Source organism: Uranotaenia lowii, chromosome 2, assembly GCF_029784155.1.
Source record: "Uranotaenia lowii strain MFRU-FL chromosome 2, ASM2978415v1, whole genome shotgun sequence".
Lineage (NCBI taxonomy): Eukaryota > Metazoa > Arthropoda > Insecta > Diptera > Culicidae > Uranotaenia > Uranotaenia lowii.
Window position 1 is genome coordinate 391,295,456 of NC_073692.1, and position 144,179 is coordinate 391,439,634.

The 144,179-nt window shown below is 36.5% G+C and overlaps 7 protein-coding genes, 2 long non-coding RNA genes and 1 pseudogene across 13 annotated transcripts; 5 read left to right on the forward strand and 5 right to left on the reverse strand.

The window, feature by feature from the left end:
* The first annotated feature begins 314 nt into the window (after positions 1 to 314).
* On the forward strand, positions 315 to 4,255 carry LOC129742775 (uncharacterized). The gene is made up of 4 exons (XM_055734717.1): positions 315 to 506; positions 572 to 2,074; positions 3,838 to 4,044; positions 4,135 to 4,255. Exons 1-4 carry the CDS (start codon positions 393 to 395, stop codon positions 4,228 to 4,230), a joined length of 1,920 nt encoding a protein of 639 aa, XP_055590692.1. The 5' UTR covers positions 315 to 392; the 3' UTR covers positions 4,231 to 4,255.
* Positions 4,256 to 4,758: 503 nt separating this feature from the next.
* LOC129743277 (uncharacterized) lies at positions 4,759 to 6,890 on the forward strand. The gene is made up of 4 exons (XM_055735262.1): positions 4,759 to 5,015; positions 5,070 to 6,260; positions 6,324 to 6,527; positions 6,588 to 6,890. The coding sequence occupies exons 1-4, from the start codon at positions 4,797 to 4,799 to the stop codon at positions 6,888 to 6,890; spliced, it is 1,917 nt and encodes a 638-aa protein (XP_055591237.1). The 5' UTR covers positions 4,759 to 4,796.
* Positions 6,891 to 8,723: 1,833 nt separating this feature from the next.
* On the forward strand, positions 8,724 to 10,243 carry LOC129748003 (zinc finger protein 561-like). Its single transcript, XM_055742452.1, has 2 exons — positions 8,724 to 9,026; positions 9,122 to 10,243. Exons 1-2 carry the CDS (start codon positions 8,856 to 8,858, stop codon positions 10,241 to 10,243), a joined length of 1,293 nt encoding a protein of 430 aa, XP_055598427.1. The 5' UTR covers positions 8,724 to 8,855.
* Positions 10,244 to 14,516: 4,273 nt separating this feature from the next.
* LOC129743278 (putative ATP-dependent RNA helicase DHX57) lies at positions 14,517 to 16,678 on the forward strand (annotated as a pseudogene).
* A 62-nt stretch (positions 16,679 to 16,740) lies between these two features.
* Positions 16,741 to 17,923, reverse strand: LOC129748004 (cell division cycle protein 27 homolog). 2 transcript variants are annotated; one of them, XR_008737622.1, is made up of 2 exons: positions 17,783 to 17,872; positions 16,741 to 17,713 (listed from the first exon to the last, which is right to left on the reverse strand). XR_008737622.1 is itself a non-coding variant. In XM_055742453.1 (2 exons), exons 1-2 carry the CDS (start codon positions 17,898 to 17,900, stop codon positions 17,392 to 17,394), a joined length of 399 nt encoding a protein of 132 aa, XP_055598428.1. In that variant the 5' UTR covers positions 17,901 to 17,923; the 3' UTR covers positions 16,741 to 17,391. The 2 variants fall into 2 exon arrangements, 1 of the variants encoding a protein (XP_055598428.1); XM_055742453.1 differs by having other exon boundaries at positions 17,824 to 17,923.
* Positions 17,924 to 19,518: 1,595 nt separating this feature from the next.
* LOC129744945 (uncharacterized) lies at positions 19,519 to 20,390 on the reverse strand. The gene is made up of 3 exons (XR_008737041.1): positions 20,152 to 20,390; positions 19,746 to 20,088; positions 19,519 to 19,670 (listed from the first exon to the last, which is right to left on the reverse strand). It is a non-coding gene; the product is annotated as an uncharacterized LOC129744945 (long non-coding RNA).
* Positions 20,374 to 32,476, forward strand: LOC129744944 (exportin-4-like). Its single transcript, XM_055737732.1, has 6 exons — positions 20,374 to 21,063; positions 23,947 to 24,923; positions 24,990 to 25,164; positions 25,230 to 26,567; positions 26,627 to 27,034; positions 27,096 to 32,476. Exons 1-6 carry the CDS (start codon positions 21,013 to 21,015, stop codon positions 27,570 to 27,572), a joined length of 3,426 nt encoding a protein of 1,141 aa, XP_055593707.1. The 5' UTR covers positions 20,374 to 21,012; the 3' UTR covers positions 27,573 to 32,476.
* A 9,262-nt stretch (positions 32,477 to 41,738) lies between these two features.
* On the reverse strand, positions 41,739 to 46,512 carry LOC129746966 (uncharacterized). 2 transcript variants are annotated; one of them, XR_008737424.1, is made up of 6 exons: positions 46,293 to 46,512; positions 45,857 to 46,236; positions 43,117 to 45,788; positions 42,823 to 43,060; positions 41,953 to 42,025; positions 41,739 to 41,893 (listed from the first exon to the last, which is right to left on the reverse strand). It is a non-coding gene; the product is annotated as an uncharacterized LOC129746966 (long non-coding RNA). The 2 variants fall into 2 exon arrangements; XR_008737423.1 differs by having other exon boundaries at positions 43,117 to 45,791.
* Positions 46,513 to 48,361: 1,849 nt separating this feature from the next.
* LOC129746999 (UDP-glucosyltransferase 2-like) lies at positions 48,362 to 65,811 on the reverse strand. 2 transcript variants are annotated; one of them, XM_055741009.1, is made up of 4 exons: positions 65,696 to 65,811; positions 65,314 to 65,630; positions 48,807 to 49,668; positions 48,362 to 48,733 (listed from the first exon to the last, which is right to left on the reverse strand). In XM_055741009.1, the coding sequence occupies exons 1-4, from the start codon at positions 65,791 to 65,793 to the stop codon at positions 48,457 to 48,459; spliced, it is 1,554 nt and encodes a 517-aa protein (XP_055596984.1). In that variant the 5' UTR covers positions 65,794 to 65,811; the 3' UTR covers positions 48,362 to 48,456. The 2 variants fall into 2 exon arrangements, with proteins under 2 accessions (XP_055596984.1, XP_055596983.1); XM_055741008.1 differs by lacking the exons at positions 65,314 to 65,630; positions 65,696 to 65,811 and adding exons at positions 63,580 to 63,902; positions 63,971 to 64,086.
* Positions 65,812 to 90,260: 24,449 nt separating this feature from the next.
* Positions 90,261 to 116,987, reverse strand: LOC129747571 (zinc finger CCCH domain-containing protein 13). 2 transcript variants are annotated; one of them, XM_055741852.1, is made up of 3 exons: positions 116,881 to 116,987; positions 94,926 to 96,179; positions 90,261 to 94,855 (listed from the first exon to the last, which is right to left on the reverse strand). In XM_055741852.1, the coding sequence occupies exons 2-3, from the start codon at positions 96,156 to 96,158 to the stop codon at positions 93,758 to 93,760; spliced, it is 2,331 nt and encodes a 776-aa protein (XP_055597827.1). In that variant the 5' UTR covers positions 96,159 to 96,179; positions 116,881 to 116,987; the 3' UTR covers positions 90,261 to 93,757. The 2 variants fall into 2 exon arrangements, with proteins under 2 accessions (XP_055597827.1, XP_055597826.1); XM_055741851.1 differs by lacking the exon at positions 116,881 to 116,987 and adding an exon at positions 102,141 to 103,386.
* Positions 116,988 to 144,179: the final 27,192 nt, after the last annotated feature.

Below are 144,179 nucleotides of genomic sequence, written 5' to 3' on the forward strand. Positions count from 1 at the left end.
CATTTTGAAAACTTCAATGGCGCTACTTTTTTACAAAAGCTGTTATGCGCAGCGACTGGGAAAAAAATATCACAGCACCTTCCGTATAACAAAATTGCTTGGTTTACCAACACTTAATCAAGACTACGAGAAAAATATGTTTCCACGAAGACGATCCTTCGAGAAAAACTTGGCACGCGACTCGTAAACAATGGCACCAATAATACCCGACACTGGCGCTCATTCACTTCGCAACATTCAACCCGTTCAGAAGCAGCATTCGTAGCAGCTACTCGAAGAGTTGGGCTACGCAAAAATAAATAAATCTGTTATATCACTGAGTTTTCGTAATCGCCGAGTTTAGTTGATTCTAGTTTCTTTATCGTCCAGCGAACAAAAAAGCTTCTATCGAAATGATGGACTTTTTTATAGCCAGTAATCATCAGGAGCCAAAGACAGGCTTCGGTCAAATCCTGGACCCTCCACCCGATTCAGGTCCCCCGGGATTCAACGACCTACCCATGGAGGTGAGCAAACATGATTAAAAAAAAGTTGGTTACAGAGAAAATATGAATTTGGAAATTTTTCACAGATTTTACTGATGATTATGGACATGATATCGTTAGAGGATCGTATAGCGGCAGGTGAAACGTGCCGTCGTTGGCTGGAGGCGGCTCATTACTACACACCATTCAACGAACAGTTCGTGTTTCGATTTTCGAACATTAACTTCAGTGATTACGAGCCACCTTTGAGTTATTTCCTCAAAGGATTTCGCATTTTCCCCCGGATCGAAATGAGTTCGGTGATGTTTTATGGGAAAAGTGATTTTTGGCCAGATTTCGGAGAGTACATTCGAGACTTGTTCATTTCCAACAGCAACATTCAGTTTGAAGGGTTGATTTGGATTCTTCAGAACTCGCCGAACTTGTGTAAGTTGGGGCTCGAATCGTGTGATGAGTTGTTCAAAACGTGGGTTTTCGAAAACTCATATTGTTGCAAGCAGTCTAACTTTATACTGGAGAACTTGGTGGACGTGTCCCTGGCAAATAACGATTTTGTGAACGAGCTACAGTTCAACTGGATTATGACTATAGCCCCGAACATTACACATTTGAATATTTCCAACTGTTTCAAAATGATTCCCTCGGTGCGTCGCGTAGCTATGGTGGAGCACGTGATGCGCCTCATCAACAACAGGAAATTTCAGTTTCAGTCACTTCTGTTCAACGGAACACTTTCCATGGATGACATCTGCCTAAGTACTTTGGCACTCCTGGATGGGCTACGGTTGGAGAGCTTGGGCTTAACATTCTGTGATAAAATTCCAGTAGCAATTATCGATTTGCTGCGACGAACGCCGGATCTAAAAATCACGCAATCTCTCCAGTGGAAAGTCAGTAAAACGAAAAAGATCATGAAAGCCCCTGGTTTCATAAGTTTCATATCGACACAAAAATACTTGGAACATTTGGATCTTACATCGTCGCTAGGAATCACAGATGAAATTATGGATCTCATCATAAATTGCCTCCCAAGGCTGAGAACCTTGAAAGTTCGTCGCTGTATTCTGCTAACCGACGAAGGAATCATGAACATTGTAAAGCTGGAAAACCTGGAAGTACTTGATCTGTCCAACTGCGAGAAAATTTCCGACAAAGCCATGTTCAACGGTGTCGTCGGGCGGAAAATCAAACGACTGAAGGAGCTGTACCTTTGTGAGCTACCCTATCTGAGCGATTACACCTTGATCCAGGTGACGCTCAACTTCAGTATGATCCAAATTCTGGATCTTAGCTGCACCCCCAACGCTGCTAGTGACCCCACCATGCAGTACATCAACTTCTATCTGGTGCACATGCGGAAGCTAAACCTGGACAGCTGCAACAAGATCTCCGACGCAGGTATTACCGGCATCGATCTGCCGTACAACCCTTTGGAAATTTGGGATATTTCCGAGTCTTTTTCCATCACCCGGCTGTTCAAATTGCGTACCCTGGTGCTGACGGGTTGCTACCGGGTTACGGATCTTTCGCTGCAGAATGCCATGCACTTCGGCGAGTTGAAGGAGCTTCATATGGCAAGGTGCTATCAGGTAGGTCCGGTGGCATTTTCAGCTACATTTAAGATCGCTGCGTTAGCTGGAAATAAGTGCCAAACGATGTCGGGGATTATGTTCATAGAAATTGACACTTTCGAAGTTTTACAAATGTGTATCTTAGGGAGGCAATGGACGGATGGGGAAAATTTCATTATAGAATTTACAAAACCGAACAAACCGACAATTTGCAGGTTGGTCCAAAAAACGGACCTGTTCTAAATTTCAGCTTAATCAGACTTGAGTTATGGGTGCCTCAAAACACTCAAAGTTTCGGTTTATGGTCTCATGTCTCATGTCTAATATCTCATGTCTCAGGTCTTAAGTCCTTTGGTTCAGGTCGGAAGTCTCATTTCTCATGTCCCATGTCTCATGTCTCATCTCTCAGGTCTTATGTCTCATGTCTCATTTCAAATGTCATTTATCATGTCTCATTACTCATGTCTCTTTTCTCATGTCTTTTTTTATGTCCCCTATTTCATGTATCGTATCTCATGTCTCATTTCTCATGTCTTATGTTTCTAATGTCTCAAGTCTATTATCTCAGGTTTGAAGTCCGATTTTTCATGTCTCATATCTCATGTCTCCATGTCTCATGTCTCATGTCTCATGTCTCATGTCTCATTTCTCATGTCTCATGTCTCATGTCTCATGTCTCATGTCTCATGTCTCATGTCTCATGTCTCATGTCTCATGTCTCAAGTCTCAAGTCTCATGTATCATGTCTCATTTCTCATTTCTCATTTCTCATTTCTCATTTCTCATTTCTCATTTCTCATGTCTCATTTCTCATTTCTCATTTCTCATTTCTCATTTTTCGTTTCTCATTTCTCATTTCTCATTTCTCATTTCTCATTTCTCATTTTTCATTTCTCATTTCTCATTTCTCATTTCTTATTTCTCATGTCTCATGTCTCATGTCGCATGTCTCATGTTTCATTTCTCATTTCTCATGTCTCATATCTCATGATTCATGTTTCAGGTTTCATGCCTCATATCTCATGTTCCATGTCTTATGTCTCATGTCTCATTTCTCATGTCTCATTTCTCATGTCTCATGTCCCATGTCCCATGTCCCATGTCCCATGTCTCATGTCTCATGTCTCATGTCTCATGTCTCATGTTTCATGTCTCGTATCTCATATCTCATGTCTCATGTTTCATGCCCCTTCTCTCATGTCTCTTGTCTCAGGTCTTATGTCTTATTTCTCTTGTATCATTTCTCATGTCTCATTTCTTATGTCTCATATCTCATGTATCGTATCTCATTACTTATTTCTCATGTCTAATGTTTCTAATGTCTTGTTTCATGTCTCATGTCTAAAGTCCGATTTATCATATCTCAAGTCTTTTATCTCATGTCTCATGTTCCATTTCTCATGTCTCTGGTCTATAGTCCCGTTTTTTATGTCTCATATCTTAGGTCTAATATCTCAGGTCTGAAGTCCTATTTTTCATGTCAAGTCTCAGGTCACTGATCTCAAATCTCAGCTTCTAGTCTCATGCCTCTGATTCCACATCTCAGTACTAAAGTCTAATTTTTTAAGCCTCCCAGCTTAGATTCTCCCATGTTTTAAATCTACTATGTATGTATTTTTCATTTCAAAATAGGAAACATTTTTTGTTAGGTACAGTGTTTATTGCGAAAGCCTTGAACAAAGCCTTGTCGAAAAAAACCATGCCAAAAATTATCTAAGAAAAGATGGTGCTCTTAAAACATAAATATTATTATTTTTTTTCATTTTCGTCATTCGCCACAGATTACTCAACGCGGCATCCAGGCGTTGGTGGAAAACAATCGAGCCATCGAGTATCTGGACATCAGCGGGTGTCCACTCGTAACCGATAGTTGCATCGACATCATCACCAGCACCCTGAAACGACTGAAAACTCTCCGGGCCGATAAGTGTCCGCTCCTCACGAACGAATGCTTCTACTTTGTGAGCGTCAACTGCCAGTATTTGAAGGTAAGTTGCATAGTTTGTCCGAGGTCCCTCTATTTGCTGTTTCGATATGCGAAATGTTTACGTTGAACCTTATTTCAAGTTTCATTGCAGCATATCTCCCTCGGAGGCTGTCTGCGATTAACCCGGGTCAAGAAACGACTATCGGCCTCGGTACCAACCCTGCACGAGATCGAATGTGACGAATAGGAGCTCCGCGCGGATCAACTGATTTAGGCCTATTTACATTCGAGTGATTCGATCGAAATAAAACAAGATCTATTTTAAGTTTAGTTGTTTCCTTTATTTATAACCCAAACAATCCGAACCGAAACTGTCTAGCAGCAGGTTGATGATCGTGTAATCGAAGGGCGAGAAATTCTCGATAGTTCGTTGGCATCAACAGCTGATCGGAAACGGTGTCACGAAACCGTGAATCGAATCGTGAACTTGATCGATTTACGACGATTGCATAAACATTTGTAAACGCTTTCTTGGTATGCGATAATAGGGTTTATTTTTAAACTTTGTTGATCAACATTACCGGCATTTTGCAAGCATGTTTGTTCTATGTCGTTGAAGCTTTACTCATCGTCAAGAAAATGAATCTCGATCAAGCGAGCGAACGATCGATGCGCCACCTTCTGGGCTCATTTCCAATGACGATGAAGACCAGGATATTCGAAGTGTATTTTTAGGACCCGATTGAGTCGCCTAGTTCTGTTTGAAGTGATCGGACGGGAAATTTGCGCAACCGAAAGAGAAATCCATCCAAAATGCAGATGATGATTGAGAGTTATTTCAATCTGCATTTTTATGGATATGGAGCAGATAGTTTCTACAATTATAGCTCGGAGAGTTCTGATGAGGAAGAAGTTCAGCTTGAAGCCCTGGAAGAAGTTGATGATCGTGAGTTTCCTTTTGATGACGACCTGTTCTATATAAATGTGAAAGCACCGAAGATCAAAACTGGATGGGACAATCTTCCGATGGAGGTATAGCAAATAGATTTACGTGGTTGTTATTACTGATCCGTCTGACTTTTCCAGATCCTGATCCATATCTTCACCTTCATTCGGCCAAGTGATCGTAACTCGGCAGCTCTCACGTGTCATCGATGGTTCGAAGCACTACGCCACCCGATTTTCCTGAACGAAACTTGCTTTCACTTCGAACGGATCGAGGTTTGCGATACCCAGTCTCCAATTAGAATCTTTCTGGATAGCTTTCGTCACTTCACCAACATCAAGCTAACGAAGGTCAAATTTAGCGGTGAAACCGAGTTTTGGAACTGCTTTGGAGTTTACATTCGGGAAATAACATTCGACAACTGCGCACTAACTCAACCTGTGCTGATGAGCATTCTGGGCACGCTACCAAATTTAGAACGGTTGAATTTGGTCGATTGTGACGATTTGTTTAGACGTTGGCAGCCAGTCGATTTTCAAAGCATTCTCGTCTGTGAACGCTTGACGCATCTCGGGCTTCGTAAAATCAACGCGCTGACGGAGGATCATCTGAATTACTTAGTTGCAATGGCTCCAAGGATCAATTCATTAGAAATTTCGAAATGTCTCAAGGAAATGGAGGCCGTTAGACGTTATCAGATTTTAACGCACATACTTCGTATCCTAAAATTCTACAAACACCAAATGAGAGTTGTGAACTTCAGCTACACGATGTACGATGATTTGTTCCTTAAGCAATTCGCAGAAATCGACAACATGTCTCTCAGTAACATAAGCTTATCGTTCTTCGATCGAGCACCAATTAAAGATCCCGGAATCATAGATATTCTACGGAAGCACAGTAATGTTATTCACTTGGACCTTACTGCGTTCTTGAACCTTACTGATTTCGCCCTCATAGACATCACCAAATCCATGCCTTTGCTCAAAACACTCAAACTTAACGGTTGTTGGCTGCTTACAGATTTCGGAATATCTGAAATTGGAAAGCTTCGTAGGCTGGAAACTTTGGATCTGTCGGACTGTGATCGTGTGACTGATGTGGGTTTTGTAAATGCAATCGTCGATAAACCCCGCAATGCTCTGAAGGAGCTGTACCTGAGTATGCTTCCCGGAATAACCGAAGGAATGATTTTGAAAATTTGCATCAAACTGGTTTACATCACGGTTTTGGATTTCTGTGGCTCGGATTGCGTTAACGATACATCGATCCAATACATCTTCAGTAACTTAAAGTTCGTGAGAGTACTTCGTTTGAATGGTTGCGTTAAGGTAGGAATCGTTCATTAGGACTACATCGCATAGGGGTTCTCATTTCAATTTTTGTTATTACAGATCACCGACGCTGGTTTAACTGGTATAGATTTGCAACGAGTGGCGATAGACATCTGGAACATACCGCAAACTTTTTCGATCAATATGCTGGAGGAGCTGCAAGAACTTCAGCTATCCGGTTGTCTGAAAATCACCGATTTTGCGTTGAAGCATTCGTTCCAACTGGTAGCTCTCCGAGACCTCAACCTATCGCACTGTGTCGATGTAAGATCCAACAACCTTGCCTGCAAGACTTCCCTCAAGTTTAATGTCTAATTTTCGCAGATCACCCAGGACGGCATCGAAGCTCTGGTCCGTAAGTGTCCGTCGCTGGAGTCGGTCGATCTGAGTGATTGCGTTAACGTGACCGATTGGTGTATAGATTTGCTGTGTAAACATTTGGTGCGGCTGCGTAGTCTAAAGCTGGTAAGGTGCGCGCAACTGACGATCGGAGCCATTCATGCTATGGTGGCCAATTGTCTGTTGTTGAAACACGTTAATCTGCGAGGGTGCAGCAAAATTCCACGAACCGGACTGGACATGCTGGGGAAAATGAAATCCATTCGCAGCTACACGCAGTACATTTAGTTTGACCGTTTTGTTTACTTGTTTATATGTACATTATGTTCTTGTTTTGTTCAAATAAAATTTGTTAAGGGCCATTTCTGTTCCAAGCTTGGATTTGTAAATGTTTACCGGATTTATCCGGATATTTAATGCAAAATTAACTATGCAGTTTCATGTGATCCGAGTATGTAGGTAGTTATCACGTTATAATAGGAAAAATCGCGAAATTTGCCCAAACTACATGGCTTCGCAAAATGTGTGAGTTTTTGCGCTTAAAACATATTCAAAAAATCAATGGAATCTTAAATAGATTTCAGACGCAGCTGATTTTCTTCCAAGAAACATTACCATTTCCCCTTTTTGTTATGTTATGGCTATTGCAATATTGGGATAAGGCCCTGTATTAGGAATTAGAATTATATTTCGTAATCAGGCCCCCCGATTTGAATGGGTTTAAAAACAAATAGCCCGGATTTGCTCGACTCGGAAACATGCGATAAAAAATTAACCCGTACGTTGACGGAATTTCTTCGATATTGTAGAAAAATAGAGGTTTGATAATTTAAGTGCTTGATTGCTAAATTTCGAGCTAATTTTTCTAAGTCCAATTTAAGAATCAGTTTTTTCTTGAATTTTTCTGTAATTTTGAACATGATCAATTTACACTGTATAGAATATAGTAGATTGATTTGAATTTAATGATGAAATGAAGCTGAAAACATCTTCGTGAATTGATTTTTTTGGGTGATGCATCAGTCGATCATTTTTTTGGTAAACGTCCAATCACGTTTTAGTGCGTTTGTATACGTTTGTTTATAATTTACGAACGCCAGCATCATTAAAAAATCACTTCGACAAAAAAAATCAATCTACGTCTACGAATTTGTCGCTTGAGACACTTTTGCGGGAAACGGACTTATTTGTTTACATTTTTCGCTCATGCAAGGATGCCAGATATTTTAAAATATAAATCATAGACAGACCTGGACAAAAAATATAATGTTACTTTTTTGCAATATGTATAAAATTCTAGCGTAACATTTCAAAAGGGCGAAACTAGCAGTTAGCTCGAAACGAGAAAAACACGTTTGAAATTTCGGAACACCTATTCAAATCCTATTTAAAAAACCGATCACTTTTTGTTCAACAAAATCGAAAAGTGTGCATTATATTCACTTATTGTTCGATGGTTATCAAGAACTTTAACTTTTTTCACTAAATTTCTGAGATTTTCGAGTTTCGCCCTTTTTTGTTTTCGATTCCAATTACGCCTGCAAGTTTCGCCCAATTGATCGGACGTTTTTGTTTTGGTTTTGAAGTTTCGCCCATTGGTCCTACACGCAAAAAATAATTAGGCCGTTTTGTCACACACGGTCAACTCAGTTACGCCTATTGGCCCTGCACGAACAGAAAAATTAACCCCATTTTGAATGGGCGTAACTTCACGTTCCAACGAAAATGCATCAACAGGAAGTTTCGCCCAATTGAATTTTATCAATGTTTTGAAACTTTTAAGTGATTTTAAGATGAAACCGCGTTTATTAAGTAAAGCACAACCACGTACATTCGGAATGACCGTTATCTCGATTTGTTTACATTTGGCAGTTTCGCCCTTTTGAAATGTTACGCTAGAATTCTTTAAAAGGTTAATATTTCTAGAGTTTGTTCTGATTAAGTCGTTTAAGTCAGTGGGCATGTTTGAAAAAAAAAGAAATGTTTATGTTCTTAATCACATTTTCAATTACCGATTTTTTAAATTTCGAGGTGGTCTTAAATCTTTGCCTCATGTAAATCGCATCAAAATCTTCAAACATGGCAGCTCTGATTTTAAATTCAAAATACAGTAGCGGCTGTTGTTTACATTTCATTCAAGGATTTTTCGCGCATTCACGGATTTTTGGCCGTAATTTTATTACAATATAAATATTACTTTCTCTAATTCTTTTTGGATCAACTGTTTACCGTGGCCGTTCGAAAGTTAAGGAAATGACGAGTGAGGAAGTACGTTCGGTGCTGAGGAATGACTTTGATACATGCCGATTTTGCCTGGAAGCGGAAGTGCCCCTGCGACCAATCTACGAATCGATCCCAGGCAAAGCTAGCATCGTCAGCATCAACACCACCATCCGAACCGTTCTCAACATGTTGGGCATTGAGGTAAGACACCTAATAAATACTCATGAAAACATGCATTTATACACGGTGTTAAACATTCTTTCAATGGTGAACCTAAATTCTGTTATCGGTTTTAGGTGAGCCAGGATGATGGATTCCCAAATCTGATTTGCCAAAACTGCCGACAAATGATGATCTCGATCCATAAATTTTATGAAACCATGAAACAGTCATTGGACATATTGAAAAAGGCAAAATTACTGAAAGAATTTCCAGATGTGCGATTTGACGATGGTGAAAGCCCTGCTACGATCAAAAGTACATCTCCGGAAATCAATGATATTTCTGAGCCCGGGAAGTCTGACAATGACGAAGATGAATATCTTGAATTTTTACCTGAATCAGCAGTTCAACCGGAAGAATTGCCGCTAAAAGATGAAGACGAACAATTCGAGATGCTAGAGGAAACTTTCTCTGAAATCGCTGCCGAATCATTAGTAGAACATGCTGACCAGGAGGTAAAAGGCGAACCAGTTGAATTCGAAGAAATCGATTGGATGGTTGATACCGAGAGCGATGATGAACTAGAGGAATACATTATTGAAGAAATAGATGAAACAGCTCCGTCAGAAACAAATTCTGAACATCAGTCGAAAAAAGTTGACTCAGCCCCAACTACGAAAATTAAACGGACCCAAAAACGCAGGCCACATTATAGCCGTGTCTGTCCTATTTGTGGAATAGCATCCACATCGCTCAAGGTTCACATGTTAGTCCATACCAAGATTCGGGCCTTCCAGTGCGAACTGTGCGACAAAAACTATTACACCAACAATAAACTACAGACGCACATCAAAGTCACACACAACAAAATACGTGATTTCCAGTGCGAAATTTGCTCCAAAACGTTTGCCATGAAGAAAACGCTCAATGCTCATCTACAATCGCACGTCCAGGATCGGTCCCATGTTTGCTCCGTTTGTAAAAAAGGATTCCTGTTCAAGTGGGCTCTAACGAAGCATAGCCGGATACATACCGGTGAAAAGCCGTACGTTTGCGACATCGATGGGTGTGGCAAGACGTTCACAACTTCGTCCAATCTGAAACAGCACCAGAATACAAATTTCCACGCGAATCTCGACACCCGAACCGACATCTGTTTGGAGTGCGGCAAAACGTTTCAGAACAGATATGCCCTGAGGGCGCACATGAAAACGCATGGGAAGCAACAGCCACAGTCTTCGGGCGATGATCAATAAACTGTGTTTTATTGTGGAGAAAAAGTCTAATGTTTGTGAAAGAAACTGGTCTAGTTCAAAGAAAAAATGATTCTCTCATTCATTATTCAACATATTTAAAGTCGTTTAAAACAAATCGCACGTTGTCTTCGTGTCATCTAGGTAGAGCACGAAATTTGCAAAAGCAGTTAAATCTGAAAATATGAGAGTTGGGAATTTTCTATCGAAGTTAATTTCAAGGATTAATTCTATTAAAAATATTTTGAAAATGAATATTTAGTTTAACCAATGTCTGCTAATACCGCTTATACTAAAGAAATTAAAAAATTTTCATATTTCATAAAAAGTGAAATCGAGTGTTGCAAACTGCAAACCATTTTTTTAACTGGGACGATTGCTGAATCCATCTCCTGTATTCACACGCTTAAAAAATTTCAGACAATTAATGTTATTTTTCTTTTCATTGCGAAATGAGTGGCCAATTTGGGTTAAAACTGATAAAAGATAAAAAATACAAAAACGTGAAAATTGACATACATTATATTACAATGATGAAAAAAGAAGCAAAAATGCAAAAAAAATAACGAAAACTACATAGTGGAAAAAATATTAAACAGTCAAATATGATTAAAAATATATAGACATTATAAAGGTATTGTAAATGCAATAAACTTGAAAACCATATCGTGTTAAAAATGACAACTTCGACAAAAATAAAAATCGATTGTATACCGATTGGCATAAAAGTCGTTTGGCATAAAGTCGTTTGGCATAATGGCCGTTTGGCATTATGGTCGTTTGGCATAATGGTCATTTGGCATAATGGCCGTTTCCATAATGGCCGTTTGGCATAAAATGATCGATAAAAATTTGGAGGAAGCCTACTCACGCTTCGCGTTCGAACTAAAATAAAATATGGTCCTTACGCTTCGCGTTGCGGACCGGGCTAGGGGATTGTCCCTAGCTTTGGGTAAACCTAGAAACACGGGGCCTTCCTAGGGCTTTGAATAAACCTAGAAAGACGTGGCCGTCCTAAAATGATGGATCAAAATTTCGAGGAAGCCTCCTCACGCTTCGCGTTCGAACTAAAATGAAGTATGGTCCTTACGCTTCGCGTTGCGGACCGGGCCAGGGTATTGTCCCTAGCTTTGGGTAAACCTAGAAACACGGGGCCTTCCTACCCGAATACGAAAATATTGTAACATAACAGTACCTGTTGTAGTTATAAAACGATAAGAAACAGCGTAAAAAAACGTTTAGAAAATGATATCTGAAACCATAAAAAACATTGCACTTATCTTGAATTCCAAAACGACGGTCTGTTGAATGTGGCGTTAAGTTATGTTACTGTTTAAAACTGTTTAAACATTTGTATGGAGCGACTGTTCTACAAACAGTTGAGATAACATCCAAGAATCGTTCGTGGAAAACGTATTCTGGGCATCAAACTGTTTCCTTTACAGTTATTCTTAAAGTTATCTTGTAACCGAACATTTTCAGTTAAGGTATAACACGATTCGACAAAATGTTTCTACCGAAGGTATGCATACGTTTATTGGAATCATACATACGGGGACATGGCACGCACACATGTGCAAATTTTGATAAAGGGTTTTCGGATCTTTTTATGAAACCATTTAAGTTTTAATTTTTTAAATACATTTATTGTAGACTTACATTTACATGTCCATCCAATTGGGTATCAATCAGCTACGAATTCAACCGGCCAGAATTGTTAGGTGCTGGCAAGGGATCGACTAGAAAGGTCCCATCAGGCCATAGTTGCAGCAAAAGGATGCTACCGTTGTTCCTGTGCTAGCGGGAGCTTTGCTTTCCTTCCCTCCGTCATTTGGGCGATGGATGTGGTTCGACCTTTAAATTCACCCGCCTGACATTGCGGATCCATTTGCATGTGCATAGCAAAAAATTGCTATCGATGATCCAGCGTTTTTGTCCTTCGGATCACGATTGTGCGGGGAACTGAAATTCAAAATGTTACAGTCAATAAACAATAAGCGCTAAAGATTATAAGATTGAAACTTACGGGATCTTCCGGTAGCTTGCCGACTGCTGGGGGCGGGCTCCTCAACAAACAAATCCATGATTTGGTTTGTTGTTATTTCCGCCACACACCGTTTAGGTAAATACCTACGATTGATATTTAGGTGAATCCGTGATGGTTTCCGAAGAACCGACGAAAATGCGAATGGCCCGTCGTTCTGATTGCACCTGCTTCAGCAAGAAGTATTTACACTCTAGGCCGGTACAACCCAGAACCAAGTTAGAATGCCGCAAAATCGGATGAAACTGGCTCCCGACGAAATTAAGTTTGAGGGGGTTTTCCCAAACTTGAGAATAAATGTCATTCTTGTAACTTAATTTTGGGGCATGTAATGCGGCAGGGATTTTTTTTGGGATTTTTTCCTTTGATGACCTAAATATCAAAAGGGATTATAAAAATTTAGTTAAAACAATATTTTTGTTCATATTTCCTTTTGAAATTTTTTTTTTCTAAATTATTATTTTCACAATTCAAAAGTTTTCGGAAAAGGCAGTTTATGAAATTCGGGCTTGATTTATCCCAGAGCAATTTTCAATGGATGCGCCCAAGTAACCATAAGCACTAAAATCTAGCATCAACTCTGCTCTAGCGTCAGCTATAGTGCTTGATTCTGTGCATCATTTTAGCTCTGTGAGCCAGGTTTGGCGAAATTACCTGCTGCATTAGTGCAGAAACTGGTATAACCCTATAAAAGCACTGTTATAGCATTGGTTGATGCTACAAGGTTGGCGGGCAAAATGCAAATGGCGTTCGAATGAGGTTCGACCATGCGAAAAAAAATTATTTTGGATTTTTGTTCGGTTCATTTTTCGGCCATGATACTAAATTTGTAATTATTTTTATATTCGCTTATGCATATTGAGGAGATCTCTCGGATTGAATTTTCTACATGATATTTTTTTTATTTTTCAGCTGAAAATGACCTGGAATCGAACTCATGACATATGTGGCTCTGACATTTGACATTGACTCTGCCTGTGAACCTATCAGGTCCGCGTTAAATCTTTGAAAAAAAAAAGACCTATTTGAATCAAATTTCTAGCAACCGGTGCCCTGAATTTGCATTGATTCAGCATCAATCAATGCTAATGTGCTTTGGCCTAATGCCACTGTAGTGCTTACATAGTGCTTAAAAGCATTAAAGCAAGCTTGTGTGATGCCAATTTAATGCTTAGAAAATATAGCATTTGTTATTCTGATTTAGAGCAATGTTGCATTTCAAAAGCATTGTGCAAAGCTGATAGAATGCAAGTTGCATTTTAAAAGAGTGGTATAATTCTAACATTATGCAGCATAGCACTCGAAGGGCTGTTGTAATGCAAAATTGCACTTGATGTGCTGATATAGTGTAATTTAGCCTTTGAATGCTGGTGTAAAGCTATAAAAATGCAAAGCTTTAGTGCTTATGGTTACTTGGGCGGTCTGGAATTACAGGGTGCTGTTGCCATCATAAAGAAAGGAACTTAGCTTACATTTTGCTTTTTTGTTTTTTAAAAATCAATACGATTGATGTGCGGAACAGCCGAATTCATGTCAAACCGAAAACTCCTGGCGTTTAGGAACGGCACATGTCCTCACAACTTTGAGACTACCTAGCATTATAGTGCTATCCGAAGGTCGTGAATGGCAAATTCGGCGGTTGTTCCAGATCGGCCTCCTCTTCTTTTGGTTTTCCATTGATTTTTCTTTCTGCCGGAAATTCCATGGACTCATGATGTGAATAATTTTCTGGTAGATACGGCTTCTGAAGAAGGTAAATAAACGTTTTCTGGAAATCTATAAATTAAAATGAATGAATAGCATGATAAAATTGTAGCCAACTAAAAGCATTTTACCAGAAATTGTATCCGATACAACTGACTTTTTTGTTCGCAAAACGAAACCAACTGAAAATAAAGGGAATTTTTTTTGGGGTGGTCAGTTCAAGCTTCGAACTTTGATTTTGGTGCATTGACGGCAGCCCAAAATCAAGAACGCCAGCCGAACTTTGTTTTGATGCGCTGGCGTTCTTATTTTTGGGTTGTTTTGTTTCTGAGTGCACTCTTAGCCACTACAACCCAAAATAAAGTTGTAATGCCGCAAAATCGGATGAAACTGGCTCCAGGGCTTTTAAATCAGGGTTGAACAACTTTGACACAAAGTAGGCGCGGTGAAGAAGTGGGCACGGAAGCCAAAATTTTGACAGCCTATTACATTGTTTACGTTTTGTGTCAAAGAAAATCAATGAAAAGTATGACGAAAAAGTCGTGCTTTGGTAGTGGTGTTTTATATGACGTCACCACCAACTTGATGTAAATCTTTTTTGTTTTTGTTGATAAATCTAATCTAATCTAAAATAAAACAGTGGCTGTAAATGCCAAAACGGAAAAATAATCTCCTAGCTCCTCGGGCAAAAGCCGTGAAGCCCGATCTCCGCGCACTGCCTCCAGCAGCAGTGGCTACAGCAGCAGTTCCTCCTCCTTAACGCCCTCCCTACTGAAGCAGAAAGTTAAACTGGAACCTTTGCCGGACGCTTCGGAGTTGGTTGAATTGCTACCAACCATTTCCCAATTATCGCCCGATGCCGCTGAACCAGGTCGTGATGGATTGTGTATTTTCCAACAACTTGCCCACTTGATACTTGTATTGTACTATCAGTGAGTCTGTAGGTGGTGCTGACATTGAAATTGGTGAATTATTGTTAACAAACATCCCCTTTTTATCTCATATTCCACAGAATACTCCAAGGCCACCTGCAAAACACTTTATCTGCTGGACCCCCTCCGCATCAACCCGAAGCTGTTCGAGCACATCCTACGATCGTCGAGGGCAATCACCAGTGGCCCCAGGAGGGAACGATCCTCATCTTCCTCCCCGGGCTGGAAGAGAAAAAGAACGTTCACGAAGCCCTGCTGGATAGTCGCATGTTTGGCCCACGGGAGGATCGCTTCCTGCTGATACCGCTGCACTTGACGCTGAGCAGCGACGAACAGGCCCAGGTGTTCCGAAAGGCTTCCAAGGGAAAAAGGAAAATTGTGCTGAGTACCAACATCGCTGAAATTCAACCGGTGCCGGAGATTCATCGAATACCATTAGAACCATTTCTGTTGAGGATCAAAACGCTCGAAACTTTTAGAGGTCAATCGCTGAACGAGGTTCTGAGATCTACCATTGAACCACCTAGTGATGAGAACATTGATGCCGCCAAGAAACGACTGGTGGATGTAGGAGCATTCGATTTAGAGGAACAACTGACTGCTTTGGGTTATCATTTAGCAGCATTACCGGTAGATGTGCGGATAGGAAAGCTCATGCTGTTTGGAGCAATTTTTCAGTGCTTGGATAATGTGCTGACGATAGCGGCTTGTCTTAGCTACAAGAGTCCGTTTGTGTCTCCCTTCAATAAAAGGGACGAAGCAGAAAGTAGAAAGCGGCTGTTCGGTATTGCGAATAGCGATCATTTGACGATGCTTAACGCTTACAGGAAATGGAAGGAGACTTCGAAGCGCAGTCGATATGCGGCCAACTGTTATGCCGAAGAGAATTACCTGTCGACCAAAACGCTTCACACGATCGATGAAATTAAGCAACAGTTCTTGGAATTGCTGGTGTCCATTGGATTCGTTCCACTAGATTTTAGTAGTCGTCGGGAGAAATTTGTTAAAGATGAGCTACTCGAGCTTACCGGGACGGAGAGAATAATCGGCTCCTAGTGGCCATCCTATGAGCTGCCCTCTACCCAAACGTCATCAAAGTGTTAACCCCAGAGAAAAGCTTCATCAGTGGAGCGAGTGGTGCGGTACCCAAACTGCCTCAACCGTCCGATCTTCGTTTTAAAACCCAACAGGATGGATACGTTTTCTTTTATCCATCCTCGATAATTGCCACATGTGGCCACTTCAATTCCCCGTACCTGGTCTACCAGGAAAAGGTAAAAACGGTCCGGATCTACATTCGGGAAACCACAATGGTTCCGCTGCTTCCGATTCTTTTCAAATTTGGAACATATTTTCTACAAATAAAATACCAGAACCCAACGTTTTTCTTTTTTTGTTTTTTTTTACTTAGGGGAGATTTTACAAATAAAAAATGGCGGATTTTTTCGTGAAAAATCGTAGTTTTTACTTCAAACAGCCACAAAAATTTCATAAAATTTTTATAAGTTAAATAAAAACGTTGGGGTCCAGAAAAACATCTATTAAAAATATTTTGCTCTGATTTTTTGACTTCAGATGATTCTGTGTTGAGATACAGTGTCCACCGCAAATCCTGTTTTCTAAAAGGCATCCTCGAAAGTGCTCCGTCACCGGTTCATTTTTCAATATTTTCTATATATACGAAAAAATTACTAAATATTCTTTTAACAATGCTTTGTATAATGCAAAAAATTTGAATACATTTGTTTGAACGATAGCTCTAGAAAAAAATCGTGAAAATGGTGTTTTTTTTACCCGTTAGACCCTCCCCCCCCCCCCCCTTTATTATGTTGCCCATTGTACCTAAATTGTGGTGGCCACGCATCTTTTTGTTACTGCACAGAAGAGCCATTTTCTGCTGTTCACTTCCGGCTATGATTTGCTGTTGCTGTATCGTATTCAGCTGTTGTTGGATTTGCGAGCCGGGAGGTTGTTGCGGCTGATGACAACCGGTGGCCAAAGTCGAAAACTGCTGTGGTGAAGGTGTCATTATCAAATTCGATTGGTCACTGCTTAAAACTGGACTATGCATTATAGGTAAAACATCGAATATAGGAGTGGTAGGACTCATGGCGGCTAGATACTTAAACTGTTGCTTCCGGAAAGGGGTCCCCAATTCCGCCCCTGCACCACTGCCTGGAGTTTGTTCTACATTTGTTATACTAGATATATTCTGACTCTGTTGGAGCTGAGGTTGCTGTTATGGAGCATTCGGTGTATTGATTATATTCTGTATGAGACATTGAGAAATCTTATCTAGTGGAGTAGATAAATGACTACTGCTGAATAACTGTTGATGCTGCTGCTGTTGAAGCTAAATTTCGACGTCCGGGTTAATAATGAAACTGCAACCACCTCCTACTCCTCCTCCCCCACCTCCGCCACATCCATTTCCGAACCAAACCACCGATGAGTTTAAGGCCGTTGGCTGACTATCGGCTATCGGCTGACAAATATATCGGTGCTCGAAAGCTGAAACACTTCCGTCGGATCCGGTTTCGCTCCACGCTGGCATAGCTCGGCAACGATTGCCACATGAATGGGTTTAACTTCACCACCCTCCGGCTGGCATCGTTGGCCAGTGCCGCACGTTCAGTCTTTTGGCAGATCCTCGACGACAACTCCAGCGCAAAGCATCCGATATCGCCGAACTCTTTGGTCACTTCGTCCAGATGCCGTACCCGCAAGTGATCATCGTTGATTAGAGTGTGCTCAGCTTCTGAGCCAGAAGGAACAGACTTTCCTCGGATTCCGCTGTAGGGGAGAAAGATGTTTGAATTTACTGAAAAATTCACGAAACCAAAACAAATTTAAAATACGCACGCAACCGATATTATTCAGTCACTCAATAATCTCCGTAATACCTGCGTGCTTGATGCACTTTGATCCCTTCTTGTTTTGTAAACAATGTCATAGCATGGCTGAGTGGGCTTTTTGACATTTTACACCACCCTTATCTATAAGCCCTGGTGTTGTCATTCGGCAGGGATTTTTCGTTTTAAGAGTCGTTTATTAAAAGGGATTATACATAAGGTGTGTTCAACAAAACCCAATCGAAATCAATTGAAATGGATTGACAGTTGATCAGCTGTTTTTCCAATTGACTTCGATCGATTTCTATCAGGCTGCTGAATGAACAGCCAGACACTAATACTAACGCGCTGTGTTTATTGTCATTTTTTATTCGGCTGTGCACTATAAAAAAGCATAATCGTAATCGTCTTTAGATACTTCTATTTTTGTGTCAGCATTTTTTTCAATATCGACGGACGGAAACAATCCTGATGTGTTCGAGAGACAAAAAACGGCCATCCTGAAGTTGGGAGCAGGAACCGGCTTCGATAATGTACCGGGTCTACACCTTATGCGACAAAACTGATTCCCACAGCTGCAAGATCTGTATAAACCGGCAGCTCGAGTTCAAGTTCTTCAAGAAAAGTTCATCATATACCAATGTCGCTGACAAACCAACAACCCTCCTATATGTTAACAACAATGCCCGTAAACACACGGTAATAAGAACCGGCTCTGATTATATACCTGGTTACACCATTTTTGTTTTGAGTGAGTCATGGCGTTTCATTTTAATTTTTTTGGTAGCCATTGGTGACATTTTTGGTGCTGATAGGAAAGAATGAGAAAGGATAAAAAACCATTTCGAATTTGAATTTAATTGTTTTATTTAAATTTAAGTGCACTATTTACATAATTATTTAATATTCCATTAATCAATCTGCTTGAGGAGTACCTCATTTTATGTATCTGTAATTTTATTTGTATTTATTTTTTATAAATTTCATAAAACTTATTTTCTAAAGTTGTTTTTAAGGACACTGAAAGATGCCCTACTTAATGCATCACTAACAAAGCACCTCTGCATAGGACAGCACAGCGACGCCACATCGACCGACATCTTTTTCAGCACCACGGACCAGCACGACTAGCACAGCACCACCGACTCAGAAACCTGGCACAGCAATACCGACTCAGCATGACTGGCACAGCACCACAGACCCAGCATGTCTGACACCACCAGACCAGCGCGTCTAGCACAGCACCACCAACTCAGAATACCTGGCACAGCAACACCGACTCAGAATTACTGGTACAACACCACCGATCCAGCAGGGCTGACATAGCACCACCGATCAGCACACTGACTCCGCACGACTAGCACTGCACCACCGACTCAGCACACGACAGAAAACACCGCACCAAATGACATCACTTTCATTTCTTCTTATAATTTTTTCACAACAAATCAAATCAGCTGTTTTTGACAGAAAACATCTGCATTTGTGTTAGTGTAATAGAAATCGATAGAAACGAATCCTGCCACCGAGCTTGATCGTTTTCGATTGGTTTCGATCGATTTCGATTGGCTTCAATGAACGTCAATTGGATTAGTTTCGACCAAAACATTGGCTGAGTGAACAACAATTTACCAATCGAAATCGATTGAAACCGATTTCAATTGCCTGTTGAACACGCTTATAGTCAATAAGGGAAATTTTATCATTTAGGCTCAATATATTTATTTTATTAATGAAAACATGTTTCTAATCCTGCACCCAGGCCGGAATAGAGAACGCAATTTGATAAAAATTGAATCTTTTGGCATCGGGAAGCATGCATGCATTAATCCAGGTTCGTTTATTTGAGTTTGTAGAACAGAAAAGTTTTCTGTTTAACCTGTACAAATCTCGTATACCTGAAATGAAAAATGAAGATAATTTAGAAAAGCGATACCACTAGCAAGCAACTACTTATGAATACTATTTCTCACCTTCGTATAGTAACTGGAACTGGTGAATCTAGACTGGATAACTGGAACTGGTGAAAACTATGCTATCGTTACTGGAAATGATGGAACGGTTTTTGGGGAAATCTTCTCGTGATTTATTCTGTCACTGCAGTCTGTTCCGGGTGGCTCCAGCATAGTGCTAATTGTTAAGTTGGTCCCTCCTACAGTGGGTGGAAGTTCCGATTTCCCGAATAGTTTCTTCCTCCTCATGGCCTGCTGGGTTTTTTTTCGGAATATAGGTTAGATTTTTTTTAGTTACAATCCGACTGTAGCAGATGCAAAACAGCGTCTTATGAAGAAGAGACGTCCGGAGAATAAACGTTTCCTGGGAAATTCTTTAACAGGTTAAAGAAACCAGAAAGCACATATATATTAAAATAATACTTACAACCTTACAACCTCGATTGCGACTTTGGTTGTTGTTTGGGAACACAATAAAACAAATCAAAAACAAAGGGAAATTTTTTGGGGCGGTCAGTTCGGTCTACGAACTTTCTTTTTTGGGTATTGACAACACCCCAAAATTAAGAATGTCAGCTGAACTTTGTTTTGATGCCCTGGCGTTCTTAATTTTGGGTTATTATCGTTCTGAGTGCTTTTCTTTGTCCTCTTGCCTGCATGTTGTGTTTTCCTCGGGATTTTCTTTTTGCGCGAGCATTGTTTAGCAGTCTGCCACACAAAAAACATCGAGACGAATCCGAATGTATGGTGAAGAAGGCGACGGACGAGAGAAAAAGAACCGTGCGTGCATGCGTGAAGAAAAGTGAAAATTATCTGGTGCGAATGGTTGGTTAAACTCCCGTTGTCCCCGTGTGGTTGTTGCCTCTGGTTTTTGGTGGCGATTCATCGACGATCGCCCGTAATTGCCCTTCCCAGTGTAGTTTTTCTTCTTTTATTCTTTGTTGGGCTGTGTCCCGGATTTCTCCCGCACCCGTGGAAAATCGTAGCTAGGGAAGAGTAAAAATTGTCGAAAGGTCTCTTAGTGGCCCGTACGAGTTATTCCATCGAAAAAAAAACCAACTGACGTGGAACTGTATTTTCGTAGTGAAAACTTTTACGGTTTTAGCTAGGTAGTTCCGGAATGTATGTTGGTTTATGAAAACTGCGTATTAAAATTTCGGAAAACAAGTAAAGCTACTCAAGCCTTGTATTGGATCAAATTAAATAGCAGATAACGACTAAAGGACGCATCCGGATCTACGTAAACCTAGGATTTCCCAGGAAAAAGACGATTCAATATATCTCCGTCATGGAGGATTCATACCTTAAGGACCTGGAGACGGCTGCCCACATTATCATGGTATGTAAAATATGAAAGTTGAAGGATAAAATTTACTTCCTGTTATATAGGTATGTACTTTTCTCTGGGAAGCGATAGGAATCGCTACATTGGCAAAGGATCTTTACGACTAAAATGCATAAATTATGTTGGCCCTTGCAATAAACCCAAATTTAACGAATAACTTTGCCCAATCTTCCCAGATTCATTTCCCGTAACCAAAACAAAGCAACAAAATATTGATTTTTCATCCCTCCTGTTGTGCCCAGGGGATGGCCAAGCCCCATTCTTCTTCCTTGACCCCCACGAAAGAACTGCACACACCCACAAGCAGGAAATTCCAATTCCGACATACACAAGAACAACAACAAACAACCCCAACCAGAGCAAGAAAAAATCCAAGGAAAACAGAGAAAATTGTTCTTCCCCCAAAGCCCTGAGATTCGAGACGCTAGTTATAACAAAAGAAACAGACCTTTTCCTGTTACGAGGATCAGAAGCAAAAAAAAAAAATCGCAAAATAGCGCTGCTGCTGCTGTTGGGTTAAAATTCACAACGAGTGCCATCATCGTGTCATGGTGTTGCGCTCTTGTCGTCCCTTCATCGTTTTCACGATTCACAACAACGACAAACGACGGTGATGATGATGTCGATTGAAAAAGAGTGGAGACGTAGGTATTCACCTACCCACATGGTGGAAAAAAAAATGAGACACGCATCATCAATTTGTTGCTTTTGCTGTTCTACGTCTCGAACCTATGCGTTTCGTGCATAGGAAAAACTAAACACCCGTTATTAGAGAAAAGTGCTGTTGCATATGATTTGCGAAGCAATTGTGTTGTTTTCCAAAGTCGCATAGCTCGAAACTTTACGGGTTTTAGCCAAAACAATCTTTTTAAATTTGTTGGTCCTATTGACCAAATGAAACATAAAATATAAAAAAAAAACTACAAATTATGAAAAATATATTAGATTTCTGAGAGTGTCAGAACTCATTAAAAACATTAAAAAGCTCAAAAAAAAAAAAAATAAATAACAAAAAAAAACTACCCCATAGACAATAATTATTAAAATAAATATAATGAAAAAACCAAAATAATAAAAAAATATCAATAATAAAAATGGTCAAAATAATTTAAATGACAACAATGAAATAAAGAAAATTCAAAAAAAAAATACAAAAACCACAAAAAGACAGGAATAAAAAAAATGACAATTTCAAAAATTACAGAAAAATACCAAACACAAATCTGCTTATTTGGCAAAAATGAGAAAAAAAAACAAGATTGACAAAAAATACAAAAAATCTAATCTGACAAAAATGTCAAAAGTTACAAAAATAGCAAAGTTGCAAAAATGAAAGAAAATAACGAAAATAAGAAGAAATTTAAAAAATAAAAAGTAATGAAAATGGCAAAATTGCTAATTTGACAGAAATGACAAAAATTACAAAATTGAAAATTTTTTATGAAATATTGACAAAAATTACAAAACTGATAAAAATGATAAAAAATTAAAATAAAGAAAAAAAACCAACATGGAAAAAACGACATGAACGACAAAACGGCATAAATGACAAAAATCATAAAATGACAAAACAACCATAAACAAATTTACATGACATCAAAATAAAAATTTCAAAAAATAAAAATATTAAAAAATAATCGAAAATCATAGAAAAAAAAATTACAAGAAATCTAATTAACAAAAATGTTAAAAATTACAAAAATAGCTAAGTTGCAAAAATGAAAGAAAATAACGAAAATAAGAATATTAAAAAAATTAAAATAATGAAAATGGCAAAATTGCTAATTTGGCAGAAATGACAATAACAAATAACAAAATGACAAAACAGCCATAAACAAAATGACTTGAAAACTAAAAAAAAAATTTCAAAAAATTAAACAAAAATATATAAAAATAGGCAAATATAAAAAAATAACAAAAATTACACAGAAATTACACTTACGATAAAATGAGTAAAATTACAAAATTGATATTTTTTTAAAAGTCAAAAATGGAAAAAATGGTTCCAAAAAGGCAAAAATTACAAAAAATGACAAAAATGACAAAAGTGACGAAAATATCAAAAAATACAAAAAATAAAATATAACATGAATAAAAAAAGAAAAAAAAAGGATGGAAAATACAATGACTGAATTACAAGAATATTATATATATATTTTTTTTAATTTTTAACATTTTTTTTACTTTTGACTATTTTGATTTTTTTAATTTTTTTTTTCGTTATTTTTTTGTGTTTTTTTTTTTTAATTTTTCATCATTTCTTCGATTTTACTTTCAATTACTTACTTTGTTTTTTTTTTGTATGTTAGTGTAATCATTTGTGTCCAATTTTTTCATTTTTATTTTTTTTCTTTTTTTTATGTTAATGAGTTTTTTGAATTTTTTTCGTAGTTTTTTTTATTGTAAAATTTGTAATTTAAGTAAGTTTAGTCCTTTTTGCGAATATTCTGTTTTTGTCATGTTTGTCATTTTTGTCTTCTTTCATGTAAAGTATGCAGTTATCATTGCCAGTTTTACGATACTTTTGAAAATTCTGATTCTCGTAAATTTTTTAGAACCAAATTTTTAACTCTGATCTTATTTTTTTTTGTACCCACTATTTTGTTACTTCTGTAATTATTATGTAATTTTTTTGATATTCTAATATTTAAAACCAATTGCAAAATTACAAAACGTACAAAAAATTACAAAACGTACAAGAATTACGCAATAACGCAAAAATTTTATTCTTAAACGTCTTCCATTTATCGTTTCAAAGTTTTTACCAATAGGTACGTTAGCCTAGTTTAAAAATAGTTTTGAACGAATAGAACTCGAATTTTGACTTTACCAATGATTAATTTCCCGTTTTTGTCTCTTCTTCTTAACCCATTCCAGGCCCCTCCAACGGTGGTCACAAAAGAACAGCGGCAGCAGTCGGAACATATTTTTATGAACTTTCGCAAAACCAAATCGCCGTACGTGTTATGCCAGACCATTCTGGAGAAATCGGTGGTCGATTTGGTTCTGTTCGAGGCGGCCGACGTGCTCAAGAAGGCGATCGTTGCCGAATGGAAGTACATACCGGATCAGGACAAAAGCTCCCTTCGCCAGTACTTGCTGAACTATATCATCAATCGGGACATTCCAGTGTTTATCCGGGACAAGCTGCTGCAGGTTGTGTCCATTATGATTAAGCGAGTCAGCTTAGAGGATGTCGGTGCCGAACGTGGTCAGATCATTGAGGAAACTAAAAAGATGCTCACGTCCGGAGACATCAAACAGCAAATTCTTAGCTGCAGTATTATACTATCGATTTTGGAGGAATATTGTAACATCGTACGATCGGACGACACTGGTCTGACAACGTACGAGCACTTCCGGGCTAAAAAGCAGTTCGAAGAGACCGACCTGCTGCGGGTGTTTATCATGACTCTTCAAGCGATGGAGGAGTTGATTAAAGTATTGGAACCGAATAACTCTATGCATTTATATTTAATCAAGCAAATGCTGTCCGTGATGGACACGATCCTAACCTGGGGATTTCTGCTACCGAGACTGAACATTGTTCGTTTCTTGCAACGCTCATTATCGAAAAAAATTATCGACACATCTGAAACGGTCACGAAAGCCGTCCATGCGCCGCCACTGCGCCTACACGTTCAATGGAAGAACATTATCTTTGAACCGAAGCTGCTGGAAATTTTCTTCTACGTGTACTGGAAAATGCGCGACAACGAAGATCTACAACAGAAAGCGCTGATTTGTATCCTACAGTTGTCCACCTTGAAGGGACCCATCATCTATGACAACAAAGACGAAAGTGTTACGTATCTTGTCAACTACCTTACCCATTTTCTGTCCATGCTATCCACGTAAGTTTTTGCTTGCTTTTGGAACAAACGATATTTATTAAAATTATAATTGTTTTTTTTTTCTAGAATCGAAATAAAAGATAAGGAAGCTTATAGCTTTTCGTTGATTCTTCGAAAATTGTTGCAATTTTTGCCCCGAGCAGAAATCAAAGGACTTCCGAATGGATTGTTCGATGCTTATATGCAACAAACCCTGACAATGACATTGAAGTTCATAGAACTGTCGGCAAAAGAGGAAGCGGTAAGTTCGTCTTTTTAAAACCCTTATTGTTTTTTATCTCACGATTTTTTCAAATTTATTAATAGATGTCGCCGGATGAATCGGTCTACGTAGATTCACTCGGCAATTTGTTGGAAATTTGGTTGTTCATTCTCAACGACAAACAAAGCTACCCGGTAGAAGTGATGATCCCGTTCATCACCCAGATGTTTGAAAAATACGTCCAGTATCACCTGGCGGCACCGGATGGTATGCGTGGAGTCGGTCGAGATGAGGACTCTTTCGACGAAATTGCCGAATGTGAGGAAGGCGACCGGGAACGTTTCAAGGAGCAACTGATCATTATCGGCTTCTTCGGGCGGGAAATCCTCACTCATTCGCTGCCCCTGTTGTCTAAACTGTTGGAGGATCGAACGCGGAGTTTGGGATCGCAGCTGCATGTGCTCCATTCGACGAAAACTTTGGATTTGTCCAGCTCGAAAACGTTGGTGAATCTGTTCGAGGATATTCATTGGATTTTACTGATCACGGGCCATGTATTGGCGATGGAGGCAGACAGTGAGGTGGCTATCATTCCGTCAGAAATCTTGAAGCTGTCCAGCTTACAGGCTGCCAGCAACGTAACCGATGTGAACACCAGTTTGAAGTTATTGGCCTCACCTCATCAAGATATCCAGGAGATTCCTAACGCGGAAAACAGTGCCGATCTTGTAATTCGGTTGATTGCGGCTGGTTTTCGTTTGTGTGAGTTGGAAAAAAGTGCCATCGAGGTACAAATGTATCAGTTCCTTAGCCCAGAGCTTAGTACAACGTTAGTGTGGTTCCTAAAGCGTTGGTCTGACGCCTATTTGCTACCATATAGTGAGGATGGTTTGTGTGCCATATTTAAAGAAGCATTTGGAGCGAACACGGCGGGTTCCGTCTGGGTTATAAACTATTTGCTGAACAAAATATGTCTGAACTCGCAATATTTGCGTTCGGAACAATCGGTGATAGAGGAAACGTGTGATTTGTTCTTGGTGCTTTTGCGGCGAGAAGACCGATGCCGGGCCATTTTCAACTCCGAATTCTTTCGGTCCATCTGTGATCTTAAGAGTGTAGATTTGCCCGGAACCGTCAAACGGAAACTGCTGAAAGGTTTTGTGATGGTGGCTGCCAGTGTCGAGAACGATGAAATGCGAGCAGACTATTTAAGCAAGATTTTGCAACCGATTGAGGAGAAGTACAAAGTATTGATCTCGCATCAAAATTTCCAATCCGTCTATCAAAACGAGGATGTGAAGGTGCGCGTGATTGAGATATTGGAAGAGCTTAATGGCTGTGTACAAGGAGTTAACACAAAGTCGTTGACTATCATATTTAGTAAGATACAATGTATTTGTAATCAGTTGCCTACGTTTTTGGATCTCTATCACAACTATCCGGTAGGTTTATCAGGATGAAAAGTTGCTGTTCGTTTCCTAACATAATTCTTATATTGCAGGTTATTGTGGATCTTATTTTAGAACTAGTTTGTGAAATAGTGTCCAGCATTGGCAATGCATCCTCGGACAAGATGATACGAACGGCAGTACATGAATGCTGTTTCGCTGTGATCCGTATTTATGTGAAAAACAATTCCAATCGCGTTTCATTGGATGCTACCGATACGGATAACGTTCCACAGGACTTGATTCTTGTGCTGAAACTTCTGAGCCATTTGACCACCAAATCTATGTTTACCGATGATTTTGTCGGTTCCGATGATAACAATCTACAATCGTCAGAGATTTGCACCTTTGGCCTAACACACATTGTACCACTGATTACAATCGATCTGATCAAATTTCCAGATCTCTGCTTTCAGTACTACTGCACAATTACATCCTTCATCGAGGAAAAATCATACATAGTAAGTAAAAAACTTGGTTAAGTGTGAAACACCCATTTTTAACAAATATTTTAAATTTCAGATTCCTACATTGCATCCGGATTTGTTGAAACAACTGCTGGGTTCGATCGAACTAGGCCTAACGTCTTTCTCGTCCGAGGTCGAGAGCAAGTGTCTGGAGTTTCTGGAGACCTACGCCAACAGTGTGTACTACAATCAGGACCCGCAGGCTCCGATGGCGCAGCTGCTGCTTCCGTTCCTCAAGCTGATGCTGGATATGATCTTCGGGCAGAAGATCGATTTCAACAACACCATGGACTGGTACCGGGCTGTGTTTGTGATAATTTGCTGTTTCCCGGAGCACTTCAAGGAATTGCTGCAAAGCTTCCTGGCCGAGCAGTTTGGCGATTCGGTAGAGGCGGGCGCCGGGAAGGATCTGGCCCAGCAGACGGTGGTACTGATCAGTTCGGAGTTTATCAACAATCGGATGATGAAATCCAAGTTCGTCGATCGGTTTGACAAATTCGTTACCTTGGTAAGTACAATGTACAAAAAGTAAAAAAAATCTGATAAGTTTTGTTTAAATGAACTTTCTCGTTTTGTTTAACTTCAATAAACATTTCCTTAATTGTTATTATGTCTTACATATCTCAGAATGTAATATTCGTTGAAATTGATAGCAAAAATTCTCGTCAGTTCGTCGTTTTATGTGGCTCAAAATTGAAAATTTCTGGAAAATAATTTCCAACCTTTTTCTATTCATATCTTTTTCTTTCACCTTATCTTACTTATTCTACTTGAATGTTTGTTTAAGCGAAAAAATGAAATGAAACTGATAGCGAAATAAAAAGGAAACACCAAACAAACTGGGAAAGCTACATTAATTTTTAAAAAAGTTATACGCGCTTAATATACATTCCAAAATCTTCTGCTGGAATTATATTAAACGAAAAATATGTAGATCATTTTTAAAAATTGATGTGGAGGTTTATGCTAAAAATAATAATAAAAAGAATGCTTCTGAAAGTTCAGTCTATTTAAAATAAATCTTTAAGCAAAGCCGAAGGTTGAAACGACTTTGAAAAACAATATTAAAAACTGATTATTCACTAACGAGACTGTACCCTTACCACGCTTCATTTAGAGGAGAAAACCGGAATTTTGTATGTTTATTCCAGTGAAACATACTTTAGATTTTGTATGTAAAATCAATTGGTTCTTTAATCTCATGAGCACTTCATTTCAATTAAATTTCAATGTTCAATAATACAAACAGATTATTGTAACACGTTTAGCTAGGGTCGTCATACATATAGATAGAGATAGAATAAGAACGAGATGCAAAACGATGCGGTTAAATTTTAAAATATGCTATTTTTGTACATAACGAATAAGTAAGCGTTAAAAAATGAGTCTTCTAATTCTTTGTGATTGTTGTCGTTACTTACCTCATTAATTATTTCTTAAACACTGTTCTTAACAATCAATCTTTCCAAATAAAAACCTAGAATAGTGATTTTGACTATATCGAAAATACCTATTCAATAAGACACATTCGATTTTCATCGCACTAATTCCGAGTCCAAAGGCGTATGATACGTAGAAATTCACTTAGAGAGAAAAAAAAAACGCCCTAAACTTCTACCGTTCTCGTTTAAGCCTAGCACCTTGTGAAAAAAAGAAATCTTTCAAAAAAAATCATGGCCTTTCGCATTCTCTATTGCAATACATTCACAAATCGAGCTCACTTAGAAATGAATCTGCTACTATTTTCTCTAGATCTAATGAACTTACAAAAAAAAATGAAATTAAAAGGCACAAACTGTCGAACTATTCGGAATCATATTAGTAGTTCTATCAATTCGAACACACCTTCTTCGGGCTTCGGCGTTAAGTTGATTTGTTCGTATGTTTATGTTTCAACTTGTTATGAATGCGACCGATTCCTTTCGTTAGAACTTTTGTATGTTGAATTATTTAAATTAGTTCCGTACCCTAAGTTGCAACCGTACCCTAAGTTGCAATGGGTTAACGGCTGCGGTGTGTATGTTTGTGAAAATGATGGATCAACCCATCATTTTCCTGACAGTGTCGTTACACACAATCTTGTTAAACATGGTGTCATAATATGGCCTAAATTAGAAGAGGAGCTTGACATCTTTATTTAGTTTAAATTCAGCAGTAGGTTCAAAGATGTCTATTTTTTTTTCATGATCCATGTTGATAAGATGAATGGGAGTTGAAACACTTGCCCTCCCTTCCGCAGAACAATCGCAACATTTGGTAGTGAAAGTATCACAATTTACCATAATAAAAGTTGATACTTTCAATAGGGCATAATTCGTTTGGTTAGGTAGTTAGATGGTTTAGTCTTGTAGAATTAAAAATAGAGAAAACGTGTGAAAAGTATTACGATGTTAGGTAAAGGTTATGGTATTCGCCTCCCCAATGCTCTAGTAAGTGTGTATTTGCGGTTTATGAATTTCGTTGGCTTATTCTTAAATCAAGCATTTTACAAGAACTAGAGGCTCATTGGATGGGAATGCTGTTGTTGGAAAATGTTATATTTCATTTGGTAAGACGTTTTTTTGCTTTTTATTTAATTATTCATTTTTAGCAAATCTTTACGTTTTTCGGTTTAGTTTGAAATTCATCTATGGAAGTATATATTAGAATGTACGGTTTTGAAGAATAACAATGAGTAGGTAGTCCTAATTACTGATTTCGGGCATTTTACAATAGGCATGCGGTATATTTTAATAGAACCCCTATGTAGATTTTTTGTTAATTATGATGGATTTTAACATTCAACTAGGTGAGGTAGGTAGGGTACGGTAAGATGTGCTCTAATATCCATATTCTGGTAAATTTTCATGATCTCGTGATGTTGTGATAGGAATAAGGTAGCTTACTTCTACTATTAATTTGAGCTAGAATTTTTATTAGTTTGAAGTAGGCTTGCTCCAAAAATCAAAACAAACTCTCACATCCATATTTTGGTAAAATAGTATGATTAGCAAAGAAATGGAAAAACTCTAAAAAGAAAAACAAAAATTTCAAAATTTAGAAAATGAAAGGCAAAAAATTAGGGAAAAACAGCAAATAACACTTCAATTACTTCATGCAAGAACTAATTCCTTCCTTTATATTTCTTTTCTCTCCTTTTCTCTTTCTTTTATTTTCATATACCCCTGCGCATACGATTCGGAGTCATATGATGACTGGACCCCGAGACAACTATCACGAAACCCATCACACATTCCAGTGGAATTGGGGCGGAGACACGAAGCAGACGTTCAACAGACGACGACGAAGGAAGGAAAAACATATAAGATAAGTTAAAATGATTCCTTTAATAACACAAAAATTAATGTAGTTAGATGCGTGGGGAGTATGTAGAGGCCAGTCTCGAACCCGCCCATGTCCTTCCTCCAACTGGTATCGGGAGGGGTTGGTTTATTATCTTGAACTGCATTTTATCCATATTCCATGGATATAATGAAGTGCTTGATGGTTTAACCAACGTCTCAAGATCGCTTACTATTCTACGCTGCCTTCTCTAAACTTTAAATTTTCTTCTCCAAACTATTCTAATTTTCATTTCCAGCGTCAGCTCCCCGAGCTATTTAAACGCCATAAAAAAAAAAAAAAAAAAAAAAAAAAAACTTGTTATGAATGCGACCGATTCCTTTCGTTAGAACTTTTGTATGTTGAATTATTTAAATTAGTTGCTATAAGAGACTTAGACTTCTATGTTGAGTAATTGTGAACCGGTCAAGAGACAGTTGTACTATCATCCTTGTAACATAGATAACTTGAAAACAAAATCAATAAAATATGCGGAATGAACTCGATGTTTTGAAGCAGATCTTTACACGCACTTTTTGCATCGATTTTTTTTATTCGTATGATGGTATCGTGAAAAAAAGGTGAACAAAAAAAAACAAACAACTAACGATAAAATTTAAGCCAAGGGTAAGCAAAACTGACTTCGGGGACAGAGTTCAATGCACTATAAATATATTTTTGTATACAAGAGCTGTAAAACAAATGACACGTAGGTACGGAAACTTTTTTCGAGTCGGTTGTTGTGAACGTAGCGAAATCAGAGAAATTCGAAACATTGTATAGGTAACAATCTTTATACAAGGAGTTTATTTTTATTACCGTAGGAAACTTTTTGTAGAGGAGATATTTTTTTTACTGAATTGGAAAAACTTTTTATCGCTTCGCTGTTGAAGATATCTATGATTGAATCATGCACAGTTTAGGTATTTATAGAGGTAAACTTTTCAAGCTAGTAGTAAATCTGATGTACTTCCTTTTTTGTAACCCCATCAGAACGCGCCCCCTTGTTATAGAATTCTGTGGAAAAATGTAAAAGCATTTGGAATCACGAATCATATTCGTTCCCTGAGATACTTATTTATTATCAAATCAAATGTCCTGTAAATAGGGTATAAAACATACGTGAACTGAAATAAGATGTTATCAGTTTTCATTTGTACATTTGTAACCAACATTTTTTCAAAGTTCCCACTCATCAGATGATGATTGGCAGCATTTCACTAAGCCGTGGAATCAGCTTTCACATCACACTTCTTCTAAAGATTAAATAGAACTTCAAAAATTTACCTATTTTTTTGAACTGCAAAGTTTTGTTTCATTAATAATATTTTTGAGAAATGAAAATTCTTCATTGGCACAAACATACAGTAATACTCGGAAATATAAAACTAAACGCTATTTTTTCGTAAAGGTTAGATTTTTTCAATTAATTCAAATTCACAATCGGAATAAAAGTTAACAATTGCTAGCCTTTTTATTTAAATGGGAAATATGTTGTGAATTAGTTTGTTGTTAATTTATGAAAAAAATAAAAAATTGTTCACGTAAATTTTGTTTCCACTAAAAGTTATCGTTAAAAATAGCAGATGTCTACCAAAAAGTCCCTCATGACAAATTGTGACATTTTGCGAGCGCGAGTTTGACCATTATTAGAAACTATTCTGGGTGACCAGAACAAATCGAATGAACTGTTACGAAGAAACTAAAACAAAAATAAGATGACAAAATCGAAAACCATTCTGCACCATTGATTGACAGGTCGTTGATGTATTTCTACATACTTTCTAAAAGTACAAAATAATCATTAGTTTGAGCAAGAGAGTAAAAAAAACTCAAAAAAGGAAACCAAAACGCGAACGACCGGAAAAGCGAGCCTGAGACATGCGCTGCTACTACATATGTTAGATAAGCGATTTTAAACTAAATATATATTATACTATTATAATATTACACTAGCGACAAGTGATACTGAGCTGATCAATAGAGGAGAAAGCGAGAGAAATGAAGAGAAAGGAAGAAGTTAATAAATGAACTTAATATAATAAACGTGGGAGACAATCCTGGAAACGAGAGAGACATAATGGATTGGCAAAATATTGCCACATGAACAGTAAACACTGTCTTTTAATTTGTACGGATCCGAACAAGTCCACTCAGAGTTATCTAAAATAACCCGGGTCTCATACACGGACAGAAAAAACAACCTACTCTAGGTACTTTTGACGTAAATCGCCACTTCAGTGCAGGAACTTACTAGTAGGTTAAAACACAACAACCTAAAAGTAGGTAGTTAGGCTTTAAGGTACCAGTGGGTGAAAATGACGTACTTTGTTATTTTACCAAAAAAAAGCAGAAAAATGGGAAAATCGTTGAAAAATTCATGTTTAAATGGCATTCCAACCTTATTTCATGCTTCTTCGCAATGAAATGAAATTTTTTTTATTTATTTTATACATTTTTATTCATTTTATACCATAAAATTATCTTCTTAATGATTTCACATTGATTTAACAATAAATCATAATTCATACGAATCGATGTACGATCAATGATTCGGAGATGATTCACACTTTAGCAAAGAAGCTCAAATAATTTATGTTAGCAGCTGTTTTATTCTTAAATTCTACTAAATATATTTATAATGTTGACTTAGCTGAGTTTTGAAAAGTAGGGCTTGAGAAGTAAGACGTTAGAAATGAGATGTGAGACATTGGAAATGAGATGTGAGAAGTGAGACGTAAGGCATGAGACGTGAGAAGTGAAAGGTTAGACGTGAGACGGAAATGAGTCGTGAGACATGAGATGCATGACTTGAGGCGCGAAGAGTTAGTAGTGAGACATGAGACGTGGCAAGATAAACGTGAGAAGTAAGAAGTGAGGAGACGTAAGTCATGCGTACTGGGAGGCAATATTCTCCCTAAGATATCTTTTTATTTGCGAAAACATTGCATTGTAAAAAATCATTGCAAAAAAGTGGGATACCTCGAAGAGGGCTGCCAAGGATGAACTCCGGAGCTGCTTCTGTGCCTCACTCCATTTCGCCTCCGTTCGTTGAACCACACTGCGACGCAAGATTAGTAGCTCGGTCGGCTTTCGGCGTGGCTCTTCTTCGGCTGACCCTTCCGGTTTCCGGACCACCGGGCGTTGACGGTTACCTGGATGTAATATAATACCGGATAACCCGGCGTTGGTGGCTGCCTGGGCGTTATAGGTACTGCTCAGCTATAATGACGGGGTCTCTTGAGATTTACCTCGCTTATCTGTTAGCTTTCTACTAACTATCAGCAGTCATCTGAAAGGGTTCAAATCTAACAAACCTGGTTATAGTATGCTTGTTTCTCACTACGAGCACTATCGGTAGAACCGTATGGTATGAACGTTGTTTGTGGAGTCATTGTCGTAGCTGTAGCTCATCGCCTCAAATCCGAACTCTCGGCTCCGTCCTTTGGCCCCATTGCGCAGGTTTCGAAGCCTGCCTATGGCTACTCATGCGTATGCTGCGATAAGCGCCATCTGTACCTAGACCTTTTATTTTGCGCATGGCGTCGGTGGTATAAGGTACGGTCCGCCTAACTCCAAACAGCCTTGAACCGAAAAATTGTCTAACCGGAACCATTCGAAGGGCGTTAGACCAGATGCGAGATTGTCGGACTAGAGTCTTGGGAAGGTCGTCGGACTTGTACTATAGGAAGTGATCGAACCGGTGGCATTGGGAGGTACAAAATGGGAGCCAGGTGAAAATCGTCGAACTGGTGTCCAACTAGAGCGACAATATTTTGTCAGGTCAATTTCCTTGAAAAGTTGTCGGACTTGTTGAGCCATAGAAGGTGAAGAGCCAAAACTAGGGGAGATCGTCTGACGAGTACACGCAGAGAAAACTTGGATTTTGATACAAAACAAAACTGACTTTGATTCAAAACATTCAGTTTTTTGAATCAAACTCCTGTTTTCTTTGAATCAATGAATTATCGTTCTGATTCAAATGAATAATTTTTGAAAGAAAGAATTAATTTTTTGAACTGAATAATTTTGGACTTTGATTTTAAACAAATTCTTTGATTCAAAAGAAATTTGTTCAATTGCACATTTCGTTAAAAACAAAGTAAATTTTCTTTCAACCAAAGAAAATTGTTTTCAACAGAAAGGAATAATTTCTTTAAATTAAAATTTTAAACTTAGAAGATATTTTGGATTGAGCAAGAACCGAATTTCGAATGAAGTTTGTCCGGTTGTGTTGAAAATCAAAACTAGTGAATCAGAGATAGCTTTAGGAGGATTCAGGATGAAGAATGGTAAGTGTGTGTTAATCCATTTATCAAAAAGTGAATGTTTAAGATTTTATAAAAACTCTTGCATTACAGGACCACGGCAGATTCCGCCCCAAATCCAGCGGTCTGATTATCTTCGGCCCGATCTTCAGCGGTAATGACCAGTTGGATGACCACTAAAGCTAGCAACCGGAGCTGCTTCCGGAAGTCTATTGAGCGGCCCAACAAGAATGCCTTCAGGCCAAAATTTGGACCAAAATTATAGTGAACCAGTGTTAGTGTTAATTTTGTGAATAAAAATGAATTTAAAATGTAAATTCTTTCTTTTTATTATTCAAAATTCCTAATAGGAACTTCGGGACAACAGAAAATATTTCTTCCAATTGGAATAAAAGGAAAATTGTTCAATGAACCAATCCTTTTAAATCTAAATCTAAATTACATTGTAGCAAACGAGAACAACTTTGCATCAAATGGAACTGTTTTTTGTTTCAAAGCATTAATTTTTTGATTCAAAGATTTTTCAAAAGAAAAATTCTTTGAAACAAAGCAAAATGCCTTTGAATCAAAGGAATTTTTATTTATCCCAAAATCAAAGGAAAAAATCCTTTGTTTTTGAGGCACTTTCCTTTGAAATAAAAAATCTTTTCGCTGCGTGTATCACTGGATCGTCGAATCAGGAGCCAGTTGGACGTCATCGGACTGGTGTCATGGAAATCTATCGGACTGTAGGAAGGTGTACTGAAAGCACTGACCACACTGACTTGACTCTTAGAACAAAAATTCAACCATTTTCTGTCTAATTTTTTGTTGTCAGCTTTTGCAGGTTCGCAATACCGACGGCAGGTGGCGAACCTGAAAAATTTGACAAAAAATGCCCTGTAGGAAAAATGGTCCTGTTTAGCCCGATTTTATCGTAGAAATTGCGTGTTTTATTTTTAAAGTTGGGTGGCATTTCCTAACTGGGATAGCATTTCTTCAAATCGATCGATGCGCACTCTGGAATCGACATTGCGTACTGTTGGAAAAATGATTTTTTTTTTGTTTTTTTTTCTGGAAAAATTATCCAGAAAACGAAATCGAGTGTCCAGTCAGTATGGTCAGTGCTGAAAGGTCGTCGGAATAGTTCCATGAGAGGTCGTCGAACAAAAGTCACTCGAGATGAAGGCGTTTACCATGAATGGTCGTGGATCCAATGCGAAGAAGAAGGGCCAGGAGTAACTCGGGGATTATCGGGATGAAGGCGATGCTTACGGTCCGTTTGATGCGAAACCTTTGATCGTTGAGGAGGCGCCACCGGTTACTGTTTGAGGTAACATGGTACCCTAGTTTTAGTTTGTTAGTTAGATTGTCCCGATACAACGAATGTCAACATTATTATTACAACAGGTGTTGTATTCATACGCTCGCTAAGACTATCCATGAGCAAAAAGCGAGCTTGAGCGTGTACACCACATAGATTTTACTTATTGATTTGGTACGCCAAATAATTATATGTAATGTTTTTTTCTTGAAAAATATTCCAATAATGGTATTTCAACTGACAACTGTTTTGATTATACTTGTGATCAACCGTGGTTCCCATGTACTTAATAAAAAGAATATTTACCAACCACTCAACTTTTTCTTTAGGTTACAATTAGCCTTCTTTCTAGGCATGTTCAAGGCGGTATTTTTGCGTTGTGGTTCATCTCAGAGGAGATCGATCCTTGAATGCAAGTTGTTTACCGGAGGGCTTAGCCATTGGTAAGTCGTTGAGATTTATATTAGTTTTTTAAACCGATAATAGTAGAATATTTGATATGAAAAAAATTATTTCTTTTCGATGGTATTAAAGAGGCCCACATTTTCATAATGACGTCGCCTTTTTTCTATCTTGTTGAAAGTGAAACAAAATTTGGCTCTTTGAACCAGAATAAGAGTCTTATAATAGGTAGAGTTGTATTGTGTGATGCTCAAATATGTCAAGATGCTATAACACTTATAGGGCTTATGAACCGCCATCACCTCTCATCAGAGAGTGTGTAAGGCTGGCTGTTAGCCAATCGGTAGAAATGCAGTGAACCCCTATCAATCCCTAGGGTCGGTACGCTTACCATTCTGAACGCTATCTTGCAGGGAAATTCGGGATGACTAAAGTAGAACCCTTCGGTTAAAATGTTACCGTTTATTTAAATTTTTAATTTATTCACCCACCACTTTCTTAACTAATCTAACCTGGTTATTTGGCTACGGCTATTTCCTCTTCTCCTAAGTCGTCGAGCTCGCGTTCGTAGTCGATAACTTGAAGATTGGCAGGATGGTTGTACTCGGTCCCACCTTGGGTGCTGAACCAGGTGCCAGCAGTTCGTTGTCTATTTCCGGCTGAATCTGTCTCGGCTTGGCCAGAAGACTGAGCTGGACATAATTGTGCATTTAGCTCCTGAACAACGTCGAACCCTGTCGAACGTCAGTCACGACGGTTTTAGTATAAGCTTATCCAGTACAATACACAAAAATTAACCCAGTTGGGGCCGTCGGATTAGCCAAATGTATCACTACGAACGTTTGGTGAATTGGCATCCAGGAAGCAACCTGCCAGCGATTGTGCTCCACAAAATCATGACCGTGACACGACTTGTTCACAATAATAGCTATCTAATAGACTCACCCTTGAGTGATATTTTCTTTTGTTGTCTTCTTCATTTTTTTCGTTTTCCGATCCTTCTAGTGGGCTTCCCGCATCCAATAAGTCGGGTTTAGCTGACGCCGAGTGGGAGTATCTTACTTGTTTATTTTGTCCGTGCCCATATTGTATGCTTTATCTCACCTTCCAGAAGCCTCCAGAATCTACTGCTGCTGCTCCGAATCAACTGGAAAAGTTGTTGTTGTTGTTGTTGTGTTTTGGGTTATTTGGCCTGAGGAACGGTGCCTCATATAGAGTATTTCCTGAGACAGATTGTGGTAGGGTAGCTTTTTGTTTTTGTTTTGAAAAATGTAAACACCAACTGGTCGCCATTTTGATCTTTGATGATAAGCACTGTTCAATGCTTTCTTTTAAAAACTTCTTTAATTAAAAGCATCAACATACCTTCATGTCCCAACTTGTTATGAATTTACAAATCATTAAATAAAGAATTTATATTCTCCTCACCAAGGTGCGCTTGCAAAACCACTACAATTGCATTGCCAATTTTATTTCGTTACTATCTGGTCATTGAACATGCGTAATGTTGTTGTTATGTTTACCCTACCACGATATGCCGAGAAATGTAAACATGAGAAATCAGCTGTTCGTCTGACAAGTGGGGAAATGCCTTACACTGACAAATCATTTCACACTTTAGTGTGTCAAATTTCACACATTTTGGAAATAAGTAGACCAACACATTAAATGTGTGAAGGTACCGCTGCACACTAATGGGAAATACCGCTTAAGGAAACGAAATGTGTGCGTTTCACACATTATGCAAAAAGCGTTTAAAACAGGAAAATGTGTGAATATCACAAAACAGTTCAATTTAGGTAAACGGGAGGTGATAGTTAAACTTATTTTCATTCATTTGGATATTGAAACATCATGATTTGAAATCCAATTTTTTGCTTTATTAATTCTCGCACATTTTCAGTAATTATTTAATTTAAGTGCTGCGGGGGGAGCAATTCCATGAGCTTTTTCTACCAGCCAGAACAAGCCGGCGATACCAGGCCGGATCTGAAAGAGAAAGTCATGCATTAGTCGATTTATTTTCAAAATTTCAGGTGCTGTGCGGGTTTACTTGCCATTGTTCTTTCATGACTTGAAGCGACTTTAGGGATGATTGCTGCTTGGCTCGCGCATGACTGTTTGTGATTTCACACACTTTTTCCTTAATCTGTGAATTCGTATAATGTGTAAATTTCAAACTTGCATGGTGTGTGAAAACCACACTCGAGTTTGACAGCTCCATATATTTGCAGATAATGTGTGAAACTATTTTGCAAAATGTGTGAAATGATTTATCAGTGTATAGCTGGAAAAGTTGTTTTGTTTTTGTTACACGTGTTTTTGTTTGACATCTTACACTCTAAACTATAACTATACGAATTTTGCTCGATTTAACACAATCACCACACGCTCTAAATTAAACAACCACAATAACTTATTTCGCAGACACCAGATACCCAGACTGACCACTGAAGGCTGATTTTGGCGCTTGTTCCGCAGCGCTATCTACGGGTTATCGTGAAACTAACGGCAACATACACAAAAGGAAAATTCTCGATATATCACATACACATTTGTATTGTGCTATTTGTTTTTTTTACATCTAGCGAAGAACACGATCGTTGTTGATTACCTACTTTTGATAGAAAATAAATAACACGATATATTTCGAAAACCACTAAAGAACCTTTTTTGAATTTAAGCGCATTAACCAAATGTGGTTAGAATTCAACCATAAAGCTTTTAAAAAATACATCGACTTCGACAGAAATGAAAATTGACTGAAAACTTGAGATTTTCTGCTCCACTTCCTTATTGCGTTGTGGTTGAAAAATAACCATTTTATGACATCTTTGGCTTCATTTGTAAAGATCACTTTCAACTGCAAGACTTCGTTAACCCCGAAACCTCCGTCAAGAGTAAGTTCAAGTTTCCCGAGCAGAAAAATATTGTGACAAACCCAATTATTTGTAAATAGTTATAAAACGATCTAGCACTTGTTGAGAAAACGACATATGACATCGTATAAACATTCCACTGATTGTATATTGCAAAACTACAGTATATTGAATGTAGCTTTAAATTATATTACTGTTTAGAACTGTTAAATCAGTTGAAGGGACGAGATTCTTACAAAATTTTGTTGAACAATCTGTTTCAGTTAGAGTTTCTCAAAACCCTTCCGAACCATAGCCGAATTGCCGCATTTATAGAGGTTTACAAAAAATGAATAAAACAAAAGTAGACGTGATATTTACAAAATTTGTAAAGCAATGTTTTGTTAACAGAAGAAGCTTAATGAAAATCGCAACAACGAAATATACCATTAAGTCAACATCTACAACAAAAAACCGGTGACAGATTTGTATTTACTTTTTCCTCCAATAAATCCTAAAACTTCCCTTTCTATGAAAAATTTAGTCACATTCGAAAAATGTCTTCTTTTCAAAATATCTAACTAAACTTGGATATCAAACTAGTCCTTTTACTGCCCACTGGAAGAGGCAGTTGTGGAAAAAATATTTTTGTCTTCGAGATGATGCATTTTCCATCAAATTTAGTACAATTTCTAACAAAGTGCGTTGGTTGGCATAATGATGATTTTTTACAAACAATCTCAACTATCCGAGTCTGTTTATTCTTAGCAATTCTTTCCCTGTTCTGTAGTAAAGTTATTTTTTCATTATTATTTTTTTGGTTAAATTTCGAATCATTTTTTGAATATCGCACGTGTTATTGATTTTATCCATGGGTAAAATAAAACTAACGTGAATTCGTCACATCAAAATCAAAACATTAAATGAATTCACTCACACCCCGATAGGAAATTTGACAGTTGAAAAATTTCGCCGTTCACATATTTAGTTGGGTGCAGATTTAGTCTGGCTACGAATCACCCTACTAAATCAATGACCCTATTTAGTATGCCGATTAATCGGGCTACGCTTGAATATGAAAAAGGTGCCATACTAAATCGGCTGATGAGTAGGCTCACACAATTACGCATGATTTGGTAGCACAATAAGTTGATCGACGTAATCGGGGGGGATCGGTCAATTTAGTAGGGTTTCGTAGGACACTATTTAGTTGGCAAACTTTAAGCCTATTTAGTATGGAATGGTCATAACTGAATTAGTCTTTGACATGTGTTGTGTGATGGAGTTCATCGAAGGGAAAGCTTGGCCCACGTCAGTGCTCATCAGCAGTTTGTACGAGTGGTGAGCGAGTTTCTATCGGTTCCGTCATGACGACGTCAACCTGACCAAGCTCCCGGACGTTTGGCGGGCATGCCTGAAGCCGTAATCGAAGGTGTTCATGATTCCGATGGAGGCATCGCTGACGACGCCCTCACCGTGGGCCAGTTTCTGGATGAGGTGCCGGAGGTGAGTAGGAAAAAAAAATCGATGTTGGCGGTCAATCAATTCAGCTATTTAGTCGGATTGCGTAGGGTGGTAGGGAGAAAAATCAATTTTAACGGTCAATCAATCCGGCTATTTAGTACGATTGGGTAGGGTGGTAGGAAAAACAATCGTTATTTGAGGCCAATCAATTCTGCTATTTAGTCGGATTGAGTCGGGTGGTTAATACTAAATAGCTTGTTTGATACCCCTATTAAATACCTGAAAGTCGAAAATCTCTTCAACTTTATCGCCCTACTAATCAGGCGATGAGGTCGGTTCCTACACAATCATGCTACTCATCACCCTATTTGATAGGCCTACGAAATCGGCTTACTAATCGGCTGATGCCCAGCAAAAACTCCCATAAGCGACGTTGCAACAATAGGCCGATTAGTATGATCGAAAATCGGCCGACGCACCCTTCGCGAGCCGACTAAGTATGGTAAATAGTAGGGTGTATTTCCTATCGGGACAGACATACGATATTTGACATTCCATAAAACGACAAGAAAATAAAAATAACTTTCGTTTGCATCAAGATAGAACTGTTCTTTTACCATTCAAAATTCGTTTTGGTGGTGTGGAAAAGCTTTGAAATCGATGTATAAGTTTAGTTACAGCGAAATTATTTCTTATTTACTGCCCGCATGAATCAGTATTATACAATAACGATTTCCATTATCTTCTTCCCAAGACACACGTAAGATTAGCTTTATAGTTTTGGATTATTGATGTACGATTAAGGTAGTCTTTTTTCAATGAAATGGAATCGTTTGGACGCACTTTACGATACAGCGAACGGGTTGTTAAGTAGAGTAACCATTCATTTTTTTTGCTTTTTTCTAAATACAAAATGAAGCAAAAATAAAAACTATAGGTGTTATCGTTATCATATCGTTCGTTTCATGTATTCTTGACGCTACATTGTATCTTTATGAGATCTTTTTACGATCAATAATGAAAAAGGAGACGATTCATGTTATAATTTCTTAAAGATTGTATTTTTCATTCAAATACGGTATACAATGATTACAATATAAAAAAATCATACATATGTATAATGTGGTCATTATCTTTATGCAAAAAAAAAACATTCAAGTCGCCAAATAGTCACGCCCGAGCAGCATTTGTAAGGCCCAATGCTGAGGAGGATTAAATTGTATTCAGGATTCTCGGCCTGCAAAACATAAAACTTAATAATTTGTAAGAAAATTATACAAAAATCGAACATTTTACCTTCAATAAACGCATCTATCACCTTCGTCGCCTAGTTGGAAACAAAAGTGACTCCTGGATTCAAATGGAGTGCCTGAAAACATGAAACGAATTGTTATAAAAACTTAAAATATTGTTAAAATTAAAGTTTTCGAAAAATGATATTTTAAAATCAGCAAAGTTAATAGGAACATTATTTGAATTTTTGATATTAAACACTGGCTTGGCTAAAAGAACTGTAAATATATATCACCTTGAATGAACATCACTGTTATATAATTGCAACATTCCAGGGCAAAATTAGCCCTGCCCTCAAGAGAAATTTGAAAATATTTGATATACAATATTATTCAATTTTAGAATTGATTTTAGATAATTATGTGCAATAAAACTTGACTTTAAAATATGCATCGGGTACACCACCAAGCAGATTTAAAAGCCAAATCAGATTCTGATCAAGATTCACAATTCATTCATTCAGTCATCCCAAATTCTATTCTAAAATTCTATAATAGAGTTTATTTGATATTTTTTGTACTGGCTCTGAATCGGATTGCTTATTAAAGACTCTTTTTAGTCTTATTTTCAAAAACAGAATTTGGATTAGGTGTGTTAAAAGTTCACATTTTAGATTGTCATACTCATTCTAAAAACCTTATAAATAAGAAAGGATTGTAAGTCTTAGAGAAGTTAAAATCCTTACAAATAAATATTAAAAAATACAAAATAATGTTTCCTTGTTCGACTTTTACAATGAAAAAAAATTTGTATTCAACATATGTGTTTCAAGTTCACACTTGAATTGTTTTATATTTCCAAAATCTGATTCTGGAAAACTGATAAAGTAAACTGACTTCAAATATCTCCTGTTTTAAAAAGTTTACCACCTACCTTACTGGAAGAGCTGTCATTTCAAAAGGTCACTATCGCGAATTTCAACTCGACTTAATTGTAACCTGCAGTTTCGTATCTTCTAGAGATTAGTATTCTTCTATCACAGGCCATGTTTTAGAATCCTTCCCAACGGATTTTTTTAGCTCGGGACCGTCTTCAATTTGCATGTTTCCTCCGTTGCTGGCGTATCGGCACTGTGCACATTGTAAGATTTCTCAGGCGGACTTTTCTTACTCTAAAAGAAAAACAATTAGCAAAAAAGTAAAAAATAAAAAGCCAAGCAAGACTTACCCAGCGTAAGACAGTGTCCCAGCACATTACTGGAGCCGTTTCCTGCCACGCGATTCCGGGAATTTTGGTTGAAATAAGAGGATTTCTGCTTTGGAAGCGTAGGCGACACGAAAATACGTTGACCTTCTTTACAATGCACAGTGGTGCAGAACAGCAATCTAGCTGTACGAAATTAATAGCGCCCAGGGATGAAGAGATAGACATTTGATGTCTTCAGCAACATTGTTCAGTTTTACAAGGGGCATATTCTAGTATCAAAATTTTTGCCGAGGGGTCCACCGATAGCGAGATAAAAATGCTAACTTTTTTGTTTTTCAAATTAGAGCTTTGATGTCTTCGACAAAGTTGTTTATCTGATCAAAATACATAAGTTTGTTGAATATGTCAAAGTCCTATCACATCACTCTCTGGAGTTACAGTCAAAGTAAAAAAAATCACTTGAAAAAACAGTTTTTTGAACCTGACACGTTGTAGATTGGATAAAATGGTTCGCTGTCTTTGAAACAAAGTTGTAACAAGCCACGATCTACATTTGTCTCATACATTATGATGGGTTTAGAAGTTCCTGAAGCTCTATAGAAAGCATTTAGTGTATTTTATTGGCAATTTTGGAAGGCTCATCCATCGAAAAGTGCACATTTTCGCAACATCCCATTTTTTATGATTATTTTTGATGATAAGCGGAACCATTTCCATTTTAAATTAGCGCGGAAATCGGTGGAACTAGTAGAGATTTGAATGTTTGAAAATTTCACATTTTATGTAAAAATTACCTATTTTACTTATAGAAAAAACGTTAAAACATTTAATTTGTTAATAAAGTGTTGCAGTTTTCTTTTATATATTTTGTTTTATTAAAAGACATTTAAATTCGATTTTTCAAATTATTTAAACCCCAAAAAATGAATGGAACTTATCTGTTAAATTTGGTAGAGCACTAAATTAGTATTTGAATTATAGAATTTTGCCATTACAATATAACTGCTATAACTGGTTCCAAGTAACTGTGACCAAGTAACCAATCTTACAAGCAATTCGCTTTTGTCTTTTCGTTGAGTCATAAGTTTTAATCGAATTTGAATGCCTTTTAATCAATGGTCCGAAAATCAATCAAAACAAACACTCAGGATGCGTTTCCTGTTGGAAACATTCCGATTGTATAATGGGATAGCGCCTCTCGCTACTGCTTCGCCTGGCTGGTATGCAATCTCGATCAGCGCTCCTATCAGCTATGCAAACCGAGTCGCATCATTCAGAATCATCGGTTCAGCAAACATCGCATATCGGAGATGAGTGAGATACAAACTGATCCATTCTGAATGTAGCTCACTCAGTATCTGCCTGAATTATATGAAATTCAAAATTATTTTTTGCAGGACGAGAAAAATCAAACAGTTGTGCGGGACACCATAAATTCTCAGTAGTTTTAACGTGACGTACGACATTTTAATAAGAGAACTTGTAAAAATTGAAAAACACGGCGAAAGTGAACATCTTTCCCTCACAAACACAACTGCAATTTGATTTTGATCATACTGATGTTAAAAAACGTTATAACAACAAATAAATTTATTAATTTGCTTTATATCAAATCAAACAAAATACGCTAATGATCGGCTTCATGTATCATTCACTCACTGCCTGATCCATTCACTCCTGATCGAAGACCAACAAGATTCGCCATATGCATTGCGCATTGGTGATATTCCAATTTGATGATGGTGCTGCACTGTTTTGACAGCAAGCATCGTGCGAGGTGATCTGTATTTTAGCGATGAATTGAACGATCGATGATCGGGTAGGTCCAGTAGCAATCAATAACGAAACCCGACCGCTGTACGTTCAGGTGCGAAGTGCAATCAGAAACATTCATTGAAAATGAGTGATATTCAGAACACTGCTTTTAATAAAAGAAAATGTATAAACGGAAACTGCAACATTTTATTAATCAATTAAATTTTTAAACGTTTTTTCTATAAGTAAAATAGGTAATTTTTACCTAAAATGTGTATTTTCAATCATTCAAATCCCTACTAGTTCCACCGATTTCCGCGCTAACTTCAGATGGAAATGGTTCCGCTTATCATCAAAAATAATCATAAAAAATGGGATGTTGCGAAAATGTGCACTTTTCGATGGATGAGCCTTCCAAAATTGCCAATAAAATACACTAAATGCTTTCTATAGAGCTTCAGCAACTTCTAAACCCATCATAATGTATGAGACAAATGTAGATCGTGGCTTGTTACAACTTTGTTTCAAAGACAGCGAACCATTTCATCCAATCTACAACGTGTCAGGTTCAAAAAACTGTTTTTTCAAGAGATTTTTTTTACTTTGACTGTAACTCCAGAGAGTGATGTGATAGGACTTTGACATATTCAACAAACTTATGTATTTTGATCAGATAAACAACTTTGTCGAAGACATCAAAGCTCTAATTTGAAAAACAAAAAAGTTAGCATTTTTATCTCGCTATCGGTGGACCCCTCGGCAAAAATTTTGATACTAGAATATGCCCCTTGTAAAACTGAACAATGTTGCTGAAGACATCAAATGTCTATCTCTTCATCCCTGGGCGCTATTAATTTCGTACAGCTAGATTGATGTTCTGCACCACTGTGCAATGATATGACCTCCAGCCCTGCAGGTTCCGGTTGATGAAGATCTTGCTGCTGGTGGAACATGTTGATCGGTATTAAAATCTAAATTTGTATCAAAAATAAAACACCAAACTTACTTTACTATTTCTCAAAATACGGTGTAGACCCTGCACATCACCGGAGCTGGTATCTGCGGACCGATTCCGGCAGTTTATTTTGGGAGGCTCAGATTCTGCGCACCGTAGTGCAACCGTTTGTTTTGCCTCATCCTTTCAGTCAATTTTAGATTACTCTAAACAACTGCATTTTGGGATTCAAGGTTTCCGGAAAACTTTTCCTTCGACGCCACCACCACCAAATCCGCAAATCGCTGCCATCTCCAATTGTATTTACAATTTTACACAGACCACAGCTGCTGCCGCTTCTACGGAGCGTGGTGCTGGGGCACTGGAACCGCTCCAGTGTTTGTTCGGCCGGTTGATGAGGATTGTTCCGGCATCTGCTGCACTTTGATGAGCTGTAGGAGGGTTGGAAAAATAAAATTATTGTCAAACAAAAAAGCTTTTCCCTTACCTTTATTCCTCGCGTTTGCGGTGTGGGCCTTGATCAGCTTAATCTTAAGTGCTCATGCCATTCGTGGGTTGCCTGGCCAAATTAAGAGGATTTTCCGGAATCTTACGGGCTTAGGAATCTAAAGTCGCGCACGCCATTTTTTTTTCTTGTTGACAGTGAAGACACACTCAAATACATCTTGAGTTTTGTTTTAAGGATTATTACCCGTATCTTTCAATAATAATTTATTATCATTTTAAGCGAAGACGCATGAAAAATATAAAAGTTAGTAAAAATTAGAAGATTTTAGAACAATTACTCGAATATTCACTATTCGTGTAATCAGATCAGAATAATATCAACGATAACGGGTATGATATTTGATTATGCGGGTGGGCATCGTTTAAGGAACATTAAAATGACCCTTATTCAAAATTAAAGTTTTTTAAAGAATGGATTCATTCAGTAAACTAATTACTTTCGAAATATGGTTTTGACAAAACTTTGAATCAAAGAATTTGGTTGAATGTCAAAAGTGAAAAAATTCCGGAAGCAAAGAGAATGGATTTGAAACCTACATTTTGAAATATTCCAAATTCAGTGCAGTTTTTCAACAATTTTTTTTTTTCGAATAAAAGATTTTTAAGTTGACATTTCTCACGCGCCCTTGCTCTCGTGTACGGATTAAGAAGGGGATAAAAGTCGAAAAACATGGTCGCTTTTATTTCCAGTCCAGTCCAGAATTATGCCAAAAACAGTTGTTTTTTTGACATTTCTCACGCACATTTGAGCAGGGAAAAATACCCGGTCGACAAACACGGTCGTTTCTGAGGTTATTTTTGTAATAATTTATAAGTTTTAGTGAAACTACCAGCATTATATCACGAACACTTCCAGCGGCAAATAGGATTTAAGATCTTATCAATACATTCATCACATTTAAATATTTTTCAATATATGTCAAGAACTTATTTCACTCCTCAAACCTATCTAGGTACGATCCAAGAAACAGTTAAGATAAATTAGAATTCAAGTTTTTCAAGGATTTATATATAGCTTGTCTTTTTGGTCGCAGTCAACCTTTCAGATTAAGACAAACAATTGCGAACTCAATGAATAATTTATAACAGACATTATAATTTTCATACTGTTACTCAGCCGGATAAATTAATTTTGAAATCAAAACTGAATCTCAAAATTAATTGGCTCTGAACTAAGGACCGCTTTAACGTTGCGTTTGTATTTTTTTCCATCTCAATCGATCAACAGTCATTGTTTGTATAACATTCATCTCTTATTATGATACAGTAAATTAAAGTAAACAATTAACACTGAAGACAAAAACAATAATGAAAATGTTTGAGATAGAATTTCAAATACTAATAGGTGATTCAATCAAGACGGTTTTCATTTGGCTTGTTAATTATCAAGTGTAATTTTTTTTCTTGATGTAGCACAGTAGTTTCACGATGCCCCGACAGATGGCGTATGATTCTTGGCGACTTATAGTTGTATGGATTCAAGCGCCACTGATCAGTCTGGGTATCTGGTGTCTGCGCTTATTTATAACGCTACAAGCGTTAAGATGTCGTTTGCTAGCTTGACCAATAATCAAAATGACCAATAGTTTTACCGGCCTTGAACTCCAAGCCGTTCGCTACTTTTTTTTACCAGCGGTCGTTTACCTGGTTAGGGTAACTTGGTGAACTGATTCATCAAGGAGAAGCCCTGAAACCCCCACGGACAAACTGCGACATTATTTATTATAATCTACATCAAGATCACTGCGAAATCCTTCGACTGACTAGCAACGCTTACAAGTGGTATACTCCATCCAGGAGCACACGCATAGGTAAGCCTTGCACACGGGGAGCTTTGCGCCGGCGATCAGGCTTTTTCTACGGAACAGGCCAAAACCGCATAAGTATCTAGTGTGAGCTATTTGCATACAGCGGAAAAGCTTTAATTACAGTAGAAACCATTACGTTGAATAAGAACCAATTTGTTGTCGCAGATATTTGGTTTTTCAACTCAAGTAGACGGGTCTTACTGATAGAAGTTAAACAAAGTTAAATTTACATTTGGCTTATTTTGTTATTTATTTTTTGATATTATTTGGAATTTTTTGATATGATTCGTGAAAATAATTCGGATTTTTGGTGTTTCTGTCATACCACTATTGAGTTCATTCATTTTTCGTTTTACGTGCCGTTTGTTTTTTGCACAGTATAAATTTCAACCCTAGAACTACAACTTTTAGCGCCAACAACCCTATTACAACTAATGGAACAATAACGTCGAAGCTGTACTTCGTCATCCAGCTGATATAAAGCGCATTGGATTGGAGGATTCGACTATCGGGATTTCGCAGGACCCACTCGGTCCACCAGATGGCACGATCTAGGGGATGCTCCGGCTGGTCCCTGAATACTTTACTAATTTCGGCCATGTTTTTTCGGTAACTGGAATCGTGGAATTAAATTTGTTTAGAAATTAATTGAAGACACACGGGAAATTGAGTTCGATTTGACTTACCTTTGATCTGTCATAACGTCCCGAATGGCATCAGCGAGGTCGTCCGATTTGATGTTTTTCAGTGATAACCTCCTACCGGCACCGCGTTCGGTTATGTAATTTGTATTGCGATATTGATCGGCAAACACCGGAAATCCAATCATCGGAACTCCATACCAAACTGCTTCCTGAGTGCTCAGCAATCCACTGTGAGTTATGAACAATTTCACATTGGGATGAGCCAAGATGTCGTTCTGTGGCATCCAACTTCGAATGTAGACATTCTTAGGAACCTCCACTGGAAGAACATCGGTTTCAAATTTCCACAGAAACTGATATTGGGGGAATTTGGCCATGGCATTGACGATCGCGATGATCCGTTCGTCTCCAAGAGAATCACTTCTTACGTTAGTACCTAACGAAAACAAAATGACACCATTTTTAGCCTTCTCAACCACCTGTTTGAGATCGTCGGGCAGCTCTTTGGGCTGTTGAATTTGCAATCCACCGACTGAAATCACACTCGGCATAGTGGGTTCCGAATACTGGATTGCAGGGTGAGAATTCAGCAGCACCAGCCTTGTATCTTTGTCGAAATCATCGAGGTATGGAATATCCGGAATTAGTTGACGCACGAGTTTGTCCATTTCCGGTACCATATTGTACTGATTCAACAGCTCTTCCCAGTGGCTGTACAGAAAGTTCATAAACCGTTGCGCGTAGTTCATCTTTTCTGGGGTATCGTACTCATGGTTGGGAATTATGGCTGGGTACGAGTAGGAACCGGCTTGTGATACGGTTGCCGTTATGCCATTGAAGGCCGTGACCGGAATGTACGGTGGCCTTCCGAATTTATGTTGAGCTATAGCAGAGAGACATGGACCTGTTGAAGATAATGGTGGAGATTAGTTTGCTTAGCTACTTTTTGTCTCAGAAGATTTCTTAAAATCGGTAACAAATAGAGGCCATGGATTAGTAGGTAGTGTTCGAATCTTCTATGCCAATCAAAACACAAACTTATTAGAGTTTACTTCATTCTGCATCCGCACTGCGGAAAAAGGGGGCCAATTTGATACAGTATATACTGATCTCAAAGCTGCTTTTGATCGCATTGACCACCGTTTGCTCCTAGCCCTAGCACAATTTAAATATCTTGGACTTGTTGAAGGACTCGATCATTGGATCGGCTGGGAATAGAAGGGTCTTTCGTGTTACAGAATAACTTCGGAGTGCCCCAAGAAAGCAAAATTGGACCGATCCTGTTCTGCATTTATTTCAACGTCACACATGCTCTTCCATTGAGCTGCAGAATGCTTTACGCTGATGGCCTGAAAATTTATCGAAAGATTAAAAGCTTTAGCGATTGCTTGGAGTTGCAGCTTATGTTGAGCAAATTCATGGAGTGGTGCGACCTGAATTGCTTAACAGTTAGTGTGGAGGAAAGTAACGTCATCAGCTTCACACGGAAAAAGAATCCGGAAATTTTCATTTATACACTCCAAGGTTCCGCACTTGAACGAGCTTCCGTAATAAAGGGTTTAGGTGTAATACTGGACTCCAAAATGACATTTGAACACCACCTAAACCATTTAGTAGCTAAAGCGAATAGGAATTGGACTAACTTATGCCGCCCATGGACTTTTTATTGTGCCTTGGCTCGCTCGCATCTTGAGTCACACAGAAAAAAATAATGACAATTACGTGTACTGGAAAATGGTTGCCTTTAAAATAAAACAACCTGTAATTATAAAAACATGTATTTTTATAGTTATTTGTCTAAAAGTAAGTGCAGTGTCCTTAAAAATTACAGCAAGTGTCCTGTAACAAAAAGGAGCATGACATTGACAGTATTTTTACAGGTCTAAAAAAATACGTGGCGAGAAATTACGTGTTGTCGAATAATATTCAAATGTGCTAGCATCCCGGTTACGCATCAAAAAATAATTGTCAAAATCATGCGCGCTTCATTTTGTTTTATTTTTCGGTTTTTTGTTTTGAGCCCTTTAACTTTAAGTTTTTATATACGCTTTTGCCACTGCGCCATAGTGGCAGAGTGAATTCTGGTTGGTTTAGAATATTTGATGAAAATGTAGATAACCGTATCAAATTACTAACCGAACTGTCCTAAGAGGAAGATAAAGTTGTGAAAATGGAAACATTAAATTTTTGCATTAAAGTGAAGGTTTTTAATAATTGAAGTTCTTGACAGCGATCTGTACAGTTGGAAGCTTTTAAGGAATAGTATTGTGTAAGTTGAATATCAGTATTTTTCAAATTTATTAAAACGTTTGTAAGTACCTAATTGTTTATTTTTGCTTTCAGATTCTCGAGTATCGGGATATGCAATATCTATGAGTCACGGAGGGTGAAAATTCGAGATGGTGAGCGATCAAATACGACGCAGAGTGCATGGAAACATCTGTTTTTTTTGCTGCCGAAAAAAATAAGCTCATAGAAGTACAAAAATATCCAGCTCGATGTTTCGTTTCCGTAGGTGAGTGTGTAACAATATTTTTAGATCACCACTTAAAATTTTAATCCAACATTTTGTATAGATATCTTGATCGGAATAAATTTTGGCTCTTCACAAATTAACGGCAGCCAAATATTTATTCGTTATTCTTGCCACAATTTTCAAGATTTTACGTTTATTGCAAAATTTTCGGTTAAATTCATTACCCACTTTTATAGGAAGACAAAAAAATACTAAAAAAAGGTTTTGAACTAATAAGCATAGGCTAGGCTAAACAAAATTGAATTGATTCTAATGAACAGGCAAGTATCTAAATCTATAGTTTTGAACTACTTAGATACTTTTATTACTATAATTATTTAGATTACGTTTTCACGGCTTTCGTGTCTATACTTAGATACTATGGAAACAACAAATCGTTCCGTGTACAGGTCTTACGAGATAAGCATCTTAAACAGCCCTCGTTCTGCGCAGTTCAAATCCTTATTGCACATATTTCCACATCTCTTTAAAAACAAAACTGAAAAAATGGTTTCTGAAGATTCCGTTTATATTATCAAATTTGCGAATATTTCCTTTGAAATGAATTTTTAACTTTGGAGCTCCAAGGACGATCACGGTATCAATATCATTCCTTACCTTTAAGACTTTCTCATATTTTTCTCAATTCTCATGTCGAATACGCGATTTGAGCCATCACTAGAGCCCTATCGGTTCTGCATATAGAGGACAACCTTAATCTTTGGTGAACTTCGGAAAAACAGAACTGTTCTAAAACAGAATCAATTATCCACTGAACAGGCAAAACAAAAAAATAAAACAAACAAACAACAACTGGACCAGGGGTGTCAGGTGTCCTGATTTATCAGGATTTGTCCTGATTTTCGAGAGACCGTCCTGATTTTTCAAAAATGCTTGAATTGTCCTGATTTTTGAAAAATGGCCCTTAAAATGTCCTGATTTGTCCTGATTTTTAAAAAAATTCCAAATCATAACTAAATTTATTGTTAAATTAAAATTAAAATAGTTTAACCTGTTAAACCAATGAGATTCTTTGGTTCAAATGATATTTAAATGAGTTTTTTCTATATTAACTGCAGGCCAGCCAAGGTTATTCTCGCTTCAGTTGCATAATTCGAGGCGTCTTCAGCACCTACATTTCACCTTTAATTATGCAATCTAAGCAGAACTGCATTTTGTTTTCACCAATTTGGTGGTGTCCTGAAAAATCCTGATTTTTTCTTTGCAGTGTCCTGATTTTTGACAAAACGACCTGGCACCTCTGAACTGGACAGGCCATTAAATAACTTATCTAGACAACACCAATTATTAACGAGCCTATAGTAAACAAAGAGACGAAATGTCACGATTGGAATTTTTGGTTTTCTGTCAGTTTCATTCCAATCGAGCAAAACCAAGCAGTCTTAAAGGTAGCCCAACCGCAGGGTTGCAAGCTCATTATTTCAAAAGGGATCAGATTGCGCTTCTTTGTTTACTATAGTTTCTTTACCAATTATGTGCAAAGAAAAAAAGTTTATAAGGTAGGCTACTCCGCTGCATTTACATGTGTTGATGGAGAGACCATGTTATAGATAGTGGAAAAATCACAACATACATTTTCACATATGGACTTGTACAGAAAACAGTTTCCATTAATTAACAAAAATCTCTGGAAACAGATTAAATCACAAATATAATGTACATACATCTATTATATAAAATTCTCTTGTAACGGTGTTTGTAGTACTACTCCTCCGGAATGACCCAACCTATTCAAATGATATTATTTATAGAATATTCTGTGGGCATGCGAATCGGTTTAAATCGAATAAAAACAACAAAAAGTCGCATCAATTGACCGTAATCATTAAATTTGTAATAAATTGAATCAAATTAAAGTCATGGCCTTCAATTTTTTCGAGATTTTCTTTCTTTTGGGCGCCGAGCGGTTTGTTTTTCGTCTCCAGGGTCGAGGCGTCGCAAGCAAACGTCGTAGGAGGTTAGTAACTATGGCATAGCATACTGTTTAGTGGGAATATTTGGGCGCGCATTTCTCAACCAAGCATAATTTTGATGCATGTGGTGACCACATGAAGCCTAGATGTGTTTTTTCTTCTTGATTCCTAGATCATTTGTACAGCACATATGTATGTAGTAATGAATGACGCCCAGATGTGACCCAGATTAATATTTTGCCGATCAAATCAAAACCATTCAAACGATTTGAAAAAATTAAAACTTCAATTCGTGTTATTTCAAGAAGGAATTGTTGTCTAAATAATATGAATTTAGTACTGATGCGTATGAAATAATGGTATGACTCTTTGCGGACATTTGAAAAAAGAAAAGTAGAAAGACTTGGTTTATAATCCAAAACGCTAGAAATATTTTTCAAACATGTACAAATGTGCTTCACAGAAGTTGTATCATGTGCCATTAAATTTATAGAACAACCACAAAATCCGTTGCGAATGAACAGACACATGAACTGAACAAGAGCCTGTCCTTTAAAATGGATTATATAAGATTGATGTTCATTTGAAGGCCGAATGCAAAGAAGTGCAAACGTTCAACATTTACAAAAAATGTATACATGATTTCTAAATTTATAAATAGTTGGGCCCAAATTAACAATCTGACTAAATAAACTTAACTTTTTTTTAAATCGTACACCAAAAAACTGTTTACAGGCTCCCTGTTTGTTTACACAAAATTCAAGTACGTACCTAACATAAATGTGTGTTTTTGTTTAACATATTTTGGTTACGTAGATGAGACTTTAGATCCGATTTTTTGTTGACATTTTTTTGTGATTGATATTCCAGAAGCATAATTTTTTTGATAGCAGAAGCTGATTTTTTTTTTTTTTGATAAGTTTTTGTTATGACCTAAAAGTGTTGAAAATAATATTAACTCCTGTCATTTCACACGGTGAAACAAGTGGCAATGCGCCTTTGAGTCATGAAACATATTCCAATTTTTCTCTAAAATAGTCAGTTAGGGTATCCCGAGGGTTTAATCTGAACGGATATTTAAATTTTTAAATGTCGAGGTAAATTTACATGAAAATTTCCAGAAAAAAGAATGAACTCATGAAATCATCGTAGCCTTGAAAGATTAGTTCTTTTTCATGTATTTAATTTTTTAAAAGCTGCGTTCCGAATAAATCTTATTGAATCTTGAAAATATCACATAATCTTAAACAGAATCGCAAATTACCTTCAACACTGTTTAGGAAAATTTTAAATCAGACAACAATGGTTTAAATTGGCAGGTATGTATTTAAGGATAAAAAAGAAGATAGAAATGGTTTAATTCGGTTGAATAACAAAAAAAATAATCATATCTTTTCTCCTTTCAAAACCAAATTAAATTTTTTTGAATATTAACCCAATAAATCAAGACTTCTTGATTTAATAAGCATTTTTTGCTAAAAAAAAAAGGGCGAACCTTTTTTTGGACATGATTTTGATGAAAATATGGATATAAATAACCACTGCTTCCAAATGTGAGGAAAGTGAAGCTGCTTGAAAATGGTTTGAAAAAAATCATCTCTAATGTTTTTATTTCTTCAGTTCTAAAAAATATACCATCAAAAGCTACTCGGGAGCTAAAAGTGCTGCGCTAGGCAGAATATTGAGCAAACACTCCAAAAATTGTCCCGATATTCAAAATTCTTCTTCCATAAAGTTTCATATGCAATAAATTCCAATAAATGAGAAATTTTTGATTACGATTTAAACCTTAAAGTGAACTCGAGCAAAGCGGAGAAAATCAACTAAATGGTATACAATAAATAAAACATAGATATAATCACATATGTTATTTATGGAACAAGTTATACAGAGTAGATTTTTTTAAAGCAAGAGGCTTGCCAAGTTTGATGGTAACGTTGCAACGCGTTGAGTGCTGAAAAAATCGAATTTGCAACGGGAAGCTGATACCTGATATCATTCGGCAATATTCAAAGCATCCGAATAAAAGAAATGTAAATGAAAAGGATTCATGTAAGATGTATGTAAAATTTATTGGAGATATTTTTTGAATAATCAGTTAAAAGACCCGTAGAATTGAGTTAAAATTCCTAGATTTGATTCCGATATAATTGAGCGGGCCAATTCGAGCAAACGGAAAAGATGGATATGTTTAAAAACTAGGACATGTTCAAGAAAGCGAGATGGTTAACAACTCAAGATTTGATGCTTTTTTTAAGTCAAACAGCGAAAAAAAATTGAAATAGACGACAAGTTTAAAATGGTAAGACGAAGTTTACCGGGTCTGTTAGTGTATCTTTAAAAAATGAATGTTTGTCTATTTGTCTATCTGTTCCCAATAGATTCAAAAACTACTGAACTGATCGATGTGAAATTGGGTATGTAAGAGTTTTTGGGGTCGGACATGGTTTTGAAATACTTTCAAACCGCTCCGGCTTTAAGGAGGCCTCCCTTACCAAATTAAATTAAGTATGACACAATTTTTGGAACAATTTTTGGAAACTACTGAACCGACCAACGTGAAATTCGGTGAGAAATCGTTTTCAAGACCGAGAATGGGTTCTTCAAAACTCTCCAAACCCAAAAAGAAAGAGTTCCCATACAAAATTGACAAAAATTTGACACAATTCGAACAATTTTCGAAAACTACGTGAAAATTGATGTGTAGCCGTTTTGAAGAATGAGAATAGTTTTTATAATACTTTCAAACCTCAACAAATCCAAAAAGAGAGGGCTCCCATACAAAATTTACATGAATTTCACACAATTCGAACAATTTTCGGAAACTACTGAACAGATCAAATGGAAATTTGGTGTGTAGCCGTTTTCAAGACCGGCAATGGTTCTTACATAACTTTTAAACCCTTCCATATCCAAAAGGGGGGGGGGGGGGGGCTCCTATACAAATTTAACACAAATTGGAAAAATTCTAACAAACCACGAAAGATTTTTGTTAAAAGTTGATAAACGTAAGCGCTTTGACATAATGACATAATTTATTGAATTTACAAATAAATAAAAAATAAAAAAAAAATACAAAATTATTAAAAATATGACACAATTAGAACTTCTTTCGAAAACTACTTAACCTATCTACGTAAAATTTGATGTGCCGCCATTTTCAAGATCGGAAATGGTTTTCATAAAACTTTCAAACCTGCAAATAAAAAAGGGAAGCTCCCTTACAAAATTAACAAAAATTTGAAATATTTTTAACAATCTTCGAAAACTTCTGGGCCGATCAGCGTGAAATTTGGTGTGTAGCCATTTTCAAGACCACGAATGGTTCCTACAATACTTTCAAACTTCTCTGAAGCCTAGGGGGGAGGGGGGGGTGGCTCCTATATAAATTTGTCAAAACGCTGACAAAATTTATACAGTCTTCGAAGGATTTTTGTTGAAAATTGATAAACGTAAGCGCTTTGGAATAATGAAATGATTCATTGAATTGACGAATAAGTTTAAGCAAAATAGACGCTTCTTATTTTATTGACTTGAATCTTTTATATTCAATAAATGTAATTTACATGTGGCTCTTAGTGTATTCATAAAGTTTGGCACACTTTTTGGTTATATACAAATTTTACAGTATCGAACGACTCTTCCCGGTTCCTAAAGGGGTATTTTTGATGAAAAGGTTTATTTATTGTATTGAAGATTCCTTTTTTTTCTAAAAGGTGGCTCCATCAACCTTTAATCCTTCCGATTACGTTTAGATTTAATACAATCTAGAAGCACAGATGCCATGAAAAATATTTCGCTTCTGAATAATGTTGAAATTTAATCAAAAAGAAAGATTATTTTATTTTTAACAAACTTATTATTTCCATCGAAGGGGTAGCAAAGCACACCGGGTCAGCTAGTAATTATATATAAATTTTTTTTGGAAGATCCATTTAGTCATTCTTTGTTTCAGTAACATGTTTTCCTTGGTCACTTACCAACACATGCGGAAGAAGCTAAACCGTACACCTGAGGTACATTGTGTTAAACTTTGCTCTTGGCCTACTTTTTTGAGTGTCCTACATTTCTGGCAAATTGCCCTAAAAAGTTTTCAAACGGTCGAAAGAAAAAAAAAGATGTTCACCAAATGTATTGTTTGAAAATATTGAATAATTGGTATAGTTGATATGATTGGCGTAACAGTTGTCTTAAAAAGGAATTCTTTCATTAGGTAAAGAAATCTGACATCAAAATTTCATTAAAACTATAAATATATCTCAAAACAAAACATTTGGTGACATTTTTATTTTCTTGCGACCGTTTGAAAAGTAATTTGGAAAAATTGACAGAAATGTAGAACACAAAGTAGGCCAGAAGCAAAGTGTAACACACACATTATTTTTATTTTCTTGCGACCGTTTGAAAACTAATTTGGTAAAATTGGCAGAAATATTGAACTCTCAAAAAAGAAGGCCAGAAGCAAAGTTTAGTTTAACACATTATACCTCAGGTATGCGATTTAGTTGCTTCTGCATTTGTTGGTAAGTGGCGTAAAAAACATTTATATAAATAGGTACTATAATTTTTGGGAGCTACTGTACACAGTTTTAACTGAGATGTTTTGGAAATTTTCATTCGGTCAAATATTACACGAAAAGAGTCAACTCGGATGGTATGATCCAATTCTAGATCTACCCTTTTAGTGATAATTTGTATAAATTATTTTCAATGATTTTGAAACCTATTTTCAGATATTTTGGCCGATGAACGAAATCTTCCGACAGTTGAGACAGACCGAAAAAAAAATTTCCGGGTTCAATGATACCAGTGCCGTTTCCCCATTAGAGATGGAGAATACATGCAGCTCGGATTAATGAAATATCCAGTTTACGAAAACATTCTTTCACTGCAACAGGAAATGGTAACTGGAAGAAGCGAATTCTTCCCTGTCGCTGTAACAATCGTACCGATACCGAAGACTTAAACTTGGAAGCTATGCCAAACCTGGTTCAAGCTAAAGGAATCGGATCGTCACCGGACGGACTATTCACTCGTTTTCGCAGGTGAGTTAAATATTTTAGGACCTTATTTTAAATAATCTAATTTATATTCGTAAAAATATTCGGTACCTTTACAGCCCATGGCCACCAGATGATCATTAATTTAAACACAAGCGAAGTCTCCGGAGCCAGTCGTACCAGGAGGTCGTAAAGAAGCTAGGTAAGGATGCTTCTAGTCCAGTTACATATATTTTCAACGGAAAATGACGACCTTTTTGTTTTACAGGAAACCTTCGATGACTGAACGTGCTTTTACTGGTAACGGTGATGTCGTCGAGAAAGGAAGTTGAAAGATTTTGGTCCATTTTCTGGTCCGTTTCCATTCCCGCCGCAAGAAGCACTGATCCAAAGAGTAAAATATAAAGAGTAGCTGCTGTGGCTTGTCCTGATGGACGCGGAACACTGGAACCAAACCGGATTGCTATAATCGCGTATTTAGTTACACTGCTAAAACAAATTGGCTAAACTCAACAACATCATCTACAACTTTTTCCTCTTTTAAATCGATGACGGGTTTCGTTTCGCATAGATTACCGAGGCCCCTCCGCAACTTGTTAACATCATGTGAAATTAAGAACCTAAAAAGAAGCAACTACCAAACAAGTTAGGAAAGATTAAAAAAATCTATGCCGCAGGATTCTATAGGGAACGTAATTAATCTCTTGATGATGAATTGCAGTGTTCGGCACAAAAGCGCTAATCCGCTATTCGCTAGTTAGTCCGCTAACTTTTCGTTAGCGGATTAATTTTGTCGCTAAGTTTTGTGTGATCTAGCGAATTAAAAAGTTCCGCTATTTTTTGGTTCCGCTAATTGAAGATCGCTAACTCTCATTTATTTGTATCAACCTCCCGAATTATAAGTGGCAAAATAAACTTTTTGTCATTAATCAAGTTAAGGTGACATTGGGCATCAGTCTGATTGCTTAATTAGACTAGTTGGAGGATTGGATGCTCGAGTTAGAGAAAAGATGTAATTAGTGTCATTTCTCTCTCTTCTAGCACTTTTTTTTCGCAACAGAAAAAGATAACAATAAAAGGTACTAAACAATACAAAACTATTTTTAACATCCATTCATCAACATTTGTCTTCAAATGGTTAAGATATTTACTTTTCACAATACAATTTTTAAGAAATTTTACAGATCAGTTCATATAAAAATAAGATAACATAATCATTGTAGCATTCGTTTTCAGTTCAAATAAAATTGTATATATGTTTACGTTTGACAATGCACCTACAAGTTTGAAAAAGGGGAGAACAGTTTAAAGATTTTAAATTATGAGAATGTAAAATAATTCAAAAAAACAACAAAAAGAAATGAATTGCACAAAAGATTGTTTGCAACGAAATTGCATACTATCTACTTTGCACAAAGCTGATAAATTGAGTAAATTTTTAACCTAAATTTAAATAAAAAAAGAGATATCTCCCATCTTTCTACATTCTGTTCTTTTTCTCTTGTAATTGTTCGAAAATTCGTTTTTTTTTCAAAATAGTAGAACACAGAGTGTTGTTGAAATTCTCATCTTTGACAGTTTTTGTTTTGCTCATATAATTGTATGAAAATTCGATCAATTTATCAAATTTTAAATGAAATACTTGAAACATTATTTATTCCCCCTTAAGGAGTTTGAAAAATCGAGAATTTGATATTTGTTCCGGCCTTTATGTTGTTCAACAGTTAGCGATTAGCGCTTTAGCTTAAAGCGATAACTTTTTCGGCACATTTAGCGTATTTTATTAGCGATCGCTAACTTTGAATGAGTTAGCGATCTAATTAGCGACGCTATTTTTTCAGTTAGCGATGCCGAACACTGATGAATTGTGTTTTTGTTGAATCGTTCGTTTATTTCATGTAATCCTACTATAAACAATAATATTGGACCCGAACGGAAATTTACATGAAATAGCATGGGTAGAAAATTTACATGAAATAGCATGAGTAGAAAGACATCTGGTTTTAGTGTGATCATACTACTAATGTCAAGGAAGTTTACTAAAACAAGCAGTTTTATCACGTGTAAATGCCCTATTCCCTTCTACCCATGCTATTTCAAGTAAATCTTCTAGGATTTTTCTAAGTGTTTAATTTTTCACCGAAACGCTGGATCTTTTGATTTGAAAATTTATGGTAATCAATAAATTTTTATATACGAATAAAAAGTTGTTTTATTCAAAAATGGTATTTCACGGTATTGTAGTAAATCAAAACAATTCAATTACGTGAATATTGTTTTACAGGTAGCTGGGAATTACAGGTCACTTGCAGTTACAGGTCGTTTGCAATTACATGTAGCTTGTAATTACAGGTCGATAGCAATTACAGGTTACTTGAATTCACAGGCCTGTAATTTTATATAGTCACTGAAAAATAAATATCCTCGACCTGTAAAATAACGGTAAATGTCCTGCTCCTTTTTGTTACAGGACATTTACTGTAATTCTACAGGAAATAATTTTTGCTGTGCAGCGGCTGTCATCTCTGACTGGGTAAACTTGAATTGAACGGATTCGTTTTTGTGAATCTACATAGTTTGTGTGATTAGGGTTCCAGTCACACAAACTATGTAGGTTCACAAAATCGAATCCGTTCAATTCAAGTTTACCCAGTCAGAGTTACGGTTTTGCCCATGGCCGATTCCGGAACAATATCCGTCGCATATGCAACGATGCTCTTGGTTGGATGGAACTGGATGCCCTGGCTGATCGATGAGAAAACCCTGAAAGCGGCCTTTGTTAGGAAATTGCTGTTCGGAATGATGTACCGAACATTCTTGAGAGAATCGACTTCAACGTAATGCCCAGACAACCGAGAAGTCGTGAATTCCTTAGGCTTGGTTTTCATCGCACACTTTTCGGCCAGAACGAGCCTATCCGTGCAATTTGTGTAGTGTTTGATGATAAATTTAGCGGATTTGAATTAAATATGACCCTGGACTCGTTTGTAAAAATAATTAAGAAATAAGTTTATTCACGGTGTGTTTCGTAGAAGGACTTAAAGAAAAAAAATACAGTAACGCTAATTTTTGCATGGGCAGAAAGTAGAGCTTTTCCCGGTTCATTTCCACCAGAAATTAAAATATTTGGTCGGTGACCCCCCATACAATTTTTTTTTCAAAACTTTCTATTTGAAATCTTTATCAAATATACATATATTTTTAGTGTTTTTTTATTTCAGAGGTGCTTATTTCCTTAGTTCTAACTTTCAATATTTTTAAATTAAACTCAACAATCATATCGAAAACTTTGAAAAATTTTAATAATTATTTCAAACTAGTTACAGAGCTATTAAAACGAAGAAAATTGCATAAAAATATCTTTTAATACTGAAATTTATAAACAGCAAGCAAATCCTGTCAGCAGTCCGAGAGGGTGAAATTATCTAAAATTATCTGGAATAATTTGAATCTATTTGAATCCATTATCTTTATATATTCTGATTGTGGAAACACTGGAGAGTATTTCATTTAAAAATAATTAAGAAAATCAGTTAATACAAGAAACTGCTATAACTTTTTTGTGATAACGCTTATCGTGTTGCGCTCTGGAGTAGAAACGTTTGTCTTAATTTAAACTTTTCAAAAATAGAAAAAAAATCAATATTCAAAAATAAATGATTTGTTAAAAACAATTTGTGATAAGAATTCAGTTTTTATACTTTTTCTGAGTAAAATGTCCAAAATCTCATTCGCACTTCAGACTCAATGCAAAACAGTTCAGCAGTTTAATCACTGATTAATCTTGCTCAAATTTTGCATGTTATTTTCTTTACATAAAATGATAATTATCAAGTGTTTTATAAGTCATTATGGAGTGTTTTATAAGTCATTTTATTTCTATTTTGAGTGCCGATTTTAGTAACTCTCCTGTACTCTGTGATTCTCACATTTTATTCAAAGAGCAAGCATTACTTTTAAGGTTAAATAATCCTAGCTCTTACAGTTCTCAACCCACTATACTATTACAATAATCTCTTGTATTCATTATTTTAAATTGAATTTTGAAGTTTTTAGGATTTTTTTTTAAATGGATGAATCTAATATAAAACTGTGATAAATTTGAAATTACCCTAAAAAATGCATTTGTCGATCTTAAATTTAAGAAAATCAACAGTATTGTTGGCAAAAGTGAATTGAAAATGATCGACAGCGAACTAGCCTGAAACGCGTTAGATTCATCATGTTTTGTTCTTCACATACTTATTTTAGTTTTTCTACTAAACACTGCAGTCCTTTTCTATTATTTAAAAAACAGTAATGAAGCATTAATGTAACAGGAAAAAAAATCATAATTTCTTCAATTTTATACCAGTTGTGGTAAAAACCTCTAGAAATCATAATTTTGAATTAACCATAGAAATCTATAAAAACTAAAAAAAAATAAAGTGAAGAATCTTCTCCTGAATTTTTTTTTTCATCTTTAATCCATTTATTCAAAATTATCAACAGTGTATAAAGTCTTACGCAAAAATGAAGTTCAGATGATTGATAGAAAATTTATTCACCTTCAATATGAGGAAAAGTAATTTGAAATTGATTTTTTTGAAGCCAAAGATGTACGGATTTCAGTACAATTACTTTTACTTTTAACTAAATTTTGTATTTTAAATTCTATTGAAAACTGGTCTGCTGAGATTTGTTTAAATTTTAATCTTAGGTAAAAGAAATTGAAAAATACTAAAACGAGTGGTATCAAACATATATTTTTCTAAAATGCGTATTTCTAAGCATACAAGTATTTTGGAATTTATTCAAAAAACAAGGTTGAAAAAATTTTTTTTTTTAATATTTCTTTGGAAACCTATCAAAGGATGTTGGACTATTCTTATTAATTTATCTTAAAATTTCATTGAATCAGAAATAGTTTTACAAGATATACACATATGAATGTAAATTTAGGTTTCATTTGGATATCACCCATTATAACAAGGATATTCCAAATAATAAATTTCAAATAAAATGTTCATATAAAATAAGCTTTTTAGTCGAAATCACTAATATTAATAGGCGTTGAAATATTTTTATGTTTTAGAATGACAAAAACTTTAATAAAAAATAAAAAAAAAAGTTTTAAGGATAAAGATTGCAATTCCATTGCACTGGAATAATTTTACAGATTGAAAATTTGTAAATATAGACTATAAATCTTCAAAAAAATAAATCGTATGGGGACTCACCGACCAAATATTTTAATTTTGCCTGGAAATGACTCAGAAAAGCCTAAATTTTCAATTTCTGAAAAAACAGAGTTACTGTTTTTTTTCTTTTAAACATTTTCTAGAAACACACCGTGTATTGTTTATATTCGCTGCGTACACACTTACCCACAACATAATCGTTGATAATCAAATCAAACTGAAAGTCACTCGGATAGGCCAACAGCTGGCGAAGTCCCCGAGATTTCATAGCCAGAGTACAACCTTTCAAGGAACCATCGTTGAAAAATTTAAGCATCTCAAAAGCATTTTTATCACCCACAGTGAAAAACTCGAACGCTTCACTGTCGCCTCTATCTTTGTGAATCTCTTCATATACCCCTTCAATGTGAATAAATGTGACATTTGGTGGCGGAGCAGCTTCCACATCCACACTCATTGCAGTCACGTTATGACCTCTGGCTGCGAGCCCGTACATTAGCGATCGATTCCTTTGGAGGTGATGAAATTTTTAAATGAATTAATAATTGTTTTAGATTCGATTTTTAAATTCATCTACCAAATGAAGTGGCTAGGAGACCAAACTCCATTGATGTAAAGAATGTTTGCCGCCTCACATAAAACACTTAAACTAAACAAATTTAATATTGGAGAATGCATCCTCTAAATCAGAATGTTACTACCGAATTGAACATTTCACAACATTGCCTATTCAGCCATGCCTTGTGGTAGTCCCTCCCTGATAACATAACAGTGAGCTATCGACAGCTGTATTAGATAAGATTGATAGGCGTTGTGAGAAATCAGAGTGTTTTCACGACTTCTGCAATCTTGTTATTAACAGGTACCGTCAACTGGGGCAACATGCAACAATTTTCAACTTCAATGGCTTCTAAAAAACTTATGTTCACAGTTAATCCTACCCCTTATGCATCAAAAGTTTTAAGGGTGGAGGGACATCAAATTGGCGTAGTCAGAAAAATTATTAGTTTCTTTAGTTATTTTAAATTTTCAAAAAACATGCAATTTTCACCCTCTATATAAAATGGGGTAACTTGCAACAAACTTTGTTTTTAATGAAAAAGCTCATAAACACGTATTAAAATTTATAGTTTTTTATATATTTGCGATGCCTTAAAGACCATTACGCTTGAAAAGACAAATTGCAGTAATTTGTTGGTCTATAAACAATAAATTTCACATATTTCTGCAAATAATGATGCTGCATACATTCAGGGGTTAAACAATACTACGAAAAATTCTACAAGCTGAAATCATAAAAATATATGTTTGGATGAATGAAATTTCAAAGTTTACAAACGCGTGATGCAAAATATTCATATTCCAGCACATGGAAACGAGATTTACGAGGTGTTTCTTGGACTTGCATTTTGTTGCATTTTACCCCAGACACCTAACTGAATTATAAAAATATTTATTTTAAAAAATTGAGTGATTGTTCGAAAAATATTTTTACGCCAACACTGTTGGTATAGCATGAGGAAACCAGTAAAAAGTTTGTAGGAGATATTATCAAGCCAATCTGTCATACAGGGTAAAGTTTTTTACGGCATCGAAAAATGTTAAAAATTTTACATTTATTGCTTGATTTTTCAAATTTTATGTAAAAATAAAAAAACTTTAAAAAACTAGCTAAAGATACGAGAAATTATGTCACTATCATTTTGTAATCATTAAAAGATAACTTCATTGCAATACATTAAATTAAAAATTGATTCAGTGTGGTGTTATATAAATGTTGCATCTAACCCCGCTGTTGCATGATGCCCCGTTTGACGGTATTGAGGAAATTCCTGGTTTTGTCAACAATTCATGTTACTCAACTTATTTAAAGTTTTTAGGGATAACAACTTGTTTTTTTTTTGGAAATTTCATACTTACCGGATAGAAAATCGTTGATAATCAAATCAAATTTGAACTCGCTCGGATAAGCCATCAACGTTTGCAGTCCTTTGGATTGCAACGCAGCACCACATCCTTGCAGCAAAATGTCATTAAATATTCTCAACGCCACAAAAGCGTCCATTTGTCCCAGTGCAAAGAAATCCAGGCTTTCCTCTTCATCTTCGAAGAACGACTCGTAAACGCCATCCACATGGATGAAACTAACATTCGGTGGAGGTGCTTCATCAACATCCACACTGAGCACCGTCACGTTGTGACCTTTGGACGCCAAACCGTGAATCAGCGAACGGTGCCTGAGAGAAGACAGAATTGTAGACTAAAATACCACATTTTCCTTTTAAAAAACTTTGAATATTACCAAACAAAATGACTTGGCGATGCAACTTGATTCACGTAAAGTATATTGGCTGCTTCAGCTGAGAAGCAAAGTGCCAGTAAAGTTAACAAAACTTTCATCTTGATTCGCCCTGTATCGCGGTAGAAATCGAACTGATCAGTCCCAAAAACTTCTTAATCGCGTCAGGTAGCGTGTTTGGTAATGACACCGTGTCGGCTGTAAGTTTCAACTCAAACGCGTACGTATTTGAACAATATGTATTTATAGCGATAAGTTGACTCTTAGACTGAATGTTGGGTTTACTACCTTGAATTTTTATCAGACGATGAGTTTACGTTATGCGATATCCATGTATGTCTCGGTCATATGTTTTAATCTTCGAAAATGTTCAAATCGACGAAGCATTTATAAATAGACTTTCAAAATATTGAGAAAAAAAACTTTAAATAGAAGTTATGAATAACAACCTTGCGTTTTTTAAATTAAATGTGTTTCTAAAATGTTTTGAAAACAAAAATAAAATAAACACATTTTACCTAAAGTACAGAAGAGCATAACGAGCACCCGGGGCGAACTAGGCACCTCTCTTTTCTAAGATAATACGTATTTTCTCAAATAAATTCTCACTAGTAACAGTTTGGTAGCAAAAATGAAATCTCCTTATCATCTTTACAGAAATATTGTAAAAAACCAACTAGGTTGCCAAGTGACGAAAATATTATAATTTTTGAGCACCGGAAACCAAGTTATTCTGATCGTTAAATCTTGATCTATAATGTACGCACTGCAACGTGGTGTACACATTGTTCCTCAATATTCACCAACATTAATTTTTTTTATTTTTCACTATAATCAATTTTAAAAGGCGTTTTACTTTAACTTGTTGAATAGGGGCAAACAGTGCATCATTGATCGGGGCACGATGAGCATTTTCTGCCGTAGAATATTTAAGTCGATAGTCCGGCTCGTTTTTTGGCTCGATGCACGGTTGTAGACGATACACCCGCTTATTTGCGGCATCTCGGAGAGAGAGGTTAGGGTTTCTCTTGAAATTACCGGCAACTCTCTTTGTCGTCTCAGCGGCTTCCGGTTTTCGATTTCCCCCGATCCAGACTTCATGGCTGTCGACAAATGTTCCCCAAACACTTTAATTACATTTGTAACGGGCTCGGATTTTCGCGTGCGCGAGCAAAATTTTGATACGCTGCTCTTCTTCCTTGGACGACATTTTGACAACTGAAGACATGGTTGCCACATGTACAGATTTATCTAGACAGGTACAGATTTTTGAGCTCATTTTTGGTACAGAATCTGTACGTACAGATGACAGATTTTCAAAATTTAGTACAGATTTGTACAGATTTTTTACTTTCAAAAACTGGTAAAAAAAGTTTCTACATTTTGCTTTCATCCAGTTTATTGAAAACTTTATAGAAAATAAGTCAAAAGTTAGCCTTTATTATTCTGACGATAGGAGTTCCTTACTGGGAAGTACAGGATGGAACAATTAGACTTCCAAATTTGTTTCATATAATTAAATATCTGCTTATAATCCCCCACTCATCAGCAGTGGTTCAGCGCATTTTCTAACGTGTAAATGCCAATAAAACCAAAATTTGTAATTGTCTGAGTGTTGACACATTGGACGCTATCCTTAGAACGAAAAGTTATTTAGGAATAAACGGCGGATCGAAAAGTCGTATTATATATAACGCTCAAAAATCGTTTTAATAAAATTATGTATAAACATCATGAACATTAGGAAGTTTTTGTGATGAAAAATATTTTTTAATGTCAGTTTTTTAAAGAGAGAAAATAAAAATGATTAAATGAGTTTCACAAAAAGTGTTTAACTAAAAAACTGTACTATATGTGCAATAATGTATCTATCTTTTTTAAGATTAAAAATAAGGAAACAAAATCTTCACACATCAACACATTGAATGCAGCACTTTGTCTTTTTTCGGTACAGATTTTGGTACAGATTGTTGAGTTTTCGGTACAGATGAAAAAGATTTTTTCGATGAGCGGTACAGATTTTGATGTGGTAACACTGACTGAAGAGCGAATTCCAAAATCAAAATAGGAGCAACATTCTACACACACCTTCAAAATGAGGGGTGTTCATGTTTAAATGCAAAATTGAAAGGAATACGTCAAGTTGATATTGACCAAATTTTGACCATATCACCCTTTATATCAGCGTATTCAACTCGATAAAGTCAACTGAATTAGCTACAGCTGACTTGTTTGCATCTGAAGATTTAGTCTATTGGTGAGGTGTCGCAGAGGTGATCAGAAAACAGGAGTTCAATTCCTGGTCAAGGCAATTTTTTTTTCATTTACCATTCATGATCGATTATTTTGATCTTTGCATTATTCGGCTAGTAGCACCATCCGCCAAACAAAGCACAAAAAACATAGTGTATGATGTTTGATGGTTCCACGGACTTACGTTTTGTGCAAAATGCATCGATCATAAATGGTAAATGACAAAAAAAAAGCCTCGACCAGGAATCAAACTCGAGTTCTCTGATTATCTCTCCGACTCCCTACCAATAGGCCAAATCGTCAGAGTAGCTTTTTGATTCAGTTGATTTCATAGAGTTGAATACGCTGCTATATGCTACGCCAGAAAACGCTCATCGTACCCCTATCAATGGCGCCTAAACTGACACAGGAGGGCTCTTATTTTAACCCCTACAGTGACTGAATTTCAGTTTTCGACAAAAAATTTTAAAATGCATTTTTAACCGTTTTTATCTACTATTTCAAATTTCAGCCAGTTAGGAAATATACCTACTCATTTAGTGTTTGAAAACGAAACAATGAAGTAACTCATATAGTTATAGCTGATAGTTATTGTATGCTAGTTTAATGGCATTGCGGTGAACGTTACGACGAAAATTCTAAATAGAAGAATTAAAGATTGAAAGTAAATGGCGGATAGATGAAGCAGATGCCAAGTAGGAGAAAATTTATACATGTTGAAATTGAGCCAAGAGCATATTTTATGGAAAGCTTCAAAGGTGCGTTCTAGACCCTTTGTCCCGCACCATCCCCGCCATTCACTGAACCCAAATTCACTCTTAAAATACACATGATTTTTCACCTACGGATCCAGTGATTTTCTTCCATTCAAGTGCGACATATACATTTCACTTGGCAGTCACTTAAATTTCAAGGGAATTCAGCCACATTCACTTCAGTCGCCACTTGAATTTGAAGTGAGGAAAAATATTCACTTCCCCATCACTTTAATTTCAAGTGAATGTCGGGTTGTAACTGTGTTTATTTTCAGAGTGCAAAATGGCAAATTCTAAAGAGCAGCGTTTAAAGTTTATGCTGGATTTGGATTTTCCCAATTCTTTACTAGGCGATTTTGGCAGTAGTTTGTGTTAAACGTGATGTAAGAAAAAGTTATTTAAAGGTGTTATCATGTTTCAGCTTGTGGGTTGAACTGGACAGATTTTCTGGTTTGTAGCAGGAAAGATTTAGAAGTTGGACTATCCGCAGAAACCGATCTGCGTTGGGATTACGATGGAATTTTCCAATCAATAAATTTATGGCGAAAGCGTAATGTAAGTATTTGAAATCGAAGTGGTGTTCTACAAATGTTCTTCTATTTAAAAACGCGAGAGATAATTAACTAGAAACTTACTTAGAAATTCAGATAAATTTCACTCGCACGTCATAGTGTAATTCACTTGACCGGTCACTTAAGTGAATTCCCTTGACCCATCATATAAAATTCAAATGAAATTGCGTATGGCGAGAATTTACTTCAGATGTCACTTATTTTTTAAGTGAAAATTATTTTGCGTGTTCAATTGATGCGGGACAAAGGGTCTAGAAAGCACCTTTGAAGCTTTCCATAAAATATGCTCTTGGCTCAATTTCGACATGAATAAATTTTCTCCTACTTAGAATCTGCTTTATCTATCCGTCATTTAATTTCAATCGTTAATTCTTATATCAAGAATTTTCGTCGTATCGTTCACCGTAATGTTATTAAACTAGCATAAATTCCTATAGTTAAATGAGCGTTCCACTGAAGGTGACCGTTATGCCGTTATCTCCCTTACATAACTAAAAAGATCATTTGAGCTGTAGACATTTTTTATTAATAACATTTCATATAGGTTCTCTCAATAAATTTGTAATAATTTTGTAATAAAAAATATTTTTGAAAAAAATGCATGCAAAACAATATTTCCGCCACTGAACAGTTTCTTCAAAATAACGACAACTGGGGCATCATGCAATACTATTCAACTTCAATTTCTTCTAAAAAAACTTAATTTCCACAGACAATCATACCGCTTGTACATAAAAAGTTTTAAGATTGATGAAACATCAAAATGACGTGATCAGATAAATTATTGGTTTCAATCTATTATATAAAATTCTCTTGTAACGGTGTTTGTAGTACTACTCCTCCGAAATTACCCAACCGATTCAAATGAAATTATTTTTAGAATATTCTGTGGGCATGCGAATCGGTTTATATCGAATAAAAACAACAAAAAGTCGCATCAATTGTCCGTAATAACTAAATTTGTAGTTTTTTGAATCAAATTAAAGTCATGGCCTTCAATTTTTTCGAGATTTTCTTTCTTTTGGGCGCCGCGCCGGGCGGTTTGTTTTTCGTTTCCAAGGTCGAAGCGTCGAGAACAAACGTTGCTAGAGGATAGAAACCTTGGCATAGCATACTGATTAGTGGGAATATTTGAGCGCCTATTCCAACCAAGCATACTTTCAATGCACGTGTTGGCAATATGAAGCCTAGATGTTTTTTTTCTTGATTCCTAGCTCATTTGTACAGCACATGGTTATGAATGATGCCTAGATATGACCAAAATTCATATATTGCCGATGCCGATCGAATCAAAACCGTATAAACGATTTTAAAAATTAAAACTATTTTGATTTTGTGTTTATTAAAGCAGCAATTATTATCTGAAAAAATTTGAATTTAGAACTGATGCATATGAAATAATGGTATGACCTTTTAACGGCTGTTTGAAAAAAGAAAGTGGGCAGCTTTACATACAATTGTATGATCCAATACGCCTAGAAGGCAAGTTTTGATTTATATCGATAACAGAAAAATGAATAAGATGTTTTCGACAGAAACAGATCGAAAACATTTTTTGAACATGTTTCAAAAAAACTTAACTGGAGATGAATCAAACGCCTTTAAATTTTTAAAACAACAACAAAATCCAATGAAAATGAACAGACACATGCACTGAACAAGAGCCTGTCCTTTAAAATGGATTATATAGGTAAACTATCTGACTAGATAAACAATTTTTTTTTTTGAATCATTCACCGAAAAACTGTTCGCTTACATGTTTTTGTTTTAAATATGTTGGCTACATAGAAGATAATTTGGGTCCGCTTTTTTGATGAAAAGTTAGGTCAACCATTTTCGGAGGAAAATAACACGTCTTATTTGGCAAACAATAAAATACGAAAGGGAGTTTTTATTTATTCTACATTTATAATTACAGCTTTTCCCGCTGAATCAGATGGTGCTCAGATGGAAACTATACTTTAAAGCGCAAAGGTGTTTTTGTGATTGATATTGCAGAAGTTTTTATTATGACCTGAATGTTGTGAAAATAATATTCACTCCTGTCATTTCACACGTATCCGTTTGCACTTGCCCCGGTGTTTCTTTATTAAAAAGTATGATTACAATAAAAAAAGACACATTAATTTTTTTTAAGGTTTTGAGGTATGTTTACATGAAAATTTCCAGAAAATAGAATGAACTCATGAAATCATCGTAGCCATAACAAATTTATTCTTTTCGATCTTTTTTTTTTTTAATCTGCTTATAATGTTATTGAATCTTAAAAATATCACATAATCTTAAATTAAATCGCAGATAACCTCCAACACTACTCGGGGAATTTTGAACTCAGAACACCCCAATGCTTCAGATATAATCTCAATTTGGCACATATGTCCTTTACGATAAAAAAGAAAAGAAAATTATTCGGTTGAATGACAAAAAATCTAAACATATGATTTTCCTTGCTTGATTTGTTGGGTTAAAGTTCAAAGGAAATTAATATCAATTTTTCCTTGGATAAATATTTAAAAACAGCAAACCTTTTTTTGGACATGATTTTGGTGATATTATGGATATTAATTCCAACTTCTTCGAAGGGCGAGGATGGTGAAAAAAAGCATCTTGAAAATCATTATTAAAAAAATCTTCTCTAATGTTTTTTTTATTTCTTCAGTTCTAACAAATTTACCACCCAAAGCTAATCAGGAGCTGAAAGTGCTACATTAGGTAGAATATTGGGTAAATAGTTAAAAAATTGTCCCGATATTCAAAATTCTATTTCCATAAAGTTTCATATGCAATAAATTTACAATTGATGAGAAACTTTTGAATCGGATTTAAACCTTAAAGCACCTTAAAGTAAACTCGAGCAAACTGGAGTAAATAAATCAACTAAATGGTATTCAATAAATAAAACAATGATATTATCAACAAGATACAAAAAGTGGATTGTTTTTGCACGAGGCTAGCCCAGTTTGATGGTTACGTTGAGTGCTGAAAAAAAAAAGAATTTTTAACGGGAAGCGGATACCTGATACCATTCGGCAATATTCAAAACTTCCGAATTAAAGAAAAGTAAATAAAAAATTATTCATGTAAGATGCATGTAAGATTTATTGAACGTTATTTTTTGACAATTTAAGTTAAAACCCGTAGAATTGAGTTAAAATTCCTAGGTTTGATTCAGATAGTATTAAGGGGGACAATTAGTAAACGGATAGGAGAGAAATGTAACTAAAACTAGAAAATGTCACGAAAGCAAAACGATTTACAACTTAACATTTGATGTATTTTAAAAGTTAAACAGCAAAGAATCAATGGAAAATGGACGCCAAGACGGTAAGACGAAGTTTACCGGGTCTGCTAGTCTATTATATAAAATTCTCTTGTAACGGTGTTTGTAGTACTACTCCTCCGAAATGGCCCAAACGATTTGAATGAAATTATTTTTAGAATATTCTGTAGCCATGCGAATCGGTTTATATCGCATAAAAATAACAAAAAGTCGCATCAATTGTCCGCAATCATTAAATTTGTAATAATATGAATAAAATGAAAGTCATGGCTTCCATTTTTTCGAGATTTTTTTTTTCCTTTGGGCGGTTTGTTTTTCGTCTCCAAGGTCGAGGCGTCGCGAGCAGACGTCGTTAGAAGATAGTAACCATGGCATAGCATACTGATCAGTGAGAATATTTTGGCGCGTATTTCTCAACCAAGCATATTTTCAATGCAAGGGATGGCTATATGAAGCCTTGATGTGATTTTTTTGTTCTTGATTCCTAGCTCATTTCTACAGCACATGGTTATGAATTACGCCAAGATGTGACTCAGCTTGACATTTTGCTGATCGAATAAAACATATAATATTTGTTTTGCCAAAATCTGAAATTGAAAAGTCAGGCATCCATTTTTAAAGATTTTCATTTCTTCGAGGGGTTTTTTTTCGTCTCAATGGGCGAGGCGTCGCTAGCAAACGTCGTTGCAAGATAATAGTAACCAAAGCATACTGTTCATTGATCGCTGGAAAAATTTAATAATTAGGCGCCTATTTCTCAACCAAGTACCTATATTTCTTATGCACGTGAGGGCGATATGCAACCTAGATGTGTGTTTTTTTCTTGCTTATTTTATTTGTACACAGCACATGGTAATAAATGACGCCTAGATGTGACACGGATTGATATTTTATCGATCGAATCAAAACCATATAAACGATTTCAAATATCAAAACCATTTCTAATTCGTGTTAATTTAAGTAGTAAATTGTTGCCAAAAAATATGAACTTGGTAAAGATAAATATGAAATAATGTTATGACACTTTGAGGACGTTTGAAAATAAGAAATTGGGAAGCTTTACATTCAATTTCGTATAATCCAATACGCCTAGAATGCTAGACACATTAACTGAACAAGAGTCTATTCTCTTCTAATTTGTTTAATTCTAGAGGATTTTAACCAACTTGGCCATTCGTCCTCTCAACAAGAGTCTGTTCTTTGAAATATATTAGATAGAATTGAAGTTTTAAAAGGCCGAATGAACTATTTGATTTTTTGCAAACGTAAATTGAAGTTACCAATAAAATAATCTACTTTTTAATAACAAAAAGTGAGGATATGCATTTTCTGGAAGAATTTCTAACTATCAACTATCAAACTAATTAAGCAAACTATCAACTTTTACAAAAAATTTATACACAATTTCTTTATCTAAATATTGTTGGGCCCAAAAAAATTTTTGATTAAATAAACTTAACTTTTTTTTTAAATCATTCACCAAAACTGTGTACACGTTTACTGTTTGTTTACACACAATTCAAGTAAAAACTTAACATGAAAAGTGTGTTTTTGTTTAACATATTTTGGCTATATAGAAGAGACTTTCGATTCACTTTTTTGTTGAAAAGTTTTTTTGTTATTGATATTCCAAGGGCAGCAGATTTTTATGATGAACTTTTAATATGACCTGATAGTGTTCAAAATAATATTAATTCCTGTAATTTCTTAGGTGGAATAAGTGAAAACGCGCAATTTAGCTTTGAAACATCTACAATCTAAGAATTTTATCTTCAAAATGGCCAGAAAGGATATCCCGAGTGTTGAATCTGAAGCTGATATTCAAAATTATTATAAAGGTCTTTGTAAATCAAGGTCTTTTGGTTGAACAGCATTTAGTGAAATTGAAGTACCAAGCATTAATTTATTCCGGAGAAAAACTTAGGATATAGCAATGAAAGTTGATAAAACAGACAAACAAGAACAAGTATTAAATTAATTTTAAAGTCTTTTCACTGACGCATCTAAAAAGACCTATGTGCTTTCACTTGCCCCAATAAATGGGACAAATATATACTTCGATATTTCTTTTTGTCAACATAACTATTTTTTTTTTTTGAAAATATTACTTTTTCCAAAGCATATGAAAGTTGAACTGTGGTGATGTTCGTTAGGATTTGACCGGTGTTTCATTTTTGAAAATTAAGATTTAAAGTAAAAAAGACACATAATTTTTATTAAGGTTTTGTTTCTATGATAATTTTCAGGAAAAAAAAAATGAACTCATGATACTATCGTTGCCTGAATAGATTATTTATTTTCAATCTATTAAATTAAAAAAAAAATCTGCTTATCAATTAAATGTTATTAAATCTTAAAAATATAACGTAATCCTAAATGAAATCGCAGATCACCACCAACAATGTTCAGGAAATTTAGAAATCAGAACTGCTTGAATTAAAATCTTTAAAATAATGAGTGAATATATCTAAATGTATGTTTTCCTCTTTTCAAAACCAATCGTTTCTTAGATTCATTGGGTTAAAGTTCAAAGGAATTAATTTGCATTTTTTGCTTGAATAAAAAAAAAAAAAGAAATTAGCAATACACAAAATCACCAGATTTAATGCCATGACAAGTGCTGTTGGGAACTCTTTAAGTTGAAATGTGTAAAGTCTATAACTTAAGTATCAGGCGAAACTTTTTGGAAATGATTTGGTGAAAATATGGATTTTAATTCAAACTGCTTCGAAGCATGAGGATGGTGAATAATAAGCTGTTTGAAAATGGTTAGTATAAAATCTTTTCTTATGTGTTTCATTTCTACAGCTCTATAAAATACACCATCCAAAGCTTATTGGGAGCTGAAAGCGCTGCATTAGGCCAAAAAATTCGGCAAATACTCCAAAAATTGTCCCGATATTAAAAACAATATAACAAAACAAAATAAATCTACTGAATGAAATACAGCAAATGAAAGATACATATTATCAACATACATTTATTAATTTAACAAGTTACAAAAATTGGATTTTAAAAGACCCGTTGAGTTTAAATTCTTTGGTTGAATTTTGATAGAATTGAGCGGGACGATTCAAGTAAAGGGAAAGAAGGAAAATGTAAAGAAAACTAGGAAAAATAGAAAATGGACGCCAAATTGAACATGGTAAGACGAAGTTTACCGGGTCTGCTAGTAGTTATTATAAAATTAACAAAAACTTGCGATTTTCACCCTACTAAGGAAAAGGGGTGAGTTGCAACAAACTTTGTTTTTAATGAAAAATCAAATGAAAACATTGAAAAAATTATAATTTTTTTATATATTTGTGATTTCATAACGCATAAATGCAGTCATGTTTGGTATAGTTCGAATTAAACTTTACATTTTCTGTCAAAAATGCCTTTAAAGCTTAAGCATAAGAGTGCTGCATACATTTAGGGGTAAAAATACAGACCCCGTTCGTTTTTGCCAAAATCGAATGTTGGGAAAAACTAATGGTTTTTTAGTCACTTTTTTTTATTTTTTTTTGTTTTTATTTCAAATTAATCAAATTGACGTAAAACATAATATTACCTTTTTTCAAATTTTGGTTCAATTATATAAGTTTTAAGCGGTAAAACATGGAAAAATTCATGTTTTTGTTGTTTAAAACTAATATTTAATCCAAACTAAATAATTTCATGCTAATATTACGCTTTACATTGAATTTTATTAATTTGAAATGAAAATAATAAATAAAAAAGTGACAAAAAAATTCTTATTTTTTGGTTGTTGCCGAAAACAAACGGTTTTGCACGGATGTTGCCAAAATCGAATGTGGCCAAAATCGAACGGAGTCTGTACTACAAAAAAATCTACAAGTCGAAATCATAAAAAATAAATTTTGGATGGATGAAATTTTGAAATTAACAAACGCGTGATGCAAAACAGCATACGGAAACGAGATTTAAAAGGTGAATTTTAGATTTGCATGTTTATGCATTTTCGCCCAGACTGTTAACCGAATTATAAAAATATCAACAAAAAAAATTGATGATTGTCCGAAAAATATTTTTACACCAACAGTGCTGGTATAGGATAATAAAAGCAATATACATTTTGTAGGAACATGGAACTGCCGATCTCTAAATTTTGTGCGAGTCCGTATTTTCCAGGAGAAAAAGCGCCGCCTGGAGGAGGAGGAGCTCGAGGAACTGGAGCAGCTGCATCGTCCCAAGAAACACGAAAGTTCTATCAGAAATTCAACGCATCCCGCAAAGGTTTCGTGCCGCAAGCCGAAATGTGCCGGGATAAGGACGAGGGCATCCTGACGGACAAGCAACCACCACTTCGATGAACACCTGAACGGCGCACATGCAGGAGACGACAAGACGGTGGGGAAGGTACATAGCCGGCGTAGCCAACGACTTAGAGGAGTCACTCCCAACGATGAGTGAAGTTAAGGAAGCCATTCGTCAGCTGAATAGAAACAAGTCGGCTGGGAAGGATGGCATAGCAGCTGAACTCATCAAAATGAGCCCGGACAAGTTGGCCGATGCCTACACCGGTTGATAGCCCAGATCTGGGACATAGAACAGCTTCCGGAGGAAGGAGGGGGTAATATGCCCCATCTACAAGAAGGGCGACAAATTTGACTGTGAGACTACTAAGCGATCACTGTCCTCAATGCCGCCTACAAAGTGTTGTCCCGAATCTTACTCCGCCGCCTAACGCTACAAGCAAACAGATTCGTGGGAAGTCATCAGGCCGGCTTCATGGAGGGACGGTCAACGACGAACCACATTACGGCAAATTCTCCAAAAATGCCGTGAACACCAAGTCCCTACGCACCTCTATTCATCGACTTCAAAGCCGCATACGACACGATCGACCGTAACGAGCTATGGAAAATCATGGACGAGAACGACTTTTCCGGGAAGCTGATCAAACTGATCAAGGCGACGATGGATGGAACGCAGTGCTGTGTGTGGATTTCTGGTGAATTGTCGAGTTCATTCGAATCGCGCAGGGGGCTTCGACAAGGTTATGTTCTATCCTGCATGATGTTCAACGTGGCGCTAGAAGGTGTTTTTCGACGAGCGGTGGGCGAAATGCGGGGTACGATTTTCAACAGATCCAGTCAACTTATCTGCTTTGCCGATGACATTGATATAGTCGGCAGATCATATGCGGCGGTGGAAGAAATCTACCGCAAACTGAAACGCGAAGCAGGAAGAGTTGGGTTGATGATTAATACGTCCAAGACAAAGTACATGCTGGCCTGCGGATCCGAGACCGACCGAACCCGCTTGTCCAGTAATAACAAGGTCACGATCGACGGCGACGAGCTGGAGATAGTCGAAGACTTTGTCTATCTCGGCTCACTCGTGACCGCAGACAATGACACCAGCCGTGAGATCCGGAGGCGAATTATCAGCGGAAGTCGTGCCTATAAGCAACTGCGGTCGAAAAGACTTAGCCCTCGCACGAAGTGTAACCTGTATATGACGCTCATTAGACCGGTTGTTCTCTACGGGCACGAGACATGGATATTGCTCGAGGAGGACCTGCGTACACTCGGAGTATTCGAGCGACGAGTGTTAAGAACCATCTTTGGCGGCGTACAGGAGAACGGAGTGTGGAGGCGAAGGATGAACCACGAGCTCGCGCGACTCTACGGTGAACCCAATATCCAGAAGGTGGTGAAGGCTGGCCGGATATGCTGGGCGGGACATGTTGCGAGAATGCCGGACGACAGTCCTGCAAAACAGGTGTTCGCTACGAATCCGGTAGGAACAAGACGAGCGTGGGCGCAACGAGCGAGGTGGTTAGACCAAGTGCCCGAGAAATTGGAGAACGATTGCCATGGACCCAGTGAATTTTAGGAATTATGTTCGTCAAGTTATGTCGTGAGACGGAATACTATGTAAATAAAATAAATAAATAATCCTTTGGAGGTGATGAAATAATTGAATGAATAAATAATAGCTTTAGGTTCGATTTTTAAATTCATCTACCAAATGAAATGACTAGGAGACCAAACTCCATTGATGTAAAGAATGTTAGCCGCCTCACATAAAACACTTAAACTAAAAAAAAATTAATAACAGGGAATGCATCCTCCAGCTCAGAATGTTACTACCGAGTTGAACATTTCACAACATTGCCTATTCAGTCGTGCCTTGTGGTAGTCCCTCCCTGATAACATAACAGTAAGCTACCGACAGCTATATTAGATTAGATTGATAGGCATTGTGAGAATTCATAGTGTTTTCACGACTTCTACAATTTTGTCATTAACAGGTTTTGAGTAAATTCGTGTTTTTGACAACAATTTATGTTCCTTCACTTATGTAAATTTTTAAAGGACGGCATGTCGTTTGTATTTTTTTTTGGAAATTTCATACTCACCTGTTAGGAAATCGTTGATAATCAAATCAAATTTAAACTCGCTTGGATAAGCCATCAACGTTTGGAGTCCTTTGGATTGCAACGCAGCGCCACATCCTTGCAGCACCATGTCGTTGAATATTCTCAACACCAAAAAGGCGTCCATTTGTCCCAGCGCAAAGAAATCCAGGTTTTCTTCTTCATCTTCGAAGAACGTTTCGTAAACGCCATCGACATGGATGAAGCTAACATTCGGTGGAGGCGCTTCATCAACGTCCACACTGAGTACCGTCACGTTGTGACCTTTGGACGCCAAACCGTGGATCAGCGAACGATGCCTGAGAGAAGACAGAATTGTATGTATGTATGTATGTAGATAATCCACCATGGGTGCACGGATTCACCGCAGTTTCGCCAACGTATGCGCTCAATTGCATTCTTTAGATTATAAGTTCGGCCAATCTTCAATGCAAATTATCACATACCCGACACCATGGCTTCGTGTGAACTGTCATGTAATGAATGTATTCCGTGTATGTGTATGTCTTATTTGTAGAACGAGCAAACAGTTTCGCAACCGTATAAAATTCATAACATTCTCAGTGTTATGAATCTTCGACAGGTATTCCGCATGCGTGTAGATACCTGCCCAGCTGGCAACTGATTGAACGTTCTTATAGTTATACATTTAAAATTATAAATGAAAGGATATGTAATGCAATAGCAAAGTTTTAAACTTACCTTTTCAAAACACTCAAGGCTTACCTTTACCTGGATATTTTACCATTTTTACCAACTGTGTAATACTAAAACAATTATTTAGACTAAAAAAATATAACATAATAAGAAGAGAAAAATAAACATTATTATGAAAAAAAAAGATTAGACAGAATCTAATATCTGTATTTTATTGTTATGTTAATTTTGAGCAGCTTATATAAGAAGATTTAAATAAAGAACAATTATTCGATATTTAGTTGAGCAACAAGCTAGAAACTAGAAAAAATAACAATAATTTGTTCTCTGGAGTTATTTATCTAAGATGCATGGCGTCGTTACAGCTTATACTGAATCCCTATAGTTAATCCCTATAGTTTCAATTAGTATTTCGTTTTGATGCTACGTGAAGAATTACGCTAACTAGTTGAATCTAACGACCCAAATGATAGAAGATTATCAAGAAAACATGATTAATAACTCACAATGAAAATTGCCTCTCTGCGCCTGATAAGCATGTTATTGAGAAAATTAAAACAAAAGAAGCAGGAAAAACGAGAAAGAAAAAAGATAATCGGATTTGCCTCACCAGGTTTGGTTTGAGTTTTTTCCATGCCGCCGTCCATCGCTTGCTTCGATCCAGAATATGCGCCTACGCCATCCTATACAGAAAACGCGCATGCGCAGATGTACGTTCTCTGTTTTTCGCGTTCCAAATTTGTTTGGACTGAGGCAGACATGTTCGGACATGTCTCGGCGGTTCATTCTCGGATGGTAAAAGACATCACTAATTTCACTCATTATAACATACACCTAAAACAATTTGAAAATTTCCGCCCACAACACTCATCGGAATCGGGAATAATTATAATGTTCCGAACATAACTTTTTTTTCACCCATTTCACTACCGATAACCATCATCGCGACGCATCGTAGCAAATATTAAAATAAACCCAATTTCTTTAAATTTACTATTTTCTATTTATTTTTTTCTAAATCAACACACGATTCAAGCAAGCTTCACTTAACTTCATCTAACCATCGGAAAAAAAATTGTTTCTCTCATAACTTTGCAATTTTTACTAAGAATATCAGTTCACGAACGAACCGGAGGATAAAACAAAACGAACCGCACACGGCGAAAGCACGATGAAGACCGATGCCTGAGAGAAGACAGAATTGTGGACTAAAATACCATTTTTTCCTTTAAAAAAAACTTTGAATGTTACTAAACAAAATGACTTGGCGATGAAACTTGATTCACGTAGAGTATATTGGCTGCTTCAGCTGAGAAGCAAAGTGCCAGTAAAGCTAACAAAGCTTTCATCTTGACTCGCGCTGTATCGCGGTAGAAATCGAACTGATCAGTCCCAAAAAATTCTTAATCGCGTCAGGTAGCGTGTTTGGTGATGACACCGTGTCGGTTGCAAATTTCAACTCAAACGCGTATGTATTTAAACAATCTGTATTTATGGCAATAAGTTGACTCTGAGGCTAACAGTTGGATATACTACCTTAATTTTTTTTATCAGACGATGAGTTTGCGTTATGCGATATCCATATATGTCTCGGTCACATGTTTTAATCTTCGAAAATGTTCAAATCGACGAAGCATTTAAAAATAGACTATCAAAATATTTAAAAAAAAACTTTAAATAGAAGTTATGATTAGTATGAATAACAACCTGGCGTTTTTAAATATTAAAAGTGTTTCTAAAATGTTTTGAAAACAAATATAAAAAAAAACATACATCTTACCTACACTCCTAAAAATATTTTTTAAAAACATACCTTTAATCAAAATCAATTTAAAAAATTGAATTTTGTAATAACAAAATCTTTTTGAAAAAAAGTCATAACCTAGGTTTCAATGGGTTAACAGCTGCGGTGTTTATAAAATTGATGGTCCAACCATTTGTTTTCAGATAGTTTAGAAAATGCTTTTAAAGCTTTTACTAAACATACTTTTTTTGTTTCGATTATAATCGTTTTCGCATCTTATGGCATTCGCGACTTTTTATCAACATTGTAGTTTGGCGCACAATTATTTTTTTTTTTAAATATGTCTTTATTTGTATCAATTCATCATTACATTTATATTACACTAGCTCCCATACGAACTCCGTTTCGCTTTTAACTTGGAATATGTCATGAACACTTTTTATGAAAGTCAATTGCCAAGCATTTTCTTGATTCATTGTTAAGTAATAATTGCCAAAATATTGGACGATCACTTCGTCTGTAGTCTGCTACTAAATTTGAAATCAGGAATCAAAAACCACGTGTATAAATTTCGACTAAATCATTGCATAAGAACGCAATTATTGCCAAAAAGCTAAACCCCTTTCGGGGGCTCTTATATAAACTTTGATATCTGAAATCGATTGCCCTTCCCTCAAAACTCCTGAGTGCAAATTTTCAAAGCAATCCATTGTATAATATCTTCAATAATGCTAAAAATAGTGAAAAATTAATTTATATGGACGACCCCTTTCGTCGACCCCTGGCAAAATATTTGACATCTGAGATCGATTGTCCGTCCCTGAAAACTACCGTGTGCAAATTTTCATCCCAATCCGATGTATAATAACGTCGATATTTCAAAAATATTGAAAGGTTTATATGGACGACCTCTTTTGCCGGCCCCTTAAACTAAATTGAATTCCTGAAATCCATTGCTCATCTCTCAAAACCCTCGTGTACCAATTTCCGTCTGAATCCGATGTATAATAACGACAATATTGCATCAACAGTGAATAGTTAACATAGACGACCCCTTTGGCCGACCCCTGATTTCAGTTTGGATAAATGAAATCAGTTATTTGTCCCTAATAACTCCTATGTGCAAATTTTCATCCCAATCCGATGTACAAAAACGACAATATCACTAAGATACTGAAAATTTAATATGAACGACCTCTTTTGCCGGCCCTTATACTAAATTGGATACCTCAAATCTATTGCACGTCACTCAAAACTATCGTGTACCAATTTTCATCTGAATACGATGTATAATAACGTCAATATCGCAAAAATAGCGAACAGTCAATATGGACGACCCGTTTGGCTGTTCCCTTACACAAAATTTGACACCTGAAATCGATTGCTCGTCTTTCAACACACTCATGTGCAAATTTTCAAGACAATCCGACGAAAAATAACGTCAATATCGTGAAAACAATATTTGTCTTGTATGGACGACCCCCTTCAGAAGGGGTCATCCAAAAATCTGAAAACATTTTTCATCCTTCCTGGTCTTAATGAGTATCCATGCAAAATTTCAGCTCTCTAGCTCTAACGACGGCTGAGTCTATAGAGGACAAACAAACAAACAAACATACAGAAATTGCTTTTTATATATATACTAGCTGATTTTACCCGGCCTTGCTCGGGTTCGCATAAAATATAAATCAAAATGAGTCGTTGAATTTTTCGAAATTTTGGAAACTTTGTATTCATCATTAGATATAAGAAATTTTGCCAATTTTAGGCCATGTGAGCTATGTTAGTTACGTTAGTCTTTTTTATGTTTTGATTGAGATTATTTATTGTTTTTCTCGTATTCATAATTTAAAAAAAAATTGTTTGTGTTTAAAGAATTTTAATACTATTTCTCTAGAATGCTTGTTCATCCTATCTTAACAAACATTTTTTTCACCCACCATTTCTAAGGAAGCTTGAATAGCATTTACCCGATATCTTCAGCTGATAAAACTGTTTTTTTTTTACTTTCACATCCCCCATTTAATGAAAACTTCTTTTGGAAATCGTTCCACTATCCAAGTTTAATGATCTCCCTGTACAATGGTATATTCAAGTTTCAGTTACTTAGAAATTTTCAAAAGAGACTTTCGAATCTTGTTGAATTATGTTCAAAACTCACTTTGCATGTTTTCAATTGTATGTGTGCTTTTAAAATCACACTGCTTTATGAGTACTTGTTCTTAAACGATAAAAGTTCCACTAATAGTTTTTTGGAGTTATCGAGAACAAACTATCTCTGAACCGAAGTTACCATTATAATGCTATGAAATAGATTTAATTTGAGTTATATTTCAATGTTTCCATTGTTGGACCAATCATCATATTAATTATTGGGAAAAGTAATCAATGTTGTCAAGTCACATTGATGACCATAAATGACTCAAAAGTTAGAAATTTGCCAATGGAATTGAATTGTATAAAACTCAAAACCTTAGATTTACTTTCTTAATCAATTTTCTAAACCCCCATTTGAATTCCTCTAAGGCTATCTAAGAGGCTGAAAGCTGAATCTAATAATTTTTTCTTTCTCTATGAAAAATCCCATAAATATTTAAATGGTTGGCTCTTAAAAGCTGGAATTTATGAAAATCGGTTCATAAGTTTTTCAACACTCAGTCCAAATAGTTGTTCAGCTGAAAAAGTCAATTCATTGTTCACTGTTCAGTTCACTGTATGTTTTTGTAGACTTTCAGTGGCGGTAAAGAGTTTTGATAAACACTATGTACAATTCTTGTCAATATCTATATTCCTAACAGGCTAGTTAGATTTTTCAATTCAAAGTGTAGGCATATTATTGCCTCCAAATATCTCGTACCGGTTTCACGTGCTTTGAAGTAGAATGACAAAAAAAAACCCGCCAAAATTTTCCCTTTCAAATTTTGAAAGCTCAGCAAGCTTTGATTTGTTATCCAGTACACGTGAACTCTGGATGGTCATTTCTAGCGCCCAGCCCATGCATGGGGGTGGTGAAAACAACCCCGCCAAAGGAAACGAAAATCGGTCGACAAAATGGTGCCATGACTTTTGGTTCGTGGGAGAAAAAACGAAAGTTATATAGGAGGGTCCCTTTTCTTAGATGGCAGGGGTTCAAAACTATTACTAAAACCTTACCATGGTCCAAATACATAACTGTATCAAATTTCAGGCTGATCGGTTAAGCGGTGTGGATTTGTATAAGGTGCATACAAACAAACATATATAGTCCAACTCATCTTTATATATTAGATAGATTATTACACTAAATTAGGTGTTCAGCTCAATAATGAACTGTTCAGAGCCCTATAGTTAACTAGATAATAAAAAATTATTTATAAGATTTAAACTTGCTGGGCGCAATCAAGTATTTAATGTAGGAGAACATCCTGTAATGGCAAAAATATTTTAATCTTAAAACTAAACACTATCCTAAAATTAAACTAATTATAAAGAGAACGAATCTCTGCGATGGAAGACTGCATCGATTTGCCTCTGAAGTTGGAGATGATTTTGTTGGCCATCTCTTCGATCGATTCAATGCCCGCAATCCAATGAAGATATTCGGTGCTGTGCCAAGGTGGAAGCCGCAAAATCATTTTCAGAACCTTGTTCTGAATCCTCTGGATGGCTTTTTTCCTCGTCGCGCAGCAGCTAGACCAAATCGGAACTGCATACATTATCGCTGGTCGGAACACCTGTTTATATATCAGCATCTTATTCCTCAGGCAAAGTCGGGATTGCCTGTTGATGAGAGAATAAAGAGATTTAGTGTATTTATTACATTTAAATTGAATATCTTCAATGTGATTTTTAAAAGTAAGTTTCCGATCAAGTGTGAGTCCCAAGTACTTCACGTGATCAGACCATTCTAATGAAACCCCATTAAAAGTTATGGAATGATTATCATTAGGTTTTAAAAATTCAGCTCTTGGCTTATGGGGAAATAAAATAAGTTGAGTTTTGGAAGCGTTAGGAGAAATTTTTCACATTTTCAAGTAATTCAAATAGGGATTTAAATTTTGTTGCAATCTACTGCGTACCGCCCGTAAATTTCGACCTTTGGCTGAGAGCAAAGTATCATCAGCAAATAATCTTCTACCTTTTCCTTCTGGTACATCAGGAAGATCAGAAGTAAAAATATTGTATTGAATTGGCCCAAGTATACTACCCTGAGGGACACCAGCTCGTATGGGTGTCCTTTCAGAGCATGAATTTTGATAGCTTACTTGTAAGGTTCAGCTAGTCAAATAATTTTGAATAATTTTGGTGAGATATACAGGAAAATCAAATCGAGCTAATTTAGCTACTGAACCTTTGTGCCAAACACTGTCTAAAGCTTTTTCAATATCAAGAAGAGCAACACCAGTTGAATAACCTTCAGATTTGCTAGCGTTAATCATATTAGTTACACTCAAAAGTTGATGTGTAGTAGAATGTCAATGACGAAAACCAAATTGTTCATCAGGAAAAATAGAATTCTGATTAATGTGAATCTTCATTCTATTCAAAATAACTCTCTCAAATATTTTGCTTAAAGAAGGAAGCAAACTCATTGGTCGATAACTTGAAGGCTCTGAAGCACTTTTTCCAGGTTTCAAAATTGGAGTTACTTTGGCATTTTTCCATTTATTGGGAAAATAAGCCAAGTGAAACCATTTAATGAAGATTTTAATTAAAAAATTTAAAGTGCTTTCAAGCAACTTTTTAATAAGAATATAGAAAACTCATCATTGTACGGTTTAGGCCGTTGACTTCGAAGTCCGTGTTTCATAAAAAGTTGCACGTATATCAAAATATGATATAATCATTTTATTTTAGGACAATCCGAAAAAAAATCTTTATTTTTGATAATGAGCTCAACCCCATTCAAGTCTGTCAATCAGAATAAGATATAATTCAGATTGGAGAAACTTTAAATCAAAAATTTAGAGTACTTAATTATAACTGAATCAGATGTAAATATCTTGGTGAGATACGTTTGAGTTATTATTTTGATATGCTCTCCTGATCGGGTAACCCACACTATTTGCTAAAATCATGCTCCATTTTTGGTATCCCAAAAGTTTGATTCTAATTTATGAATCTGCTGAGCGAAACTCATTAAAGTATGGTTTGGGCCTTTGACTTCGATGTCCGTGTTTCATGGAAAGTTATATGCATATCAATAAAAGATACGGTTTTGAAACAAATTCTTTATCGTTGAAGTGAGTTCAATCCTATTCAAAAATGCCAATCAAAATAAGATATAACCAAGATTCAAGAAACTAAGAGTCGAAAATTATGAGAACAATATTCTAACTGGAAAAGATATAAATATCTCGTTGAGATATGTTTAAGTTCTTATTTTGATATGCTCTCCTGATCGGGTTTCGACCGATCTGAAAAGAAATCTTCACATCCTTGACGGAAGTGACGATTTCTTTCCGAAAGGCATTGAAGTCCGGAATCGTAACCGTAATTAGTTGAACCTTTTCGTTTTTAAGAGTATAAGAAGAAGAAGAAGGTTTTTTAGTACTTTTATCAGAATGAAATATGAATATTTCCTTACCACCGATGCAGTGCTGATAAATATCGTTCATGGTCGTCTGACCTTAACATAGCAATCTATATCAATATCATCTCTTTGAAAATCCTGTCATAAGCGACGCGATCAGAGCATTCCATTTTTCTGTCGTCTTGTTGCTGACAGGAATAAGTGTTGCATGACATTTGTAGCATACCAACACCGCTCGGTCGCGTTTATTTCTTTAAAAATAATCTCGTGATTAGTGCTATGTTTTCGATAACAGGTTTTCCGGAGGTATGTGCTCTTCATGCATCGACAGCAAGCGATAAAGATCAAGCTGTTTCCGGGACATCTCAAGAGGAAGCCTGGAATGGATAGAGTTCACCAGGCTAATTCCTACAGAGACAACCAGATCAGGTAAGGAGTGTTCGTTTTTTATTCCAATTAAAGTCTTAGATAAAAATCTAGTTTAACAGGAATTACCGGTGGAACTAAATGTTGACCTGCAAGCATCCAAGAATATACTTTGGAACTGCACGATATCTTCTGGCCTTGAAAAACCGTCAGTTTTTTATGTCATTCAAGAAGCTTCCAGTTGATATGGATGATAAATAACCCCACTCTAGTGTGGATTCAACTTCTTTACCGATTGCCATTGAGCCAGAGCTTCATCCACTTCCGTCGAATTACCGGGTCTCCAGAAATGAAAATCTTCCCCCACCGTTCATTCGGGAAGAGTTCCAACATGAATCGGTACTTGCCGATCATTTACCATTTCTCGTGGTTCGTGGTGAAGTTTTGCGAATAATTTTGTAATAAATAAATGTTATTTATCCAATTTCCGTCTGTTTCACTTAGTTGATTGACAAATAAAAAGACCATCGACTTGAATCCCCTCATTTCTTTTTTAAATTTTGGTATCTTCTATTCAATAATCATTATTGGTATTCGTAGATTAAGCCAAAATCATACTATCTAAAACAAAGATTTCAAGCCGCATTGAATACCCAAATTTCTATAATCCAATGAACAAAAAATGTTATGGAAGGTCTACTCGACAGGCAACATAAACAAATAACCATCATGATGGCTTGGATGTCACTCATTTACAAATGTCGCGATGTCCGACGATATGTAACAGTGATATGATACATAAGTTGCATGACAGGGATATTTACGAGTATATCAATATCGCGTGACATTGTAGGTTTGATGGTTACTGTTTGCCTGCTCTGCACCGATGTTATGAAGGAAATCGAATGAATTGGAAATTTCAACTTTTTTGGGCGATGGACCTGAATTATTTCAGTTCGGGAAGTCATCGGCCGGCTCAAGAGCCGGAAGAAAACGGATTGCTGGAAAGAAAAGAGAAAAAATATGAATAAAAGAAAATGAAAATAATTTTAGCACTGAAAAGTGCTGATTGAAACCCAGGTAAGGAAATAAATAAAGTAAAATGTTCCTGCAGGTACACAGCAACGATACAATGCTCCGGGTTGCGTCGAATTAAGCCATTTAGTTCCGCTCAAGATCATTTACCCTACTTAGAAATGGCATTCCAAACTCTGTTTTATGAAAAAGAACTTGTGATATCTGAAATTGCGCCAAAATTTTAGCTTTGCCGTTGTCAGTTTTTTCCATTTCCAACAATTAGCCCGAAAACGTTATTCGAATGAAGAAGCACAGATTCGAAAATTTCAGGTTTGCTCAATTACTTCCATGCAGTAAAACAACGTTGGAACCAGGTGCCGGCAACAATATACAATCTCTCAGATATTAGCTTTTTTCTTCAGATTTAAGCTTTTTTCCTCAGATTTAAGCTTTCATCTCCTATGCTCTCAAAGCATAAAAAGCTTAAATTTGAGGAAAAAAGCTTAAAAACGAGATTCACCAACACTTATGCCGTTTTCGTTTTCTCCACAAGCGCGGGGCAAAACTTTTTCTGAATAAACAAACAGAATCGTTACCCGGGACGATGCAAATATATGATTGCTATACTCACACCTATGTTTACCCCCAACACTGACAGCTTTTACGGGCTGCAACCGCCTGCTTGAGGTTAACATCTCGGGCAAAACTAGTGGACTTCTGAATAGGGCTTTTGCTACACACACATACAAGAGGTCTGTTGGGCACACATTAGAGGTTTTTATATGCGGCGAAAGCAAAATTCAACTAAAATGTTGGTTTTTCCTTAAATGAATGCTCAATTTCTCTAAAAAACATTCATAAAGGATATTTCGCATCATTTGCTAACAAGTGGAAACGATTAGGTGATTATTTTATTGGATATCAGTGAGGAACCAAGCAAAACAAAAATGAAAAACAAGCCAACCATCATTGTAAAGCACATTAAACGGTTCCCCCAGATCCTTTGTTCACGTTTTTGGGTCTCTCATATAAAATTTAGAACCAGGAAGATGACGTTAAGAGTTTTCGTCACGAAATTGATTAATAAACTTGAGCAATATTTGCCCTGCTTCCACTAAAAACGCTCATATCCTGTACAAAGTCTTCATTTTTGTTAAAGAACTTCACTCAAACTTAGAAAAAAATCACAAGCAAGTAAAAAAGTGATCTAGCTTTCGAAAAATGTGTCGTTCTTAAGAAACTTTTCAATAGTTTTCATTAATTCTTCAAAAAATATCCTTCTTCAGTAGATTTGTATCCATTTAACATGGGGCTGTCACATTTGTTTGCCCAACGGCTTACTTATACTAATGCACTGTGCAAACGCCCTATTAATAAACGAACATAATAACAGCAGCTAGGGCAAAACTCGTGGGTAACTAGGTTGCCACTGTCAATAAACGAAAACACTATTAGTTAAAAGATGTTGGTCATGCGGTACATAGACAACTCCTGCATCGTTGCCGGGACCTGGTTGGAACGCTAAACTTTACACAATTCGATATTAGAACGCAGTTGATCACTCATACTAATATTTCTAGGTTAAACAGCGAGGATTGTCATCTCAGTGCAAATAGCGTTGGGTTATTTCACATTTTAATTCATTTTTATTTGTTTTCAGGTTTTTTTCTTCAGTTTTTACATTTAATATAAAGATTTTCCATCAAAGGTTCGATTCACTTGCATCTACACGAATACATCGATTTGTTTTTTTTTTGTTTTTCCAAAAAGAAAAAAAATATATTTCTCCACTCCGCCGGCGTATGTCACCGTATTGGAGGGCTTTTTAACTATAAGAGGCCAATCATTTTGGGCAATAAACTTAAACAGTTCAGAATTTAGTCATTTTCGTTTTTGTTTTTCTTGCATATTTTCGACTGTCTTTGAGTCTTGATTTCCTTTTCTTTCTTGTTGGTCTTCAGCATTCAGTTAAACATTAAACGAACAAAAACGATCGATTCTAACATCTAGGTAACGATTAGTGGTTTTTGGAACTCCGTTTTTTTCCGTTTTCTTTTGATTATATGTGTCCTTTTTCCGATAGTTTTTTTTCCTTATCCGCTAGAACAGTGTGATAAGCAATAGTTCTAATTTAAAACGTTCTAATGTAACAATAAACTAAACTGTGTGATCAAGGAGGAAAAAAAAAACTAAATGTACAATTTTGATCCTTTCAAGTTAATGCTACTGGCTCTGATCAATGTCCGTGGTCTGTTTTTTTTTTGTTCGGTTGTACAGTTGCGTTCAAAAAAGAATGAAATCGCATGAAGCTGCGCACCCACTTCCAACTTTGACAAGCTGCCATTTCTCTCTCGGTTTATATTTTTTCATGAAAATTTCACACAATCTAGTTCAACTATCCAACTAACACTCCACAAAATTTGAAGTCTTTACAATGACGGGAAACAAAGATACAGCTATTCCCGTAAAAAATGGAAATTTGGAACTGCTTCACTAAATTTGCTGTATCTTTGACAATTTTCATTGAAAAGTTTTGAAATTTGGTCCAAAGATGTAAAAATGTTTGATCTAATACCAGGCTAAGTTTCGTCAAAATCGATTAACGTGATCAAAAATGGTGCCGGATTGAAAATGAGGTTCATTATCGCCTAGCAGATGATTTCATTCTTTTTTGGACGAATGTTTGTATGGAAAACATCGTAATCCATATACTCTTGTTTTTTTCTTTCACAAAACAAAAAATTATCAAAAAAAATGTTGTAAATTGAAAGGAACTTCATTTTTGCTTTGTTTCGAAAGAGAAAATGTTCCAACAGGGTTCAAAATAAAAAGAACAGAGTTTCAGTAATGACCTGCTAATTACACCGATAATCAAATTTGATCCACAATTAAAGCGAGTATTCTATTCGCTATTTTGTTTAAATACCAGCTCTGTTGGAATAATTTCTATTTCTAAACAAAGCAAAAATGAAGTTCCTATCAATTTACAACATTCTTTGTTATAAATGTTGGTTTTGTGAAAGAAAAAACCAGAATACATAGATTACGATGTTTTCCATACAAACATCCGTCCAAAAAAGAATGAAATCGTCTGCTGGGCGATAATGAAGCTCATTTTCAATCCGGCACCATTTTTGATCACGTTCATCGATTTTGACGAAACTTAGCCTGGTATTAGATCAAACATTTTTACATCTTTTGACCAAATTTCAAAATTTTTCAATGAAAATTGTCAAAGATACAGCAAATTTAGTGAAGCAGTTCCAAATTTCCATTTTTTACGGGAATAGCTGTATCTTTGTTTCCCGTCATTGTAAAGACTTCAAATTTTGTGGAGTGTTAGTTGGATAGTTGAACTAGATTGTGTGAAATTTTCATGAAAAAATATAAACCGAGAGAGAAATGGCAGCTTGTCAAAGTTGGAAGTGGGTGCGCAGCTTCATGCGATTTCATTCTTTTTTGAACGTAACTGTATTTGTGAGCTGTTTCTCTGCGATTGGTTATCGTTCTGCTTCCGGTCTAACTATTGTAGCGGAAGCCAAAGTCAAACTAAGCCGCGTTTTTGCGTATGTGTATGTGGTAGTATTGCAGCGCCCCAGCACGATTTTCGATTGTAAGAATTTATCTTTTGAGCTAATACACCTTAAAATACGTAGTCTCTATTTGCTTTATTTTGCGCTGCCGGTTTTTTTCGTTTCGTTTTTTTTTTGTAGGTAATTTTAATTGTCTTCTGTGAATAAATATAAGTAAAACGAGGCTAATGCCGTGCGTTTCGAAAAAGTCTAAATCAGTCTTTAAAATTCATTCCGATTAAAATAACTTGAAACTAGGACAAATCAGAACGTGTTGTTTACCGAATCAAGCTTTTCTGCTCACTTTTCTTGTTCATTTTTCTTAGCTTTACCTAGTGGTTGGGTGAAACCTATTAAACATTCAGTTGAATAAGTTTTCTTTTTTTATAATCAGTCTTGTTTCTATAGAAAGAAGATAAATCAGGTTGAATGATTTTACATCTTTGTTCAAATGATTCTCTTCATATCCAGCATTGCTGTGGAACATCTTCTACTACACAAATATGGCATTCATTCCAACTAACAGCTACTAAACTACCGTAATGTTGCTACCCAAATTCCTACTTTTACTAATAGTGATTTTTGTTTGTCCACAGCTACTCTAATAGTTCAACAACACCTTCATTCGACACCGATTGTTTGGTACATTATGAAGGGAAATTTCCCTTCTCTACATAATTATCAGCATGCGTCACTCAAAATATGGCGTTGCAATTCGAATTTTAGGAATAGACTCTCTTTCTGGAACTTAATAGTTAGGAAATTTATACACTTACAAAGTCTAAAGTGATTTTAGATAGATGAACTCAGTTTTTTTTCTGTGTTATAGGCACTTGTTGGTGAGGTTTCAACAGAGAACTTTTTCTAATTCGTGTATTCAAACAAAACAATTTGAAATTAAGGCAATTATTTCGCTACTACCTACAACTGCTAGAAAAACTTAGGGAAAACTTAAGGTGGGAAAAGATGTCCTAGGGGTAATAGTACAGATGGGATAAAGATATACTAAGGTAGTGTTTCTAAACCACAATAAGGATTCTCGCTTTCGCGTCCTAACGCATGTATTTAGAGATATTTACAATCTTTCCGATGCTGAGTTAGCGTGATTTCCTCTTGTTCACTTAGTGTTCCGACACATGGCGTGTGGAAGTGTGATTCTGTGATTTCACCTTGGCTAGTACGGAATTTGATATGATTTCTACTCTCCGTTTTAGGGTTTTTATAGTACAGGTAAAAAAGAACAAAAAAAAAAGGTCATAAAACGAACCTAAGAATTATTTGAAAACATGCATAGGTGTGAATAATTTACAAAAAAAAGTAAAAGAAAAATATATATTTTTATATAATAATCTATAAATGTAAGAAGGTAAAAAAACTATTGCACCTCGGTTCTGTTCAACTGGTTCAAAGAGAGGGTTTTATATTTCTGGTTAGCTATATATGTATTGGGTTTTCCGCAGTACGGAACTTTTGTGGCTCTCAGTCTATGGTTCGGCTGTCGGAGTTTGATTGACTATAAATGGATTCTGCTACTCAGTTTATTGCTGATGACTCTAAACTCTACAGTTTGAATTGATTTTTTTCTGAGTTAAAACGCTTGCTAAACGCTAAACAATTAGTTACAAATAAGGCTACAGTAAACTTAATAGGTGGGATTGCTTTCAGATTTCTTTAGGTAACTTATGTTGCGCGGCTTCTCGATTCAATATGGTAACTTAGTCTCTAAAATTTGTAGAACATGTTTTGAGCTATCAAATGTCTTTTGTGTCTCTGTATATAGCAAAAGTGTTCAGAACAAAGGAATTAAATTTACCCGTTTTGTAGTTGTAAGAACAAAGCTTTCTGAGATAAAGTGCCTAAGGAAACTCATTAGTACGAAATGACAGAACCATCTGCTCTCTTCGAAAAAGGCGTTGAAGAGAAGCAGAGAGATGAAAAGTGCGAGTGGCCTACGAAGACTCCATGGGAGCGTTGCTGTCGGCGATGATTTCTCGCTTGATCGCACCGTTGTAGTCATCTTTGAGTTTGCTCGGGGCCGGAACGATCACACCCTGCTGCAGCGGATGAATCTGGGCAGGCATGTGATGCTCTCGGAGATGACTTGGCATCGGTGGTGGAGAAACCGAATCCCGATCGGAATCGAGTTCACGTCTGGCAGGCATTGATAGGTCTTCAACGTGATCGTCGGTTGCTCCACTGATGTCTCGGGGGTCGTCGTGGTCCATCGAATCTCGCGGTAGTCGTTCGTAGTCTTCGGAACCATTGCTGCGGTGATGACGATCGGCTTCGCTGGAATCCCTCGGAGGATGATCGCGGTCTTCAGCAGATCCCATCGAGACCGTCCGCATATACTTCATCAGGACGTTCGGACTTGGAGAGCGGGCGGTTCCATGAGTTCCGGGAGATGTGTTGATTCCATTGACAGCGGCATGAGCTGCTGCAGCAAATGCCATCGCGTGTAGGGCTTCACGTCCAGCGATGTCCCCACCGCGTGCCTCCAGAGCCTGCTGGAGGAATGACGGGTCAAGAAGGGCAGCGGCCGGATGAGGAATCGTTGGGGGCAGATGATGACCGGCGTGATCCAATTTCATCATTCTGGCTTTATCTTCATCACCGTGGGATATTTGGGACTGTGATGGCATTTGTTGTTCCGAAGGGTGTCCGGAGCCGAACATGTGGGAAGCTCCGCTCAATCCATAAGGAAACGGAGCAGGACTGCCGCCGGAGCTGGGACTACGTTTCATGGTGCGGTTCATCGGTCGACCGGTAGTGATGCCAAGTTTCTTAACTTTATCGTAGAGCGTACGGGAAGGAACTCCAAACTTGCGGGAAGCTTGCAGAGCGCTCATCCCCTTTCGGACGCACTCAATCGCACTCAGGATGTCTGATCGAGTGTACTGTTTGTAACGTTTCCATTCAGGTTTCTGCTGCTGGTGCGGCACGTACGAAGCTAGACGAGCATCCTCGGCACTGTAGTTGAGACGGGATTCGAGCATCGCCTCATCAGCGTATTTGTCACCGTACGGAGATAGGGGCTCCTTGAGATGCTGTTGGGGTTGAAGGGAAACATCTATAAGAATATGTATGTTTTTTAACAAGTGGTTTAGGGCATCTTACCTTGTAACCTCCTCCATTGGAATGATGACTAGGGCCGTGATCAGCTGGGTGTTGATGGCTGGCTGCCGACGATGCCATTACTTCCTGCTTCAGTTGTAGGGAAATGGGGGATTGCGAGGACTGCGACGAGTCCGGGGCATTTGGTTGAGCAAGAACGTTTCGTAGAATGGGGGTGTCGTGAAGCATGCTGGTCATGGAATGGATCTTTTTGCGCTTGAGTGGGTTCATGTCGGCACTGGAATCGTACACGGAGCTGAGCATGTTGTGGAACTGGGGTTGATGGAGGGTGACTGGGATTTGGCTGGGTAGGGACCATCGCAGGTTCTGGGGAGATGGTTGAGGTAGGGAAGAGGACGAGGCAGATGAAGTTTGGGGCTGATCGTCCGGGTGAGGTTCGCCGTGGTGGGAGAAGGCGGGGTGTGGAGGCGGGTGTGGGAATGAAGTTGACTGTTCATGGCGTTCACGTTCGTCGAGGTCACGTTCGTGACCTAGATCACGGTCGCGGTCACGTGAATGGTCGCGATGTTGGGAATGTTCTCGTTCACGTTCACGTTCTCGCTCCCGTTCGCGATCAAGGTCCCGGTCCCGATCACGTTCACGCTCACGGTCCCGTTCCCGATCCCGCTCTCTTTCGATAGCTGTAGGGCTGGTGCGAGAATAGAGGCTGGTGTATGGGGATTTATAGGTATATGGCGGAGATGAACTGCTACTTTGAGCAATAGAAACGTTGGTTGAAGTCGAGATCACTGGAGGAGATTCTTGATTGCCAGTCGGGGGATGAGCTTTGGTGCTGTAGTTATTGTTGCTGGCAAAGGTGGGATCTCGCTCGTGGTCATCGGGTATTCTTTCAAATCGACCCTTAAGGTCGGCCATATCGTACAGTCCCTTGACCTCCAGCTGTTCCGCGATCTTCATGATTCGCGGGATTTGGGATTGTGTGACGTTGACTTCGCCGGTGTACATATACTCCAGTAGGGCGCGCATCTCGAATTCCTGCACCCCTGGGAACAGGATGCTACAGTGATCCATCGGAACATCTTGTAGGATCGACTGGAAGTATGGCGAGTTCGCCGCCAGCACTACCCGGTGGGCTTTGAATTGGATCTGATCGTCAACGTAGATGGTGCAGTCGACGTAGCACTCCATCTTGATGAGTGCGTCCAGGATCTCCACCAGGTTGGATTTGTGGTTGTTCCATCGTAGGCAGTAGGTTTGCGCCTCGCTGCTACCCATTTTGCGGTTTTTGTGTAGGTTCTGCAATAGAAGAGATAAGAAAAACATTGTTGTTTTAAATATTAAGAAATACGGCGGATCAACATGAGGTATAACTTTAAAGTATCTTTAGACTTCAAAGTGAAATTTTGTTTTAATTTCTTAAAGAATACCCGCGCTCTGTCCACTTGTTGGGTAAATCCGAAAGTAATCGTTGCTTTTCCAGGAATGCTCTCGGTCAATCGAATGACGTCAGGATCAACTTTCCCTGTACCCAACAAAAAAAAGGTGGAAAAATTCCACCACGTGTTGTGGGGATTTATGGGTGTGCGAAAAAAAAATCGTTAAGCAACGTTATAAATTGCGCTCCGGCTAGACACAATGAGCTGGCAAAAATTCTGAAAATCTACTCCACCACGCCAACAACGTCAAGCCCGGTGTTATGTTGTGTACGAACCAGTTAATCGGGAGGTTCTCCTCCTAGATCCAAGATAACAATCAACGACGACTTTCATACAGATCCTACCGAGAAAAAAAATAGTCCAAGCATCGCGTGACTAATCAAGCGTGACGAGCTTTTGCTTTTATGTACGGCGGCGGGGTTGAATTTTGCGAATTTTATTATTATTTTGCCTACATTCGGGGGTAGCGGCGAAAATTATACGTCTTGTGTTCTATGGGGTGGGAACTGGTTTTCCCGAGCCAGGGAAAACCTAGTGTTCGGGGGGAAGGTCAACAACGCGAGGTGGGCTTCGGACATTTTGCACGGAATCGGGATCAAGTAATTGAATGGCGGGATAGTAATTTGCATAAAATTGGGGGCTATTGGAGCGAGCTTCGAATGTTTTAGTTTGTGGCGAGCTGATGCAACCAGTCTGGGCCCTAAAGTTTTTATGTTTGCTACTACCATAGACCGATAATAAAGTTGCCGCAATTTTCATCATTCCGTCAAATAATGCGTCAATTAACGCCGAAAGCTAATCAGCGGTGGTTCAACAACAACAATTTATGGCACACACATCCGAGGCCCTTCCTCGAGGCGCTTCTCTTCTTGGGGACGATGCAACTCTCCCTTTTCAACTGGGTTTGATTCAACGAGGTGGGTGGATTGTAAACTGCACAACCAAAATAAGAGAGGAAAAAAAGAAATAAAATGATACAACAAACGAACAGTCAGCAGAGCGAATTTAGTTATGGGAAGGAAGAAGAAGCGGGTGGCCAATTAATAGGACTCGGAGATCAAGAGTGGCAATCTAGGCGCACAAAATGCACAAAACTTGACCCGTAGATTTCAGTTTTTGCCGCTGAGAAGGGTGTCTCAACGTGCAGTTAAGGCTAGATTCATTGACGCAGCGCGTCGTCGAGATGCAATAAAGTGCGCGGCCCTGTGTGCGCAAAGGGAAGAAATGAGGGTCACCCTACTGCCGAGTTTTTCCTTTCTCTTTTAATTTCACAAATTTAATACACCATACCGACATATAAAATAATAATAATAAATGCTATATTTCTGCGCTCGGTTTCGATAGTTGAACTGTGAACCCTCGGAGCGCGCGTTGCCCACTTTAAGCTTGGTGTTTTTTGGTAGTTCCCTTCAGTTCTTTTCTGTTGATTTTGGCTGAATTTTGAATGCTTTTTCCCTCTATGAACCGGGGCTTGAGTTCGGTTCATTCCCAGAGGTCAAAGCACTTTCGGGCCGATTCCTATTTTTCGCTTAAATTTTCGGGGAATGCATTTTAGACTGGCTGGCTTCTGCCAGAATGCGGCCTCATTAAAACGACAACGATTGCGAGGGCGAAAAAAATGTGCGTGTCATTTTTTTTTCTAAATTTCGGACGCTTTGTTTGCAGCTTGACCAAAAAACAAAAAAAAAAAAACCCGGAAGTTGCGTTCGCTATCTTTACACGCATTTGCTAAGGGTCAATCCAGGCAGCGATGGCCATATGGCGGTTTCGTTCGTTGACATTCGACCGCAAATGTTTGCGTTTTTCTTCCACGAACGTTTGCATCTTCGTTTTCGGGGGTTTGAACTAGTTATTAGATTTTACGTTGAAAGTGCTGAATGTGTCATTACTCGAATTAAATTTTGGTATAATCTCATAAGCCTATAATTTGATGCGTCTGTTTTTTAGGTTCGTACTTTTAGGTTTATAAACATTTCTAAACAATGATGAATGTTATAAAATTGAGAAAAATTATCAAAATTGAACATGTCTTTTTAAAGTTATTAGCGGACAATTATTTGGAACCATCCCAACACCTGTTCCCAACTGGAAATGCAGTCTACCTGTAAAGATCATCACGAAATTTGCCTTTCCGCAAATCGACAGGCGGAAAGCCAACCCTTGACAAAAGAAAGAGGAGGTGTGCCGCTTTGGTTTTTGAGAACCTTAAAGGAAATGACAAAAAGGTAGACACAAAAACGATCGGGGAAGAAAAAATGGGACCCCTAGGAATCAATTAAAACATAAAAAACCGAATCCTTTTTTACTGCTTCTAGCTCGGCCCGAAGCCGAAGGTTCGCAAAAAAAGGAAAAGGAGAACCCCAGTCAGGATAAAGGGTTGTTGTGGCAATTTCGGGGCAAAATAAACTATTATCATCATTTTGGTGTGCTTTTGCTTTTGTCGGCCCATCCGAGATTTTTATTGTGGTAACTCTCCTCAAGTTGGGACTGCAATTTTGGGTTTGACGGAAAAGTGGAAGCAAACGAAAAAAGGGTTGATACGGGATGACACATTTTTGCACATTGGGTTGCATCCCGGTGTAAGATTATGCAAATTTGGAACTATAAATAGATCTTTTGGTTCTTACGGGTGGGAAAAGTGAAATCTTGCCTCATCTGTGGATGAGATGCATCAGTATGTTAATGATATGAGTTTCATGAATGCATTCGATTTCAATTCAACAGATCAGCAGTGTGGGAAAATGCGAAAAGTTGCATAATTATATGCAAATGAAGAAACTTATGGACAGGAGAAAAAATTATTTTCAATTTTTCCCACGTTAAACTCTTGCGCAGCAACTTTTAGTCTGGCAGATTGCCATTTTTTTTTTTGCCGAACCGGGTTTTTTTTGTTGAAAAATATAAGTTTCTACAGAAAAAAGTGCTTGAAATGTTTAATTTTATGCGACTGAATACTCACTCGAACATAAACAATCAGACAAGTAAAGCTGATTCGATCATATTTATGGTTGAATTCAACAACCTCGCAGGTGTTTTTACTATTTCTTTTACTTCGTTTATTTATCAAATCAAACAAAACTACAAAAAAAACTTCGAAAGATCTAATATGTGTTGTGAGCCTACTTGGTTGAATAATTCTATTGAATCAAAGCAATCGAAAGATTCCCATTAATTCAACCACGGTAAAAAAAAAGTTCAGATACCGGTATTTCGACAGCAACTTATTATCTTCTTCAGTGAGCGTTTTCGATTCGCGATCACGCTCACTGAAGAAAATAGTAAGTTACTATCGAAATACCGGTTTCTGAACTTTTCTTCTACCGTGGTTGAATTAATGGGAATTTTTCGATTGCTTTGATTCACTCCGAAAGATGGAATTCCCTCAAATATTGAACTGAGTACGTTATATGAGAGTGGAGTTTCTTCATTCCCTTTCCTAATCGCTGAATTGAAACTCAACTTCTTGACGTAACATTCATTGATTGAAAACCGGAAAAAGGTAACATCTCAATCTAGGGTTTTGGAACAACAATGAAAATTTCCAAAATCCGAGCGAGTCCGGAAGTCAACTAATTGGATAATCATCTCATCATTCTCAGGACCTGTGCTGTGCTTCCGTCGACAATCCGCTAAGCCTGCAAAAGAGCACAGATCACAGGGATCCGATTCCTTTTTTGTCCAAACCTTCAACGAAAAGGTCAAAGCATAAAATCGAACAAATGCGAATATCAGGATTTCTTAAAAAAAAACATTTTTTTTAAACTGCACCCTCTTGAGTCCGTGACAACTTAACTTCGACTTTCCCAGAGTGATTTCGATTTCCGAGGGTGTTTTTGGCAATCGGGTAGCAAAATCTGACCCGAATTCATCCCAGATAAAGCAAAAAGAAAAAAACAACTCAACATAAGATCAAGGCAACCAGAATAGAATTTCTGGCTTTAGGTTTTTTTTCCTTTCGTTTGTTCTCTGTTGTGGGTGTTGCGTTTCGGTTTCGATTTCGGGGCCTTGCACAATTCAACATCGAGCAAGGCAAAAGAATAGGGAATCCGAAAAAAAAATGCGGCAGTTAAAGTGCAAAAATCCCTTTTCGACAAAAAGCTAAGAGATTTTTTTCGTTGTTAGGAAAATGTTATCGGGACTGATCACGATCTTTTCTGCGTCGATCAATTTTCACACAGATTTAGTTTTAAGGAAGGAAGGCAAGAAAAACATAGACAGAAAAAGGACTCAATTTTTTTTTCCGATATCCAGTTTTTGCTTTGTATTTGAGTTGAAAAGGAAAATCAAACGGACAAAAAATAACAAAAAAAACCGGTCGCAATTTTGGCACATGTTTCGTCTTAGCGAAACAGCGGGGGTGGTGAAGATGAGCCGAGTCAGTTGGTTTCCGATTGGAAACTAGTTGGATTTTTTTTTCAACTGCGATCAAATTGACAACGAATTTGTGGGTTTTTGAGTTTCTGCTTTAAGCTCTTGTGTTAAATCATTTTTTGAAACAAAAAATCATGATTGATCCATAGTGTCCGGCTTTTTTTTAATTTTCTGTTCCATAAAAAATTTAAAATTAATATTTCGATACAAATTTCATTGAAGATCATCAAGGCTAGAACGTCTTTTTTGGATTGAAATTCTCTCAATTTCCAGTGTAATAAATCAAACAACTTCTCTAATCGGAACAAAGTTTACAAATTTCTGATGACAGACGGTACACAGTAAACGAAAATTACCGAGTTCAGTAATTTTTTTACCGAAATCCTAATATGTGTAAATCGTTAAACTGTTCGGTAATTTTTTCGGTAAAAAATAAACGAACATCGGTAAATGAAGAATCGATTTACCGATGTTCGTTTATTTTTTACCGAAAAAAATACCGAACAGTTTAACGATTTACTCATGTTAGGATTCCGGTAAAAAAATTACCGAACTCGGTAATTTTCATTTACTGTGTATATTAAAATTAAAAAAATTGTTTCTGAGTTAAGAGCAGACAACTTGTTAAAACAATGATATACATTGTTTGTCTCTTCATAATTCATTAACGGCATATTTGATGTTGACGCTTTTTATTACCTGTCTTTTTTAATTTATGAGCCAACAAATAATTGAAACCATTTCTATGAAATTCAGCCTAAAATTTTATTAAAATTTTGAATAAAATATAAATTCGCTGATCAACTTTATTCCGTATGACCACGAACTACCGAGCGTCTCCATTAAAAAGATCATTTTAATTTTTTTTCCCCTAAATTTTTCCATCTTTCGAAAAAGAAGTTTCAAGATTTTTTAATCATCAGAAAAAAATTGACAATCATCAATTTACAATTCAAAAAATCTGAAAACAACCCAGAGGAAAAAAGTACAGCTGCTACGCACAGAGAGTTCAAATCGTCGCAGTTTAAGTCTGATGCGTTAGTTGAGGCGTGGTGCGTAAGGCCATTCGCTTAAAAGCCGTTTGCGCGTCCTTTTTTTCTTGGGTTCTACGCTTTAGCGCGTCTTCGCCCACACCAATAAGCTAAACTAAGTCAGGCAGGATGAAACGACGCGTTGTTGCACAATCTCATTTTGGTTCTCGGTTTTCATCCGAGAGATGCATCCCGTTGGAATTTTTGAAAATTCCCTTGGAGCAGTAGCACATGTGGCAAAACTTTCCTCGTCTTCTTTCGGGGTTTGGTTTGAACATGTGGCGCGCGATGCGTTACAACAGTTTTTTTTTGGGTTTTTCAATTTTGAAACTTAAGCTTTTCTATGTTGGATGAGCTTAAGTTAAAGTTGTTGAAAATTTGGAAAAAAATGATTTTTTCAAAAACAGTTTTCAACTTACCTTAGTCAGTTGTCTGGAATTTGTTCTGCAAAATTCTTAGTCGTTCCAAAATTCAGTCATAATCACGTTCCGATTGTTGAATTGAAGCGTAGATTTCTGCTTTTCTTAATAATTTTGCACAATGGTCACACAGAGTTAGTTCGTTTTTTTTTCAATCGATTTTTCAGATTTTTTTTTGATAAAAAGGTTGGTTGAGCAATTTGAGCAAAAAATTTTGATAACCTCAAGCACAGCGGGTCCGAAACAATTATTGCAAAAATGTGGGGAGTGGTTTGAATCTGATTTTTTTTCGTACTTCTTCTTTTCAGATTAAATTTGATCCAAAAATATGTTGGCTGTGCGAGGGAGTTTTCGTTTTTGTGGTTTCTAGCGAATTTCTGTGTTCACCAAATATCACTTATTTTCACTTGATTTTTATCACTACTTGTGTTTGCCTAAGACATTTGCTAATTTTTCACGCAACAATATCACCTCCAGCAGTTTGTTGGTTCACTGATTTCAGGTTTTGCGCTGCACTTCCTCCACTTGCGTAGGATTGCAAATATGCTTAAGCCACTTCTGTTCTTCTTCTTGCACGGTCCTCTTCGACGGTTTCCAGAGGAATTACAAAACCGCACTTCTTCACTCTCTCTGTCGCTCTTCGTCTGAGGATGTGGGATTGGTCCGGTGTCCTCACTCAACAAAATTCGGTTTCGTACTGTTTTGATAGTTTTATTTTCATACACTAGGTCTATGCGACTGCGGCTGCGATTTCGATGCGATTATGTTGCCGATGCTTTTCCCAAAAACGAAAATTGATTGTGTGGGTGAGTTCCCTGTCCTCCCCTGCACCTTCCGATGTAACACAGTTTGAGTTATGCTGCTGCTAATGCTTAGAATCGCCTCGGTGTTGTACGCAATGCAACACGCGTGTGACATGCACCGAAGATCGCGGACACGCTTACGCGTATGCGTTGTCACGATGTGCACTTTTACGTCTCAAGTTTTTCGAACAGCCACCGACACGTGTAGAGTTCTTGGTCGAAAACACACTTGTACTTCCAAAAGTCGACCTCGATCGTTTGATTTTTTTTTGCACTAATCAACTAAGTCTAAAATATTCAATTAAAATTTCCCCCAAAAAATAAACAACAGAAAAAATCGTATCACTTGATCAGGAGCCGGAATTGCAACTCCCGGAAAAATCACAGCGGTATGCCAAAAAAGTTCGTCGTCGTCACAGTTGCACGTTTGCGGATAGAATGAAGCCACTGTCAATCGGTCGACACGTGAACCTTAACTCTGTCCCAAACACGAAAACCGAATCGGTCGCATAAACCCCGGGTGCACAACACCACAACACAAGGCGACCCCGAAAAATCCGAATCCGTAAACTTCGGGCTTCGAGCAGCTCTACGTGCAATGTAGCAGCACTCTACTTGATTCGTGAGTTCCTTCCTCACCACCATATAAAAAAAACACCAACCTCACCAGACATAAAAAAAACCTAATCAACCTTCTAGTTCTGCACCTTTCTGTCCTTCACCAGGGCAGCCCTTTTCCGAAGAAGGAAGAGCGCATTTATTGGCACAAGTCGAGGCAATCGGTGGTGTCCTTTTCACAGTCAGCCCTCAGTTTCCCATCCCTTTCCATCTTAGCCCAATCTCTGAGGGTCCCGACAACCGAAGGGAAAACCTCGAAGGCGCAAACTCCAATCATAGGAAAAAAAACATGCCAAACCAAACTTTAGGGACACTCACTCACCCATACACCAAAACGGAACAAATCCACCCAACTAAAAAAACCTCGAAAGGATGGATGCAAGAAGTTGACGTAGGCCCTCTATGTACCTCAATACCTACTTCGGAAAACGGTGGGATTCGAGTGACGTTGCACTCGCAGTGGAATGCACTCGCCACGGTGATGATCGAAGTGAAAAGTGGAGGGGCAACATTTGTCTATTTCCTCCTATGATTCCAAACATAATTGAGTGACCCTAAACATAACTTCACATCTAGGCCTATGTTATATTTTCGGGTGGTGGGGATGACGATGAATTTTGTCTATGTTTTTCTATATTGGATGCATCCCGTCTCCCGTGAATGAGTGTATTCGGTTAATATGATTGTGCCGATTTTTTTGGTTTGGCTTTTTTCTAAAGTTAACTCGGTTTCGCTGTATGATGGTAAGTTTTGATGAAATTTTTCGAATAAGGTTTGGTGAAACGAGAAACTAACACAGCTAAGCGGATGCTAAGGCAGCACAGATCACTCTGACATGACATGAAACATGCTCCGAGACGAACTGAGTTGCCAGGTTGAAACAATAAATGCTCAAAAATAATTAGAAATCAACTTGTTCTGATGTTCAGAAATTCCTTTGGTTTTAAACGAATCCTTCCACACCGAGGGACTCGAGATTCGATCTCGTAATCATAGGCATAGACGAAAACTCTGTTCACTAAACCACGGTCGGCGGTCGGTATTCGTTTTTTTTTATAATTCTGAATTTCCTAGTCAATTTTCACTGTTCGGTTTACTGCAAACGCAATAAAGGGTGTCCACGATGAAATTGCCCTAACTTTTTAACCGTTGGGTAAAATTCTATGAGCATTTGGGTGGATTTAGTTCATAGTGCATTGTTTACATCCTGCAAGTTTCAAAGTCCTGTGATCAAAACTCGCAGGAATGAAGTTGAACGAACAGCTCGTGCGTGATAAAATCTTGCGCATTCATCACGAGAGCAAGGATCTCTCGCATCGTTCCATCGCTAAAACGTTGTGAATCGCGAATTCCACGATGTCGCGAATGATTAAGCGGTTCGAGGAACGATTGACCACCGATTGGAAGCCTAGAAGTGAGGAAAAAGTATTCCGCTCGGGATGTGTCTAAGAACTGTACCTAAGCCGAAGTTTTGTCCAGAAGGGCTTCGAACGTTCAAAGTACAAAAGGCCGCTAACCGCGACGAGAAGCAGAACAAGTCCGCCAAAATCCGTGCCAGGAAGTTGTACCTCAACATGCTGACGAAAGTTGAATGCTGTATCATGAACGACGAAACATATGTGATCCCCGAAAACCTGTTTTTCACGGCCAAGGATAAGTTCAGCGAAACGGAGCATGCCCGCATTCAGAAGTTGTCCAAATTTGTGAAGAAATTCCTGGCTTGGCAAGCCATCTACGTGCGGAAAGCGGAGTGCACTTTTCGTGACCCAGGACACGATGATCGGACAGGTGTACATGAAAGAGTTCCTCCAGAAGCGGCTGCTTCCTCTCCTGAGGGCCCACAGCGTCCCAACAATCTTCTGGCCGGATATGGCCACATGTCACTACTCCAAGGACGTGCTGAAGTGATATGCGGACAAGAAGGGCAATTTCGTGCCGAAAATGTTCAACCCTTCCAACACTCCGAAGCTCCGCCTCATCGATAAGTACTGGGTGATTATGAAGCAGCACCTTCTTAAACGACCGAAATTAGTGAAGACAGTCGAGCAACTGAAGAAAGTATTTACATGCAAAAAACGGTTTATTCACAGGTTGTGCAGAATCTTATGGCCGGGGTTAAGGCCAAGGTGCGGGCATTTGCGCATGGACTATAAATAAAATACGAGTAAAATGGTAAAATGAAGTTTGATAGGTGTTTTTAAATCCCTGAAGATTTGATGTCAATTGGATGAAAACTCGATTTTTTCGAATAAATTTTGTGTGTGGCAATTTCATCGTGGACACCCTTTAATGTAAACATCAGAAAATTTCTGAGTCAAAAATAATCCAATACCACAGAGAATTTACTAAGAATAGTTTCACTATGTTTTTTTTTGTTATAACATGAATGATTGAAAATCATTGAAATTGGCGTTGGCGTTGTGGACCAAAAATATGAAAAAGTACGAAATTAGAATTGTCCCACTTTCGTTTTTTTCTAGAAAAAAAAAAAACAATAATAATACTCAACGAACTGTTTGAATAGATAACTGCATTACGTGGCGTTTTCTAGTATACCAACGAGTTTGAATGGGGTTTTTAAGAAATTCTCCTCTAGCACTAAGGAATTTGGCTTTTCAGCTACCGTCAACTGGGGCATCATACAACACTTTTCAACTTCAATGGCTTCAAAAAAAAACTTACGTCCACAGATCAAAGGTTTAAGTTTTAAGGTTGATGAGGCATAAAATTGACTTAGTCAGAAACATTATTGGGTTCTTCAATAATTTTTAATTTCCTGAACATATTCGCTTTTCACCTTACTCCGAAAAGGGGTAATTAGCAACAAATTTGCGATCAAAAAACCTAATCAAAACCTGGGAAAATTTGTAATGCCGTAAGGGCCACAGCGCATTAAAACACCAATTGCAGTAGTTTTAGGTTTCGTTCGCGCTAAATTTTGCATTTTTCTGTCAATAAAGTTATTACATTCTGCTGCATACAATTGGTAGTATAAATACTATAAAAACTCTACTAGCGTAAATCATGAAAATAAATGTTAAATCATGAAAATATCAATGTTAACCCAACACGAATGATACAAGAACGGTAAAGTGTCACTAATAGATCTTTAAAAAAAATTAATGTTATAAAACGCGCAATGCAAAACATTCAAATTTCAGCGTATTTTGCATATTGTTGGATGTAACTCCAAACCGGTAACTGAATCATAAATTATTAATTTAAAGAAAAAAATGGTGATTGTCTGTAAAACATTGTACACCAGGGGTGAGCAACCTTTTGAAGCAACGGGCCACTTTTTATTTGAAATTCTTTCGGCGGTCCGCATTAAAAACAACATTACGGTAAAAAAAGTTTGCAAAGCTTTACGTATTTTTTTTTATAAAGACAAATTTTCACCAAAAATAAAACTGAAAAAGGATGAATAAAACGAATTCATGTACTTGCCTAAACATTTTTTTAAGTATAAGGTAATGAGACAAGCCGAAATAATAACTTATCTTTATTAGAGATCCATAATATTCTTTTTGACAAAAGGGAAACATCATTTGCATCCCTTTTATTTATTAAAAACGAAAAATGTTCGTAAAAAGATTTGAATAGTTTTCTGAAAATACCCCGTTTTTGTTCGAAAAAATGCGATGGTATTTGTCGTCATCACTTCCATTTAAAAGTTTCATGGAGCTTAATCATAGCGGTTTTTTCTGTGCCCATTTTTGAAAAGATTTTTTTCACAATTAATATAAATTTTGTCGTGAAGCCTCAGTTTTTGTCTAGAATCGGTGATTATTTTTCAATTTGAAGTTCCGTATGAATTTACTGCTTTGAGATATTGAGCAGGTTTTAAAAATTATGAAAAATTTATAATTTCTCAGATTTTTATCCAGATTTGTTGGTCAAAGTTACAGCACAGAAAACAGACGTACAAGCTCGAACAAAAAACCGTCAAAAAAGTGTGTAAAATTTCAAATGCTTTAACCCAAAAAACGTTAGAAACTGACTGTAAACAGTGCCATCTATTGCGCTGTTCAAGAGTTACAAATCAACTTTCAAGTGCCCAGTTTTCGAAAAGGTGTAATTGTAGCCAAAAAACAAAAATTAGTTCATAAAGGGTGTTGGGATTTTTACACAAGTTTCGTGGGCTAGCTTGTACGTCTGTTCTCTGTGGTTACAGTTTAAATTTTTGATTCTAGAAATTTTTTACAGATTGCATAAATTTTCTCAGATAATTTAATTTAAATACCTCTGGGATAGGTCTTCTAAAAAGACTGAAACATGAAAATCTTATGACTTTGGTAATGTGGATTGCTAATTTTCAAGTACAATGACTCAATTCAATTGATGTTTGGCTTGATTTGCCAATGAAGTTTCTTAAAATAGCACCACAACGAGCAAAACAACGAAATTCACATTTTTCCGTGGTGCAAGGAATCTCAGAATTGATTTTGACTTATTCGGGGGCGCTGAATCCAAATATTCAATGAGTTTTTTTTTGTCAGCTCTAGTTTTCGAAATAACTTTTAAAAAGAGGTAAAAAATTTGTGTACTTATTTGACAAAACTGTAAAAAACAAATACTTATTGACTCAATGATCAACCTTCCTAAAGATCGCGAGTCATTTTGAATTCTGAAAAAATGTTATGGAAGTTTTCTTTTTATTGTTTTTCTCTTGTTCGTTGCTGGAGTGATTTCTTTTTTTTATTAATCCATTAAGGATTTCAATGGAAAAGTTCAAATTGGCTTTGAACTTTGTATCGACTTTTGAAATTTAAATAAATGGCTAGTTGAATAAAAACTCATGAAACAATACCAGTTTATAAAATGCTAAATTTTCACCTTCTCGATTAAATACCAAACATAGAGAATCACTTAAACAAATATTTCTCAGAGACTTAACCTGGAGTTAAGTAATAATTTTTTTTTGTATATCTGTAGGTTTTAAGTGACTAAATTTTAAAACTTTTTTTGATGTTTGTATCCATTTATTTTAAACAAGACTGTATCGTTTGCGAGAAACAAAAAAAAAGCTATCTGCTAGCTAGCTGCTGTGTGGTGGCGGCTTATAGAATACTACCACTGGGATACTGGTCCACGTCGTAAAAGGCGACTTATCCAGTACTTCCCATATGCGTTAGTCATTCTTCAAATGCGACTATCACATTTGGAGGGGGGAACCTTGGCTTGGTTCCAAGCCAAGTTTCTTCAGGGAGGATTCACCAATTGTGCTTATTGCTATTAATGCGCATGCACGAGTTGTATTCTCCTAAATTTTGTAAACACCCGCTTCAAGGTGGTTCTGTGCCTGCGGGCCCCAAAGTGGGGGTAGGAGGGTGTATAATAATCCTATCTTAAGCAGAACGTTGTTAAGGTCTGCACTATAGCCAGGCACTGGTGCAAAGGGCCGTATTTTTCCTGGCAACTCGTGGGATTCAGATTATACACACGATTTTTAAATTTTCATCCTGTATGGGATACCCCGCTTCATGCGTTGATATGAAGGTGCAGTGGTTCTTGTGTGTGATGGAAATATGTGTGGAATTCTTTGATAGAAATGCTTTCTATTAAGGTTGCACAGTTAAATCTGCAGCACAAAAGAACCGCTACACTTAACTTATGTCGTTTAATCCTTAATGGAACTGCATCAATCGCCTTGGTCCAAGAACCCTATTTCCGAAATGGAACTTTTTACTTAGGAAATTTGCTCAAACCAAACTTTACTGTGTTCAGTGTAATTGGAATGACTAATGCCCGAATAATGCCTCGTGCATGTATATTGATAAACAATTCTTTAAATGCAACACTTATACCCAATCTAACAACAAGAGACATTTGCGTCGTTCAGGTTTCGATGCCTGATAGAAAATACATCTACGGTTCAGCATACTCACCATATGAACAATCATCCCCTACGGATGATTTAAAAAATGTCATTTCATTTTGTGAATCACAAAATATACCTCTTGTAATTGGCTGTGATGCCAATGCCCATCATTTTGTATGGGGTAGCTCAGATATCAATCTGAGAGGATTAAATTTAATGGAATATTTAAGCAGCACTGATTTAGAAATTCTAAATGTAGGAAATAAACCAACTTTTGTTAGGTGTGACAGAGAAGAGGTGATTGACATCACACTTTGTTCTAGAACAATTTCTCAGGAAATTTCAAATTGGCATGTGCCTAACGAAGAATCAATTTCTGACCACAGGTTTATCTATTTTGAACACTCAGGTGAGTTTTTAGAAACAATTACATTCAGAAACCCAAGAACAACTAATTGGGACCTATATTTGGAGCATATTGCTATTAAATTTCATGGATATACACCTGAAATTACTACTCCTTCTGAGTTGGATGAAGTGGTTGCAAAAACCACCGAAATTATTTTAAATTCTTATGAAGAAGCGTGTCCCGTACGAACGTTGAAATTCAACAAAAACAGTACACCATGGTGGAACTCAAATCTCAGTAAATTACGAAAAAACTGCAGACGCTCTTGGAACCGAAGGCGCACGGAAGGTTTTGATGCCTTCAAGTTGGCTCGCAGAGCTTACCGGAAAGCAACAAGAGCTGCCGAACGCTCAAGTTGGCAGAACTACTGCACAAACATTTCAAGCTTGCACGAAGCAAGTAGGTTAAATAAAGTCTTAGCCAAATCAAAAGATTATCAGGTTTCATACCTTAAAACCCCTAGTGGTGATTATACATCAAACGACGAAGAAACATTAAGTTGTCTATTCAATACTCACTTTCCAGGATGTGTTGATCAAGATTCATCGATAGAGCCTGAGTTCTTTTCTGGAAGTCTAGATTCCTTGCATTTTGCTCGGAAAATAGTCACTACAGAATCGATCAAATGGGCAATCGATGGTTTTGCTCAATACAAATCTCCTGGAAGTGACGGTTTATTTCCAGTTTTGCTTCAAAAAGGTTTCGATCATTTCAAACACATATTAAGAAAAATAATGATAAGCAGTTTTGCTCATGGATATATTCCTAAACTTTGGCGGCAGATAGCCGTAAAATTCATCCCTAAAGGGGGACGATCATCATAAGACGAAGCCAAAAGCTTTCGTCCTATTAGTCTAAGTTCATTTCTATTAAAAGCACTTGAACGTTTAATTGATCATCATATCAGGCAAGAATGCCTTGTCCAACATCCGCTTAATGCGACACAACATGCATACCAAACAGGAAAATCAACATTAACTCTTCTGCACAACGTAGTACATAATATTGAAAATAGTTTTTCACAGAAAGAATCATGTCTAGGAGCATTCCTAGACATAGAAGGAGCATTTGATAATGTCTCGTTTACATCAATAATGGATGCGGCACTACTTCATGGAGTGCCTAGTGTTATAACTAACTGGATTAGCGCAATGCTAAGTAACAGGAATCTTCATTCGTCTTTAAGACAGGCTTCAATAACAAAAGTTAGCACACGTGGTTGCCCACAGGGAGGTGTACTATCACCTCTTTTGTGGAACCTAGTTGCAGACGGCTTGTTGAGAAAACTCAATGACCGTGGAATACCAACCTATGGATTCGCAGATGATTATCTTCTGCTGGTAAAAGGTTTGTGCATAAGCACATTATTTGATATAATGCAACAAGCTCTGCGCTCTGTTGAACGATGGTGTTCTCATGTAGAACTTTCAGTTAGTCCTCTAAAAACTAATATTGTTTTATTTACTAAAAAACGTATCACCCGCGGGGTGCGCCCTCTGCTGTTTTATGGTTCCGAAATCACCGTGTCTAATCAAGTTAAATATTTGGGTGTCATTCTTGACTCCAAATTAAACTGGTCTGATCACATCGAATTCAGAATCAAAAAAGCATGCATGGCCTTCGGACAATGCCGACGTGCAATCGGAAAAAACTGGGGACTCAAACCTAAACATATTCACTGGATTTATTCCACAATAGTAAGACCAATTCTGGCCTATGGGTGTCTAGTGTGGTGGCAGAAAGGAGAAGTTGCAACAGTTCGGACTAAACTAAATCACCTTCAAAGAATGTGTCTTTTGGGGATGTCCGGATCGTTCACTACAACTCCTACTGCAGCACTAGAGGCTCTGTTTTCTATCAAACCTCTACACTTGTTCCTAAAACAGGAAGCCTTCTCATGTGCTTTTCGTCTACAGGCAGTTGGTCTCTGGCTGTCAGGAAATATCGAAAGATCATCGAGTCATACAAATGTGTGGCCTGAATTAGTTAGATTAAACAAGTTTAATCTAGCGCCAAACGATTTAACACTCTCGAGTAGTTTTCCCTACATGGGGTTTAAAGTCAAATTTCCTTCTCCTCAAGAATGGTTATCAGGTTTCGTAGAGGACCGAATGTCCTCTCATATTGTATTCTATACTGACGGTTCATTATCAAACGGCCGTGCAGGTGCAGGAATTTACTGTCACGAGTTGAACATAGAATATGCTCAACCTCTAGGAAAATATTGTACAGTCTTTCAGGCTGAGCTATATGCTATTATGTATGGAGTGCAAATTGCACTTCAAAAGAAGATTATGTTCAGAACAATCTATTTCTGTTCAGATATCCAAGCAGCTATCAAATCACTCAGTGCTTCTAGTTCTAGATCAAAACTGGTAATCGCGTGCCGGAAAGCAATCGAAGAACTTGCTGAAGGCAATGGATTAAACCTTCTATGGGTACCCGGACATAAGGGAATTTTTGGAAACGAATGCGCCGACGAACTCGCTAGAGCTGGGTCGGAAAAGGAATTTTACGGACCAGAGCCGGCTGTCCCAATATCACCATGTTGGTTCAGAAACCAAATTCAAACTTGGTCCTCTAACCAGCATGAACGATACTGGGAAGAGTTGGACACTTGTCGTCAAACTAAATTATTTTTAGAAAAACCATCTCCAATCATATCGAGTTACTTATTAACTTTAAATAAATCTCATTGCAGCATCTTGATCAGAGCACTCTCCGGTCATTGTAAACTCAACTATCACATGCACAACATTCAGCGTGCTGAATCTCCAGTATGTGGTAGTTGTGAATCAGATGTGGAAGATCCCTTCCATCTTATATGTAACTGTCCCTCATTTGCCAGACTACGTTTTCGTACTCTGGGATCTTACGCTTTAAGCGAATCTGAGTTTAAGAAATTAAACTTAAAAAACATTCTATCATTCCTTACTGAATGTAGAAAAGAGCTTTAATGCTAATAATCCCTAGTGGAAAGGCTTTATGCCATCTTAAATAGATTGAATTTATTTCTTCCTTTTATAGGTTTTCCAGGTTTCTCAGGTAAATGATGAAATCCTGGATAAAAAAAAGGCTAGGCACAATTTTCCCGTATGTTTGGATAACGTGCCGCTATTAAGCCTACCCCCATTCTGATACCTGATACCTGATCCATTTATTTTAAACAAGACTGTATCGTTTGCGAGAAACAAAAAAAAAGCTATCCATTTGGCTTTTGAAAGTTACCGCGTTAAAAACCCGCGCTGAAAAATAAGTGAAAAAAACTTAAAAATAAATCTATTTAGACATTTTTTTTCATTTTTAATCATATTTCAAAACTGAACTAATTTTTTTCATTAAGCAGAATTTAATAAATCTTGATTACTCATGACTCTTATACAGAAAGCAAAAGACATAAAATTCCAGTTAAGTAAATTGAAACAGTAAGTCGGAAAATACGTTCACTAAAGGCTAGACTAAAAATAAAGTTCGATACAGCAAAATTAGTAGAAATTTGTTGGGAAGAGCTAGAATATTTTGTGACAAACAAAGAAATTCGAATTTTCGATAGTTTTTGAGAATAACCAGGAGCTCAAACCCATTAGGAATAATAATTGTAGTCATTTTAATTAGTGTTTTCAATTGAAATACCATTTGAAACTACTTCTAAAGTAAGAATAACACAAAATTCGCGATCTCCCGTATAGATATTTGTTGTAAAATTTGGGAAAAGTCAGGTCCTATTAACAGATATTGTAGAAAAATCCGGATTAATTTTTTTATGAACTCAAAACCGCAGTTAAAAACTTGAAAATTATCCTTTTTTCCAAAATAATACGGCTTTTTGGTATTCTAAGAAAATATAGTTTCATCTTTTTTATTGTAGAAAAATATACATAGATGTCTAACAAACAATAAGCACATAAATGGGGTTTGTACTTTATTGAATAAACCAAATTATTCCTATTTATAGAGGAAGCGTTTTTTTTTCGATTGTCAAAATGGTGAAAATTTCAAATTGAAAAATTATAAAATCTTTTAACGACTTCGGTGATTATTTACAATGGACCGGGATCTACAGCAACAGGCAAAGCGAAGAAAGGCAACCAAAACAATGGATATTTGGAATGGAGTTCAGACAAATCGAAGCTAAGTATCTGTTTATATTTTCATTACTTGAACGCTGGCGAGCCTTAGTAGAGGTGCATGGGCACAAGACTTTTGATGGATTTGGATTAACAATTTTGGTCTAGCGTTTTTTTTCTTTCAATGTGTCTGGGCCACAGCCGGATCTTGTTTCTGTTGTCTGTTAAAGGTCCATTTCTTAAAAGCATTCTTTCAAATGTGTTGTTTTTTATCCAAATTGGTTCTCTTACTTTGCCTCTTTATAAAAATTCCAATGAGATCCAACTTAGCAAATTCATTCTAGCATATTATTATCGTTAGTTCCTATTTTTGTTTTGAGTAGATCATAGTTGATAGTAGGGTTAACCATTTTAAAGATTTTATTTAAAAGTAATTTGCTTTTTGCATGAGATTGTAGTAAAGAAGATAGGACTAACAACTTTGACAAAAATCAATATAACACAACAAAAATGAAAAATAATTGTTTTTATTATCGTTGAAATTTTATCGAAACCTTCTAAAATAAGTTTTTTTCACAAGAAAATTGAGTTCTCAGAGCTGATTAAACCTACAAATCGAAAAACATCACATTAAAATATTTGGAATCAATAGTCTTCACATTTAAATGCATAATTTTACCATTTCCAAAATATTCACCATATATTTGCTAACAACATTTTTTTGTTCAGATGAGCTTATTGAAAAATAAAAAGATTTCCATGACATGTTGAGAGTGATTAGTATATGTACCTACAAATTCATTAATTTTGGAGATATAAATTAGTAAGCTCACACAGTCAAGAAAAAAAGTCAAATATGTGTTGAACAGTAGTTGAAAAATTAAGGCTTTTAAAGAATTTTAGCGATTAGACATTTCTTTTATAATGGCCCTTTTAATTGATGAGAAATTCGAGATATTTTTAGGAAATCCTTGAAAATAAATATTTGTTTTGAATATTTTGATTAACAAAATACCTATGTAAAAAAGTGAGGTAAATGCAAACAATTAGGCAATAAATTAGGGTTTCAGTTTTAGCAGATTTTCTTGGTTTACTAGATCGCACTGGTCAAAAGTGTTTCCTGATCATATCCTTTAACCCACACTCCCAAAACATTATTTGCTAGGATGCAGAGGTGACCTCGGTCCTAAAGCACGAATTATTTCTTTAATCCCTTTCTCTCTTTTCCAAACTATCTTTTGACTACTAGGACGTGGCCGGCGCCGTTATTGATGATTAAAGAGAGAGCATCAGTTTTGGGCATTGTGAATGTGCTGTCAGTCCCAGACACCTTTCATTTGACCTTTGAACAAAATTGGTGGCCTCGGTCAATCACGGAGTAGCAACCATTGGCGATGTGGAATTCGTTCCACTGAGCCACGCCTGCGATCATGGTATTCGAAATGCATTTATTTTCAAAAAATAAAAGATGAACAATCATATCACTAATCAACAATTAAATAAGGAAAAACCATTTCTATGAAGATCTTTTTTTTTTTCTTTCAAATAGTAACAGAGCATTTCGGGTTCACTGATTCAGGTGGATGTGAGTAGTCAATCAAGCTAAGCTAAGCTAGCTAAGCTAAGCTAAGCTAAACCAAATTATTCCTATTTATATTGGGTTGGATAAGAAGATCGGAGCGTTTTTACGTTTTATTTGTGTTCACAACAAATGGTTTATTTTTTTGCAAAGCGAAAACATTCATTCGATAGACTATCATAGAGGGCTTGTGATATAGCTCAGTTGGCAAGTCAGTTGCATCTTGAGCCGATGTCCGTGAGTTCGAGTCCAAGAAAAATCGATCACACAAATTTACATACAAAATTTAAACTCGTTTTACTTATCCGGGACTTTCCAAAGTGGAGAGGGCTCGCCAACTTTTATAAACAATTTTTTTTAATCTTAATTAAAAAATTAAAAATGGTGGACTAAAAATCGTGCAACCATGTTGTTTAGGTCTTTCTTCGTTTTCTTTAACAATTTAAATTCAATTTTTGCAAAACAATTTGCAAAATGTTACTTGTTTTGGAGGTTTTTCTCGTTCCATTTTTCAATTCATCCTCAATTTACACAACAAAATCAATCATTTTATATGCTTAAAAACTGTATAGAAGCCCCCCTACCATTCTTCTTTTCGTAATCTAGTATTTGGAAGAGGTAGACAACCAAAAAAGTTATGGGGTGCGAATTTAAAATTTGAAACTCCATGCAAAGCTTACATTGGTAAAATGGGTCAGTCGATTTTTTTTCTTCAGATTTTTGTAACTTTATAAGTAAAATTGTCGAAAAGAAATTAAAAAATATCAAATTTGACGCCAGATTTCTGAAACGCATTTGAAAAAAGAAACTTTTTTTTACGGGCCGGATTCGCGAATAGATATTAAGAAATGCCTATTGAAAGGATATTCATACAGCCTAACTAAGCTATCAGTTATCAGAAAATGCCTGTAGAAAGGATATTCATACAGCCTAAACTATCAGTTATCAGAAAGGATAACTTAAGTCGTTTACAATGGTGTTGCGAATCGCAATTCCAACTGCATAGTAAACGGATCATATCAAATGTCGCCTGAAGTCCTGAAGGTCTGAAGTCGGATATGATTGGTTGGTTGTGAATTGATTGTGAGGAATATTAAATCAGAGAGATTATTGAATTAACACATTTCACGTGAAATCAATCCAATAATTGCACCACCTGAGGACCTCAACTGAGTCATTTAATTTTCTTGCCATTAAGCTGGGTTTCTTGGAAGAACATGTTTCCTGCAACTCATTGTTAGTGAAAAATTTAAATATTTTATAGTTTCTATTTATTCTAACTTCAACACGTTTCTATAGTTTTTTATCATCTTTTAGTTTGTTGATCGAAGGTTCTTTGAGTAAATGGTCAAAAATTAAAGTTAGAGAACAATTTTTTTAGTACGGAATAATATTATGGATTCTTTGAATGTTTTAGACAATTAATACGAAAATATTACTTACCACTGAAATTGTTGAATGATGAAATTGACTTTCGAAAGTTCTGTTGATTTTGTTCTGTTTGTTCTAAGAGATTATACTTCAATATTATGATGGTATTAAAAACTTTTCTGAAAACTATGAAAACAAACTTATGACAAACCAGACAAACTCATTCTTTTCCAAATTTTCGCCTACTATCAACTTTTTTTTTCAAAATTAGCATTGCTGATTTTTGCATCATTGGAAAGCTGGGAGCCCAAATTTGGAATAATCCATCCGGTGGTCTCACATTTTTTATTGAAGATAATGATATCAAGATTATTAAAAACTCATGCTCATCACTTTTGAAAAAAAGGTCTAACCATTTTAATCATTTTATTTCATCATCGTTCTGCAGGAAATTTCTTAGCTTCAAATTTACTGAAGTTGTTGAATTTGTAAAAATTGACTGAACAGACAAACAGTTTTATTACAAAAAAAAAAACACAGACACTAACATAAACTAGTTGCAACTTCTTATGATAAGAGTCATATCAATTCTTTTTTTTTTATCTAAACGACAAAATGTTAAGTAGGTACAAATTTTGAAGATGTTTTTTTGACTTTTCCAACCGTTTTCTCTTATTTGTTAATATAAGCTGTTAACACGTCTCATTGCTGATGAAACCGAAACAAGATAGGTAAGTCTTTTCAAACCTTTTGATTGTAGGGCCTTAGAATGTTGGGCACGGTTTATTTAAATTAAAAAAAAACTGTCTTTTTCACCCATTTGGTCAGGATTATATGAGACTGAGAGCTTTCATGGAACCTTATTGTGAAAAAAAAAATGTCTCCTGCTTTTCTTAAACGTATACCTAACATGATTCAATGACATTGACCTTTTTTCGATATCTTTTTTGAAACACTTATGTCGTATTAAATTGTTTTTAAATATTTCATTTATCATTTTTTTTTGTAAATATTTCCCATTCACACCCAAAGTTCCATGAATTTCAAAGATTAGGTTTGAAACCTATTTCAGATAATTTTACTCGTTTTTAACATATGTTCATAACAAATCTCCTAAACTGCATTCCCTGCTTATATTCAGACTATGATTACATTTTTCGTTTTCTACAGCTATCAAAGCTCTTATCATTGGCATCACTGTTTTTTTTCTGCCAAGATCTTCCTTGGAAGATTGGATTCCTCAAAGTCATAATCAAGCCAGAAAGATCGAGACAACTTGATTCAAACATAGCTGGAGTTCTTAAATCAGGTGGTGGGGGGGAAACACGCTGCTGCACCATGAATTTCATTCAACTTCTGTTTCGACTTTGCTTGCTTGCCGTGTGCGTGAGCAGCATAGAACAGCATTAACCGATGATTTCTATGCAACATATTCTGAGTCTATGTACACAGAAAATGCTATGCATGTGTTGTGCTGGCCCACCGAACCCGAAAATTCCGCGGCCGCTCGCGAATGCCGCGAGACCTGAACGCATCAGCAGCATACAAGACATGGCTGGCAGCAGATTTTCGAAGCCGCCAATTTGTTGTCTGAGTGAAGTTTTCATCACAACATAGCTTTTTTTTCGGGTGATGTGCAGAGCGACGAGAGTGTGCGTACGCGGAGTTTTCTCGTTTCTTTTGGGTAGCATAATATGCTGCGTACATATAATGTAGAGTCTTTTTTTCGCTTCTATCCCATTTCGTGGAAGCGAAAATGCACTCGCGGCGACCCAAAGTCAAGTGTGTTTGTGGGGTTGTTCTATGGACGTGGGTCTTCGGTTAAGCCGGTTTTTCAACCCACTGATTTTTTCGGGGTTTTTCTATTTAATTCTTTCGACGCCAACGCCTGGTTTGTTGGAGTTGAGTTTGGATGCTTATTTTTGTTGTATCATGCTATCCTTGCGAACCTGGTTGAGACTTTGAAATTGATTAATTTGGAAAATCTGATTAATCATTATTTATCTTAAGGAATAAGTAGTGACGTGCATGTTTGCTCTCATTTAAATTTTAATTTCAATTTCTTAATTGTAGTGTAGGAAGATTTACTATTAATTTATAATAATTTTCTAAACATTCGATTTTAAATCTTGAATTTAAATTAGCTAGAAAATGCCAGATTGTCGAATTTCTTTAAAAATGCTCGAATTCTGCCTGGATTTATTCTTTTAATTTGCAAAATCCAAAAAAAAAACTGAAATGGAATTATGATATATTTTTTTTAAATTGCGTTCAAAAACGAAGCATATTTTTTTCAAAATAACAATCAACAGTTTTTTGAGAGCTTAAAGTATGATGCTGATGCGTTTTGATGAAAACTCAAATGTTTCCAGTGTTTTTTTTTCTTGATTTTTGTTGAATAATCGCTGGGTTTTGATCAAATTTGCCCAGTTTTTGGATTGAAAAGTTTGAAATCAAATGCCCGGGTTGTGTAAGATTTTTAGATAAAATTTCCTTGATTCGTCCAGCGATAAAAAAGTCTAGCAAACTTTGTTTAAAACGAGTGTTTCAAAATTAAATAGACGATAAGTATACATGGAGATAAAAGATAGTTTTAGATAGTTTAAGAGTTCACACAAATCAAAATTCTACGAAAATTGGTAACCATTACCTATTTACTCACAGAGAGAAGCGTTCCAACTGAAAGGAATAAACTTTTTGTTTGTTTTTAAAAAGTGATAACTCATTTGCTACTTAGTATCTAGTCTGGAGATTGCACGAATGAGTTCACTGGCTGCCCAAAGGACACCAAAAGGACAGGTCAATTGGTTAGCTTCAAATGCTGGGTTAAATCTTCTAGGTATTTCTTTCGAGCAAGGGACTCTCTTTAGTAGCCAAAGACAAAACTGCTTCAGAGAGTCATTTGGCACGATGATGGTGGGGAGCGATGAAGAATGGCAAACAAACGCTAGCAGAGCTAAAAACGCAAGGAAACCCCATCCCGACTGCTTCAACCTTTCTGGGTCGACTTTATTGACATTCCATGGATGTTGATTAGCAGATTAGGAATTGATGGAGCGGCTCTGATGCTTTTGCTGAAATGAGCCATAAATTACGACACGAAAATTTTCAATATCCTTTGCAATTTTTAGAGTTTTGCAAACTGAGAAAAAGGAAGTCAAGGAAGCTATTCGCCAGCTGATTAACAGCAAAGATACCGTCACTTCAAGATAAAGAAGTGGGCTTTGCCGCGAACATTAATTCTTCTATACGGACTTTTGATGTTCGCAACGCCACCTTAAGAGTTCGGGCAACAAGATTCATGCATCTAGCCATGGTAACCAATGTGTGTCTTGGAAAAACAAATCTGCTTTAAAAGTATATCTGTCGGAAGTCAGTACTTCACAGCCATCTACAATGCTTTAAATGGTTTACTTTAAGGAGTGCCTACAGAAGCGCTCACTACCACTATTGAAGCAGCACGAGGGTACATACACGAGGGACATACACGACCATCTTCTGGCCGGATTTCGCTTCTTGCCACTATTCAAAGGACGTGTTGGAGTAGTACGAAGCCAATGGGGTTAAAGGAAATGAACCCGCCAAACGAAATGAACCCGCCTAACGCGCCGGAGCTTCGCCCAATAGAGAAATATTGGGTGATTATGAAGCAGGCCCTCCGGAAGAACCCAATTGTTGTCAAATCGGAGGCGGACTTCAAGAGAAAATTGATTTCTGTTAAAAAAAACTACAACCTGACCTTTTACAGAACTTTATGGACGGGGTAAAGAGGAAAGTGTGAACATACGGGCTTGGGCTCGAAGTATGAATAAAAAGGAAATGCCAAAACTTTCCACCCTTTATGCCCCATCAACAAGAAGGGCGACAAATATGACTGTTAGAACTACCGAGCGATCACTGTCCTCAATGCTGCCTACAAAGTGTTGTCCCGAATTCTACTCCTCCGCTAACGCCACAAGCAAACAGATTCGTGGGAAGTCATTAGGCCGGCTTCACGGAGGGACGGTCTATGACGGACCAGATCTTCACACTACGGCAAATACTCCAAAAAATACCTTGAACACCAAGTCTCTACGCACCATCTATTCATCGATTCAAAGTCGCAATACGATCGACCGTGACGAGCTATGGAAAATCATGGACGAGAACGACTTTTCCGGAAAGCTGACCAGATTGATTATGGCAACGATGAATGGAACGCAGGGCTGTGTGCGGATTTCAGGTAAGTTGTCAAGATCATTTGAATCGCACCGGGGGCTTCGACCATTTGGCCAAGGTGTGCTGCTTGACCGTGCCAATGAGCCTGGAAAGCTGGCGGGTCGTATAATTACGTCAGTCTCTAACGGTAGCCTGTGCGGCACCAGGACACACCACACAGCATCCCAGTCATTGCTGCGCTAAGCAGGCCGTATATTCAACTTGCGACTCGTGGGATCAAACATGACATCAAATTTTAACAAATCAAAATTGTGGAAGGAAGAGTTGGAGGCAGAGAAGGACGATTGTCTCAATCCGTTTGGCAGTTTGTGTAGACGTCGGTAGAAGCAATGGCGACAGCAGCCCTCTTACAGGCTATGTCTAACAACTCAGCGATTCGCTGCAGCAGAAGGAGGGTCCTGAGGTACGAACGGAGGTACGGATGTACAGAGCGGCAGCCTGGAAGGCTGCCCTTAGCAGACAGTGTAATCTGCGGAAGCTCTGCGGCTTGCAGCGGCTGATGAACCTGCGAGTTATCAGCGCATACCTAACAGTGTCCTCGGTAGCTGCTGATGTTATGACAGGGGTCATGCCCCTTTCAATTTTGTAAGAGAAAGATATCTTCTGCTACGAACACAGGCACATGCTCGATGTGCGGAAACATGCCCGATGTGCGGAAACATGCCAGAGAGGCCTCGATGTCTAACTGGTAGCACCAATGGGACAGCTCGAAACGTGACCGGTTGACCCATCACTTGATTCCTAACGTCGGATATTAGATGGATTGGAGGGATGGAGAGGTGTATTTCTGCATGACATAGTTCTTAACTGATCACGGATGCTTCAAGCAGTTCCACCTACGGTTTGGACATGTGTCCTCGCCATTCTGACCAACCTGCGGTGACACAGTTAAGACATTAGAGCACGTAGTGTTCAACTGTCCGAGGTTCGAAGGGGTACGCACTAACATGCTTTCCGCCGGCGGACCAGATACGACAGCCGACAACATCGTGCGGAGGATGTGTGAGGATGCCAACATTTGGCACGTGGTCAGCGATGCATTCACCCGGATCATGACGGCCTTACAGAAGAGTTGGAACCAGCACCAGTCCGCGACCGGTGTAGGGTGGCTCCTGTAGTGACTCTGAGTAGTATGCGTCCGAACCTAGCAGCATACAAAGATGCTTTGCGAAGTAGTTCCACCTCCTCGTGGTGCAGAGTGGAAACGTGTTTACAGACTTGTCACCTGTAGGCGTACGGCCTAGAGAACTTCACGTCACACTTGGTGCAGCCAGCCCGCCGACGAGCTGCGTGCCGAGTGTGGCAAAAACGTGGTGCGACTGGGCACCTTGCTACCAGTGGTCAGTCGCAAGAGAGAGGGTCGGAACGTGTACCCCGCGACCCCGATATGCGGGACGACCAAATGTTTGAGCGGGTTTTGATCGATCTGCTTTTTGGGGAGGTTCCTTGCCCCGATTCGCGGATACGATCGACTCACGACGGACAGAGGGGCCTTGTGCCGTAACATGTGGCGTCCAGTGGATGGGCCTCAGGTTGAGTCTCGAAGTGTCGAGACGGAGAAATAGTAGGATGTGTGGATATCTCCAGACCCGAGGAGAGGCGAGTTGTTCTCGTCTCGAACTGGGTCAAGAGACGATTAGAGTGAGGACCCTCAAGGCACGGGGAGAGGTGGGTAGAGTCGCCTCGAATTGTGTCAAGAGGATGAGCGTGAGAAGGTCTCGAATCACGAGGAGAGACGGGTCAAGACGTCTCGAATTGTGGCAAGAGACCGAATGTGGGACTCGAGTCATAAGTAGCGGCGAACGGGCTGCCAACCCGTGAGTCGTGAATCGTGACAAAGAGTGGATGACGATTGCTGGTGTAGTACGTATAAACGAGTATTTGCCGTGGAGCGTTTTGCGCGAGTATGGTCTTCCCATCATGGGTATAGCCTTTGTTGCAGGTCCGGATGGGAAATATGGCCAGAGGCCCCAGGTGGACTTTATGGCGTAGGGGTACTTGAGTCAGTTCAGAGGCGGTTCCTGCGATACGCGCTTCCAAATTTACCATGGAATGAACCTCAGCGACTTCCCTCCCACCATGACCGATGTGGAATCTTGAATATCGAACCAATCGGCTCACGTGTTGTGCTGCTTCGTCGTTTGTTTATATTCGACGTCATATCCGGGAATATAGATAGTGCCAGTCTCATCGAAAGGATACCGTATCATGTCCCATCTCGTTCCCTAAGAAATTTCGAGCCGCTAAGATTAAACAATTATGGAAGAAATGACTTTTATAATCCATTTGACATCTCTTGTAGATTGTTCAACCAAGTGTATGTGTATTTTGATTTTAATATAAGTAAGGATTGTTTTAAGCGTAGTTTAAGTAACCAGTCTGTATGATATTAAGTTATCGAAGACCGTGAACAATAAATAAAATAAAAAATATCATGAGTCGTCCAATTGCACCCATGGACCCAGAGTAGCAAACTGGGGGGACGCGGTGGCTTGCCGTGCCTTGGAATGCAATCCGTAAAAAGGATTTATCACCTGGGTGATCAACTAATAAAAAAATACAAAGGTAAGACTTCACCTTCTGCGTGTGCCGAGCTGCCTGGTATCTCCATCGTTACCATCGCGGAGTATCCGAGTAAAACACGCCCTCTTCGACGGAAGCTGCGGGGATAAGACATGACCTCCTCCACAGTTGAACTCATACGGGGAAGAGAATTCACACCGCGGAATACTTTCAGGTAGAGTGGTATTACGACGCCATCGGATCGAGTCACTCGAGAGTAGGATAACATCACCGTCGGGATTCTCTAGGATAAGTTAAGTAAGAGTCTAGGATAGGATGCACACGGCGGACAAAAAGTCTAGGGTTGACAGCCCCAAAGTTGCCAGCCAAAGGAACGAGGAAGATCGGTCCACGGTCGGAGTAGAATGTCCTTTCGGCGGGGGGCCTTCGAGTAGTGTGCGTCCGATTTTAGCAGTAAAGCATAAGAAGATTAAACTTTACCTTCTAGGTAAGTCGCGAACGTTGTGTAGGATACCTCCACCGCCACGGAGATTCCGAGGAGAACGCGCTCCCTATGACGGAAGCTGCCAGGGTAAGAATTGACCTTCTTCGCAGTCGAACTCGTAGGGAGAAGAGTAGTCAGCCGAGTCGGTGTAGGATCACGTCTTTGCCGGAAATCATCCGAGTAGTTTCGTAAAACCCCGGACGTGGTCTGTGACAGGCGCGTGTCCAGGATAAGCTGCTCTCGACCGGCACACGGACGGGCAAAGAGTAGAGGGCCTCGAGTTAAATCAAGCGGAGCCAAGACCTCAAGTCATTTGAGAGAGGTCACTGGTCTCTAGCAGTGGTCTCAAACATAGGCGGAGCGCACGAGAGTCGTGGTAACCAAACGAGCCTCGAGTTACGAGTAAAGGTCGAACCCTGAGTCGTCAGAGGAGAGGTCCTTAGTCTTGAATCGTAACAAGAGGTGGGGTATATAATATGCCGGAGTTTTGACTTGAAACCGAGTAAGCCGATGAGAGTAGAAGTGCGGACTTGGTCTCCCATCACTGGTACAGCCTTCGGATGGGAATTATGGCCAGAGGCCCCAGGTGGAGTTTATGGCGTAGTAGTGCATAATGTCTCGATTCGACCAATTGCACCCATAGACTCAGAGTAGCATACTGGGGAGACGCGGTGGCTCGTCGTGCCTTGGATTGCAATCTGTAGAAAGGATTTACCACCTGGGCAAAATGGCACCAGACGAGCAGGAGCACAACGACCGAGGTGGTTACACCAAGTTGGGAGTGATCTGACGAATGTGGGATGTCCGAGACATTGGAGAACGGAGAATGGAATGGAATGAAGAATTTTCAGTTGTCAACGTTAGGTGTTTTATCAGCAAATTTGCATCGGATATAGGAGTTAAAAGAAAGTTATATCGACTTGTTCCATCATTAAGGCCTCTTGATTTAATTGGCATATTTACATTTACTTTATATTCCAAGTTATCCCAATCGTTCGGGACATTTTAAGAAAATAAGCGTGAAGGCGGGTAATTTTTGTAAAAGTGAGACATGCTCCGCTTTTGCGGAACGAATAACAACCCTTAATCTCTTAAACATACTTGAGTGGTTTGTAGTTATTTTCAAAAACATTATAGAATATAAAATAATCAGTTAATTATCAAAATTTAGAGTGACGTTAGACAGTTTGATAATATTCCAGATTAACGTTTCGTTTCTTTTATTTATCTAAAATCATTTTTGTTACACTTTTTTTATTTCTGGAGATATACTGGATTGTTTTGTAACAAAAACAAAAAGGATCGCGTTCTTAATTCTGCAACATTTTACAGGTGAATTTTTAAACTGGTTTGCATTCTTTCTGGAAGACCCTCATAAGGACAAGTGAGTACAAACAGCAAACGAAGAAAACATTCGAAAATTGCACGAAACCCATTTCGATGGCCACCAGTTCGCGTTCGTAAAGTGGAAATATTTCACCTTCGGCGACGTTGTTGGTCGCGTCAGACGGTTTTTATCACGAGTCAGTTGAAGCTAAAAAGTGTTTCTTTGCACCCCAAGACGGCGGCGGCTCCAGCCAGATCTACTTAGTTAGTTTGCTCTGTCCAGCAGTTGTTGTTTTGCTATCCCTGGATAAACTGTGCCGGTAGGGTGGAATGCCAAGGGGCATAGCGTGGGCCCCATCCGAAAATTGCATGCATTCGTGATTCCGGATTGCGTGGGCCCGGTACATTCCAGTTATTTTATTTTTCACTTCACTAGACTCTGATCAATTCTGTCCAAACTTTTCCGTTAATCCGAGGTGAATAAACCACCCACCCGCGCACCAGATGCTCCAGTATGGCGAAACGCGATACCAGAAAGTAAAAAAAAAAATTCAATATACAAATTGCGAAATTTCGTGCTCGCCACTTTTCGAACCCCCCAGAGTCCAGAAAAGCGATGTCCAACATTATCCGTGGAAAAGGTCTTTGGCGGCACTGTCTATGGAATATTCGTTTGTGAATTTTTCATGACGACTGAATTATATGTTGTGCTTTGGGCAAACACCACTGGCCTGGCAGCAAAACATGAATTCTGGCGAATCCGCTACTCTTACTGGTGCTATTTGCGAAAGCCGCATCGACTGAATGAACCCCACAGGTGGACGATAACGGCAGGTGGTCTAGGACGGACGCCTTCAGAAACGACTCCAGGTGAGGGGGGATGAATGTGAGTCGTCGCTGCCGCTCTGCTACAGCTAATGTTTGAGCTTTAAAGTTCGTGCATGATTCAGAACTACCTACATTTTTCCCAGCACTCGAAATTACTTGCCTGTCCGTCTCATGTGGCAAAGTTGTGGCTGGTCATTCGCAAGGCTATAGGACACCGTCCCAAGGCATGAACTTGCGAATTATTGCGGTGCGGTTTTTTCACTCAAGCATTTTTGTTCTACTTTGATTTTTGATGGCAATAAGCGGCAGTGGCGTGCTATGGATTCATATCTTAATGCAGTGGTTTTCAAAGTGGTTCCTACCGCCCCTTCGGGGCGTTGAGAACTTCTAGGGGGGCGGTGAGCTCAACTTTGAAATTCGGGGGGCGTTGGAAGGGCTCAGGGGGCGGTGGGGTTCTTTTTAAATTCACATTTTCACAAATTACGGAACAACTTAGAATTGAAATGACAACTAGTACGTTCTATGCCCAACAATGAAACGACTTTCAAGAACTCTTATAACCAAATTATAGCCAGGTTGAGGACAAATATCTGTAAACTCACAGAGTTGTTAAGCATGTTTTTGTCTCTGTAAGTCACAATTACAGATAGATAATTTTTTAATTGTAAAAGATTTCGTATACGATCTGTATATTGATCTGGTTTTGTAAGTTTATTTTGGGTTGAACTAAAAAGCATAAATTCTGGATGGCAATGTGTTCTATAGGTCATTTGAATTGGATAAATTCTAAAGTTTATACAATGCCTAAAAATTTTTAAAATTTATTCTCTTGAAAAATTGACAAAAAAAATTTGAACAGTATCTATAATAAAAGGCATATGGTCCAAAATTTTTGGAATAAAAGACGAGAATGCAAACAACTCAAAGGATGTTTTATTTTTAGTTTTGAATGGCTGATCTTGAGTTCAATCAGAAATGGACTACTTCAGTTTTTCATGATCGAACATAAAAAGTTATTCGATTTTTACTAAATTTTCGGAATTAAGTTTTTGGAAACAGACCCGTAAAAAAAAAATAGTATTCAGATTTAGTCCACAATTGCCATAAATAAAAGTTGAAATTTATTTTATCAAGAAATGATACTATTTCAAATAATAATTATTCAGTAAATATTTTGTGAAAAATGAAAGGCAAATTTAATTAGTAAAGAATTCTGTTTACCAAAATTTCGATAGGTGAATTGTTATTAGATTTTTTTGCTTTCCAAATTAAAAAATTAAAAAAAATATTTCAGGCTTGATGGCCAATTTTATATTGTGTTTTGTCTTGCTACAATTGATGGCTATGCTTTGGCTTTTCGGTCTTCTCAACTATAACAGTTTTTAAATGTGCTACATTTAATGTTTCAAATTATACTACAGTAAAATTTGAAAAGCTTATGGTTTCGCATTGATGCCAATTAGCTTTCTTTCTTAAGATTTTTAAATAATTCGCTCAGGGGGTGGGGGGGGGGGGGGGGGGTGGGGGCGTTGAGCTCAAAAATTAAGCGAAATGGGGGCAGTGAAGGAAAAAAGTTTGAAAACCACTGTCTTAATGTTAACAATTGCAAGTTTTTTTTTTCAATTTTATGTATTCGAAGCTATACCAACAACAGCGTATACACTGACAATCAACAACTACAATTCTACAACTATAAGTTTTATAGATTGGCTTAAAAATTAAACTGTGCGAAATTTCAGCTCATTCAAGCTTATTTGAAGGGTGTCTCAACGGGCTCAAAGTAATTTTTAGTTGTTCCTAAAAGACTAGGGGACCAAAGGAAATCCGGAAGATCGAAATTTTAATTTTTATGACAAATGATTTTAAAATCTGATGTTATCTTGGGAAAAATCGAAAATTATCTTCCGGGAACTCTGTCGTTTTTTGAAAACACACACAGAATTTTTTTTGACTATTACGTGTCACTCAAACTGCAAACTTTAAAATGAATCAACCTGTAATTAACAAAACCTGTAATTTTAAATTGTTTTCTTTGAAAGTTAACGAAGATTCATTTATTATTACAGCAAATGTCATGTAAAAAAGTTGAACACTGAAAATTAATTTTGTTTATCGACCTGTAAAATAACGGTAAATGTCCTGCTCCTTTTTGTTACAGGACATTTGCGTAATTTTACAGGAAATAATTTTTGCTGTGCAGTGGCTTAAAATGGGATGCTAAAGAGTTTTTATTATTATTATAATTTATTAGAGACCTTTTAACCACCCGTGTCATTCGGGTATACTAATGAATTGCTTATAAAAAAAATCGCAAATCGCTCCAAACGACATGTTAACCATTTGATTGTTTAAAAGTCATCTCAAACATAATTTTTCACTAGAATGGTCCAGTCATTTTAGTAGGTTGATCTTAAAAATTTTGTTAATTGAAAAAATGGAATAAAAATTGAATTTCAAAACTAACAAAAATGCAAAAAATATGAATGCAAAAAAAAAACTCAAAAATACAATAAATAAAAAATAAATTAAATGAAAAATAAAATAAAAAAAAACAAAAATTCAAAAACGTTTAAAATGCCACAAAAAAACACAAGAATGACAAAAATTACAAAATTGATAAAAAAAACGAATTTAGAAAAGACAGCATTGACAAAAAAATAATTAACAAAATGACAAAATTTGAATAATGAATGTATGAAATGTTAGTTAACTTGTCTAATTTAGACAATTTTGTTATTTTTTCCGTATTTATTATTTGAATAATTTTTGCTTTTTGAGTGTTTCTGGGCACCTTTGAATGTAGTCCGATAGATCAATTTTTTTGGGACATTTTACAAAATTTAGCATTGTCCGTTTTCGAAATTCGATGATGAAATTTTTCCCATACGTTCATTGATATACTCTAATATAAATGGATTCTGCAGTGAGGCCACAAAACTTTGGTGAAATTTTCAATCAAACTTGAGCGTCAGTGAGCGACCCCTTAGCGATTTACAAATGAGCTGAATGTTGGCATGAGGTCTTCCGGCTAATGATAGATTTCATCCCCAAGGTTTTGATCCGGAACAAATTTCAAACAATTTTTCCATACAATATTTCATGAATATGTTACTCAAGACTATTATCAAAAATTATTCTTCAATCCCCATTCAATTTAAGGGCATAAGCAGTCCAAATCAGGGCCGTAGGAAGAACCGACTCATGGGGGGGGTTTTGGTGACTGATTTTTACCTTTGATTTTTTGCTCAACAACGCCAGAATAAAAAAACAAATTATATTTGTTACTATAAGATTATTCATTTTTAAGTTCTCATTAATAGTTTTTGTATTATATCGTTACTAAGAAAAGTGGCCTAAAAGGTGAGCTTTTTTTTACGAAACTTTTAAAAACAAGATAAAAAATTTGCTTTCATCGATGGTTAATTTTTTGAATTTTTTTAAGAGTCTAGTAGATCAATGTTATTTGATTTGAGCATAAATCAAGTTTTTTAGGCTTGCCTTCAATTTATTAAAATAAACTTATTCTATGCTCAAATCAAACAAGCTCAATCTTTCAAACTTATTTGCAAATTCCAAGATTCTAACCTTTGAAGAAAATAAAGAAAATTTTCCAAAAAAAAAAAACAGTAAAGGATAAATCATTTTTGGATAAAATTTGCTTGATTCAAACTTGAATTAAATTTATGATTTTAGATTAAAATTTAGCTAAAAAAAATTAATATCAATAATGTTAAACAATACATCGAAGAACAAAATAGAATTTTGTGCAGATTTTTTAGGTGAAGATCCGCTACAGGTTTTTTTTAACAGAAATTATTTTTCATAAAGAATCAATTCCATAATGAAAATTCTGAGGATGATTTTTTTGAATATAATATGAGATATTTAGCATTAAACAAAACATAGAAAATTTACTCAAATCCTACTTTATATGTGTGATTTTTCGCTGAGTTGTGTGTAAAAACTAATACTGATCAAAAAAGTTTAAATTTGGAAATTAAGAAAAAAAATTAAGTTCTCTTGAATTCCACAAAAATTTAATGTAGATTGAAAAACTAATTCACAAGTTAAGTATTTTCTTAAATTTTAATTCTGAATTCAAAAATTGAACTATTAATCTGTTTCCGAATTTCTAAATGATTTCAGAAATGTAAAAAAAATATGATTTCCGAATCTTAATTCCAGATCAGAATTTTATGAGTCAAGTTTTAGAGCCATTATTCATGAATCTATTATTTAAATTCTGTATCAGTGGATTAATTTCAATTTATTTTTTCATTTATTTATTTTTGATCTGTATTGGGAATCTGAATTGAAAAATGAATTTCAAATGATGAATCGGAATCTGATTTAATTTTAGATCGCCACTTATAAACATTAAATGTTTGAATTTTGTGTTAGAATAAAGTTTGAGAACTTCGAATTGGAATTTAAAACAAAATTCTTCTTTTGTCATATGCGGAAAACTATTATCAAAATATTGAATTTATTAATATCGAATTTATTGAAATATCGATTTTCAAAAAACATGTTTCAAATTTGATATGAAATGTAAAACCAATTTTGAACCAGGATTTCAAAGCAGCCTTTCATTCCTACTTTCTTATGATATTTCGAACCGAAAGTCAATAATCCTAAACATGATACGAAAATATGTAGAAATACAATTTTGGCAATGGGAATATGGAACCAGAACCTATAAAATACTTTAATTTAAAATTTAATATTTAGACCTGAATTTCTATGATGAGGTTGCCAGATTGCCCGGAAATAAGATAAATATGCCCGGATATTTCATATAAAATTTGGTAAAAATCTGGTCTGACCCGGTTGCCCGGATTTCATTGAAACCCGTATTTTGCCGGGTTTGTTCTCATTCTCATTTTTAAATCAAACCTTTAAAAACCAAATTGTGTTCTGCCCGGTATTGCCTGGATTTTGGTCGACTATTTTAAAATCAAATACCCGGATTTTGCCAGGTTTTTATATAAAACAGTTCGGATTTGTCCGGCTGAAAAATTTTGATAACCTTATTATATGAACAAGTGAGAAAATTTTGAAAAACTGTAGCAGAATTTTGAACTTGAGATGGGTTTTTAAGGTTTTGGCATTAGTTTTTAGTCTAGATTGTTACTCTTGAATATCTTTGCTCTATTATCATAATTTGATTATGTATTTAAAATTTTGAGTTTAGAGTAGAATACCTCGCTTTGCTTTTTTGGACCCTCATGGGGGGGGGTTTAACCCCCAAAACCCCCCCCGTTCCTACGGCCATGGTCCAAATACGAAATTTTTGAAAAATTCTTGAATAAATATTATTATAATTCAGTTACCAGTCTGGGCTAAAATGCTTTAAAATGTACCTTTTAAATCTCGTTTCCTTATGCTGGAATATGATTGTTTTGATTTCAAAAACAATAAATATTTAAACGTTTGCATTTCATTTTTCAATGTAATCAAAGTTTGTTGCAACTTAGAAGGGTCAAAATCGCATGTTATTGTAAATTTAATAATAACTGGTGGAACCAATAATTTGTCTGACTACGTCAATTTGAGGTCCAGCCCGGTTGCTCGGATTTCTTTGAAAAATGCCCGGATTGTGCCCAAATTAATTTACTTCATTTGACAACTCAAACAATAAAAAAAAACAAATTGTGTGGTAATTATTTTTTATTTAGGCCTCCAAAACGAAATTTATTTTAGCAAGTTTTGCAAAAATAATCATGAAAGGTTTTTTCGGAAGTCAAAAATGCGATATGTCGATGAATTTCGATGAAAAATTTTTACTTTCAATTTTTTTTATCTTGATTTTCTTTTGGTAATTTCAAAGACAAAATTTGCCTGGATATTGCCCGGATTTTTTGTCGTCAATTTTGAAATCAAATGCCTGGATTTGGTCAGGTTTTATATAAATTTGCTAACATCGAGTTTTTTCCAAGATCATAAAGAAGATGTTTAAAAAAGGGTTTTATTCTTCTTTAACCTTTCATTTAAGCTTAAGAATGGACAAAGCAAATAATATGATGATATGTGTTGATTGCGAGGGACCTGAGAAAAACGCAAATTCCCTTCTAACATGTGCTTATTGCTTCACTAAGGCTCATTTTAGGTGTCGTAACTTAATAGGTAGTGCTGCACGAAAAATGAAAGATCAGTTGTTTTTTTGCAAACCGAGTTGTTCTGAAATTTATGTAAAAATAATAAACTCAACAGTTAATCAGACTTCCATGATCGATAGCTTTAAATCAGAATTAACATCAAATGAAATGCATTCAATTAAATCAGAATTTCAAACTGGTGCAATTAAAGCGTCTCAAGAGTTCTTGTCCTCTGAATTTGATGCTGTTCAGAAAGATTTTAATAACCTGAAAGTTGAAAATGAAACTCCAAAAGGGGAAGTGTCTGATCTTAAAAAATCCCAATCATTCCTTTCCGGAAAAGTTGCTAAGTTGGAAAATTAGCTGGACATAGTTAGTAAAGATTCCATCTCTAAAAATGCCATGATCCTAGGAGTTTCTTATGTCCAAAACGAAAATACGATTGATGTCATTTGCAAGGTTGGTCAGAAACTTGGTTCTAGCCTGCAAGCAAGCCAGGTTGAATTTGCATGCCGATTATTTTCTAGTAAAAATAAATTGGACCCTCTTGTACCAATTGAGGTGATCTTTAATGAAATTTCGGCCAAAGAGGAATTATTTTTTAAAAAGCGTGCCCTTGGGAAACTAAACTCCACAGCTGTTGTCCCGTCTTATCTCGTAAATGGTAAATCTACAAATATAATGATTCGAGATGAGCTAACTCCTTTATCGTTAGAATTTCTTACTGAACTACGGGAATCTCAAGATTTACTTGGCATGAAATATATTTGGCCAGGTAGAAATGGGGTCATCTTTCTTAAAAAAGATGATAACTCTAAATTGGAATATGTCAAAAATAGGGAAGATCTGGACCGTATTATGACCAAGTATGTTTTTACACCAAACAGTAAAAATAGCTCTATTGAAAATACAACACCTTCACCCAAACGCAAGAGGGTTTAAAAATATATATTTTTCATTTTAAATTTGTGTGTTCTTGTTTCTTTTATTTTAAATATGGATACTTTAAAAAATAAATATAACGATAACATAGAAGATTTTAATTTAGCAATAGGCACTAATAATAATAAAAATCTACGAATATTTCAATGGAACATTCGGAGTATGAATGATCTGGAAAAGTTTGATAACATCCTTTAGGTTATTGAACTTTCTAAAGTGGTATTTGACGTGATAATGATTTGTGAAACCTGGCTCGTGAAAGAAAACTGTAAACTTTAAAATATACCTGGATACTCGTCGATCTTTTCGTGTAGGTGTCAGTCCAATTGGGGATTAGCCAATGAGTCTTCAATCAGTCAAGAACAGAGTCATACTAGAGAAAACTATTATTGATCATACACAATTAAACCAATGCTTCAGCAATTTTTCATCACAAATACTTACAGTGAGTGATGCAAATTCCTGTTACAAAATATTTCCTCTGTTTATTGCACTCTTCTTCGTGAATGTACCAAAAAAATTAATAAGTGTGTTACTATTAAAGGAAAATGTTGTCCTTGGATGTCTTTTGACCTAATTACGTTAATAAAGATATAAAATAATTATTTGAAAAGAGTTAAGAGACACCCCGATGATTTACATTTGAAAGAGCTCCTTAGACACATTTCTAAAAAGGTTGAAATTTGCAAGAGAAAAGCTAAGAAAGATTATAATGAAAACCTTCTTAATATCTCACCGCATGCCAAATTATGGAAACATATAAAAACTCTTCTAGGAACTTCCAAGAAAGATTCGAGACTGTAGAGAATATAGATGATAAGGAAGAATAATGAAAAACATAATGCAAGATTTAATAACAAAAATAAAAAAAAAGAATAATAATTGAAAAACTGTAATAGAATCGTTGAATAATTATTTAGAGTGCCTAGAAGTTCAGAATCCATCTTCTAGGTACGAATCCATTTCGAAAGAGAGAATTGATAGAGTTAGAGCAGCAAAATGGGGAGAAAGCTTGAGGAGATTGTTCCAGTTCAAATGAGTAGTTTATTTGAGAGAAAGAGACGCCGAACTGGACTGGAAACAGGCAGTTAGAAAAGAGTTGTTGAGAAGAACAGACGTATTTTCAGAAAATCGCGTTGGTTCAAGGACTAGTTGTGCATGTTCGAAGGATGAATAGAAGTTTTGAGAACCACCAGTCACGACAATGGCGCAGTTGGTGGGCCTTAGAGAGTCTTCCAGATGGCGGCCAACGCAGAATATTTCGGGTGCAAAAATCCCGCAGGTTTGTATAAAAAAGGAGGTTGTTTCATTAGTATGGCATAAGAAAATTTTTTTTATCAAGATGGCGGCTATATTCACAGAACCGAATAGGATGCACCTGATGTATTTTTTACAAGTCAAATTTAGAAGGTAATCGATGGAAAACAGCTAAATTATAGTGCGCTTTTAGAAAGAAAATAAAAATTTTAATTGGTGCAAAACATTTACTTCAAATAGATGTGCTTTCGGGATAAGAAAAGTCCCCAAAAGAATCCTACTAGGGTGAATTACAGTCCCTAGTGGGTGCAGTTTTTTATAAGAAGACATTTAAAAAGAAGGAATAGTCCTTTCGGGGTTAATAAAGTCCCCAAAGGATCCCACTAGGGTGAATGATAGTCCCTAGTGGGTGAATTTAACGAAGTCAGTTGTGAAAAAGAATAGTCCTTTCGGGGTTAGTAAAGTCCCCAAAGGTTCCCACTAGGGTGAATGAAAGTCCCTAGTGGGGGAAGTTTAATGAAAAAAGTATCAAAAAGAACAGTCCTTGTGGGGTTAGTAAAGTCCCCAAAGGTTCCCACTAGGGTGAATGACAGTCCCTAGTGGGTGAACTTAACGAAGTCAGTTTTATAAAAAAGTCCTTTCGGGGTTAGTAAAGTCCCCAAAGGTTCCCACTAGGGTGAATGACAGTCCCTAGTGGGTGAACTTAACGAAATCAGTTGTGAAAAAGAATAGTCCTTTCGGGGTTAGTAAAGTCCCCAAAGGTTCCCACTAGGGTGAATGAAAGTCCCTAGTGGTGGAAGTTTAATGAAAAAATGTCAAAAAGAACAGTCCTGGTGGGGTTAGTAAAGTCCCCAAAGGATCCCACTAGAGTGAATGACAGTCCCTAGTGGGTGAACTTAACGAAGTCAGTTTTATAAAAAATAAAGTCCTTTCGGGGTTAGTAAAGTCCCCAAAGGTTCCCACTAGGGTGAATGACAGTCCCTAGTTGGTGCAGTTTAACGAAAGCTTTTTGAAAAAGAATATTTAGGGGTTAGTAAAGTCCCCAAAGGTTCACAGTTATGAATGTTGAATGATGGTCCCTTGTGGGTGTAATTAAACAGAACAATTTAACAAAAAAAAACTAGATTTCTTTCAGGATTATAAAAGTGCCCATAGATTTCAAATAGGGTGAATAACAGCCAGTGGATGTAATAAGTTGAAACTATATTTTGTAAGCATTTGATGCTACCATGAGTTATTGAAAATCTAGAGTTGAGTTAAGACAATTTTGATGTTCAAGAGTGATTTAATTGTAAGTTTGTGTGTTTCGAGCGTTCAACTGAAGTCAGAACTCGTTATTGATTCAACATAAACAATTTGGCCTTGTGATTCAGAAAATTGTTTATTTCGTATTGAAGTAGGAACGTTGGGTTTTTTTTTTGAAAAAATTGCAATCATGTTTGAAGTCTGGAAATTAAAATTCTTAATTGTTAATGGCGAGGTATAATTGTTAAATAAAAATGTGAAAATAGGTTTTATTGCTGTGATGAGTTTATATTTGATTTGGGTTGAATTCATTCCAGAAGTATCACGTCTTGTGATTTGATATTGAAAATGGATGTAATCCCGACAACTTGAGAAATTGACATTGGATAGTTTATACTATTTTATCTTATCCGTCTTCGAATTCTGACGTTCCGGTCGAAGCTGTATACGCAATGCTAATCTTAGTCTAGACCTGATATCTGCCTTCAAAAATAGAGTACGTAAACTTTATTACACATCAAGTTGAGGTCAAAGAACTTAAAATTAAATATGATTTCCAAAAGGGCTTTGAATTACATTTTAAAGGTACAACTATTTGAATTGGAGTAGTCAGTTACATTTTTGCTTTCATTAAGGAATTATAACGAAGCGTCGCTTTTAGTTTTGGATATACGAGCTGACATGTGATGTGTATTACAGATTACAGTTCCAAGAGTTTGGAAATACTGTTCGAAGTGTAAGTGGTAAGTTGCATCAAAGGATTGTAACTAAACGTTATGTCTGATTTTGGATTTTGATGCTAATGGGTGCTCAGGGTCATAAGGTTCATTTGAAAAGGCTTACATTAAGTGATGCATTCGATAAAATTAGTCTGAATAGGAGATTAAATAGCCTGTTCGAAATTTTATCAAAGTTTAGGTTTGTAATACGATGTGTGGTTTTTGGAGTTGTGAGTTACATTTAAAATTTCATTGGGGAACTAAACGTAAAACTTGATTTTGGATATTTAGGCTAACATAAACTGAGGTATTAAGTTGTTTAAATGAAATTGGATCGGTGATTAAAAAAGCTATTCAGATAATACCTGATCTGACAGTTTTATTTTGGAAATGTATCTGATGACCGAGAAGAGATAAGAATTGAATACTTCTCAGTCTTTACTCGAGTTTACTCTTCACCTTGAAACCCAATTCCGTTTTGAAATTCTTGTTCACGTATCGCCAAATCGGAATAATAAACTTGGTAAAGAGATCACTGAATTTTCAATAATAATAAAGGTAACGGGAACATATGGCAGATTCGTTTTTGTTAAAACAAAGGAGAAAAATGAAGTAAGTAACGATCTAATATATGAAAAATTGCATGTTTGATTTGCTTTGAAACTCAGGCAGGAATAAGCAGAAGTAACATACTGTTGATTGAATCGAAAACTTGAATTTACGTTGGAAATTATAGAGGCGCCGTTAAAAAAAAAAGAACTCAAAAACCATAAATGAATAAAAAAAAAAAGACTATAGCTTTACATTTAAAACTTATTTCGCTATCCTTAAAACCGATTTGAATCCAAACGGTTTAAGTGTGAAAGTATCTAAAATGTGAAATTGAAAAATTCCGACATGTTAGTCTGATTTTGGAACTGAATTTTTAAAGCTAAACATTAAATTGCAAACATGAGTCTTATATCGATTTTGCTTATTTGTATAATGAAACTAAAAGTGTAACCCTTTATTTTATTTCTACTCCACAATATAAGTTTGAACGCTGAAGTTGGACCTTCTAAAACGCAAATTCAGAAATCAAAAAATGAAAAGAAATAAACGAACCTGTGATCAAAGTTATAAACGTTACTGAAGTCATTTCCAAAAAAAAAAAAAAATCACAAGTATAAATCGCAATGGAAAGAAAACAGGCCTTGAAATGGTAGAACCGTAGTTCATACTTGAATATATGTTAAATTTTGAATTTCGAACAGAGTGAATGGGAATAAATTCTAAAATTTCATATAGGTCTGAAATTAAATATTGCGTTTGATTGGCAATAAAAATCAATGTAAGGAGCAAATAAACAAGATTCTAAAAAAAAGAGTTAAAAGATAAAGTTGTTGTTTCGAAAATATCTAAATAAGGTGGTTTTAAAGTGTTTTTAAATTTTAAGCTTAAATCGAAACCTGAGAACTTGGATGGAGTTTGATTGTTTTTTCTCAATCCTTATTGGATTTTTAAGTAGGATTGTGATAAGTGTCGATGTTGAGTGTAGCAGTGTCAATGGAATTTTGTGGTTTCGAAATTCGATATCAGATAGAATCACGTCAGAAAAACCACAGATCTATGAAAATATTAGCTTCCAATCGCGATGAACAACTGGGAAGGTCACAGTGGGTTTTAAAATGTGTTGAATTCATTAGAGTAACTATTAACCCTTTAATGCATGACTTTTTTTAAATGAGAATTGCAGTTATTGATTCATTGAAATAATAACATTTTAATTCGAATAACAAAACTCAACAGGTTTGAAGTCCTTATTTTGAGTATTATAAAAGTTATGGCCCGTAAAAGTTGAAAAATAAATCTTGAAATTCTTAGTTCATTTCAATACGGTTTTCCTAATTTCTTCAAAACCTTGTTAATTGAGCGCATAAAAGTGTTTGTGATTGATTGTGATTAAAAATTTTGATAGAATTTGCAAATCTGAAGAAATAACAGCGATTTTCCAAAAACGACTTTTTTCAAAAAAATAAAGAAATTTGACTTTTGCATTTTTTCCGCATACTTTGTTAGGTATCTCACACATACATTGAAATATCGTAATAAAAAAATCGTGAGCTAATTTCTTTTAATTTCTAGAATATTTTTTGTGAAAACATTACTGAAAAATATCCACGCGTTTTCGAAATATTAGGATTTTGATTAGTGTTGTTTTAAAACAACACTATGCATTAAAGGGTTAAGCTATAAGAGTAACTCTTATTTTAGGGTGCCTTCTTATAAGAGAATATGAAAACACGAAGAAGGAACTAAATAGTTATTACCACTGTTACATTCTATCAGTGCTGAATAAAATTGGCAAAAAGTTTTTCGTTTCACTTCGATACTGGTTATGGCTGACATGCCCCGGAACTGTAGTCATTCCCGAAATACATTGCGTAACAGAGAGCATTCCAACTATCGAAAAACAAGCAGAGTTATGAAATGTTTTCCTTCGTTTTTATAGCAGGACAGATGCTGAAATTCGAAGCAGTTCTATCGACGGTGATTAGGCTGAAATGAAGGAAAATTTAGCAATGAGCCAAATTTAAAAGACTTACTGATTGTGGTGTCGTTCGTTCGCTATAATGGATTTTTACTTCAATACGTTACTGTTGTTGTTTTGTTTTGTTTTGCTAATATAAACGCAGGGCAGCATTAAGGGCGGAGGTTGGCAGTGATGTTCGAATTTCGATCAAAACACGCTAAATCAAATAGCCCCACATGCTTGTTTTTATAAAGCTATTTCATAAATTTGAGAATGTGAAAACCATTTTTTTATATTTAGACAAAGATTCTAAAACCTTCGGCGAAAAATGGTATTGATGTTCTGATTTATTACTGCAACGAAGATAGCAATTCTCCTTTGTGCTCTTCGTTATGAATAAGCAAGTAAAAAAAAAAAAGGAATTATTCTCACAGTAGCTACCATATAAAATGTGAATTTATACTAAAAATAAACAGTAGTTTGATTATAATAAAAAAAGAACAACTCAAATTCAAATGCAGAAACTGATTTGTAAAAATAAAATTGTAAATCTTGAATTATAAAAGTAACTCGCTAGTGAGGAGTTCGAAGTATTTTGTTGTTTCAAATTGGATGAGCTTGAAAGCATTTGAGATATTAATGAAACCAGGCAATCTTTTGAAAAGAACCACATTTAAAAAAAAGTGTTGAAAATAAAAATCAAACAATTCGTTCAATTTAAATTTACGACAATAATTTTCTAATGGAGCCGTTTCAAATAAAGAATAAAGAAAAAAAATTATTCTAATAATTCATAACAATTGCATAACATTTTAAAAAGAAATTCAGATCGAACGTTCCAATTGAGAAAGTAGAACTTCATCTGTATTTTAACGATAGGGGAATGTGCATTGGATTTAAATTATTCATTCAGTTAATCTATGTTGAACAAAAGTCGTGTTAACAATTGTCTTTGATACACTTGGTGAAGTTACTACATGTATTTCCTTGATTTATAGTATGAAAGTAGAAATAGCAGGAAAAAGTTTGTATATCTGTTAATATGAATGACTTTGTTTGAAATATATTGTACAGAAAGAATAGTTTAAATAATGCATATGTTTTTATTTTTTTCAAATTACAATCCATAGTAGGGGTGAAGGCGAATGTAGAGAATATAGATGATAAGGAAGAATAATGAAAAACATAATGCAAGATTTAATAACAAAAATAAAAAAAAAGAATAATAATTGAAAAACTGTAATAGAATCGTTGAATAATTATTTAGAGTGCCTAGAAGTTCAGAATCCATCTTCTAGGTACGAATCCATTTCGAAAGAGAGAATTGATAGAGTTAGAGCAGCAAAATGGGGAGAAAGCTTGAGGAGATTGTTCCAGTTCAAATGAGTAGTTTATTTGAGAGAAAGAGACGCCGAACTGGACTGGAAACAGGCAGTTAGAAAAGAGTTGTTGAGAAGAACAGACGTATTTTCAGAAAATCGCGTTGGTTCAAGGACTAGTTGTGCATGTTCGAAGGATGAATAGAAGTTTTGAGAACCACCAGTCACGACAGAGACCAGAGATGAACTTGAATGTGAACCATTACAATATTAACAATAAAAAGGATATTTGTCAACACTCTAATTCCTACTTTACAAACATTGGAAAGAATCTGGCCAAAAGTATCGTGGTCGATCCATCTTTTGATAATTTGTCATTTATAAATAGAGTTTTAAACACATTTTTTTTAACGTCCTGCAAGTAGTAACCAAGTTGTTCTCATAATCCAATCTTTAAAAAACAAAAAAAGTATTGGTCCTGATAAAATACCTAGCACTAGCTTAAACCTAGCCTGCTAAAATCTAATTGTTTGGAATTTTCAAGAATACTTTCTGAGTGTTCCAATAATATTTTGGAAACGGGAATTTATCCAGAAATCTTAAAAATTGCCAAAGTTGTTTCCGTCTTTAAATCAGGTGATACCACGTGCATCAACAATTACCGTCCAATTTCAACGCTTAGGGTATTCAGTAAAGTGTTTGAAAAACTTCCAATAAGCAGACTAAACCTAAATTCATCAATGAAAATAATATTTTATACAACCTGCAATACGGCTTCAAAGCCGGCTGCAGTACACTACTAGCTATGTTTGAACTGATTGATTCTATCATAGAAAATATAGACACAAAAAAATCGTTGGAGGATTGTTTCTAGATTTAAAAAAAGCCTTTGATACTTTAGATCACGAAATCCTCCTCAAAAAACTTGATCGGTATGGTAAAAGAGGTGTTGCTAACACCATCATTAAATGCTACCTGACAGGTCGGAAACAATTCATTTCTATCGACCAAACAGAAAGCTCTTTGGAACCTCTTGATGTGGGTGTACCACAAGGCAGTAATATTGGGCCATTGTTATTCTTATTATACATCAATGATTTAAGCAATCTAACTTTACACGGCATTCCCAGACTGTTTGTGGATGACACTGCTTTGTTTTATCCTGAAATTTGCCCAAAGATAATAGTTAAACAAATGGAAAAAGATTTAGAAATTCTTTACAAATACTTCAAAAGTAACCTTCTAACTCTAAACTTATCGAAAACCAAATACATGATCTTTCGTTCGTCCAGAAGAGTAATCACCAGCAGAAATCACCTTTTTTTTCGCAAATTACACAATTGAAAAAGTTGTCAACCTTAAATACTTGGGGTCGACACTAGATGAAACACTTTCCTGGAGTCTTCATATAAACAACATAATCAAAAAAACATCGTCCTTGAGTGGCATTCTTTGGAGAGTCAGGAATTTTGTACCGCGTCATGTTCTTATGAAATTTTTCTTTGCATTTATTCATTCACAGTTCAACTACCTTATCGCAGTGTGGGGGAGGGCATCTTTGTCCCTTCTTGCCCGGTTGCAGACGTTACAGAACCTGTATGAAAACTATCATTAAAGTACCTTTCCTCTATCCAACTTTTTTACTTTATTCAAATACATCTCATAATGTTTTTACTTTACTAAATTATGCAACTTGCAAACATTAATGTACATGTTCGATAATTTAAACTCCACGTATAATAACCGTAAATTATTGTTTAGCTCAGGTACTCACTCTCGAATTACTCGTCAGTCAAATTATTTGCTTCAAAGTTGCTGTTCAACATCTTTCGGTCAACGCAGAATCACCTACATTGGACCATTATCTTACAACAGTCTTCCAGAAGTCTTTAAAAGCACTAACAACCGTAGCTCTTTCAAAACCCAACTCATTCATCACCTCAAAGGATTACTTTAGTCAATAATCAAATCACCTCGCCAGTTTTTTTTTTGCGTATTAGTCAATAATTTTATTTTTAATCTGTTAATTTTAATTTAGTAGTATAACATTTTTTTATATTTTTCTTTTGTAAAGCATTAGTTCAATAGATTCTAGTGTAATTTTTGTTGTTTTGTAAAATAAAATGGATCTCTTAAAAGGAAATCTTTTTCCACTAAGATTCATGTCTAAATTTAGTTTATTGTATCGTACCATTTCCCCGCATAATGTAAATATTTTGTAATATTTTTTAAATATTTAGTTTTCAGCATGAGTAAATTTTGCTCGCGTTAAATTGTTGTTGATAATTATTTTTTGCTGTCAGGCATGCTGAGAACAGAAAGCGTCCATTACCAGGGGCCTCAAACGAGCCTCTTGGTGTGGGGGAGTGTGATGGGCCGCTTTACAAAATAAAAAAAACAAAAACAAATATTTCAAAAAGTTGGAAATAAGATAAAAATATGAGAAATTTTACTTTTTCCGTACAAAATCTGTTGTGAAAAAATTACTTTTAGATACGAAAAGTAGAAAAGAAGTAGAGTTAGAAAAAAATGCAAATTTGCAAATCTTTTATAAAACAACAAACTTTTGATGACTAAGAAAGAATCAGTTGAATTTTCTAAGTTTTTTCATTCATTATCAGTGTTCCTTTGAATTGGAAAAATCAACTACAACTCGTGTGAATTACCCCTAGTGACACCCACACCCAGAAACATTTCCATCCCCAGCAAATTGTTCGATTTCCTGCTTTTGTTTGCTGACCAAGCACGTGATTCGCAATTTCTCTGCCCCTAGATGACGGCACGAAATGGCGTAGTTTTGCTGCAGTGGCAACGAAGTCAGTCATCAGTGCTAAAATTTTCACGAAATTACACACAGCTGATGATGGTGCCCCCTTTCTTCAAGAAGGGGTCGGAGGTGGGGAACAAAATTTGAATATTTTATTGAATTGAGCTCAACCCTGTTTGCGCTTTAGAAACGAAAGAAGGTCCTTAAATAATTTAGTAATCCTCTGCACCACCTAATTTACGGTTGGCGACTGTGAAGTTGCTGATGTAAATCACTGCCAATTATAGTGAAAGACTGTAGGATTTTTTTAACTTTCTTTCTCCAATTTTTGCATTTTTAAACCATTCTGCAGCAATAAAACCCTTTCAGTTTATAACCAATTGCGAATGTTCAATCCTTAGCAAATTTCGGCTCAATTCTTTGTAACCTCTCGACAGTTCCAAATAAAAAATCTGCTGCAATATTTTCCCGGAAAAGAAGAAAAACAAAACCATTGAAAGACCCCGTCATACCCTTTACTTTTTATTGTCACCACAGGCCATGTCACTGTAAGTTGGTTCCCTTTCTTTTATTGTGGTTATTAGCGTAGGATTTTTCTTTTTTGGCAAACAATGCCATTCGGAAGGAGACTGCTGGTAAACTGCAATCAACCGGAGCTATCTGAGGACCTGCCAAGTATTGCAACGCATCGGGAAGAGAAAAACCGACGAAGAAGGCACAATGAATGAGCTGGTACGAGTATGACGACTCTCGAAAAGGAAAAACTGGACCGGTGCAAATAAAAGAAAGAAAGAAAGCCTCTCACTCGGGTTGGTACGTTTGTTCATTCAATGGCAATTATCGAGATGTGCCTATATGCAATGCCTTTCTCGGCCTGAACTCAATTGATGCTATTGTTTGTACCTGGTGAAAAGTTGAAAGAAAAAAAATGTCATCGAGTTGTGCAGGAAACTGCATAGAAATTTCGTCAAACAGATCCTTCTAAATTTTTTTTTGTTGAATTGTCAATCTGCACGCTGTGTTTTTACGCAACAAAGGCAATTTGTTCTAACCGTTCGATATAGATATCATTGACAAGGTGGGTAGAACGACGAATCAAATTTAATTCCTTTTTTGTTTTTCATGTGTATTCT

Coding starts and splice junctions, on each gene's coding strand:
- LOC129742775 (XM_055734717.1), top strand. CDS start 393: ATGATGGACTTTTTTATAGCCAGTAATCATCAGGAGCCAAAGACAGGC. Junction 507..571: donor TCAACGACCTACCCATGGAG/GTGAGCAAACAT, acceptor AATTTTTCACAG/ATTTTACTGATGATTATGGA. Junction 4,045..4,134: donor TCAACTGCCAGTATTTGAAG/GTAAGTTGCATA, acceptor GTTTCATTGCAG/CATATCTCCCTCGGAGGCTG.
- LOC129743277 (XM_055735262.1), top strand. CDS start 4,797: ATGCAGATGATGATTGAGAGTTATTTCAATCTGCATTTTTATGGATAT. Junction 5,016..5,069: donor GGGACAATCTTCCGATGGAG/GTATAGCAAATA, acceptor TGACTTTTCCAG/ATCCTGATCCATATCTTCAC. Junction 6,528..6,587: donor ACCTATCGCACTGTGTCGAT/GTAAGATCCAAC, acceptor TAATTTTCGCAG/ATCACCCAGGACGGCATCGA.
- LOC129748003 (XM_055742452.1), top strand. CDS start 8,856: ATGACGAGTGAGGAAGTACGTTCGGTGCTGAGGAATGACTTTGATACA. Junction 9,027..9,121: donor TCAACATGTTGGGCATTGAG/GTAAGACACCTA, acceptor TATCGGTTTTAG/GTGAGCCAGGATGATGGATT.
- LOC129748004 (XM_055742453.1), bottom strand. CDS start 17,900: ATGTCAAAAAGCCCACTCAGCCATGCTATGACATTGTTTACAAAACAA. Junction 17,714..17,823: donor AAAGTGCATCAAGCACGCAG/GTATTACGGAGA, acceptor TCTCCCCTACAG/CGGAATCCGAGGAAAGTCTG.
- LOC129744944 (XM_055737732.1), top strand. CDS start 21,013: ATGGAGGATTCATACCTTAAGGACCTGGAGACGGCTGCCCACATTATC. Junction 21,064..23,946: donor CGGCTGCCCACATTATCATG/GTATGTAAAATA, acceptor AACCCATTCCAG/GCCCCTCCAACGGTGGTCAC. Junction 24,924..24,989: donor TTTCTGTCCATGCTATCCAC/GTAAGTTTTTGC, acceptor TTTTTTTTCTAG/AATCGAAATAAAAGATAAGG.
- LOC129746999 (XM_055741008.1), bottom strand. CDS start 64,071: ATGCATTCTCCAATATTAAATTTGTTTAGTTTAAGTGTTTTATGTGAG. Junction 63,903..63,970: donor TCTCCTAGCCACTTCATTTG/GTAGATGAATTT, acceptor TCACCTCCAAAG/GAATCGATCGCTAATGTACG. Junction 49,669..63,579: donor TATCAACGATTATGTTGTGG/GTAAGTGTGTAC, acceptor TATCTTCAACAG/GTCCATGTCTCTCTGCTATA.
- LOC129747571 (XM_055741852.1), bottom strand. CDS start 96,158: ATGGGTAGCAGCGAGGCGCAAACCTACTGCCTACGATGGAACAACCAC. Junction 94,856..94,925: donor CCAATGGAGGAGGTTACAAG/GTAAGATGCCCT, acceptor CAACCCCAACAG/CATCTCAAGGAGCCCCTATC.